The 144,179-nt window shown below is 42.7% G+C and overlaps 3 protein-coding genes and 1 long non-coding RNA gene across 9 annotated transcripts; 1 reads left to right on the top strand and 3 right to left on the bottom strand.

The window, feature by feature from the left end:
• Positions 1-71,387: 71,387 nt before the first annotated feature.
• LOC121549244 (galectin-3-like) lies at positions 71,388-77,366 on the top strand. Of its 3 annotated transcripts, none has more exons than XM_041861100.2 (6): positions 71,388-71,862; positions 74,598-74,608; positions 74,897-75,568; positions 75,686-75,774; positions 76,058-76,229; positions 76,677-77,366. In XM_041861100.2, the coding sequence occupies exons 2-6, from the start codon at positions 74,603-74,605 to the stop codon at positions 76,833-76,835; spliced, it is 1,098 nt and encodes a 365-aa protein (XP_041717034.1). In that variant the 5' UTR covers positions 71,388-71,862; positions 74,598-74,602; the 3' UTR covers positions 76,836-77,366. The 3 variants fall into 3 exon arrangements, with proteins under 3 accessions (XP_041717034.1, XP_041717033.1, XP_041717032.1); XM_041861099.2 differs by having other exon boundaries at positions 74,849-75,568; XM_041861098.2 differs by lacking the exon at positions 71,388-71,862 and having other exon boundaries at positions 74,154-74,608.
• Positions 77,367-91,634: 14,268 nt separating this feature from the next.
• LOC121549159 lies at positions 91,635-92,497 on the bottom strand. Of its 2 annotated transcripts, none has more exons than XR_005996761.2 (3): positions 92,407-92,497; positions 92,237-92,303; positions 91,635-91,892 (listed from the first exon to the last, which is right to left on the bottom strand). It is a non-coding gene; the product is annotated as an uncharacterized LOC121549159 (long non-coding RNA). The 2 variants fall into 2 exon arrangements; XR_005996760.2 differs by having other exon boundaries at positions 92,237-92,300.
• A 1,987-nt stretch (positions 92,498-94,484) lies between these two features.
• On the bottom strand, positions 94,485-116,982 carry LOC121548686 (mitogen-activated protein kinase-binding protein 1-like). Its single transcript, XM_045210044.1, is given in 22 exon segments — positions 94,485-94,658; positions 94,968-95,126; positions 95,424-95,461; positions 95,548-95,709; positions 95,822-95,931; positions 96,042-96,105; positions 96,200-96,312; positions 96,883-97,079; positions 97,479-97,549; positions 97,718-97,887; positions 98,583-98,767; positions 100,658-100,795; positions 102,655-102,844; positions 103,115-103,275; positions 104,630-104,812; positions 105,222-105,359; positions 105,507-105,657; positions 106,315-106,319; positions 106,507-106,564; positions 106,919-106,981; positions 108,551-108,642; positions 116,938-116,982. Coding segments are annotated over 22 exon segments (2,667 nt in total).
• Positions 116,983-117,316: 334 nt separating this feature from the next.
• On the bottom strand, positions 117,317-143,317 carry LOC121548695 (MAX gene-associated protein). Of its 3 annotated transcripts, none has more exons than XM_041860224.2 (24): positions 143,118-143,317; positions 140,253-141,613; positions 139,320-140,085; positions 139,071-139,149; positions 138,750-138,851; positions 138,464-138,580; positions 137,054-137,720; positions 136,626-136,851; positions 136,291-136,519; positions 135,968-136,158; positions 135,609-135,770; positions 134,166-134,205; positions 133,804-134,045; positions 131,707-131,949; positions 131,171-131,450; positions 130,469-130,801; positions 129,388-130,370; positions 129,160-129,254; positions 128,985-129,030; positions 121,195-121,377; positions 120,839-120,950; positions 120,329-120,493; positions 119,582-119,734; positions 117,317-119,325 (listed from the first exon to the last, which is right to left on the bottom strand). In XM_041860224.2, the coding sequence occupies exons 2-24, from the start codon at positions 141,518-141,520 to the stop codon at positions 117,575-117,577; spliced, it is 8,433 nt and encodes a 2,810-aa protein (XP_041716158.2). In that variant the 5' UTR covers positions 141,521-141,613; positions 143,118-143,317; the 3' UTR covers positions 117,317-117,574. The 3 variants fall into 3 exon arrangements, with proteins under 3 accessions (XP_041716158.2, XP_045066107.1, XP_045066106.1); XM_045210172.1 differs by having other exon boundaries at positions 117,317-119,322; XM_045210171.1 differs by lacking the exon at positions 143,118-143,317 and adding an exon at positions 142,759-142,935.
• Positions 143,318-144,179: the final 862 nt, after the last annotated feature.

Below are 144,179 nucleotides of genomic sequence, written 5' to 3'. Positions count from 1 at the left end.
CTAAACATGATGACAGACTAACCATGGAGAACACTAAACATGATGACAGACTGACCATGGAGAACACTAAACATGATGACAGATTAACCATGGAGAACACTAAATATGATGACAGACAGATAATGGAGAAACACTAAACATGATGACAGATTAACCATGGAGAACACTAAACATGATGACAGACTAACCATGGAGAACACTAAACATGATGACAGACTAACCATGGAGAACACTAAACATGATGACAGACTAACCATGGAGAACAATAAACATGATGACAGACTGACCATGGAGAACACTAAACATGATGACAGACTGACCATGGAGAACACTAAACATGATGACAGACTAACCATGGAGAACACTAAACATGATGACAGACTACCATGGAGAACACTAAACATGATGACAGACTAACCATGGAGAACACTAAACATGATGACAGACTGACCATGGAGAACACTAAACATGATGACAGACTAACCATGGAGAACACTAAACATGATGACAGACTAACCAGGGAGAACACTAAACATGATGACATACTAACCATGGAGAACACTAAACATGATGACAGACTAACCATAGATAACACTAAACATGATGACAGACTGACCATGGAGAACACTAAACATGATGACAGACTAACCATGTATAACACTAAACATGATGACAGACTAACCATGGATAACACTAAACATGATGACAGACTTACCAGGAAGAACAATAAACATTATGACAGACTGACCATGGAGAACACTAAACATGATGACAGACTAACCATGGAGAACACTAAACATGATGACAGACTAACCATGGAGAACACTAAACATGATGACAGACTAACCATGGAGAACACTAAACATGATGACAGACTGACCATGGATAACACTAAACATGATGACAGACTAACCATGGAGAACACTAAACATGATGACAGACTAACCATGGAGAACACTAAACATGATGACAGACTAACCATGGAGAACACTAAACATGATGACAGACTAACCATGGAGAACACTAAACATGATGACAGACTAACCATGGAGAACACTAAACATAATGACAGACTAACCATGGAGAACACTAAAACATGATGACAGACTAACCATGGAGAACACTAAACATGATGACAGACTAACCATGGAGAACACTAAACATGATGACAGACTAACCATGGAGAACACTAAACATGATGACAGACTAACCATGGAGAACACTAAACATGATGACAGACTGACCTGGAGAACACTAAACATGATGACAGACTAACCATGGAGAACACTAAACATGATGACAGACTAACCATGGAGAACACTAAACATGATGACAGACTAACCATGGAGAACACTAAACATGATGACAGACTAACCATGGAGAACACTAAACATGATGACAGACTAACCATGGAGAACACTAAACATGATGACAGACTAACCATGGAGAACACTAAACATGATGACAGACTAACCATGGAGAACACTAAACATGATGACAGACTAACCATGGAGAACACTAAACATGATGACAGACTAACCATGGAGAACACTAAACATGATGACAGACTAACCATGGAGAACACTAAACATGATGACAGACTAACCATGGAGAACACTAAACATGATGACAGACTAACCATGGAGAACACTAAACATGATGACAGACTAACCATGGAGAACACTAAACATGATGACAGACTAACCATGGAGAACACTAAACATGATGACAGACTAACCATGGAGAACACTAAACATGATGACAGACTAACCATGGAGAACACTAAACATGATGACAGACTAACCATGGAGAACACTAAACATGATGACAGACTAACCATGGAGAACACTAAACATGATGACAGACTAACCATGGAGAACACTAAACATGATGACAGACTAACCATGGAGAACACTAAACATGATGACAGACTAACCATGGAGAACACTAAACATGATGACAGACTAACCATGGAGAACACTAAACATGATGACAGACTAACCATGGAGAACACTAAACATGATGACAGACTAACCATGGAGAACACTAAACATGATGACAGACTAACCATGGAGAACACTAAACATGATGACAGACTAACCATGGAGAACACTAAACATGATGACAGACTAACCATGGAGAACACTAAACATGATGACAGACTAACCATGGAGAACACTAAACATGATGACAGACTAACCATGGAGAACACTAAACATGATGACAGACTAACCATGGAGAACACTAAACATGATGACAGACTAACCATGGAGAACACTAAACATGATGACAGACAAACCATGGAGAACACTAAACATGATGACAGACTAACCATGGAGAACACTAAACATGATGACAGACTAACCATGGAGAACACTAAACATGATGACAGACTAACCATGGAGAACACTAAACATGATGACAGACTAACCATGGAGAACACTAAACATGATGACAGACTAACCATGGAGAACACTAAACATGATGACAGACTAACCATGGAGAACACTAAACATGATGACAGACTAACCATGGAGAACACTAAACATGATGACAGACTAACCATGGAGAACACTAAACATGATGACAGACTAACCATGGAGAACACTAAACATGATGACAGACTAACCATGGAGAACACTAAACATGATGACAGACTAACCATGGAGAACACTAAACATGATGACAGACTAACCATGGAGAACACTAAACATGATGACAGACTAACCATGGAGAACACTAAACATGATGACAGACTAACCATGGAGAACACTAAACATGATGACAGACTAACCATGGAGAACACTAAACATGATGACAGACTAACCATGGAGAACACTAAACATGATGACAGACTAACCATGGAGAACACTAAACATGATGACAGACTGAACCATGGAGAACACTAAACATGATGACAGACTAACCATGGAGAACACTAAACATGATGACAGACTAACCATGGAGAACACTAAACATGATGACAGACTAACCATGGAGAACACTAAACATGATGACAGACTAACCATGGAGAACACTAAACATGATGACAGACTAACCATGGGAGAACACTAAACATGATGACAGACTAACCATGGAGAACACTAAACATGATGACAGACTAACCATGGAGAACACTAAACATGATGACAGACTAACCATGGAGAACACTAAACATGATGACAGACTAACCATGGAGAACACTAAACATGATGACAGACTAACCATGGAGAACACTAAACATGATGACAGACTAACCATGGATAACACTAAACATGATGACAGACTAACCATGGAGAACACTAAACATGATGACAGACTAACCATGGAGAACACTAAACATGATGACAGACTAACCATGGAGAACACTAAACATGATGACAGACTAACCATGGAGAACACTAAACATGATGACAGACTAACCATGGAGAACACTAAACATATGACAGACTAACCATGGAGAACACTAAACATGATGACAGACTAACCATGGAGAACACTAAACATAATGACAGACTGACCATGGAGAACACTAAACATGATGACAGACTAACCATGGAGAACACTAAACATGATGACAGACTAACCATGGAGAACACTAAACATGATGACAGACTAACCATGGAGAACACTAAACATGATGACAGACTAACCATGGAGAACACTAAACATGATGACAGACCAACCATGGAGAACACTAAACATGATGACAGACTAACCATGGAGAACACTAAACATGATGACAGACTAACCATGGAGAACACTAAACATGATGACAGACTAACCATGGAGAACACTAAACATGATGACAGACTAACCATGGAGAACACTAAACATGATGACAGATTAACCATGGAGAACACTAAACATGATGACAGACTAGACAATGGAAAACACTAAACATGATGACAGACTAACCATGGAGAACAATAAACATGATGACAGACTGACCATGGAGAACACTAAACATGATGACAGACTGACCATGGAGAACACTAAACATGATGACAGACTAACCATGGAGAACACTAAACATGATGACAGACTGACCATGGAGAACACTAAACATGATGACAGACTAACCATGGAGAACACTAAACATGATGACAGACTAACCATGGAGAACACTAAACATGATGACAGACTAACCATGGAGAACACTAAACATGATGACAGACTAACCATGGAGAACACTAAACATGATGACAGACTGACCATGGAGAACACTAAACATGATGACAGACTAACCATGGAGAACACTAAACATGATGACAGACTAACCATGGAGAACACTAAACATGATGACAGACTAACCATGGATAACAATAAACATGATGACAGACTAACCATGAAGAACACTAAACATGATGACAGACTGACCATGGAGAACACTAAACATGATGACAGACTAACCATGGATAACACTAAACATGATGACAGACTAACCATGGAGAACACTAAACATGATGACAGACTTACCATGGAAGAACAATAAACATTATGACAGACTGACCATGGAGAACACTAAACATGATGACAGACTAACCATGGAGAACACTAAACATGATGACAGACTAACCATGGATAACACTAAACATGATGACAGACTAACCATGGAGAACACTAAACATGATGACAGACTAACCATGGATAACACTAAACATAATGACAGACTAACCATGGAGAACACTAAACATGATGACAGACTAACCATGGAGAACACTAAACATGATGACAGACTAACCATGGAGAACACTAAACATGATGACAGACTAACCATGGAGAACACTAAACATGATGACAGACTAACCATGGAGAACACTAAACATGATGACAGACTAACCATGGAGAACACTAAACATGATGACAGACTAACCATGGAGAACACTAAACATGATGACAGACTAACCATGGAGAACACTAAACATGATGACAGACTAACCATGGAGAACACTAAACATGATGACAGACTAACCATGGAGAACACTAAACATGATGACAGACTAACCATGGAGAACACTAAACATGATGACAGACTAACCATGGAGAACACTAAACATGATGACAGACTAACCATGGAGAACACTAAACATGATGACAGACTAACCATGGAGAACACTAAACATGATGACAGACTAACCATGGATAACACTAAACATGATGACAGACTAACCATGGAGAACACTAAACATGATGACAGACTAACCATGGAGAACACTAAACATGATGACAGACTAACCATGGAGAACACTAAACATGATGACAGACTGACCATGGAGAACACTAAACATGATGACAGACTAACCATGGAGAACACTAAACATGATGACAGACTAACCATGGAGAACACTAAACATGATGACAGACTAACCATGGAGAACACTAAACATGATGACAGACTAACCATGGAGAACACTAAACATGATGACAGACTAACCATGGAGAACACTAAACATGATGACAGACTAACCATGGAGAACACTAAACATGATGACAGACTAACCATGGAGAACACTAAACATGATGACAGACTAACCATGGAGAACACTAAACATGATGACAGACTAACCATGGAGAACACTAAACATGATGACAGACTAACCATGGAGAACACTAAACATGATGACAGACTAACCATGGAGAACACTAAACATGATGACAGACTAACCATGGAGAACACTAAACATGATGACAGACTAACCATGGAGAACACTAAACATGATGACAGACTAACCATGGAGAACACTAAACATGATGACAGACTAACCATGGAGAACACTAAACATGATGACAGACTAACCATGGAGAACACTAAACATGATGACAGACTAACCATGGAGAACACTAAACATGATGACAGACTAACCATGGAGAACACTAAACATGATGACAGACTAACCATGGAGAACACTAAACATGATGACAGACTAACCATGGAGAACACTAAACATGATGACAGACTGACCATGGAGAACACTAAACATGATGACAGACTAACCATGGAGAACACTAAACATGATGACAGACTAACCATGGAGAACACTAAACATGATGACAGACTAACCATGGAGAACACTAAACATGATGACAGACTAACCATGGAGAACACTAAACATGATGACAGACTGACCATGGAGAACACTAAACATGATGACAGACTAACCATGGAGAACACTAAACATGATGACAGACTAACCATGGATAACACTAAACATGATGACAGACTAACCATGGAGAACACTAAACATGATGACAGACTGACCATGGAGAACACTAAACATGATGACAGACTAACCATGGAGAACACTAAACATGATGACAGACTAACCATGGAGAACACTAAACATGATGACAGACTAACCATGGAGAACACTAAACATGATGACAGACTAACCATGGAGAACACTAAACATGATGACAGACTAACCATGGAGAACACTAAACATGATGACAGACTAACCATGGAGAACACTAAACATGATGACAGACTAACCATGGAGAACACTAAACATGATGACAGACTAACCATGGAGAACACTAAACATGATGACAGACTAACCATGGAGAACACTAAACATGATGACAGACTAACCATGGAGAACACTAAACATGATGACAGACTAACCATGGAGAACACTAAACATGATGACAGACTAACCATGGAGAACACTAAACATGATGACAGACTAACCATGGAGAACACTAAACATGATGACAGACTAACCATGGAGAACACTAAACATGATGACAGACTAACCATGGAGAACACTAAACATGATGACAGACTAACCATGGAGAACACTAAACATGATGACAGACTAACCATGGAGAACACTAAACATGATGACAGACTGACCATGGAGAACACTAAACATGATGACAGACTAACCATGGAGAACACTAAACATGATGACAGACTAACCATGGAGAACACTAAACATGATGACAGACTAACCATGGAGAACACTAAACATGATGACAGACTAACCATGGAGAACACTAAACATGATGACAGACTAACCATGGAGAACACTAAACATGATGACAGACTAACCATGGAGAACACTAAACATGATGACAGACTAACCATGGAGAACACTAAACATGATGACAGACTAACCATGGAGAACACTAAACATGATGACAGACTAACCATGGAGAACACTAAACATGATGACAGACTAACCATGGAGAACACTAAACATGATGACAGACTAACCATGGAGAACACTAAACATGATGACAGACTGACCATGGAGAACACTAAACATGATGACAGACTAACCATGGAGAACACTAAACATGATGACAGACTAACCATGGAGAACACTAAACATGATGACAGACTAACCATGGAGAACACTAAACATGATGACAGACTAACCATGGAGAACACTAAACATGATGACAGACTAACCATGGAGAACACTAAACATGATGACAGACTAACCATGGAGAACACTAAACATGATGACAGACTAACCATGGAGAACACTAAACATGATGACAGACTAACCATGGAGAACACTAAACATAATGACAGACTAACCATGGAGAACACTAAACATGATGACAGACTAACCATGGAGAACACTAAACATGATGACAGACTAACCATGGAGAACACTAAACATGATGACAGACTAACAATGGAGAACACTAAACATGATGACAGACTGACAATGGAGAACACTAAACATGATGACAGACTAACCATGGAGAACACTAAACATGATGACAGACTAACCATGGAGAACACTAAACATGATGACAGACTAACCATGGAGAACACTAAACATGATGACAGACTAACCATGGAGAACACTAAACATGATGACAGACTAACCATGGAGAACACTAAACATGATGACAGACTAACCATGGAGAACACTAAACATAATGACAGACTAACCATGGAGAACACTAAACATGATGACAGACTAACCATGGAGAACACTAAACATGATGACAGACTAACCATGGAGAACACTAAACATGATGACAGACTAACCATGGAGAACACTAAACATGATGACAGACTAAACATGGAAAACACTAAACATGATGACAGACTAACCATGGAGAACACTAAACATGATGACAGACTAACCATGGAGAACACTAAACATGATGACAGACTAACCATGGAGAACACTAAACATGATGACAGACTAACCATGGAGAACACTAAACATGATGACAGACTAACCATGGAGAACACTAAACATAATGACAGACTAACCATGGAGAACACTAAACATGATGACAGACTAACCATGGAGAACACTAAACATGATGACAGACTAACCATGGAGAACACTAAACATGATGACAGACTGACCATGGAGAACACTAAACATGATGACAGACTAACCATGGAGAACACTAAACATGATGACAGACTAACCATGGAGAACACTAAACATGATGACAGACTAACCATGGAGAACACTAAACATGATGACAGACTAACCATGGAGAACACTAAACATGATGACAGACTAACCATGGAGAACACTAAACATGATGACAGACTAACCATGGATAACACTAAACATGATGACAGACTAACCATGGAGAACACTAAACATGATGACAGACTAACCATGGAGAACACTAAACATGATGACAGACTAACCATGGAAAACACTAAACATGATGACAGACTAACCATGGAGAACACTAAACATGATGACAGACTAACCATGGAGAACACTAAACATGATGACAGACTAACCATGGAGAACACTAAACATGATGACAGACTAACCATGGAGAACACTAAACATGATGACAGACTAACCATGGAGAACACTAAACATAATGACAGACTAACCATGGAGAACACTAAACATGATGACAGACTAACCATGGAGAACACTAAACATGATGACAGACTAACCATGGAGAACACTAAACATGATGACAGACTAACCATGGAGAACACTAAACATGATGACAGACTAACCATGGATAACACTAAACATGATGACAGACTAACAATGGAGAACACTAAACATGATGACAGACTAACCATGGAGAACACTAAACATGATGACAGACTAACCATGGAGAACACTAAACATGATGACAGACTAACCATAGAGAACACTAAACATGATGACAGACTAACCATGGATAACACTAAACATGATGACAGACTAACCATGGAGAACACTAAACATAATGACAGACTAACCATGGAGAACACTAAACATGATGACAGACTAACCATGGAGAACACTAAACATGATGACAGACTAACCATGGAGAACACTAAACATGATGACAGACAGAAAATGGAAAACACTAAACATGATGACAGACTAACCATGGAGAACACTAAACATGATGACATACTAACCATGGAGAACACTAAACATGATGACAGACTAACCATGGAGAACACTAAACATGATGACAGACTAACCATGGAGAACACTAAACATGATGACAGACTAACCATGGAAAACACTAAACATGATGACAGACTAACCATGGAGAACACTAAACATGATGACAGACTAACCATGGAGAACACTAAACATGATGACAGACTAACCATGGAGAACACTAAACATGATGACAGACTAACCATGGAGAACACTAAACATGATGACAGACTAACCATGGAGAACACTAAACATGATGACAGACTAACCATGGAGAACACTAAACATGATGACAGACATAACCATGGAGAACACTAAACATGATGACAGACTAACCATGGAGAACAATAAACATGATGACAGACTGACCATGGAGAACACTAAACATGATGACAGACTGACCATGGAGAACACTAAACATGATGACAGACTAACCATGGAGAACACTAAACATGATGACAGACTGACCATGGAGAACACTAAACATGATGACAGACTGACCATGGAGAACACTAAACATGATGACAGACTAACCATGGAGAACACTAAACATGATGACAGACTAACCATGGAGAACACTAAACATGATGACAGACTAACCATGGAGAACACTAAACATGATGACAGACTAACCATGGAGAACACTAAACATGATGACAGACTAACCATGGAGAACACTAAACATGATGACAGACTAACCATGGAGAACACTAAACATGATGACAGACTAACCATGGAGAACACTAAACATGATGACAGACTAACCATGGAGAACACTAAACATGATGACAGACTAACCATGGAGAACACTAAACATGATGACAGACTAACCATGGAGAACACTAAACATGATGACAGACTAACCATGGAGAACACTAAACATGATGACAGACTGACCATGGAGAACACTAAACATGATGACAGACTAACCATGGAGAACACTAAACATGATGACAGACTAACCATGGAGAACACTAAACATGATGACATACTAACCATGGATAACAATAAACATGATGACAGACTAACCATGGATAACACTAAACATGATGACAGACTGACCATGGAGAACACTAAACATGATGACAGACTAACCATGGATAACACTAAACATGATGACAGACTAACCATGGATAACACTAAACATGATGACAGACTAACCATGGAGAACACTAAACATTATGACAGACTAACCATGGAGAACACTAAACATGATGACAGACTAACCATGGAGAACACTAAACATGATGACAGACTAACCATGGAGAACACTAAACATGATGACAGACTAACCATGGAGAACACTAAACATGATGACAGACTAACCATGGAGAACACTAAACATGATGACAGACTAACCATGGAGAACACTAAACATGATGACAGACTAACCATGGAGAACACTAAACATGATGACAGACTAACCATGGAGAACACTAAACATGATGACAGACTAACCATGGAGAACACTAAACATGATGACAGACTAACCATGGAGAACACTAAACATGATGACAGACTAACCATGGAGAACACTAAACATGATGACAGACTAACCATGGAGAACACTAAACATGATGACAGACTAACCATGGAGAACACTAAACATGATGACAGACTAACCATGGAGAACACTAAACATGATGACAGACTAACCATGGAGAACACTAAACATGATGACAGACTAACCATGGAGAACACTAAACATAATGACAGACTAACCATGGAGAACACTAAAAATAATGACAGACTAACCATGGAGAACACTACACCTGATGACAGACTGACCATGGAAAACACTAAACATGATGACAGACTACCCATGGAGAACACTAAACATGATGACAGACTAACCATGGAGAACACTAAACATGATGACAGACAGAAAATGGAGAACACTAAACATGATGACAGACTAACCATGGAGAACACTAAACATGATGACATACTAACCATGGAGAACACTAAACATGATGACAGACTAACCATGGAGAACACTAAACATGATGACAGAATAACCATGGAGAACACTAAACATGATGACAGACTAACCATGGAGAACACTAAACATAATGACAGACTAACCATGGATAACACTAAACATGATGACAGACTAACCATGGAGAACACTAAACATGATGACAGACTAACCATGGAGAACACTAAACATGATGACAGACTGACCATGGAGAACACTAAACATGATGACAGACTAACCATGGAGAACACTAAACATGATGACAGACTAACCATGGAGAACACTAAACATGATGACAGACTTACCATGGAGAACACTAAACATTATGACAGACTGACCATGGAGAACACTAAACATGATGACAGACTAACCATGGAGAACACTAAACATGATGACAGACTAACCATGGATAACACTAAACATGATGACAGACTAACCATGGAGAACACTAAACATGATGACAGACTGACCATGGAGAACACTAAACATAATGACAGACTAACCATGGAGAACACTAAACATGATGACAGACTAACCATGGAGAACACTAAACATGATGACAGACTAACCATGGAGAACACTAAACATGATGACAGACTAACCATGGAGAACACTAAACATGATGACAGACTGACCATGGAGAACACTAAACATGATGACAGACTAACCATGGAGAACACTAAACATGATGACAGACTAACCATGGAGAACACTAAACATGATGACAGACTAACCATGGAGAACACTAAACATGATGACAGACTAACCATGGAGAACACTAAACATGATGACAGACTAACCATGGAGAACACTAAACATAATGACAGACTAACCATGGAGAACACTAAACATAATGACAGACTAACCATGGAGAACACTAAACATGATGACAGACTAACCATGGAGAACACTAAACATGATGACAGACTAACCATGGAGAACACTAAACATGATGACAGATTAACCATGGAGAACACTAAACATGATGACAGACTAAAATGGAGAACACTAAACATGATGACAGACTAACCATGGAGAACACTAAACATAATGACAGACTAACCATGGAGAACACTAAACATGATGACAGACTAACCATGGAGAACACTAAACATGATGACAGACTAACCATGGAGAACACTAAACATGATGACAGACTAACCATGGAGAACACTAAACATAATGACAGACTAACCATGGAGAACACTAAACATGATGACAGACTAACCATGGAGAACACTAAACATGATGACAGACTAACCATGGAGAACACTAAACATGATGACAGACTGACCATGGAGAACACTAAACATGATGACAGACTAACCATGGATAACACTAAACATGATGACAGACTAACCATGGAGAACACTAAACATGATGACAGACTAACCATGGAGAACACTAAACATGATGACAGACTAACCATGGAGAACACTAAACATGATGACAGACTAACCATGGAGAACACTAAACATGACGACAGACTAACCATGGATAACACTAAACATGATGACAGACTAACCATGGAGAACACTAAACATGATGACAGACTAACCATGGAGAACACTAAACATGATGACAGACTAACCATGGAGAACACTAAACATGATGACAGACTAACCATGGAGAACACTAAACATGATGACAGACTAACCATGGAGAACACTAAACATGATGACAGACTAACCATGGAGAACACTAAACATAATGACAGACTAACCATGGAGAACACTAAACATGATGACAGACTAACCATGGAGAACACTAAACATGATGACAGACTAACCATGGATAACACTAAACATGATGACAGACTAACCATGGAGAACACTAAACATGATGACAGACTAACCATGGAGAACACTAAACATGATGACAGACTGACCATGGAGAACACTAAACATGATGACAGACTAACCATGGATAACACTAAACATGATGACAGACTAACCATGGAGAACACTAAACATGATGACAGACTAACCATGGAAACACTAAACATGATGACAGACTAACCATGGAGAACACTAAACATGATGACAGACTAACCATGGAGAACACTAAACATGATGACAGACTAACCATGGATAACACTAAACATGATGACAGACTAACCATGGAGAACACTAAACATGATGACAGACTAACCATGGAGAACACTAAACATGATGACAGACTAACCATGGAGAACACTAAACATGATGACAGACTAACCATGGAGAACACTAAACATGATGACAGACTGAAACATGGAGAACACTAAACATGATGACAGACTAACCATGGAGAACACTAAACATAATGACATACTAACCATGGAGAACACTAAACATGATGACAGACTAACCATGGAGAACACTAAACATGATGACAGATTAACCATGGAGAACACTAAACATGATAACAGACAGAAAATGGAAAACACTAAACATGATGACAGACTAACCATGGAGAACACTAAACATGATGACAGACTAACCATGGAGAACACTAAACATGATGACAGACTGACCATGGAGAACACTAAACATGATGACAGACTAACCATGGAGAACACTAAACATGATGACAGACAAACCATGGAGAACACTAAACATGATGACAGACTAACCATGGAGAACACTAAACATGATGACAGACATAACTGGAGAACACTAAACATGATGACAGACTAACCATGGAGAACACTAAACATGATGACAGACTGACCATGGAGAACACTAAACATGATGACAGACTAACCATAGATAACACTAAACATGATGACAGACTGACAATGGAGAACACTAAACATGATGACAGACTAACCATGGAGAACACTAAACATGATGACAGACTAACCATGGAGAACACTAAACATGATGACAGACTAACCATGGAGAACACTAAACATGATGACAGACTAACCATGGAGAACACTAAACATGATGACAGACTGACCATGGAGAACACTAAACATGATGACAGACTAACCATGGAGAACACTAAACATGATGACAGACTAACCATGGAGAACACTAAACATGATGACAGACTAACCATGGAGAACACTAAACATGATGACATACTAACCAAGGATAACACTAAACATGATGACAGACTAACCATGGATAACACTAAACATAATGACAGACTAACCATGGAGAACACTAAAAATAATGACAGACTAACCATGGAGAACACTACACCTGATGACAGACTGACCATGGAAAACACTAAACATGATGACAGACTAACCATGGAGAACACTAAACATGATGACAGACTAACCATGGAGAACACTAAACATGATGACAGACTGACCATGGAGAACACTAAACATAATGACAGACTAACCATGGAGAACACTAAACATGATGACAGACTAACCATGGAGAACACTAAACATAATGACAGACTGACCATGGAGAACACTAAACATGATGACAAACTAACCATGAATAACACTAAACATGATGACAGACTAACCATGGAGAACACTGAACATGATGACAGACTAACCATGGAGAACACTAAACATGATGACAGACTGACCATGGAGAACACTAAACATAATGACAAACTGACCATGGAGAACACTAAACATGATGAAAGACTAACCATGGAGAACACTAAACATGATGACAGACTAACCATGGAGAACACTAAACATAATGACAGACTAACCATGGAGAACACTAAACATGATGACAGACTGACCATGGAGAACACTAAACATAATGACTGACTAACCATGGAGAACACTAAACATGATGACAGACTAACCATGGAGAACACTAAACATGATGACAGACTAACCATGGAGAACACTAAACATGATGACAGACTAACCATGGAGAACACTAAACATGATGACAGACTGACCATGGAGAACACTAAACATGATGACAGACTAACCATGGAGAACACTAAACATGATGACAGACTAACCATGGAGAACACTAAACATGATGACAGACTGACCATGGAGAACACTAAACATGATGACAGACTAACCATGGAGAACACTAAACATGATGACAGACTAACCAAGGATAACACTAAACATGATGACAGACTAACCATGGAGAACACTAAACATAATGACAGACTAACCATGGAGAACACTAAACATAATGACAGACTAACCATGGAGAACACTAAACATAATGACAGACTAACCATGGAGAACACTAAACATGATGACAGACTGACCATGGAGAACACTAAACATGATGACAGACTAACCATGGAGAACACTAAACATGATGACAGACTAACCATGGAGAACACTAAACATGATGACAGACTAACCATGGAGAACACTAAACATAATGACATACTAACCATGGAGAACACTAAACATGATGACAGACTAACCATGGATAACACTAAACATAATGACAGACTAACCATGGAGAACACTAAACATGATGACAGACTAACCATGGAGAACACTAAACATGATGGTCCTCTGTAGCTCAGCTGGTAGAGCACGGCGCTTGTAACGCCAAGGTAGTGGGTTCGATCCCCGGGACCACCCGTACACAAAAAAAAAATGTATGCACGCATGACTGTAAGTCGCTTTGGATAAAAGCGTCTGCTAAATGGCATATTATTATTATTATTATTATGATGACAGACAGACCATGGAGAACACTAAACATGATGACAGATTAACCATGGAAAACACTAAACATGATGACAGACTGACCATGGAAAACACTAAACATGATGACAGACTAACCATGGAGAACACTAAACATGATGACAGACTAACCATGGAGAACACTAAACATGATGACAGACTAACCATGGAGAACACTAAACATAATGACAGACTAACCATGGATAACACTAAACATGATGACAGACTAACCATGGAGAACACTAAACATGATGACAGACTGACCATGGAGAACACTAAACATAATGACAGACTAACCATGGAGAACACTAAACATGATGACAGACAAACCATGGAGAACACTAAACATGATGACAGACTAACCATGGAGAACACTAAACATGATGACAGACTAACCATGGAGAACACTAAACATGATGACAGACTAACCAGGGAGAACACTAAACATAATGACAGACTAACCATGGATAACACTAAACATGATGACAGACTAACCATGGAGAACACTAAACATGATGACAGACTAACCATGGAGAACACTAAACATGATGACAGACTAACCATAGACAACACTAAACATGATGACAGACTAACCCTGGATAACACTAAACATGATGACAGACTAAACATGGATAACACTAAACATAATGACAGACTAACCATGGAGAACACTAAACATGATGACAGACTGACCATGGAGAACACTAAACATGATGACAGACTAACCATGGAGAACACTAAACATGATGACAGACTAACCACGGAGAACACTAAACATGATGACAGATTAACCATGGAGAACACTAAACATGATGACAGACAGAAAATGGAAAACACTAAACATGATGACAGACTAACCATGGAGAACACTAAACATAATGACATACTAACCATGGAGAACACTAAACATGATGACAGACTAACCATGGAGAACACTAAACATGATGACAGATTAACCATGGAGAACACTAAACATGATAACAGACAGAAAATGGAAAACACTAAACATGATGACAGACTAACCATGGAGAACACTAAACATGATGAAAGAAAAACCATGGAGAACACTAAACATGATGACAGACTGACCATGGAGAACACTAAACATGATGACAGACTAACCATGGAGAACACTAAACATGATGACAGACAGACCATGGAGAACACTAAACATGATGACAGATTAACCATGGAGAACACTAAATATGATGACAGACAGATAATGGAAAACACTAAACATGATGACAGACTAACCATGGAGAACAATAAACATGATGACAGACTGACCATGGAGAACACTAAACATGATGACAGACTAACCATGGAGAACACTAAACATGATGACAGACTAACCATGGAGAACAATAAACATGATGACAGACTGACCATGGAGAACACTAAACATGATGACAGACTGGCCATGGAGAACACTAAACATGATGACAGACTAACCATGGAGAACACTAAACATGATGACAGACTACCATGGAGAACACTAAACATGATGACAGACTAACTATGGAGAACACTAAACATGATGACAGACTGACCATGGAGAACACTAAACATGATGACAGACTAACCATGGAGAACAATAAACATGATGACAGACTAACCATGAATAAGACTAAACATGATGACAGACTGACCATGGAGAACACTAAACATAATGACAGACTAACCATGTATAACACTAAACATGATGACAGACTAACCATGGATAACACTAAACATGATGACAGACTTACCAGGGAGAACAATAAACATTATGACAGACTGACCATGGAGAACACTAAACATGATGACAGACTAACCATGGAGAACACTAAACATGATGACAGACTAACCATAGAGAACACTAAACATGATGACAGACTAACCATGGAGAACACTAAACATGATGACAGACTAACCATGGAGAACACTAAACATAATGACAGACTAACCATGGAGAACACTAAACATGATGACAGACTAACCATGGAGAACACTAAACATGATGACAGACTAACCATGGAGAACACTAAACATGATGACAGACTAACCATGGAGAACACTAAACATAATGACAGACTAACCATTGATAACACTAAACATGATGACAGACTAACCATGGAGAACACTAAACATGATGACAGACTGACCATGGAGAACACTAAACATGATGACAGACTAACCATGGAGAACACTAAACATGATGACAGACTAACCATGGAGAACACTAAACATGATGACAGACTAACCATGGAGAACACTAAACATGATGACAGACTAACCATGGAGAACACTAAACATGATGACAGACTAACCATGGAGAACACTAAACATGATGACAGACTAACCATGGAGAACACTAAACATGATGACAGACTAACCATTGATAACACTAAACATGATGACAGACTAACCATGGAGAACACTAAACATGATGACAGACTGACCATGGAGAACACTAAACATGATGACAGACTAACCATGGAGAACACTAAACATGATGACAGACTAACCATGGAGAACACTAAACATGATGACAGACTAACCATGGAGAACACTAAACATGATGACAGACTGACCATGGAGAACACTAAACATGATGACAGACTAACCATGGAGAACACTAAACATGATGACAGACTAACCATGGAGAACACTAAAATAATGACATACTAACCATGGATAACAATAAACATGATGACAGACTAACCATGAATAACACTAAACATGATGACAGACTGACCATGGAGAACACTAAACATAATGACAGACTAACCATGTATAACACTAAACATGATGACAGACTAACCATGGATAACACTAAACATGATGACAGACTTACCAGGGAGAACACTAAACATGATGACAGACTGACAATGGAGAACACTAAACATGATGACAGACTAACCATGGAGAACACTAAACATGATGACAGACTAACCATGGAGAACACTAAACATGATGACAGACTAACCATGGAGAACACTAAACATAATGACAGACTAACCATTGATAACACTAAACATGATGACAGACTAACCATGGAGAACACTAAACATGATGACAGACTGACCATGGAGAACACTAAACATGATGACAGACTAACCATGGAGAACACTAAACATGATGACAGACTAACCATGGAGAACAGTAAACATAATGACATACTAACCATGGAGAACACTAAACATGATGACAGACTAACCATGGAGAACAGTAAACATAATGACATACTAACCATGGAGAACACTAAACATGATGACAGACTAACCATGGAGAAGACTAAACATGATGACAGACTAACCATGGAGAACACTAAACATGATGACAGACTAACCAAGGAGAACACTAAACATAATGACAGACTAACCATGGAGAACACTAAACATGATGACAGACTAACCATGGAGAACACTAAACATGATGACAGACTAACCATGGAGAACACTAAACATGATGACAGACTGACCATGGAGAACACTAAACATGATGACAGACTAACCATGGATAACACTAAACATGATGACAGACTAACCATGGAGAACACTAAACATGATGACAGACTAACCATGGAGAACACTAAACATGATGACAGACTAACCATGGAGAACACTAAACATGATGACAGACTAACCATAGACAACACTAAACATGATGACAGACTAACCCTGGATAACACTAAACATGATGACAGACTAACCATGGATAACACTAAACACAATGACAGACTAACCATGGAGAACACTAAACATGATGACAGACTAACCATGGAGAACACTAAACATGATGACAGACTAACCATGGAGAACACTAAACATGATGACAAACAGAAAATGGAAAACACTAAACATGATGACAGACTAACCATGGAGAACACTAAACATAATGACAGACTAACCATGGAGAACACTAAACATGATGACAGACTAACCATGGAGAACACTAAACATGATGACAGACTGACCATGGAGAACACTAAACATGATGACAGACTAACCATGGAGAACACTAAACATGATGACAGACAGACCATGGAGAACACTAAACATGATGACAGACTAACCATGGAGAACACTAAACATGATGACAGACTAACCATGGAGAACACTAAACATGATGACAGACTAACCATGGAGAACACTAAACATGATGACAGACTAACCATGGATAACACTAAACATGATGACAGACTAACCATGGAGAACACTAAACATGATGACAGACTAACCATGGAGAACACTAAACATGATGACAGACTAACCATGGACAACACTAAACATGAAGACAGACTAACCCTGGAGAACACTAAACATGATGACAGACTAACCATGGATAACACTAAACATAATGACAGACTAACCATGGAGAACACTAAACATGATGACAGACTGACCATGGAGAACACTAAACATGATGACAGACTAACCATGGAGAACACTAAACATGATGACAGACTAACCATGGAGAACACTAAACATGATGACAGACTGACCATGGAGAACACTAAACATGATGACAGACTAACCATGGAGAACACTAAACATGATGACAGACAGACCATGGAGAACACTAAACATGATGACAGACTGACCATGGAGAACACTAAACATGATGACAGACAGATAATGGAGAACACTAAACATGATGACAGACTAACCATGGAGAACACTAAACATGATGACAGACTAACCATGGAGAACACTAAACATGATGACAGACTGACCATGGAGAACACTAAACATGATGACAGACTGACCATGGAGAACACTAAACATGATGACAGACTGACCATGGAGAACACTAAACATGATGACAGACTGACCATGGAGAACACTAAACATGATGACAGACTAACCATGGAGAACACTAAACATGATGACAGACTACCATGGAGAACACTAAACATGATGACAGACTAACCATGGAGAACACTAAACATGATGACAGACTGACCATGGAGAACACTAAACATGATGACAGACTAACCATGGAGAACAATAAACATGATGACAGACTAACCATGAATAACACTAAACATGATGACAGACTGACCATGGAGAACACTAAACATAATGACAGACTAACCATGTATAACACTAAACATGATGACAGACTAACCATGGATAACACTAAACATGATGACAGACTTACCAGGGAGAACAATAAACATGATGACAGACTGACCATGGAGAACACTAAACATGATGACAGACTAACCATGGAGAACACTAAACATGATGACAGACTAACCATAGAGAACACTAAACATGATGACAGACTAACCATGGAGAACACTAAACATGATGACAGACTAAACATGGATAACACTAAACATGATGACAGACTAACCATGGAGAACACTAAACATGATGACAGACTAACCATGGAGAACACTAAACATGATGACAGACTAACCATGGAGAACACTAAACATGATGACAGACTAACCATGGAGAACACTAAACATAATGACAGACTAACCATTGATAACACTAAACATGATGACAGACTAACCATGGAGAACACTAAACATGATGACAGACTGACCATGGAGAACACTAAACATGATGACAGACTAACCATGGAGAACACTAAACATGATGACAGACTAACCATGGAGAACACTAAACATGATGACAGACTAACCATGGAGAACACTAAACATGATGACAGACTAACCATGGAGAACACTAAACATGATGACAGACTAACCATGGAGAACACTAAACATGATGACAGACTAACCATGGAGAACACTAAACATAATGACAGACTAACCATTGATAACACTAAACATGATGACAGACTAACCATGGAGAACACTAAACATGATGACAGACTGACCATGGAGAACACTAAACATGATGACAGACTAACCATGGAGAACACTAAACATGATGACAGACTACCATGGAGAACACTAAACATGATGACAGACTAACCATGGAGAACACTAAACATGATGACAGACTGACCATGGAGAACACTAAACATGATGACAGACTAACCATGGAGAACACTAAACATGATGACAGACTAACCATGGAGAACACTAAACATAATGACATACTAACCATGGATAACAATAAACATGATGACAGACTAACCATGAATAACACTAAACATGATGACAGACTGACCATGGAGAACACTAAACATAATGACAGACTAACCATGTATAACACTAAACATGATGACAGACTAACCATGGATAACACTAAACATGATGACAGACTTACCAGGGAGAACAATAAACATTATGACAGACTGACAATGGAGAACACTAAACATGATGACAGACTAACCATGGAGAACACTAAACATGATGACAGACTAACCATGGAGAAAACTAAACATGATGACAGACTAACCATGGAGAACACTAAACATAATGACAGACTAACCATTGATAACACTAAACATGATGACAGACTAACCATGGAGAACACTAAACATGATGACAGACTGACCATGGAGAACACTAAACATGATGACAGACTAACCATGGAGAACACTAAACATGATGACAGACTAACCATGGAGAACACTAAACATAATGACATACTGAAACCATGGAGAACACTAAACATGATGACAGACTAACCATGGAGAACACTAAACATAATGACAGACTAACCATGGAGAACACTAAACATGATGACAGACTAACCATGGAGAACACTAAACATGATGACAGACTAACCATGGAGAACACTAAACATGATGACAGACTAACCAAAGAGAACACTAAACATAATGACAGACTAACCATGGATAACACTAAACATGATGACAGACTAACCATGGAGAACACTAAACATGATGACAGACTAACCATGGAGAACACTAAACATGATGACAGACTAACCATGGAGAACACTAAACATGATGACAGACTAACCATGGATAACACTAAACATGATGACAGACTAACAATGGAGAACACTAAACATGATGACAGACTAACCATGGAGAACACTAAACATGATGACAGACTAACCATGGAGAACACTAAACATGATGACAGACTAACCATAGACAACACTAAACATGATGACAGACTAACCATGGAGAACACTAAACATGATGACAGACTAACCATGGATAACACTAAACACAATGACAGACTAACCATGGAGAACACTAAACATGATGACAGACTAACCATGGAGAACACTAAACATGATGACAGATTAACCATGGAGAACACTAAACATGATGACAAACAGAAAATGGAAAACACTAAACATGATGACAGACTAACCATGGAGAACACTAAACATAATGACATACTAACCATGGAGAACACTAAACATGATGACAGACTAACCATGGAGAACATTAAACATGATGACAGACTGACCATGGAGAACACTAAACATAATGACAGACTAACCATGGAGAACACTAAACATGATGACAGACAGACCATGGAGAACACTAAACATGATGACAGACTAACCATGGAGAACACTAAACATGATGACAGACTAACCATGGAGAACACTAAACATGATGACAGACTAACCAGGGAGAACACTAAACATAATGACAGACTAACCATGGATAACACTAAACATGATGACAGACTAACCATGGAGAACACTAAACATGATGACAGACTAACCATGGAGAACACTAAACATGATGACAGACTAACCATAGACAACACTAAACATGATGACAGACTAACCCTGGATAACACTAAACATGATGACAGACTAACCATGGATAACACTAAACATAATGACAGACTGACCATGGAGAACACTAAACATGATGACAGACTGACCATGGAGAACACTAAACATGATGACAGACTAACCATGGAGAACACTAAACATGATGACAGACTAACCATGGAGAACACTAAACATGATGACAGATTAACCATGGAGAACACTAAACATAATGACATACTAACCATGGAGAACACTAAACATGATGACAGACTAACCATGGAGAACACTAAACATGATGACAGATTAACCATGGAGAACACTAAACATGATGACAGACTAACCATGGAGAACACTAAACATGATGACAGACTGACCATGGAGAACACTAAACATGATGACAGACTAACCATGGAGAACACTAAACATGATGACAGACAGATAATGGAAAACACTAAACATGATGACAGACTAACCATGGAGAACAATAAACATGATGACAGACTGACCATGGAGAACACTAAACATGATGACAGACTGACCATGGAGAACACTAAACATGATGACAGACTAACCATGGAGAACACTAAACATGATGACAGACTGACCATGGAGAACACTAAACATGATGACAGACTGACCATGGAGAACACTAAACATGATGACAGACTAACCATGGAGAACACTAAACATGATGACAGACTACCATGGAGAACACTAAACATGATGACAGACTAACCATGGAGAACACTAAACATGATGACAGACTGACCATGGAGAACACTAAACATGATGACAGACTAACCATGGAGAACACTAAACATGATGACAGACTAACCATGGAGAACACTAAACATGATGACATACTAACCATGGAGAACAATAAACATGATGACAGACTAACCATGAATAACACTAAACATGATGACAGACTGACCATGGAGAACACTAAACATGATGACAGACTAACCATGGATAACACTAAACATGATGACAGACTAACCATGGATAACACTAAACATGATGACAGACTAACCAGGGAGAACAATAAACATTATGACAGACTGACCATGGAGAACACTAAACATGATGACAGACTAACCATGGAGAACACTAAACATGATGACAGACTAACCATGGAGAACACTAAACATGATGACAGACTAACCATGGAGAACAGTAAACATGATGACAGACTAAACATGGATAACACTAAACATAATGACAGACTAACCATGGAGAACACTAAACATGATGACAGACTAACCATGGAGAACACTAAACATGATGACAGACTAACCATGGAGAACACTAAACATGATGACAGACTAACCATGGAGAACACTAAACATGATGACAGACTAACAATGGAGAACACTAAACATGATGACAGACTGACCATGGAGAACACTAAACATGATGACAGACTAACCATGGAGAACACTAAACATGATGACAGACTAACCATGGAGAACACTAAACATGATGACAGACTAACCATGGAGAACACTAAACATGATGACAGACTAACCATGGAGAACACTAAACATGATGACAGACTAACCATGGAGAACACTAAACATAATGACAGACTAACCATGGAGAACACTAAAATAATGACAGACTTACCATGTAGAACACTACACATGATGACAGACTGACCATGGAGAACACTAAACATGATGACAGACTAACCATGGAGAACACTAAACATGATGACAGACTAACCATGGAGAACACTAAACATGATGACAGACTGAACATGGAGAACACTAAACATGATGACAGACTAACCATGGAGAACAGTAAACATAATGACATACTAACCATGGAGAACACTAAACATGATGACAGACTAACCATGGAGAACACTAAACATGATGACAGACTAACCATGGAGAACACTAAACATGATGACAGACTAACCATGGAGAACACTAAACATAATGACAAACTAACCATGGATAACACTAAACATGATGACAGACTAACCATGGAGAACACTAAACATGATGACAGATTAACCATGGAGAACACTAAACATGATGACAGACTGACCATGGAGAACACTAAACATGATGACAGACTAACCATGGAGAACACTAAACATGATGACAGACTAACCATGGAGAACACTAAACATGATGACAGACTAACCATGGAGAACACTAAACATTATGACAGACTGACCATGGAGAACACTAAACATGATGACAGACTAACCATGGAGAACACTAAACATGATGACAGACTAACCATGGATAACACTAAACATGATGACAGACTAACCATGGAGAACACTAAACATGATGACAGACTAACCATGGATAACACTAAACATAATGACAGACTAACCATGGAGAACACTAAACATGATGACAGACTAACCATGGAGAACACTAAACATGATGACAGACTAACCATGGAGAACACTAAACATGATGACAGACTAACCATGGAGAACACTAAACATGATGACAGACTGACAATGGAGAACACTAAACATGATGACAGACTAACCATGGAGAACACTAAACATGATGACAAACTAACCATGGAGAACACTAAACATGATGACAGACTAACCATGGAGAACACTAAACATGATGACAGACTAACCATGGAGAACACTAAACATGATGACAGACTAACCATGGAGAACACTAAACATAATGACAGACTAACCATGGAGAACACTAAACATGATGACAGACTAACCATGGAGAACACTAAACATGATGACAGACTGACCATGGAGAACACTAAACATGATGACAGACTAACCATGGAGAACACTAAACATGATGACAGATTAACCATGGAGAACACTAAACATGATGACAGACAGAAAATGGAGAACACTAAACATGATGACAGACTAACCATGGAGAACACTAAACATGATGACAGACTAACCATGGAGAACACTAAACATGATGACAGACTAACCATGGAGAACACTAAACATGATGACAGACTAACCATGGAGAACACTAAACATGATGACAGACTAACCAGGGAGAACACTAAACATAATGACAGACTAACCATGGATAACACTAAACATGATGACAGACTAACCATGGAGAACACTAAACATGATGACAGACTAACCATGGAGAACACTAAACATGATGACAGACTGACCATGGAGAACACTAAACATGATGACAGACTAACCATGGAGAACACTAAACATGATGACAGACTAACAATGGAGAACACTAAACATGATGACAGACTAACCATGGAGAACACTAAACATGATGACAGACTAACCATGGAGAACACTAAACATGATGACAGACTAACCATAGACAACACTAAACATGATGACAGACTAACCCTGGATAACACTAAACATGATGACAGACTAACCATGGAGAACACTAAACATGATGACAGATTAACCATGGAGAACACTAAACATGATGACAGACAGAACCATGGAGAACACTAAACATGATGACAGACTAACCATGGAGAACACTAAACATGATGACATACTAACCATGGAGAACACTAAACATGATGACAGACTAACCATGGAGAACACTAAACATGATGACAGACTAACCATGGAGAACACTAAACATGATGACAGACTAACCATGGAGAACACTAAACATAATGACAGACTAACCATGGAGAACACTAAACATGATGACAGACTAACCATGGAGAACACTAAACATGATGACAGACTAACCATGGAGAACACTAAACATGATGACAGACTGACCATGGAGAACACTAAACATGATGACAGACTAACCATGGATAACACTAAACATGATGACAGACTAACAATGGAGAACACTAAACATGATGACAGACTAACCATGGACAACACTAAACATGATGACAGACTAACCATGGAGAACACTAAACATGATGACAGACTAACCATAGACAACACTAAACATGATGACAGACTAACCCTGGATAACACTAAACATGATGACAGACTAACCATGGATAACACTAAACATAATGACAGACTAACCATGCAGAACACTAAACATGATGACAGACTAACCATGGAGAACACTAAACATAATGACAGACTGACCATGGAGAACACTAAACATGATGACAGACTGACCATGGAGAACACTAAACATGATGACAGACTAACCATGGAGAACACTAAACATGATGACAGACTAACCATGGAGAACACTAAACATGATGACAGACTAACCATGGAGAACACTAAACATAATGACAGACTAACCATGGAGAACACTAAACATGATGACAGACTAACCATGGAGAACACTAAACATGATGACAGACTAACCATGGAGAACACTAAACATGATGACAGACTAACCATGGAGAACACTAAACATGATGACAGACAGACCATGGAGAACACTAAACATGATGACAGATTAACCATGGAGAACACTAAATATGATGACAGACAGATAATGGAAAACACTAAACATGATGACAGACTAACCATGGAGAACACTAAACATGATGACAGACTGACCATGGAGAACACTAAACATGATGACAGACTGACCATGGAGAACACTAAACATGATGACAGACTAACCATGGAGAACACTAAACATGATGACAGACTGACCATGGAGAACACTAAACATGATGACAGACTGACCATGGAGAACACTAAACATGATGACAGACTAACCATGGAGAACACTAAACATGATGACAGACTAACCATGGAGAACACTAAACATGATGACAGACTAACCATGGAGAACACTAAACATGATGACAGACTGACCATGGAGAACACTAAACATGATGACAGACTAACCATGGAGAACACTAAACATGATGACAGACTAACCAGGGAGAACACTAAACATGATGACATACTAACCATGGAGAACAATAAACATGATGACAGACTAACCATGGATAACACTAAACATGATGACAGACTGACCATGGAGAACACTAAACATAATGACAGACTAACCATGTATAACACTAAACATGATGACAGACTAACCATGGAGAACACTAAACATGATGACAGACTTACCAGGGAGAACAATAAACATTATGACAGACTGACCATGGAGAACACTAAACATGATGACAGACTAACCATGGAGAACACTAAACATGATGACAGACTAACCATAGATAACACTAAACATGATGACAGACTAACCATGGAGAACAGTAAACATGATGACAGACTAAACATGGATAACACTAAACATAATGACAGACTAACCATGGAGAACACTAAACATGATGACAGACTAACCATGGAGAACACTAAACATGATGACAGACTAACCATGGAGAACACTAAACATGATGACAGACTAACCATGGAGAACACTAAACATGATGACAGACTAACCATGGAGAACACTAAACATGATGACAGACTGACAATGGAGAACACTAAACATGATGACAGACTAACCATGGAGAACACTAAACATGATGACAAACTAACCATGAAGAACACTAAACATGATGACAGACTAACCATGGAGAACACTAAACATGATGACAGACTAACCATGGAGAACACTAAACATGATGACAGACTAACCATGGAGAACACTAAACATGATGACAGACTAACCATGGAGAACACTAAACATGATGACAGACTAACCATGTAGAACACTACACATGATGACAGACTGACCATGGAGAACACTAAACATGATGACAGACTAACCATGGAGAACACTAAACATGATGACAGACTAACCATGGATAACACTAAACATGATGACAGACAACAAATGGAAAACACTAAACATGATGACAGACTAACCATGGAGAACAGTAAACATAATGACAGACTAACCATGGAGAACACTAAACATGATGACAGACTAACCATGGAGAACACTAAACATGATGACAGACTAACCATGGAGAACACTAAACATGATGACAGACTAACCATGGAGAACACTAAACATAATGACAGACTAACCATGGATAACACTAAACATGATGACAGACTAACCATGGAGAACACTAAACATGATGACAGACTAACCATGGAGAACACTAAACATGATGACAGACTGACCATGGAGAACACTAAACATGATGACAGACTAACCATGGATAACACTAAACATGATGACAGACTAACCATGGAGAACACTAAACATGATGACAGACTTACCATGGAGAACACTAAACATGATGACAGACTGACCATGGAGAACACTAAACATGATGACAGACTAACCATGGAGAACACTAAACATGATGACAGACTAACCATAGATAACACTAAACATGATGACAGACTAACCATGGAGAACAGTAAACATGATGACAGACTAAACATGGATAACACTAAACATAATGACAGACTAACCATGGAGAACACTAAACATGATGACAGACTAACCATGGAGAACACTAAACATGATGACAGACTAACCATGGAGAACACTAAACATGATGACAGACTAACCATGGAGAACACTAAACATGATGACAGACTGACAATGGAGAACACTAAACATGATGACAGACTAACCATGGAGAACACTAAACATGATGACAGACTAACCATGGAGAACACTAAACATGATGACAGACTAACCATGGAGAACACTAAACATGATGACAGACTAACCATGGAGAACACTAAACATGATGACAGACTAACCATGGAGAACACTAAACATAATGACAGACTAACCATGGAGAACACTAAACATAATGACAGACTAACCATGGAGAACACTAAACATGATGACAGACTGACCATGGAGAACACTAAACATGATGACAGACTAACCATGGAGAACACTAAACATGATGACAGATTAACCATGGAGAACACTAAACATGATGACAGACAGAAAATGGAAAACACTAAACATGATGACAGACTAACCATGGAGAACAGTAAACATAATGACATACTAACCATGGAGAACACTAAACATGATGACAGACTAACCATGGAGAAGACTAAACATGATGACAGACTAACCATGGAGAACACTAAACATGATGACAGACTAACCAGGGAGAACACTAAACATAATGACAGACTAACCATGGATAACACTAAACATGATGACAGACTAACCATGGAGAACACTAAACATGATGACAGATTAACCATGGAGAACACTAAACATGATGACAGACTGACCATGGAGAACACTAAACATGATGACAGACTAACCATGGATAACACTAAACATGATGACAGACTAACAATGGAGAACACTAAACATGATGACAGACTAACCATGGAGAACACTAAACATGATGACAGACTAACCATGGAGAACACTAAACATGATGACAGACTAACCATAGACAACACTAAACATGATGACAGACTAACCCTGGATAACACTAAACATGATGACAGACTAACCATGGAGAACACTAAACATGATGACAGATTAACCATGGAGAACACTAAACATGATGACAGACAGAAAATGGAAAACACTAAACATGATGACAGACTAACCATGGAGAACACTAAACATAATGACAGACTAACCATGGAGAACACTAAACATGATGACAGACTAACCATGGAGAAGACTAAACATGATGACAGACTAACCATGGAGAACACTAAACATGATGACAGACTAACCAGGGAGAACACTAAACATGATGACAGACTAACCATGGAGAACACTAAACATGATGACAGACTAACCATGGAGAACACTAAACATGATGACAGACTAACCATGGAGAACACTAAACATGATGACAGACTGACCATGGAGAACACTAAACATGATGACAGACTAACCATGGATAACACTAAACATGATGACAGACTAACAATGGAGAACACTAAACATGATGACAGACTAACCATGGAGAACACTAAACATGATGACAGACTAACCATGGAGAACACTAAACATGATGACAGACTAACCATAGACAACACTAAACATGATGACAGACTAACCCTGGATAACACTAAACATGATGACAGACTAACCATGGATAACACTAAACATAATGACAGACTAACCATGCAGAACACTAAACATGATGACAGACTAACCATGGAGAACACTAAACATGATGACAGACTAACCATGGAGAACACTAAACATGATGACAGACAGAACATGGAAAACACTAAACATGATGACAGACTAACCATGGAGAACACTAAACATAATGACATACTAACCATGGAGAACACTAAACATGATGACAGACTAACCATGGAGAACACTAAACATGATGACAGACTAACCATGGAGAACACTAAACATGATAACAGACAGAAAATGGAAAACACTAAACATGATGACAGACTAACCATGGAGAACACTAAACATGATGACAGAAAAACCATGGAGAACACTAAACATGATGACAGGCTGACCATGGAGAACACTAAACATGATGACAGACTAACCATGGAGAACACTAAACATGATGACAGACAGACCATGGAGAACACTAAACATGATGACAGACTAACCATGGAGAACACTAAACATGATGACAGACAGATAATGGAAAACACTAAACATGATGACAGACTAACCATGGAGAACAATAAACATGATGACAGACTGACCATGGAGAACACTAAACATGATGACAGACTGACCATGGAGAACACTAAACATGATGACAGACTAACCATGGAGAACAATAAACATGATGACAGACTGACCATGGAGAACACTAAACATGATGACAGACTGACCATGGAGAACACTAAACATGATGACAGACTAACCATGGAGAACACTAAACATGATGACAGACTAACCATGGAGAACACTAAACATGATGACAGACTAACCATGGAGAACACTAAACATGATGACAGACTGACCATGGAGAACACTAAACATGATGACAGACTGACCATGGAGAACACTAAACATGATGACAGACTAACCATGGAGAACACTAAACATGATGACAGACTGACCATGGAGAACACTAAACATGATGACAGACTGACCATGGAGAACACTAAACATGATGACAGACTAACCATGGAGAACACTAAACATGATGACAGACTAACCATGGAGAACACTAAACATGATGACAGACTAACCATGGAGAACACTAAACATGATGACAGACTGACCATGGAGAACACTAAACATGATGACAGACTAACCATGGAGAACACTAAACATGATGACAGACTAACCAGGGAGAACACTAAACATGATGACAGACTAACCATGGATAACAATAAACATGATGACAGACTAACCATGAATAACACTAAACATGATGACAGACTGACCATGGAGAACACTAAACATGATGACAGACTAACCATGTAGAACACTAAACATGATGACAGACTAACCATGGATAACACTAAACATGATGACAGACTTACCAGGAAGAACAATAAACATTATGACAGACTGACCATGGAGAACACTAAACATGATGACAGACTAACCATGGAGAACACTAAACATGATGACAGACTAACCATAGATAACACTAAACATGATGACAGACTAACCATGGAGAACAGTAAACATGATGACAGACTAAACATGGATAACACTAAACATGATGACAGACTAACCATGGAGAACACTAAACATGATGACAGACTAACCATGGAGAACACTAAACATGATGACAGACTAACCATGGAGAACACTAAACATGATGACAGACTAACCATGGAGAACACTAAACATGATGACAGACTAACAATGGAGAACACTAAACATGATGACAGACTGACAATGGAGAACACTAAACATGATGACAGACTAACCATGGGGAACACTAAACATGATGACAACTAACCATGGAGAACACTAAACATGATGACAGACTAACCATGGAGAACACTAAACATGATGAAAGTCTTACCATGGAGAACACTAAACATGATGACAGACTAACCATGGAGAACTAACCATGGAGAACACTAAAAATAATGACAGACTAACCATGGAGAACACTACACCTGATGACAGACTGACCATGGAAAACACTAAACATGATGACAGACTAACCATGGAGAACACTAAACATGATGACAGACTAATCATGGAGAACACTAAACATGATGACAGACTGAAAATGGAAAACACTAAACATGATGACAGACTAACCATGGAGAACACTAAACATAATGACAGACTAACCATGGAGAACACTAAACATGATGACAGACTAACCATGGAGAACACTAAACATGATGACAGAATAACCATGGAGAACACTAAACATGATGACAGACTAACCAGGGAGAACACTAAACATAATGACAGACTAACCATGGATAACACTAAACATGATGACAGACTAACCATGGAGAACACTAAACATGATGACAGATTAACCATGGAGAACACTAAACATGATGACAGACTGACCATGGAGAACACTAAACATGATGACAGACTAACCATGTATAACACTAAACATGATGACAGACTAACCATGGATAACACTAAACATGATGACAGACTTACCAGGGAGAACAATAAACATTATGACAGACTGACCATGGAGAACACTAAACATGATGACAGACTAACCATGGAGAACACTAAACATGATGACAGACTAACCATAGATAACACTAAACATGATGACAGACTAACCATGGAGAACACTAAACATGATGACAGACTAACCATGGATAACACTAAACATAATGACAGACTAACCATGGAGAACACTAAACATGATGACAGACTAACCATGGAGAACACTAAACATGATGACAGACTAACCATGGAGAACACTAAACATGATGACAGACTAACCATGGAGAACACTAAACATGATGACAGACTGACAATGGAGAACACTAAACATGATGACAGACTAACCATGGAGAACACTAAACATGATGAAAAACTAACCATGAAGAACACTAAACATGATGACAGACTAACCATGGAGAACACTAAACATGATGACAGACTAACCATGGAGAACACTAAACATGATGACAGACTAACCATGGAGAACACTAAACATAATGACAGACTAACCATGGAGAACACTAAAAATAATGACAGACTAACCATGTAGAACACTACACATGATGACAGACTGACCATGGAGAACACTAAACATGATGACAGACTAACCATGGAGAACACTAAACATGATGACAGATTAACCATGGAGAACACTAAACATGATGACAGACAGAAAATGGAAAACACTAAACATGATGACAGACTAACCATGGAGAACACTAAACATAATGACATACTAACCATGGAGAACACTAAACATGATGACAGACTAACCATGGAGAACACTAAACATGATGACAGACTAACCATGGAGAACACTAAACATGATGACAGACTAACCAGGGAGAACACTAAACATAATGACAGACTAACCATGGATAACACTAAACATGATGACAGACTAACCATGGAGAACACTAAACATGATGACAGATTAACCATGGAGAACACTAAACATGATGACAGACTGACCATGGAGAACACTAAACATGATGACAGACTAACCATGGATAACACTAAACATGATGACAGACTAACAATGGAGAACACTAAACATGATGACAGACTAACCATGGAGAACACTAAACATGATGACAGACTAACCATGGAGAACACTAAACATGATGACAGACTAACCATGGACAACACTAAACATGATGACAGACTAACCATGGAGAACACTAAACATGATGACAGACTAACCATGGAGAACACTAAACATGATGACAGACTAACCATGGAGAACACTAAACATGATGACAGACAGAAAATGGAAAACACTAAACATGATGACAGACTAACCATGGAGAACACTAAACATAATGACAGACTAACCATGGAGAACACTAAACATGATGACAGACTAACCATGGAGAAGACTAAACATGATGACAGACTAACCATGGAGAACACTAAACATGATGACAGACTAACCAGGGAGAACACTAAACATAATGACAGACTAACCATGGATAACACTAAACATGATGACAGACTAACCATGGAGAACACTAAACATGATGACAGATTAACCATGGAGAACACTAAACATGATGACAGACTGACCATGGAGAACACTAAACATGATGACAGACTAACCATGGATAACACTAAACATGATGACAGACTAACAATGGAGAACACTAAACATGATGACAGACTAACCATGGAGAACACTAAACATGATGACAGACTAACCATGGAGAACACTAAACATGATGACAGACTAACCATAGACAACACTAAACATGATGACAGACTAACCCTGGATAACACTAAACATGATGACAGACTAACCATGGAGAACACTAAACATAATGACAGACTAACCATGCAGAACACTAAACATGATGACAGACTAACCATGGAGAACACTAAACATGATGACAGATTAACCATGGAGAACACTAAACATGATGACAAACAGAAAATGGAAAACACTAAACATGATGACAGACTAACCATGGAGAACACTAAACATAATGACATACTAACCATGGAGAACACTAAACATGATGACAGACTAACCATGGAGAACACTAAACATGATGACAGATTAACCATGGAGAACACTAAACATGATAACAGACAGAAAATGGAAAACACTAAACATGATGACAGACTAACCATGGAGAACACTAAACATGATGACAGAAAAACCATGGAGAACACTAAACATGATGACAGGCTGACCATGGAGAACACTAAACATGATGACAGACTAACCATGGAGAACACTAAACATGATGACAGACAGACCATGGAGAACACTAAACATGATGACAGATTAACCATGGAGAACACTAAATATGATGACAGACAGATAATGGAAAACACTAAACATGATGACAGATTAACCATGGAGAACAATAAACATGATGACAGACTGACCATGGAGAACACTAAACATGATGACAGACTGACCATGGAGAACACTAAACATGATGACAGACTAACCATGGAGAACAATAAACATGATGACAGACTGACCATGGAGAACACTAAACATGATGACAGACTGACCATGGAGAACACTAAACATGATGACAGACTAACCATGGAGAACACTAAACATGATGACAGACTACCATGGAGAACACTAAACATGATGACAGACTAACCATGGAGAACACTAAACATGATGACAGACTGACCATGGAGAACACTAAACATGATGACAGACTAACCATGGAGAACACTAAACATGATGACAGACTAACCAGGGAGAACACTAAACATAATGACATACTAACCATGGATAACAATAAACATGATGACAGACTAACCATGAATAACACTAAACATGATGACAGACTGACCATGGAGAACACTAAACATAATGACAGACTAACCATGTATAACACTAAACATGATGACAGACTAACCATGGATAACACTAAACATGATGACAGACTTACCAGGGAGAACAATAAACATTATGACAGACTAACCATGGAGAAAACTAAACATGATGACAGACTAACAATGGAGAACACTAAACATGATGACAGACTGACCATGGAGATCACTAAACATGATGACAGACTAACCATGGATAACACTAAACATGATGACAGACTGACCATGGAGAACACTAAATATAATGACAGACTAACCATAGATAACACTAAACATGATGACAGACTGACAATGGAGAACACTAAACATGATGACAGACTAACCATGGAGAACACTAAACATGATGACAGACTAACCATGGAGAACACTAAACATGATGACAGACTAACCATGGAGAACACTAAACATGATGACAGACTAACAATGGAGAACACTAAACATGATGACAGACTGACCATGGAGAACACTAAACATGATGACAGACTAACCATGGAGAACACTAAACATGATGACAGACTAACCATGAAGAACACTAAACATGATGACAGACTAACCATGGAGAACACTAAACATGATGACAGACTAACCATGGAGAACACTAAACATGATGACAGACTAACCAGGGAGAACACTAAACATAATGACAGACTAACCATGGAGAACACTAAACATGATGACAGACTAACCATGGAGAACACTAAACATGATGACAGATTAACCATGGATAACACTAAACATGATGACAGACTAACCATGGAGAACTAACCATGGAGAACACTAAACATGATGAAAGTCTTACAAGGGAGAACACTAAACATGATGACAGATTAACCATGGAGAACACTAAACATGATGACAGACTAACCATGGAGAACACTAAACATGATGACAGACTAACCATGGAGAACACTAAACATGATGACAGACTAACAATGGAGAACACTAAACATGATGACAGACTGACCATGGAGAACACTAAACATGATGACAGACTAACCATGGATAACACTAAACATGATGACAGACTGACCATGGAGAACACTAAATATAATGACAGACTAACCATAGATAACACTAAACATGATGACAGACTGACCATGGAGAACACTAAACATGATGACAGACTAACCATGGAGAACACTAAACATGATGACAGACTGACCATGGAGAACACTAAACATGATGACAGACTGACCATGGAGAACACTAAACATGATGACAGACTAACCATGGAGAACACTAAACATGATGACAGACTGACCATGGAGAACACTAAACATGATGACAGACTAACCATGGAGAACACTAAACATGATGACAGACTGACCATGGAGAACACTAAACATGATGACAGACTAACCATGGAGAACACTAAACATAATGACAGACTAACCATGGAGAACACTAAACATAATGACAGACTAACCATGGATAACAATAAACATGATGACAGACTAACCATGGATAACACTAAACATAATGACAGACTAACCATGGAGAACACTAAACATGATGACAGACTAACCATGGAGAACACTAAACATGATGACAGACTAACCATGGATAACACTAAACATGATGACAGACTTACCAGGGAGAACACTAAACATTATGACAGACTAACCATGGAGAACACTAAACATGATGACAGACTGACCATGGAGATCACTAAACATGATGACAGACTAACCATGGATAACACTAAACATGATGACAGATTAACCATGGAGAACACTAAACATGATGACAGACTAACCATGGAGAACACTAAACATGATGACAGATTGACCATGGAGATCACTAAACATGATGACAGACTAACCATGGATAACACTAAACATGATGACAGACTGACCATGGAGAACACTAAACATGATGACAGACTAACCATAGATAACACTAAACATGATGACAGACTGACCATGGAGAACACTAAACATGATGACAGACTAACCATGGAGAACACTAAACATGATGACAGACTAACCAAGGAGAACACTAAACATGATGACAGACTAACCATGGAGAACACTAAACATGATGACAGACTAACCATGGAGAACACTAAACATGATGACAGACTGACCATGGAGAACACTAAACATGATGACAGACTAACCATGGAGAACACTAAACATGATGACAGACTAACCATGGAGAACACTAAACATGATGACAGACTAACCATGGAGAACACTAAACATGATGACAGACTAACCATGGAGAACACTAAACATGATGACAGACTAACCAGGGAGAACACTAAACATGATGACAGACTAACCATGGATAACACTAAACATGATGACAGACTAACCATGGAGAACACTAAACATGATGACAGATTAACCATGGATAACACTAAACATGATGACAGACTAACCATGGAGAACTAACCATGGAGAACACTAAACATGATGACAGACTAACAAGGGAGAACACTAAACATGATGACAGACTAACCATGGAGAACACTAAACATGATGACAGACTAACCATGGAGAACACTAAACATGATGACAGACTAACCATGGAGAACACTAAACATGATGACAGACTAACCATGGAGAACACTAAACATGATGACAGACTGACCATGGAGATCACTAAACATGATGACAGACTAACCATGGATAACACTAAACATGATGACAGACTGACCATGGAGAACACTAAATATAATGACAGACTAACCATAGATAACACTAAACATGATGACAGACTGACAATGGAGAACACTAAACATGATGACAGACTAACCATGGAGAACACTAAACATGATGACAGACTAACCATGGAGAACACTAAACATGATGACAGACTAACCATGGAGAACACTAAACATGATGACAGACTAACCATGGAGAACACTAAACATGATGACAGACTAACCATGGAGAACACTAAACATGATGACAGACTAACCATGGAGAACACTAAACATGATGACAGACTAGACCATGGAGAACACTAAACATGATGACAGACTAACCATGGAGAACACTAAACATGATGACAGACTAACCATGGAGAACACTAAACATGATGACAGACTAACCATGGATAACACTAAACATGATGACAGACTAACCATGGAGAACAACCATGGAGAACACTAAACAAGATGACAGACTAACAAGGGAGAACACTAAACATGATGACAGACTAACCATGGAGAACACTAAACATGATGACAGACTAACCATGGAGAACACTAAACATGATGACAGACTAACCATGGAGAACACTAAACATGATGACAGACTAACCATGGAGAACACTAAACATGATGACAGACTGACCATGGAGATCACTAAACATGATGACAGACTAACCATGGAGAACACTAAACATGATGACAGACTGACCATGGAGAACACTAAACATGATGACAGACTAACCATGGATAACACTAAACATGATGACAGACTAACAATGGAGAACACTAAACATGATGACAGACTAACCATGGAGAACACTAAACATGATGACAGACTGACCATGGAGAACACTAAACATGATGACAGACTGACCATGGAGAACACTAAACATGATGACAGACTAACCATGGAGAACACTAAACATGATGACAGACTACCATGGAGAACACTAAACATGATGACAGACTAACCATGGAGAACACTAAACATGATGACAGACTGACCATGGAGAACACTAAACATGATGACAGACTTACCATGGAGAACACAAAACTTGATGACAGACTAACCAGGGAGAACACTAAACATGATGACATACTAACCATGGATAACAATAAACATGATGACAGACTAACCATGAATAACACTAAACATGATGACAGACTGACCATGGAGAACACTAAACATAATGACAGACTAACCATGGATAACACTAAACATGATGACAGACTAACCATGGATAACACTAAACATGATGACAGACTTACCAGGGAGAACAATAAACATTATGACAGACTAACCATGGAGAAAACTAAACATGATGACAGACTGACCATGGAGATCACTAAACATGATGACAGACTAACCATGGATAACACTAAACATGATGACAGACTTACCAGGGAGAACAATAAACATTATGACAGACTAACAATGGAGAACACTAAACATGATGACAGACTGACCATGGAGATCACTAAACATGATGACAGACTAACCATGGATAACACTAAACATGATGACAGACTGACCATGGAGAACACTAAATATAATGACAGACTAACCATAGATAACACTAAACATGATGACAGACTGACAATGGAGAACACTAAACATGATGACAGACTAACCATGGAGAACACTAAACATGATGACAGACTAACCAAGGAGAACACTAAACATGATGACAGACTAACCATGGAGAACACTAAACATGATGACAGACTAACAATGGAGAACACTAAACATGATGACAGACTGACAATGGAGAACACTAAACATGATGACAGACTAACCATGGAGAACACTAAACATGATGACAAACTAACCATGAAGAACACTAAACATGATGACAGACTAACCATGGAGAACACTAAACATGATGACAGACTAACCATGGAGAACACTAAACATGATGACAGACTAACCAGGGAGAACACTAAACATAATGACAGACTAACCATGGATAACACTAAACATGATGACAGACTAACCATGGAGAACACTAAACATGATGACAGACTAACCATGGATAACACTAAACATGATGACAGACTAACCATGGAGAACTAACCATGGAGAACACTAAACATGATGAAAGTCTTACAAGGGAGAACACTAAACATGATGACAGATTAACCATGGAGAACACTAAACATGATGACAGACTAACCATGGAGAACACTAAACATGATGACAGACTAACCATGGAGAACACTAAACATGATGACAGACTAACAATGGAGAACACTAAACATGATGACAGACTGACCATGGAGATCACTAAACATGATGACAGACTAACCATGGATAACACTAAACATGATGACAGACTGACCATGGAGAACACTAAATATAATGACAGACTAACCATAGATAACACTAAACATGATGACAGACTGACAATGGAGAACACTAAACATGATGACAGACTAACCATGGAGAACACTAAACATGATGACAGACTAACCATGGAGAACACTAAACATGATGACAGACTAACCATGGAGAACACTAAACATGATGACAGACTGACCATGGAGAACACTAAACATGATGACAGACTAACCATGGAGAACACTAAACATGATGACAGACTAATCATGGAGAACACTAAACATGATGACAGACAGACCATGGAGAACACTAAACATAATGACAGACTAACCATGGAGAACACTAAACATGATGACAGACTAACCATGGATAACACTAAACATAATGACAGACTGACCATGGAGAACACGAAACATGATGAAAAACTAACCATGAATAACACTAAACATGATGACAGACTGACCATGGAGAACACTGAACATGATGACATACTAACCATGGAGAACACTAAACATGATGACAGACTGATCATGGAGAACACTAAACATAATGACAAACTGACCATGGAGAACACTAAACATGATGAAAGACTAACCATGGAGAACACTAAACATGATGACAGACTAACAAGGGAGAACACTAAACATAATGACAGACTAACCATGGAGAACACTAAACATGATGACAGACTGACCATGGAGAACACTAAACATAATGACTGACTAACCATGGAGAACACTAAACATGATGACAGACTAACCATGGAGAACACTAAACATGATGACAGACTAACCATGGAGAACACTAAACATGATGACAGACTAACCATGGAGAACACTAAACATGATGACAGACTGACCATGGAGAACACTTAACATGATGACAGACTAACCATGGAGAACACTAAACATGATGACAGACTAACCATGGAGAACACTAAACATGATGACAGACTGACCATGGAGAACACTAAACATGATGACAGACTAACCATGGAGAACACTAAACATGATGACAGACTAACCAAGGATAACACTAAACATGATGACAGACTAACCATGGAGAACACTAAACATAATGACAGACTAACCATGGAGAACACTAAACATAATGACAGACTAACCTTGGATAACACTAAACATAATGACAGACTAACCATGGAGAACACTAAACATAATGACAGACTAACCATGGAGAACACTAAACATGATGACAGACTAACCATGGAGAACACTAAACATAATGACAGACTAACCATGGAGAACACTAAACATGACGACAGACTGACCATGGAGAACACTAAACATGATGACAGACTTACCATGGAGAACACTAAACATGATGACAGACTAACCATGGAGAACACTAAACATGATGACAGACTAATCATGGAGAACACTAAACATGATGACAGACTGACCATGGAGAACACTAAACATGATGACAGACTAACCATGGAGAACACTAAACATGATGACAGACTAACCATGGAGAACACTAAACATGATGACAGACTAACCATGGAGAACAATAAACATGATGACAGACTAACCATGGATAACACTAAACATGATGACAGACTAACCATGGAGAACACTAAACATGATGACAGACTAACCATGGAGACACTAAACATGATGACAGACTAATCATGGAGAACACTAAACATGATGACAGACTGACCATGGAGAACACTAAACATGATGACAGACTAACCATGGATAACAATGAACATGATGACATACTAACCATGGAGAACACTAAACATGATGACAGACTAACCATGGAGAACACTAAACATGATGACAGACTGACCATGGAGAACACTAAACATGATGACAGACAGACCATGGAGAACACTAAACATGATGACAGACTAACCATGGATAACACTAAACATGATGACAGACTAACCATGGAGAACACTCAACATGATGACAGACTGACCATTGAGAACACTAAACATGATGACAGACTAACCATGGATAACACTAAACATGATGACAGACTAACCATGGAGAACACTAAACATGATGACAGACTAACCATGGAGAACACTAAACATGATGACAGACTAACCATGGATAACACTAAACATGATGACAGACTAACCATGGAGAACACTAAACATAATGACAGACTAACCATGGTGAACACTAAACATGATGACAGACTAATCATGGAGAACACTAAACATGATGACAGACTAATCATGGAGAACACTAAACGTGATGACAGACTAACCATGGATAACACTAAACATGATGACAGACTAACCATGGATAACACTAAACATGATGACAGACAAACCATGGATAACACTGAACATGATGACAGACTAACCAGGGAGAACACTAAACATGATGATAGACTAACCATGGATAACACTAAACATGATGACAGACAAACCATGGATAACACTAAACATGATGACAGACTAACCAGGGAAGTGAACTAGACGGAGGATAAAAGCTAAGACAACAGAGAATCCAGGTAAGCCTGTGTGAAGAGTTGGGTCTTTATTATGGACTTGAATATGTGTATGGATTGTGCGGTTCTGACATGGAGAGGGAGGGAGTTCCAGAGTTGGGGAGCTGCACTGCTAAAAGCCAGGTCTCCAATAGAGTGGAGCCTGGTGCAAGGGATGGTGAGGAGGCCAAGGTCAGAGGAGCGCAGTGAACAGGTGGGAGTGTAGAGGGGCAAGAGGTCAGAAAGATATGTGGGCGCCAGTCCATTGAGTGCTTTGTAGGTGAGCATGAGCAATTTGAAGATGATCCTGTATTGAACTGGGAGCCAGTGGAGTTGGATGAGATGGTCGTTGGCTGTGACTGAGTGATATTGAGCTCAGTCAGCTGAGATAGGAGATGCTCTATTCCTGTCCTGCTTTGCCTCAGCACTTCATCACCAACCTCATCAGCCCCATCCCTCTCACAGCCTCTCAAGCCACCATCACTCCCCATCTCACCCCCTATTTCCCCCACCTCCCAAACCCTCTCACCCCTCTCTCACCCCCGGCCTCCTTGCTGGGTGTAGCTGGAGGTGAGAAGAGGAGCAGTGGGTCGCAGTAGACTATGGCAAGACACACACAGAGCTCTGGAGAAGGAGGCAGAGCACAGCAGATATAACTATTCTATCCTATCCTATTATTTCCTATCCTATCCTATCATTTCCTATCTAACAGTGTGTGTTGCATGTATGTGGTGTAGAAACATAAACGTTGTTGTGTTGTGTTCTCCATGGTGGTGACCTCGTTACGGCCGACCAGAGGATGGAGCGTCATGGCGCTGCGGGATCATGGGAGGTTGTTTGGCAGGTAGCAATATAAGTATCAGGGCTCAGAACACTGTCCTTCGTCCTTCCTGCCACTGATGGTCTATATGGCTGTATACTGTGCGTGTGTGTGAATGTGTGCGTGTGTGTGCGCACCCGCATGCGTGCATGCATGTGTGTGTGTTTGTTTTTATCTATATACCTAAATGTGTAGTCACATAAAGTAATGTAAGTACCTAAATTGCCATTAAATGTGATCCTGTGACCTGTGATGTCACTCGTGTAAAATCTATCAGCCAATGGCAGGGCTTTAAAAAAAAAGGCTGTGTGAGGTGGGCTGCTGTTAGGCAGAAGAGAGCATCCTGGGAGGAGCAGGGTCTGCCAGCTCCAATGGACTGTGTGTGTGTGTACAGTGCATTCAGAAAGTATTCAGACCCCTTCACTTTTTCCACATTTTGTTACGTTACAGCCTTATTCTAAAATGGATTAAAGAAAAAAAAAAGTATCATCAATCTACACACAATACCCCATAATGACAAAGCGAAAACAGGTTTTTAGACATTTCTGCTAATTTATGACAAATTAAAAGCTGGAATACCTTATTTACATAAGTATTCAGACCCTTTGCTATGAGACTCAAAATTGAGCTCAGGTGCATCCTGTTTCCATTGATCATCCTTGAGATGTTTCTACAACTTGATTGGAGTACATCTGTGGTAAATTCAATTGATTGGACATGATTTGGACATCTCTGGAGAGACCTGAAAATACTGTAGCTGTGCAGCAACGCTCCCCATCCAACCTGACAGAGCTTGAGAGGATCTGCAGAGAAGAATGGGAGAAACTCCCCAAATACAGGTGTGCCAAGCTTGTAGCATCATACCCAAGAACTTGAGGCTGTAATCGCTGCCAAAGGTGCTTCAACAAAGTACTGAGTAAAGGGTCTGAATACTTATGTAAATGTAATATTTCAGTATTCTTTTTTTATACATTTGCTAAAATGTCTAAAAACCTGTTTTTGCTTTGTCATTATGAGGGGGAAAAAACAATTGAATCCATTTTTGTCACGGTTTACTAAGCCAGAACCCAGAAGCAGACCAGGACAAGGTAAGTGGTGTCAAAGGTGAGTGTTTATTTAACTGATCCACGAGTGCTGCTGAATAATCCAGGGAACAGAGCGGGCGGCGTGGATGAGTTGTTGAGGGTGCAGTAGTTGGTCCAATGATGGCTCGGCAGCCGCCGACCATCAGGCAGAGGTTGGGTGAAGGTTCCGGACGAGTGACTGCAGGGAGAACAAAACGGAGGTAAGCATACAACAAGCAACCAAGGTGCAAAACAACAAAACTAATGCTCTAAGCTCTAAGACTGATCCGCTGATAAACATACTGTTCATGGCTAACGATCCGGCAGGGAATGGATGTTAGGCCAGAGCCTAAGAAGGGTGATGATCAGGACCAGGTGTGCAGCTTGCTGATGGGATGCAGGTGCGGAAATCAAGAGAGCTCCCGCCTAGCAACGTTGCCCGGCAACCAGGCAGGGAGCGTTCCAGAACCCTCGGGAAACTGGAGATCACGAGCGGAAAAACTAGTACACAGACAGGACCCGACTCAGACTGCCGGGATCGTTACAGTACCCCCCCTCCGACGAACGCCACCGGGCGGACTCCCGAGCGCCAGGATGGAGGCGGTAGAAGTCACGAATGAGGTCAGCATCTAGGATCTGTCGCCGCGAATCCAACTCCTCTCTTCAGGACCATACCCCTCCCAGTCCACGAGATACTGGAAACCCCGGCCCCGCCGTCTGGAATCCATGATGCGTCGCACCGTGTAGGCAGGACCACCTCCGATCATCCGAGGAGGAGGAGGAGGAGGCGGAGGAGGCAACAGAGGACTGAGGAAAACAGGCTTGAGGCAGGAGACATGAAAGGTGGGGTGGACTCTGAGCGTCCTCGGTAGTTTGAGTCGAACTGCCACCGGATTGATCACCTTCTCCACCACAAACGGACCAATGAACTTCGGTAACAACTTCCTAGACTCAGTCCGTAAAGGAAGATCCCGTGTGGCCAACCAGACCCTATCTCCGATGGTATAGGTGGGAGCGGGGATCCGGCGACGATTCGCCTGGAGCTGATACCGGTCCGAAACTCTAAGGAGTGCCTTTCTGGCCCGATGCCAGGTCCGGTGGCAACGACGAATATGGGCCTGAACAGAAGGCACTGAGAGCTCCTTCTCCTGAGAAGGGAACAAGGGAGGTTGGTAGCCATACAGACACTGGAAGGGAGACATCCCAGTGGCAGATGTAGGGAGAGTATTGTGGGCATACTCAACCCAAGGCAACTGAGAGACCCAGGAGGTGGGGTTGGAAGAGACCAGGCAGCGTAGCGTGGATTCCATCTTCTGGTTGGCTCTCTCCGCCTGACCATTAGATTGGGGGTGAAAACCAGATGTGAGACTGACTGTAGCTCCAATGGCCAAACAGAAGGACTTCCAGACAGCAGAGGTAAACTGAGGGCCACGGTCGGAAACGATATCACTGGGCAAACCGTGGACCCTGAAAACCTCCCTAACCAGGATCTCGGACGTCTCCGAGGCAGAGGAAGCTTGGCAATTGGCACAAAGTGGGCGAACTTGCTGAATCTGTCCACGATAGTCAGAACGACCGTGTTCCCCTCAGAAGCGGGCAACCCAGTGACAAAGTCCAGGGCCAGATGCGACCATGGTCGCCGGGGAATAGGAAGGGGGTGAAGTAGTCCAGAGCTGGGCCGATTGGTACTCTTATTCTGCGCACACACTGGACAGGCAGCAACAAAACCCCGAGTATCCTCGGCCATGGCAGGCCACCAAAAACGTCTGCGAAGAAACGCCATCGTCCGAGCCACGCCAGGGTGACAAGCCATCTTGCTGGCGTGGGACCATTTGAGGACAGCAGGACGAACCGACTCAGGCACAAACAACCGACCGGGTGGACCGTTACGGGACCGGGCTGCGTCCGAAGGGCCGCCATCACCTCCTCCTCAATCTTCCACATAACTGCTCCCACGACGCAGTTCCGGGGGAGAATTGTCTCGGTCTTGGACCCACTCTCTTCCGTCTTGGAGAACATCCGGGACAAGGCGTCCGCCTTGCCGTTCTTAGATCCAGGTCGGAACGTCAGGGAAAAAATTGAATCGTCCGAAAAACAACGCCCACCTGGCCTGACGGGAGTTGAGACGTCTAGCCGATTGCACGTAAGCAAGATTCTTGTGGTCAGTCCACACAATAAACGGTTGCTCCGCCCCTCCAACCAGTGGCGCCACTCCTCCAAGGCAAGTTTCACCGCGAGAAGCTCCCGGTTACCCACATCGTAATTCCTCTCCGCAGGCGAAAGGCGACGAGAGTAGTAGGCGCAGGGATGGAGTTTACTGTCCGTGGAGCATCGCTGCGACAGGATGGCGCCAACTCCCACATCAGACGCGGCCCACTTCAACAACGAACTGACGGGCCGTGTCCGGTTGAGAGAGAATCGGTGCGTTGGTGAATCGCCTCTTCAAATCCAGAAACGCTCGATCCGCCTCCGGATTCCACTTGAAGGTCCTGATACTGGAAGTCAAGGCAGTTAACGGAGCGGCCACACGGCTGTAATCCCGGATGAATCTGCGGTAGAAATTCGCAAACCCCAAAAATCTCTGGAGCTGCAATCTCGTACCGGGCTGGGCCCATTCCAGAACCGCTCTAACCTTCTCCTGGTCCATCCTAATCTCTCCCCTGGAGATGATGTACCCGAGAAAGGATGTCGTGTGGGCGTGAAACTCGCACTTCTCGGCCTTCACGAACAGGCGATTCTCCAACAATCGCTGCAGAACCTGCCGGACATGCTGGACGTGGTCGGGAAGGTTCCTTCGAGAAGATCAGAATGTCATCCAGGTAAACAAACACAAAGAGACCGATCATATCTCTCAGGACGCCGTTCACCATACTCTGGAATACCGCTGGAGCATTGGTCAGTCCAAACGGCATCACCTGATACTCAAGTGACCCATCGGTGTATTGAAACCCGTCAACCACTCGTCCCCCTCTCTGATCCGGACCATGTGATACGCATTGCGTAGGTCTAGCTTGGTGAACACCGTAGCACCCTGTAAGGAGTCGAAGGCAGAACTCATCAAGGGCAGGGGATACTTGTTCTTGACCGTGATGTCATTCAACCCCCGATAATCAATACACGGTCGAAGAGAGCCATCCTTCTTACCCACAAAGAAGAATCCTGCCCCCAGGGGTGATGACGAGGGCCGAACGAGACCAGCAGCTAGGGACTCCTTGATGTAGGTCTCCAAAGCCTCACGTTCAGGTCGGGGAGATACTGTATAACCTTCCCTTGGGGTAGACAGCTCCAGGGAACAGGTTGATGGCACAATCATATGGTCGGTGGGGAGGGAGTGACAGAGCCTTCTGCTTACTGAACACTTCCCCCAAATCGTGATATGTCTCGGGAACCAGGGACAAATCTGGGGGTTTAGCCTCCATCACCTGACTGGGAACCGAATGGGGACAGGCAGTCTTGAGACAGTTAGCATGACAATCAAGGCTCCAACTCGTTACCTTGCCCGTCACCCAATCGAACGTGGGATTGTGTTCCTTCAGCCAGGGGTATCCAAGGACCAGAGGAACATGGGAAGACGGCAGAATGAAGAATGAAATCATCTCAGAATGATTCCCCGACAACAGCATCTTAACCGGTTCAGTCCTCATCGTGATACGTGCCAGACTACTGCCGTCCAGAGTGGTAGCTTCAATGGCTTCCGGCAATTGCTCCTTGGAAAGCCCCAGCTGTTCCACCAACTCGGCATCAAGAAAGCTTCCATCGGCACCTGAATCGATAAAAAGCGTTAATCGCTAAGCTCTGATTCCTGTTCACAAGGGTAGCCGGGAAACGGGGTCTGACAGAGGTATTGAGAGGTCGAAACTGGCTCGCTAAAAGTCCTCCCAACTTTAGCGAGCCGCGCAGTTTGACGACCGCCGGGAACCAGTGGCGAGGTAATGTCCCGAACCACCACAGTAGAGGCAACAGTTAGTCCTACGTCTGTGTTGGCGCTCCTCCTTGGTTAACCCGTGCCGCCCCACTTGCATGGGTTCAGAATCGGGAGACAGGACCTCTCCACTAATCCTGTGTGGTGGACGATGATCGACGTATTCTGGTCCAATCCCCGACCCGACTGGAACCTGAGAAGCTGATCGGTTGGACGGGACCCATTGCTTCTCCCTCCTTCGCTCTCGGACTCGATTATCCACCCGAATAGACAAGGCTACCAAGCTGTCCAGGTCACTAGGCTCCGGATAGGAGATCAACTCATCCTTGAGCTGCTCCGACAGACCCTGGTAAAAGGCCGCTTGCAGAGACTCCTCATTCCACCCACTCTCCACAGCCAACGTCTTGAACTCGATCACGAAGTCGGCCACGCTGCGAGTTCCTTGGCGAAGCGAAAACAGGCGCCTAGCTGCGTCCCCTCCCTCGGACGGAATGGTCGAAGAGCTTCCTCATCTCGGCCGTGAACCCCTGGTATGAAGCCATGCAGGATCCTGTCGTTCCCAAACGGCTGAAGCCCACTCCAGCGCTCGACCACGCAGCAACTCAATCACAAAGGCTATCCTAGCTTTGTCTGTGGCATAAGAGTAGGGCTGTAGATCGAACACTAATCCACACTGCATAAGGAAGGAACGGCATCTTCCCAGCTCCCCCTCATATTTATCCGGCGTCGGAACCTTGGGCTCACGGAAGGACACAGCTCCAGAAGCGGCAGGCGAGATGGGTGAAACCGGTAGTGGATCCTCCACCGGAAACTTGCGCTGGTTCTGGACCTCCGTCAGACCGGTAGAAAGGTTCCGAACTGACAACGCGATCTCCTGTAGTACCGTGCTATGATGGCCCAACATCTTCTCCTGATGGGTAATGGCATGGCGAACAGAGTCCAGGTCCGCTGGGTTCATTACTGGCCGGATCGTTCTGTCACGGTTTACTAAGCCAGAACCCAGAAGCAGACCAGGACAAGGTAAGTGGTGTCAAAGGTGAGTGTTTATTTAACTGATCCACGAGTGCTGCTGAATAATCCAGGGAACAGAGCGGGCGGGCGTGGATGAGTTGTTGAGGGTGCAGTAGTTGGTCCAATGATGGCTCGGCAGCCGCCGACCATCAGGCAGAGGTTGGGTGAAGGTTCCGGACGAGTGACTGCAGGGAGAACAAAACGGAGGTAAGCATACAACAAGCAACCAAGGTGCAAAACAACAAAACTAATGCTCTAAGCTCTAAGACTGATCCGCTGATAAACATACTGTTCATGGCTAACGATCCGGCAGGGAATGGATGTTAGGCCAGAGCCTAAGAAGGGTGATGATCAGGACCAGGTGTGCAGCTTGCTGATGGGATGCAGGTGCGAAAATCAAGAGAGCTCCCGCCTAGCAACGTTGCCCGGCAACCAGGCAGGGAGCTGTTCCAGAACCCTCGGGAAACTGGAGATCACGAGCGGAAAAACTAGTACACAGACAGGACCCGACTCAGACTGCCGGGATCGTTACAATTTTAGAATAAGGCTGTAACGTAACAAAAAAAAGTCAAGGGGTCTGAATACTTTCCGAATGCACTGTATGTGTGTGTATTGTGTGTGTGTATTGTGGGTGTATTGTGTGTGTATTGTGTGTTTGTATTGTGTGTTTGTATTGTGTGTGTATATTGTGTGTGTATATTGTGTGTGTAGTGTGTGTATTGTGTGTGTGTAGTGTGTGTATTGTGTGTGTGTATTGTGTGGGTGTGTATTGTGTGGGTGTGTATTGTGTGGTGTGTATTGTGTGGGTGTATTATGTGTGGGTGTATTATGTGTGTGTATTGTGCATGTGTATTGTGGGTGTGTATTGTGTGGGTCAACTCCAAAGCGGCCTCGTGGCACTAGGCCCTAATCAGGATTACCGAACGGGCACCCTGGAGGTCGAGGGCCCTCAGATATCATATTATAGAAAAATGTGTAGAATTGCTGGAAATTAGCTTTAAAACTGCACAATTTTCTCTCAGCCTCATTGCCAAATTCGGTAGATCGGCCCTGGCCCTGATAAGCCCTGGGCCTTGTTCCAATAATCTTAAACTGCATATGCCCTTTTCCCTTCATCCATCCCTCCCTCCATCCCCCCTCCCTCTCCATCCCTTTCTGGAAGTAATCCCTGGACTCTCGTCTGACATGACTGGATTGGTGAAAGATGTGTAATGAAAATCGGTGTAGTGAAAATCAGTGCAGTGACAGCTATACTGAAAACCTCAATCAGTCAATCATTCAAATTTTAGCTGCATATACTGTTGGGATTGCCATGAATGTGGGTCAGTGTTTGCATTTTTACTCCTAATGGTTAGGGTTAGGATTATGAATGGGTAAACTGATCCTAGATCTGTGCCTACGGCCCAGGCAGCGTCTGCCCAGAGCTAAACGCTGGAAGCTCTCCCAGAGAGAGATGGTTTAACTTGGAGGGAGAGGGGATAGAAGGACGGTCTGTTGTTGCCAAAGGGACAGGAAGCAAGGCAAGCACAGTGACCTGGGGATTTTAAGACTCCTTTGATGGAGTCTGTTTCTTTTACGGACATGGAAAGAGTTATTTGAAGCAAGTTTGAGAGGTTTCTGTTGGATGTACAGTACCAGTCAAAAGTTTGGACACACCTACTCATTCAAGGGTTTTTCTTTATTTTTTACTATTTTCTACATTGCAGAATAATAGTGAAGACATCAAAACTATGAAATAACACATATGGAATCATGTAGTGAACAAAAAAGTATTAAACAAACCAGAATATTTTTTATATTTGAGATTCCTCAAATAGCCACCCTTTGCCTTGATGATAGCTTTTCACACTCATTCTCTCAACCAGCTTCACCTGGAATGCTTTTCCAAAAGTCTTGAAGGAGTTCCCACATATGCTGAGCACTTGTTGGCTGCTTTTCCTTCACTCTGCCGTCCGACTCATCCCAAACCATCTCAATTGGGTTGAGGTCGGGGGGATTGTGGAGGCCAGGTCATCTGATGCAGCACTCCATCACTCTCCTTCTTAGTAAAATAGCCCTTACACAGCCTGGAGGTGTGTTGGGTCATTGTCCTGTTAAAAAACAAATGATAGTCCCACTAAGTCCAAACCAGATGGGATGGCGTATCGCTGCAGAATTTTGTGGTAGCCATGCTGGTTAAGTGGGCCTTGAATTCTAAATAAATCACAGACAGTGTCACCAGCAAAGCACCCCCACACCATAACACCTCCTCATCCATGCTTTACGGTGGGAAATACACATGCAGAGATCATTCATTCACCCACACCGCGTCTCACAAAGCCACAGCGGTTGGAACCAAAAATCTCAAATTTGGACTCCAGACCAAAGGACAAATTTCCACCGGTCTAATGTCCATTGCTCGTGTTTCTTGGCCCAAGCAGGTCTCTTCTTATTATTGGTGTCCTTTAGTAGTGGTTTCCTTGCAGCAATTCGACCATGAAGGCCTGATTCACACAGTCTCCTCTGAACAATTGATGTTGAGATGTGTCTATGACTTGAACTCTGTGAAGCATTTATTTGGGCTGCAATTACTGAGGCTGGTAACTCTAATGAACTTATCCTCTGCAGCAGATGTAACTCTGGGTCTTCCTTTCCTGTGGCGGTCCTCACGAGAGCCAGTTTCATCATAGCTCTTGATGATTTTTGCGACTGCACTTGAAGAAACTTTCAAAGTTCTTGAAATGTTCCGTATTGACTGACCTTCATGTCTTAAAGTAATGATGGACTGTCGTTTCTCTTTGCTTATTTGAGCTGTTCTTGCCATAATATGGACTTGGTCTTTTACCAAATAGGGCTATCTTCTGTATACCCCCCTACCTTGTCACAACACAACTGATTGGCTCAAACGCATTAAGAAGGAAATAAATTCCACAAATTAACTTTTAACAAGGCACACCTGTTAATTGAAATGCATTCCAGGTGATTACCTCATGAAGTTGGTTGAGAGAATGCCAAGAGTGTGCAAAGCTGTCATCAAGGCAAAGGGTGGCTATTTGAAGAATCTCAAATATAAAATATATTTTGATTTGTTTAACACTTTTTAGGTTACTGCATGATTCCATATGTGTTATTTAATAGTTTTGATGTATTCACTATTATTCTACAATCTAAAAAACTGTAAAAATAAAGAAAAAGCCTTGAATGAGTAGGTGTGTCCAAACGTTTGACTGGTAGTGTAGTTAATGTGCATTAGCCTCTGATTCACTCACTGTCTCATTATTCATTCTTTACATACAAACGATCAAGACCTCAATCTGAGGTATTTTTGAAAAATACTATTTTTTCAACATAAAGAGATGTTAAAGGAGACTGTATATGATTCCACACATGAAAACCTCAAGCATGTTACAATCACAATCTGCTTACCTGTGCATTCTTACAATCCACCATAGGAACAACACGTGTTCAACCTGAACATTCCCCTCCGGTTGTCATGTTGTCATGTGATACAGGCCTAAGTGACTCCTAGTTGGCAGAGATATTTGCATATTTACTCAGCTTTATACCCAGAATGCTACTATCTGCAGTAAATGTGCCAGTGTCATCTAGTGGTTTAGTGGATGTACTACAAGTCTCCTTTCCATGCAGAAAAGTTGGTTTTGCTTAATTCATGAAGATCGCCAAAGTGCATGTGAGTTATCCATTCCATGCTTGAATGTATTGACCCAGTTTTCCACAGGGTCACAGTGCATTCCGTCAGGATCTCAGTTGCTAGCAAAGTAGTGTCATGTCGTAGAGTGACTATACCAGAATGCTTAGCTTTTTTGAATGACTACTGTTTACTGACCAAATCACATGTAAAAGAGTACAGGAGTTGAGGTATCCATGTAGATAGACTAGCTCAATGGCTTTTTTAATTCCCAGACTGTCTATTCATATCCCATAGAAATGTCCAACCTTTCTCAACTCAAATTACAGCTAAAAGGGAACCAACACATTGAGTGTGGCAGGTTGGGATTGTTTATTTGTTGTGTTGTTGTTACCGTGGACACCGTTGATTTGTTTATCAGAAGGTTAGTTTGACCATGACCCTTCCCCTCAACACCATATAATCTACAAGAATGAGGATTTGGATTAGAGAAACACATTTTTAGTCGACAGAGGTTAGGTGCAGGGGTTATCCCAGATCTGTTTGTGCTGTCATGCCAAATATTGTCATTGCTTGGCGTGACAACATAGGAGTTGCAAGACAACACGACAAGTTCTGGTACAAGGCTACCTTTCTATACCTACTGACCAGAGGAGGCTGGTGGGAGGAGCTATAGGAGGATGGGCTCATTGTAATGGCTGGAAGGGAATAAATGGAACAGTATCAAACACATCAAACATATGGAAACAGTTCTATTTATTCCATTCCAGCTATTACAATGAGCCCGTCCTCCTATAGCTCCTCCCACCAGCCTCCTCTGCTACGGGGTTGTCACTAGTTACCAAAGTCTAAATTATCTGTACCATAAAAATTCATGATTTTTTTGTTGTACGCTTTTTGGTCTTAATTTAAGGTTAGGGTTAGGTATAGTGTTAGCAGTGTAGTTTCGGTTAGGTTTAAGGTTAGGGTCAGAAGGTAGTAGAAATAGGCGGTTTATGACTTTGTGGCTGTGGTAACTAGTGGCAACCCTGCTAAAGACAGAGGTTAACCGTTCCAACTAGCGGTCAGAGGTTATAGGTGCAGGGGGTTTCCATACCTTCAGATACAGTAAAAGTAACAGCTAGGTGTCAGGGGGTTTAAATACCTAACATTGTCTCACACTTGTCACGTTAGAATGACGCCATCTGACGGAAGACAATGCATATCCTACCTACAGAAAGAGGTTACAGGGATCATAATCTTATCACAGATGGAGAGGATTATATTTGTTTTATTTACCTTTATTTCAACAGGGAAGTCATATTGAGACTAAAGTCTCTTTGGCAAATGAGCCCTGCTCAATACAAAAACATCAATAGGCAAGTATAGATTAACATAAATATACACAATATACACATTCCATGTACATTAACATACCAAACACAGTCAATTAAAACAAATTAGGATTGACAACTGGGACCAAGATCAAATTATTTTGACATTGTTTATGTTTTAGTTATCAATTTCATTCAGCTGTACTGCTCACTGGGAGGGTTAGGCTACACTTTACTCAAACGCCCTGTCATAAGCCCTACAAAGCACTGTCATAGCGATGACATAACACTGTCATAACGATGACATAACAGATGGGGAAACTTGATCAGAGTTTCCCCATCTTGAATAGAGTTAATGATGTTCATCACCGTTTGGAGAACTGTTAGACTGGCTCTTCTGACCCCCCTGGTCAAAAGTAGTGTACTATAAAAGGAATAAGGTGCCACTTGGACGCAGACTCAGACTCAATGCAGTGAGACAGACTTTCTACCACCACAGGGAACCAACCGGCGGCCTGACTCCACTCCAGAGCTCCTCTCAGGTTTACAGCACAGCGGAGGTACTGTATCTGTCTGTTGTAATGACATTACTGTCCCTGGCACAGAGACCATGTCAGGGAGTTAGTTATTGTCTGTGAGATACAGTCTCATGACTGGCTGCTGAGCAATGAAGTAAACCACGTTACCCACAGCAGACTCAGAGCCCATCACACTGTGTTTGTGAGGTTAGGATTAGAGTTGGGTAGGAGTGAGTCACCTTGAACATGTCCAAGCACCCCCTGCACACACACACACTCACATGGACGCACGCGCGCACACACAAGTGCACACACACTCACCAACACACGCATGCACACATAGACACACACAGACACACACACGTGCACACACACCCACACACACAGACTATTTACATTGACCCCCCCTTTGTTTTTACACTGCTGCTACTCACTGTTTATTATCTATGCATAGTCACTTAACAAATTACCTTGACTAGCCTGTACCCGCGCACATTGACTCGGTACCGGTACACCCTGTATATAGCCTCATTATTGTTATGTAATTGTATTGTGTAACTTTTTGATTTTATTTAATTTTTGTACTTTATTTTATTTAATAAATATTTTCTTAACTCAATTTCTTGAACTGCATTGTTGGTTAAGGGCTTGTAAGTAAACATTTCACGGTAAGGTCTACACCTGTTGTATTCGGCACATGTGACAAATAAAATGTGATTTGATTTGATTTTTTTATTTGATTTTGACACACACACACACACACACACACACACACACACACACACACACACACACACACACACACACACAACCATACATAGACAAGATGTCCTGGTTTCTATGGCAATATTTAAACCTTGTGTCATGTGTTGTGTGCACTCTCTCTCTCTCTTTGTCTGTGTCTCTCTCTCTCTCTCTCTCTCTTTGTCTGTGTCTCTCTCTCTCTCTCTCTCTCTTTGTCTGTGTCTCTCTCTCTCCTCCCTGTCTCTAACTGTGTTCTGGTGAAAGTGGAGAAAAAGGGTGCATTCCAGCCACGCTCATGACAATCCTTAGATATTTCATATAGACCTTTTTCAGATCGAACTTCCATCATTTGTTCAAGTATGTCCAAGTCAATGTATTAACCAAACAACAGTTCAACAAAATTACATCAGTCTGCTGCACTACAACAGTATTTTTTAAAAGTATATTTTCACAACCTGTCACCAGTCTTGTCTTTTATCCTACATCAGATTGATGGATTTTCATTTAAGAAGGAACATTTATATAATATATAAATGTTCCGTATATAATTCATATATATATTATATTGATGTACTCTTATTAAGAATAAAGAACATTGTTTGATAAGGGAAATGTTGTGACAGGGAATCTTTCCCCCTGGGCGTGGTTTTCCCAGTAGAGGATAGTTGGGAATAAAGGAGTGACCAAATGAAGAACGGAATGTATAAAGGAGTGTGTGTGAACGCCTGCTATAGCTGTCTAGCTGTCATCTCAACAACACAACAACACCCTGGTTCTACAGTTACATCTGAGGAGTGCAGCAAATAACAGGTAACGTAACATTTTAGGAATTAATTAAACTTTTATTTATCAAGGTTAGTCCCTTTGAGATCCAGAAAATCTGTATTGTCCCATTGGTGAGTTAGACATCTGTCAAGGGAGCTCTTACCTTATTTTATTGGTTTACTCTGAAGTGTGTTGCGATTTTAAATAAAGTTGATTTGATTTGATTTACTCATTCAAACTCAAGCGTTGTGGAATCTTATTTGATGAGACATGGAATATTGAAATGAAGTGATGGCTGACCTCTGTGATGGGCTTGCCCCCCTTAAAGTTGGTGCTAAGTTTAATAGTTAATTTGACAATGAAATATACCGAGCTAAAGACTGAATTGTTGCTTCTCATAGTAGATCATGTGTACAGGTAATCAACTTATTTGGGCATGATTGCATTTATGGTTTGGAGGCCTATTATAAGATAGTATCTTATAATATGTATCCATATCATAATTGCAAACATATTGTACTCTATCACAGGAGGTTGGTGCCACCTTAATTGGGGAGGACATGCGTGGAATGGTATCACATACATCATGTGATACCATTTATTTGATGTGTTTGATGCCATTCCATTCACTCCTTTCCAGCCATTATTATGAGCTGTCCTCCCCTCAGCAGCCTCCACTGTACTCTATAAGGTAAAGACAATGTTTCCTAGTCTGAGGGCAGGTAATCAGGTAATGATGTTATTGGTGAGTAGCTATCTGTGGAATCTGCTGTGCTAAGAGAAGAGGACAACCCCAGGCATGTGTGAATTTTGCAGAATGATAGCATAGAACATATCCACTGTTTCATACATACTCCTTACTGAGGACTTTATGATGCATCATGTGCCAAATTACAATTTGTGTTACAATGGTCTTTAAGGTGGCCTTGAACCTTCATACTCAGTGTATGAGTAGCGTGGGACTTGGGTCTTCAATTCAAGTGGCATTGAGTTTGTGAGCCCATTTTAATTCACTGAGGAATGTTTCCAAACTGTCCAAGATGTCAGTGATACTTTAACCTCGACTCAGGGGTAGATGTAACATAGTAAACGTAAATCCAGTACACGCCATGTAGTATGACATCTTATGTTTCGTATGGTATGTATTAATTTGTGGATGTCCATCATCCATTTCGTATGATATGTTACGAATTTCAATTAGTACAATATGTTATGAATTGCTGTTCATACAATATGTTTAGAATTTCTGAAACGTATTGATATGTTACAAATTCCAATTTGTTGTAGCTACCATTAGCTAGGTGGCTAGAGTGGCTAACGCTAACGTTAGCTAGGTGGCTAACGTTAGCTAGGCTAGGGGTTAGAGTTAGGGGTTAGGGTTAAGGTTAGGGTTAAAGTTAGGGTTTAGGTTAGGATTAGGAGTTAAGTTAAAGTATTAAGGTTAGGGTTGGGGTTAGGGGAAGGGTTAGCTAACATGCTAAGTAGTTGCAAATTAGCTAAAAAAGTAGTAAGTAGTTGCAAAGTTGCTAATTAGCTAAAATCCAAAAGCTGTCTGTGTCGAGATTCGAACACACAACCTTTGGGTTGCTAGACATTCGTGTTATACAGTGAGGGAAAAAAATATTTGATCCCCTGCTGATTTTGTACGTTTGCCCACTGACAAATAAATTATCAGTCTATAATTTTAATGGTAGGTTTATTTGAACAGTGAGAGACAGAATAACAACAAAAAAATCCAGAAAAACGCATGTCAAAAATGTTATAAATTGATTTGCATTTTAATGAGGGAAATAAGTATTTGACCCCTCTGCAAAACATGACTTAGTACTTGGTGGCAAAACCCTTGTTGGCAATCACAGAGGTCAGACATTTCTTGTAGTTGGCCACCAGGTTTGCACACATCTCAGGAGGGATTTTGTCCCACTCCTCTTTGCAGATCTTCTCCAAGTCATTAAGGTTTCGAGGCTGACGTTTGGCAACTCGAACCTTCAGCTCCCTCCACAGATTTTCTATGGGATTAAGGTCTGGAGACTGGCTAGGCCACTCCAGGACCTTAATGTGCTTCTTCTTGAGCCACTCCTTTGTTGCCTTGGCCGTGTGTTTTGGGTCATTGTCATGCTGGAATACCCATCCACGACCCATTTTCAATGCCCTGGCTGAGGGAAGGAGGTTCTCACCCAAGATTTGACGGTACATGGCCCCGTCCATCGTCCCTTTGATGCGGTGAAGTTGTCCTGTCCCCTTAGCAGAAAAACACATCCTTAGCATAATGTTTCCACCTCCATGTTTGACGGTGTGGATGGTGTTCTTGGGGTCATAGGCAGCATTCCTCCTCCTCCAAACACGGCGAGTTGAGTTGATGCCAAAGAGCTCGATTTTGGTCTCATCTGACCACAACACTTTCACCCAGTTCTCCTCTGAATCATTCAGATGTTCATTGGCAAACTTCAGACGGGCATGTATATGTGCTTTCTTGAGCAGGGGGACCTTGCGGGCGCTGCAGGATTTCAGTCCTTCACAGCGTAGTGTGTTACCAATTGTTTTCTTGGTGACTATGGTACCAGCTGCCTTGAGATCATTGACAAGATCCTCCTGTGTAGTTCTGGGCTGATTCCTCACCGTTCTCATGATCATTGCAACTCCACGAGGTGAGATCTTGCATGGAGCCCCAGGCCGAGGGAGATTGACAGTTCTTTTGTGTTTCTTCCATTTGCGAATAATCGCACCAACTGTTGTCACCTTCTCACCAAGCTGCTTGGCGATGGTCTTGTAGCCCATTCCAGCCTTGTGTAGGTCTACAGTCTTGTCCCTGACATCCTTGGAGAGCTCTTTGGTCTTGGCCATGGTGGAGAGTTTGGAATCTAATTGATTGATTGCTTCTGTGGACAGGTGTCTTTTATACAGGTAACAAGCTGAGATCAGGAGCACTCCCTTTAAGAGTGTGCTCCTAATCTCAGCGTGTTACCTGTATAAAAGACACCTGGGAGCCAGAAATCTTTCTGATTGAGAGGGGGTCAAATACTTATTTCCCTCATTAAAATGCAAATCAATTTATAACATTTTTGACATGCGTTTTTCTGGATTTTTGTTGTTGTTATTCTGTCTCTCACTGTTCAAATAAACCTACCATTAAAATTATAGACTGATAATTTCTTTGTCAGTGGGCAAACGTACAAAATCAGCAGGGGATAAAATACTTTTTTCCCTCACTGTATGCCTACCCATCCACCCCGACCAATCACCATACTTTTGTTTTTTGCCTTAAGTAAACTTCTGTCTTCAATATGTAACCATACCAAACGTAACATATCATACTCATTTGAGTGTCCCGGACTTACATTTACTATGTTACGTCTAGTCTATGAGACTTAGGGATTGGTGACTGGGGCCATCTGAGTTCCTAGTAATACTTTTTTTAAATTATAGCCTTGAATGATGCTTCCGTTTCTGATGAAGATGAAAAAACGTAGTGATGCTGTCCTCTCGGTACTTACAGATACTATGGAAGTAAGTACCTCCCCTCCTCCAACCTCTACACTGACAACTAGCAACTGAGAACTCAGTTCTATAACAGGAACTGGCTCAGTATTCTTAAAAATGATTTAACTGTTATTAAAGTATTTTGGAATACTCTTGAATTCTTGAATGTCATGTCTGAATAGGCCTCTATGAGTGCGCACTGAATTTGTGTGTGCATGCCTGTTTTTCTTGTGTGCATGAGTGTGTGTGTGTTCATGCGTGGATATGGGTGTCAGTGTGCATGTGTGTCTGCATGTGTGTGTGTGTGTGTGTGTATGTGTGTGTGTCTGCATGTGTAAGTGTGTGTGTGTGTGTGTGTGTGTGTGCATGTCTCTTACTGTATATGTGTGTGTACCTATCTTGTCCCCCCAGCTCTCTGATGCTCTTTGTGGCTGTCCATCCTCTGGATCTACCCCCCAGGGAAGCAACAGTATCTGGCCCAGTCAGCAGCAACCAGGGGGTCCTGTCTGGCCGACACAGCCTGGCCAACAGCCCACCCAACCCCAGCCCCCATCCTGCTGGCCTGGTCCTCAACCATCCCAACCAGCCCCAGCTCGAGCCCAAAACTGGCCTGGTCCCCAACCACAACCACAACAAACAGCCCCAGCCCATCCCTGCCAGCCATGCTGGCCTGGACCCCAGTACCAGCCCCAGGCTCCCCAGCCTTCAGTCCCCAACCAGTCTAGTGCCCTTAACCCAGTGTTTGGATGGCCGTTCAGCCCTTGTCAGTCTTGTTGGCCTGGTCAGAACCCAGACCTTAACCCTGGCCTTAACCCAGGCGGGTCTGGATGGCCATTCAGTCCTGGTCAGGACCCAGGTGGCTTCAAACCTGCTCCACAGTGGAACCCAACACCAACTGGACATCTGGTGAGAGATAAGGAGTAGGGTCTGGAGAAACTATAGTGTAGACTCAGAGGAGGGCTGGATGGAGGTATGGAGGGAGGGAGTTAGGGGGGGAGATAGGGAGGGAGTTAGGGAGGGAAGAAATTGGCATAAACATTGTGTTGGTGTGAAGATAGTGCCATATCCTAAATGTCTCTGTGTTGTGTTGGTGTATAGAATGTGCCCTACAACCTAAACCTACAAAGAGGCATCTACGACAAGATGATGATCACCATCATGGGCCAGGTCAAACCAAACGCTAAGCAGTGAGTTCATCAACTACCATAGTCTACTGGGATTAATAAGATCCCTGAGATACCCAGTGGAAGCATTGGATGTACAGTACACATTACCAGTATGTTATTTGAACACAGCTGATGAAATAAGTCATTTTACTATATTGAATGTCAGCTGCCTTCAATACATCACGGTCCTGGAAGAGTGGGCCTATCAACCTGATGACTGTGGTTTTTCACATTTGAATGTCTTGACCTGTGCTTTTATCAATATGACCAATTAAACTGTTTTGATTGATCCTAACTTCTTTAGGTTCACAGTGAACTTCCTGCGAGGTAACGACATCGCCTTTCACCTCAACCCTCGCTTCAATGACGGGGGCAAGCAGGCAGTGGTGAGGAACCACAAGGTGGGAGAGCGCTGGGGGAAGGAGGAGAGGCACACACAGGGAGGCTTCCCCTTCATGGCTGGACAGTCCTTCGAGGTCAGGGGAATTTTCATTGAGGCAGTGCTACTACTGCAGCCTATACTGTACTACTGACTAACAAATCAACTGTAATTGACACTTTCGATAATGTCTGCTGCTAAATTACACTTTATTTCATTCTCCCTCTCCTCCCCTCTCTACTCTTCCCCCCTTTCCTGTCTTGCAGATGAAGATTCTGATTACGTTTGAGGAGTTTAAGGTGGCTGTAAACGGAGCTCAGCTGTTTGAGTTTAAACACCTTGTCAGAGAACTCAACCAGATCGATCGCATCAACATCCTCCATGATGTCATCCTCACCTATGTCAACATAGACACGATACCATGACAACCATACACATTACATCCTTATGTACATTATACAACACCCAATTATTTGAAAAGGAAATCATCTCCCAAATATCACTATTTCTAAAACAAGCCATAGAAGTTGGTTGCAATTTCAATTTAATCCTCCAGAAACAACAGAACAAATAATGCTACAAATATTGTGGTTAAACTCAAATATACTAATTGATAAAAAAAACATTATTTTTTGAAAAAATGTTTTAAAAAGGTATAATCTTCGTAAATGATATCATCGGTAGGACTGGTGGAGTTATGTCGCACATGCAGCTAACACAAACATATGGAAATGTCTGCTCTACCCAAAATTACAACCAAATAATTGCAGCCTTACCGCAAAAATGGAAAAGGAAAGTGGAAGGGGGGAAAAAGCAAGGAACTTGTCTGTCTGCCCTGCATTAAAGAACATAATTGGTTAAAGAAAATTGTGATAAATAAAAAAGTATACCAGTTTAATTTAAGGACCAAAGGATTGACAGCCGTCCCATATAGATTTCAAAATAGTTGGGAAGAGATTTTTGACGTACCGATTCCATGGCATAGTGTTTATTTACTGATACGCAAAACGACGCCGGATTCAAAACTTAGAATTTTTGTATTTAAATTATTAAACTAAATTCTTGCTACCAATAGAATGTTATTTATATGGGGGATACAGTCTTCCCAGTTCTGCAGATTTTGCTGTGAAGAGACAGAATCATTAGATCATTTGTTTTGGTACTGTCCATTTGTAGCTTGTTTTTGGACACAAGTCCAGGAATGGCTAAAGGATTGCAATATTTACCTGGAGCTAACCCTGCAGATAGCACTACTGGGTGATCTGAAAAGTCATAGTCAATCGATCAATAATATAATAATAGTTTTAGCAAAAATGTTTATTTTCAATTTACAATCTGTAGAAACAATGAGAATAGAAGGGTTCAGAACTTTTGTAAAACATCACAGTACAGTTGAAAAATATATGGCAAATAGAAATCCAATATGGATGGTGTTAAGAGATAGATGGGAGGTGTTGAATGGAGTTGAAGGATGGGACTAATAACAACTAACAACAACTAATAACAACAAGATAACTAATGTAAAGCATACTGTGTCCATAATAAGTATATAGGTTATAGGTTGAGAGATTTTGTGAAAGAGCACAGTTAGAAAGATATGGCATATAGAAGCAAACCGGATGGACATCATGAAAATGATCGGAGAAGGTTGAGGGTAGAGGAAGTTCAGGAGTAAAAACAAACAAAATATAATTATTGTAGAATTGACTGTGTCCGTAAAATGTATATAGTATGTATAAGCTGGAAGTAGAGGCCTAAGCATTGTTGTTCACTAGTTTACTCCAATTAGGGAAGGGGTGGTGGGGTTGGAAAGTAATAAAGGGAAATATATTTTTTTAAAGGATGTATATATATGTATGTATATGTATTTATATGTATGTATGTGTATATGTATGTATGTGTGTATGTGTTTATATATATGTACAGTGAGGGAAAAAAGTATTTGATCCCCTGCTGATTTTGTACGTTTGCCCACTGACAAAGAAATGATCAGTCTATAATTTTAATGGTAGGTTTATTTGAACAGTGAGAGACAGAATAACAACAACAAAAATCCCAAAGAACGGATGTAAAAAATGTTATGAATTGATTTGCATTTTAATGAGGGAAATAAGTATTTGACCCCCTCTCAATCAGAAAGATTTCTGGCTCCCAGGTGTATTTTATACAGGTAACGAGCTGAGATTAGGAGCACACTCTTAAAGGGAGTTTGTTACCTGTATAAAAGACACCTGTCCACAGAAGCAATCAATCAATCAGATTCCAAACTCTCCACCATGGCCAAGACCAAAGAGCTCTCCAAGGATGTCAGGGACAAGATTGTAGACCTACACAAGGCTGGAATGGGCTTCAAGACCATCACCAAGCAGCTTGGTGAGAAGGTGACAACAGTTGGTGCGATTATTCGCAAATGGAAGAAACACAAAATAACTGTCAATCTCCCTCGGCTTGGGGCTCCATGCAAGATCTCGCCTCGTGGAGTTGCAATGATCATGAGAACAGTGAGAAATCAGCCCAGAACTACACATGAGGATCTTGTCAATGATCTCAAGGCAGCTGGGACCATAGTCACCAAGAAAACAATTGGTAACACACTACGCCGTGAAGGACTGAAATCCTGCAGCGCCCGCAAGGTCCCCCTGCTCAAGAAAGCACATATACAGGCCCGTCTGAAGTTTGCCAATGAACATCTGAATGATTCAGAGGAGAACTGGGTGAAAGTGTTGTGGTCAGATAAGACCAAAATCGAGCTCTTTGGCATCAACTCAACTCGCCGTGTTTGGAGGAGGAGGAATGCTGCCTATGACCCCAAGAACACCATCCACACCGTCAAACATGGAGGTGGAAACATTATGCTTTGGGGGTGTTTTTCTGCTAAGGGGACAGGACAACTTCACCGCATCAAAGGGATGATGGACGGGGCCATGTACCGTCAAATCTTGGGTGAGAACCTCCTTCCCTCAGCCAGGGCATTGAAAATGGGTCGTGGATGGGTATTCCAGCATGACAATGACCCAAAACACACGGCCAAGGCAACAAAGGAGTGGCTCAAGAAGAAGCACATTAAGGTCCTGGAGTGGCCTAGCCAGTCTCCAGTCCTTAATCCCATAGAAAATCTGTGGAGGGAGCTGAAGGTTTGAGTTGCCAAACGTCAGCCTCGAAACCTTAATGACTTGGAGAAGATCTGCAAAGATGAGTGGGACAAAATCCCTCCTGAAATGTGTGCAAACCTGGTGGCCAACTACAAGAAACGTCTGACCTCTGTGATTGCCAACAAGGGTTTTGCCACCAAGTACTAAGTCATGTTTTGCAGAGGGGTCAAATACTTATTTCCCTCATTAAAATGCAAATCAATTCATAACATTTTTGACATGCGTTTTTCTGGATTTTTTTGTTGTTATTCTGTCTCTCTGTTCAAATAAACCTACCATTAAAATTATAGACTGATCATGTCTTTGTCCGTGGGCAAACATACAAAATCAGCAGGGGATCAAATACTTTTTTCCCTCACTGTATATATATGTGTATATATATATGTATATATATATATGTCTGTATATATATGTATATATATATGCGAGAGAAAAAAACATATGGGGGATTGGAAGTGATGCAGACAATTACATTGATGGAAGTTACAATCTATCTGCAATATTAAAGCTGATCTACCAACAACAACCTCTGTATTCACCTTTCCTTATTTCTATTGGGGATTGTTTTTCTACTTGTCGATGGAAAGTCTACAAACCTATGAGCAAACCGGACTATGTATTGAATATGCCTCCATGAAATTGGATTGTGATGATACAGATGAAAGAATCCTGCACATAATGTGCTTATTTTCCATTTTCTTTTTGATCAAGGACAATATTTGATTTAATTTGTATGAAAATTATTGGTAAAATATGCAGAAAAGGACAGTAATTGCCCACAAATCTGCATCCAATTTTGATCTTCATGATTTGGGGCTTGATTTGGGGCTTGAATCAACCAGATCCGCATTAGCCAACATCCGCATAGTGGTTGTTTTGACGGTGTCGGGGGTGGAACTGCTTTTGAGCTGTCAAATCCATAAGTGGCTCCTGGCATTGAACCTAAAGCGGACATTGCCACTGGCTGCACGGAGCCACATTAACAGAAATCCCACGCAGCCTCCTTTACAAGTTCCAACACTGGAATGCGAGACGTAATTTATACCTCAATTAGGATGATAAAAATCCTCATTATTTCATTTAATTATTTTTTCAATTTGAGCATAATTATTTCTATGTAGCCTACACGTTCTCGTATTAAACTTCTAACACAAGAGGGTGGGTGTGGCATCGTGACAATGACCACTAAAGCAGCTTCTCACCGATTTGACGGCTCCACCGCATTTCCACCTTCGACACCGCCAAAACATCCGCCATGCGTATGTCTGCTATCACCGGTTAATGCTTGATCTGATTAATCTAGGATTTAGTGACTGCAAAGACAATCTATTGATTAGATGGGATTTTTTTCAAGACAGACTTACTTTCTGTTTCGTCAGCTTGACTCAAGAGGTATGTGGTTATGTATATATTTATGCAGGCATGTTCTTTTGATAAATGTATTTGCAATTTTGAGAAGGCAACTACATTTCGAAAATGCATTTACTGCTTTGTCTTGTGTACACTGTTTTGAAAATAAACATAATTGTTCCAAATATTGAGGAAAAACGATATATTGCCAGTTGTATTTTATAGAGAAAACATTCAATGTATGGTAGATGAAAACATGTGGCCTTACATAGAAAGGACATTTAATTGAACAGCCATTTCAGTCACTTATTTTGTACAGTGATTAAGATCAGATAAGATATTACTTTATTAATGCCCCAAAGGGGAAATTTGATTGCACCAGCCAACACATACAACACCTATAAGTTCACAATAAAACACAACAAAGGACACACATATACTAAAAGCAGCACCTCATCAGTTAATATTTTTAAAAAAGTATTCATTGTATTTACAGTACTACGTGTACTTTTTCACTTTAAACATATTTTCTCTGTTTCATACTTGTAATTACTTTCAATATCACTGGTTAAATAAAGGTTAAATAAGAAAATATTACTGTATTCCATGTTGCTTTTGCAGAGGCCCAATCCTACTAGGAGGGCTTTGTCAGCCAAGTCTAGCCTTGCAGTACACAGTAGGCCTTAGTATCTCACAGTAACATGTTTGGTTAGTAGTCCCATAACTACCTGCCTGGTTCTGAGGACTTTTGATGGACTTGATTTGATTTATGTTTACTGTATTATAAAAATTTTAAAACAGCATGACCATTTTTATTTTTTTTACCTTTTAATGAAATTCTTCCTGCTTTAGTATTTTAGTCCTTATTCAGAGAACCATAATAGCTCACTTCTATAAAATGTTTGATTACCATCTCGTACCATTTACTATTTTTCATAGAAAAGGATGATCTATTGATGGTTATAGTTAGTATTTTTTTTAGCTATTATCAAATGTATCATATGATGACAAATTATACTGTTTTGATGGATCAGCTAGTTTTGTGACATGTATTCTAAGTTTTGAAGGTGCACGTTTATTTTGCATTTTGACAAATGATACTATTTCGATAGAGTTATTTCATTTTGTGGTATGTATTTCAAGTTTTGATGGTGTTAGTGCATTTCGCAAGAGAAATGTGTTGAATGTACACCGAGTGTACAAAACATTAGGAACACCTGGTCTTTCTGTGACAGTCTGACCAGGTGAATCCAGGTGAAAGCTATGATCACATTGATATCACTTGTCAAATCCACTTCAATCGGTGTAGATGAAGGGGAGGAGACAGGTTAAAGAAGGATTTTTAAGCCTTGAGACAATAAAGACATGGATTGTGTATGTGTGCCCTTCAGAGGGTGAATGGGCAAGACAAAATATTTAAGTGCCTTCAAACAGGGTATGGTAGTAGATGCCAGGCGCACCAGTTTGAGTGTGTCATGAACTGTTGAATTGAATACCCCTGCCTATACAGTTGTGGAGATCTGAGGGGATTTGACTGGTGTAACCAACTTGCCCTCTGATAGGCTAAGTGGAAGTTTCACCATATTGCTAATACCAATCAAATCGTCTCAGATGTCGCCAAGCACATAGGGATTACAGTCTAGGGGTCAGTTTGGGATTGGGCCATCATTGTATTTCACTGAAGGTCTCCATATGACAGGATTCAGCGTTGTCTTAAGAATCTAACCAGATTGGTTAACTTTCACCACTATGAATAAGTAGTAAGTGTGCATGTTGGGATTATGTATTTGTTGTATTGTTGTTACCGTAGACACCGTTGATTTAGCAGAGAGTAAATTTGACCATGACCCTCCACCTCAGCACCATATAATCTACAGGAATGAGGAATTGATTTAGAGAAACACATTTTAGTCGACAAGAGGTTAGGTGCAGGGGATATCCCAGATCTGTTTGCGCTGTCTTGCCTACTCCTATTGTCATTGTTTGGCGAGACAACATACGAGTGGCAAGGCAGCACAAACAGATCTGGTACCAAGCTAGGTTTCCATACTTACAGACAGGGGTTACAGCTAGGGGTCAGAGGTTACAGCTAGGGTCAGAGGTTATTGGTCTAAGGTGTTTCGATACCTACAGATAATCTAATTATGGATGGAGAGACGATAGAGGAAGATAAGTGTTTCCAATTACATCATCAACCAATTAGTAGACAATTAGTTGGCAATGCCTACTCACAATTGGTTAAAATTGCACACCAATGATGTCATTGGAGAAATGCATCTTCCTCTATCTTTTTTACCACAAAACATAGAAACTAGCAATTTTCACTTATGTTGATGTTGGGGTGGTGCTGGAGATGATGAATATGAAGGTGAACATTTTTGAAAATTTCCTTTAACATTGTTTACATTTCAGCTATTGATTTCATTCAGGTGTTAAAATAAACAATCTCCAGGAATAACTTTACTGCTTGTTGGGAGAGTTACTCTAACGCTCTGTCATAAGGGCTACATAACACTGTCTTAACACTGTTATAACAGAAGGGGAAACTTTGAGAGATGGATAAACAGAGTTGATGATGTTTATCACCGTTACCAGGAGAACTGTCAGACTGGCCCATCTTATGGTGTGTTACAGACTCAATGTGGTGAGACAGACTTTCCCCCTGACTGCAATGGGAAACAACCCCAGGTCTGACACAGCGAAGGAATCTGTCTGTTGTAATGACATTACTGTCCTTAGCACAGAGACCATGTCAGGGAGTTAGTTATTGTCTGTGAGACACAGTCTCATGACTGGCTGCTGAGCAATCAAGTCAACCACGTTACCCACAGCAGACCATCACATTGTGTTCGTTGTGTTTGGAAATGGGGGTACGTACTCAAACGGGTGCTTTCGTGCTAAATGAGACACCTTGGACATGAAAGTTAGGCACCCCCTGGTTACGCCTTCTCACTTGTAACACCCACAGACATATGCATGCGCATACACACACATACACACACATGCACACACAAACACACTCATGCACAAACACACACACACACATACACACACACACACACACACATACATACAACACAACCATACACAGACATGATTCCCTGGTTTCTATGGCAACACTTAAATATTGTGTCATGTGTTGTGCTCACTCTCTCACTGTTCTCTCCTCTCTCCCATCTTTCTCTCTCTCCCTTTCGCATCTCTCTCTCCCTCTCCCCTCTCTCTCCCTCTCTCTCTCTCTCTCTCTCTCTCTCTCTCTCTCTCTCTCTCTCTCTCTCTCTCTCTCTCTCTCTCTCTCTCTCTCTCTCTCTCTCTCTCTCTCACTCTCTCTCTCTCTCTCTCTCTCTCTCTCTCTCTCTCTCTCTCTCTCTCTCTCTCTCTCTCTCTCTCTCTCTCTCTCTCTCTCACACACTCTCTCACTCCCTCTCTCTCTCTCTCTCTCTCTCTCTCTCTCTCTCTCTCTCTCTCTCTCTCTCTCTCTCTCTCTCTCTCTCTCTCTCTCTCTCTCTCTCTCTCACACACTCTCTCACTCCCTCTCGTTTACTCTCTTTCTCTCTTTTGAAAAAAAGGGTTATTGCATTCCAGCAACACCCATGACAGTTTCAGAGCAGAAACACCAGGGAAGATAAGTGCTTTTTTGATATTATAGGGACATTGTTATATAATCCCCCCTCAGATATTGCAAACTTCTATCATTCGTTCAAGTATGTCCAAGTCAACCTATTAACCAACCAACAGTTCAACAAAATTACATCAGTCTGCTGCACTACAACAGTATTTTGCTAAAGTATATTTCCACAACCTGTCACTAGTCTTGTCTTTTATCCTACATCAGATTGATGGATTTTCATTTAAGATGGAACATTTATATATATTGATGTACTCTTATTAAGAATAAAGAACATTGTTTGATAAGGGAAATGTTGTGACAGGGAATCTTTCCCCCTGGGCGTGGTTTTCCCAGTAGAGGATAGTTGGGAATAAAGGAGTGACCAAATGAAGAACGGAATGTATAAAGGAGTGTGTGTGAATTCCTACTATAGCTGTCTGGCTGTCACCTCAACAACACAACAACAACCGGTAATGTAAAATTTTATTCATTTATATATCTCTTATTTATCCAGGTTAGTCTCATTGAGACTGCGATCCAAAAATCTGTATTGTCCCATTGGTGAGTTAGACATCTCTTTGACAAGGGAGATTTTACCTCATTTTATTGTTTTACTGTACTGTGTGTTACAATTTTAAATACACTTTAAATAAAGTTTGATTTGATTTTATCTATCTAGCTCCAGCTGTCTGGAATCATAGTTGATGATACATAGAATATTCAAATACAATTTTGGCTGATCTCTGTCATAGGCTTGCTGCTTGCCCCTCCAAAAGCTGGTACTTACTCTGCTCTGCAGCAGGGCCAATTTAGTCCTGGGCTAAGGTTGGTGTTATGCACTTTAGAGTGTGAAAGTATGACATGTTTCTTAGTATGCTGTAGTCTAAAAGATGTCATTTGCTAAACCAACATTTTGCAGTGTGAAAAGCCCTGGTTTATAGAGTGTATCTTCCACTAACCTACAGTTTGGCTGAATAGGATAATGAATTTTACGATGATCCACCTACATTGTATATGAGACAGAATTGGCATGGTCTGCATACTGCTGGTCTATGGGATGTTCAAAAGTAGGCTACTTACTGAAGGAAGAAAAGGCTAGATTCAATCCGATTGCCACTTTTCGGCAGTCATTGCTAGAAGGGATGCAGCTAATGTCAAAGTGACGTCAAAAGTTGCATGTTTGAGTCATGTCGGCGAGAATTTTTTTATTTTAGCTAACCCTAATTATTTTCCTAACCTTAACCTAATTCTCCTAATTTGCAACGTTAATTATCCTAACCTGGCATGTAAATTATCCTAACCTGTTACGAAAGGTCGGTTGGTATGGCAACTGCTTGGCATCGGACCACAACAAGGTGCTACAGAACTTACAGAGGGTATTGCAGAAGGCAAGTACATCACTGGGGCCGAGCTCCCTGCCATCCAGGACCTCTATACCAGGCGCTGTCAGAGGAAGGCCCTACAAATAGTCAAAGACTCCAGCCACCCAAGTCATAGACTGTTCTCTCTGCTGCCTGGCTGCAATGCTATCTCACAACAAGCGGTACCGATGCACCAAGTCTGGAACCAACAGGACCCTGAACAGCTTCTTCCCCCAAGCCATAAGACTGCTAAATAGCTAGTTAAATAGTTAACCAAATAGCTACTCGGACTATCTGCATTGACCCTTTTTGCACTCACTTTTTTTTTACTCATCACATACTGTATGCTGCTGCTACTATTTACTATCTGTCACTTTATTCATAGTTAGCCCTAAATAGCCTACATCTGTACCTCAATTACCTCGTACCCCTGCACATCTACTCAGTACTGGTATTCCTTGTATATAGCCAAGTTATCATTGCTCATTGTGTAGGCTATATAGTATTGCTTTTATTATTACCTGTTTTACTTTTCTGTTATGTCTATATTTTATTTCTCTCTGCATTGTTGAGAAGGGCCCGTAAGTAAGCATTTCACTGTTAGTCCACACCTGTTGTTTACAAAGCATGTGACAAATAAAATTTGATTTGATTTGAAAGTCACTTCTGCCATTAGCTGCATCCCATCTAGTCAAAATCCTTTTGGGCTATGCACCTTTTTAATGTTTTGTCTAGAAGGGATACGGCTTTTGTCAAAACTGACTTTTCGCAGCAGGTTTAGGAGAACTTACGCAGCAGGTTGGGAGAATTAACGTAGCAGGTTAGTAGAATTAGGTTAAGGTCAGGAAAAAGGTTAGGGTTTGCTAAAATGCACACAAAAAAAACTAGACATGACCCCACTTTTGAAGGCAATGTTTCTGTGTTCGTAGAGGCTGCATTCAGGGTAAATGCTGTATGTCGGCTCAATCGAAAATTACCTTTTAAGTGTCAATCGCGCTATAACGCGGATCTACCGCGGTCCGGATTTAATCTAGGCCTAAGAACTCTTAGACATTATGCCTTGAATATTCCATTCTGAATGACAAAGAAAGAAATATACAGAGCAAATGTGTTACACTGAATTGCTGCTTTCAATAGTAGGTACTTAGAACAGGTAATCAACTTATGGACATGGTTTGGAGGCCTATTATATATCCTCTTGTAACGCATCCATATCATAATTGCAGAGTCATCATGTATTGTCTATAAAGACCATGCACAACACATATGGCTATATAGACTGAGGGCAGGTAATCACGTAATTATGTTATTGGTGAGTAGCTATCTGTACAATCTGCTGTGCTAAGAGGAGAGGACAGTCACTTGTGTGACTGTGGCAGAATGATTACAGACAACAGATTCACAGTTCCATACACATTCCTTACGAAGGGCTTTATTATGCATTATGTACATCCTCCAAGTGTTACAATGGTCTTTACCCAAGTGTTACAATGGTCTTTAGGGTGGCCTTCTACTGTCATACTCTGTGTATGAGTACTGAGTAGTGTGGGACTTGGTCTATAATAATCAAGGGAGTGAGCCGATTTTAATTCGTTGAGGTAATTCACTGGGGCCATCTAGTGGTCATCTATAGAACAGCAGTCCCTCTCGAATGTCCCTCAGTATCAGCTGGTATAATCAGAGATGAAACTGGAGCAAACAAGTTCCTAAAGTGAAAATCATATTGACCTGTGATCCAACAGTGGTGAGTTGCTATAGTGATTTGTGTTTTGTTAAGGGACTAATGCTTCCATTTCTGATGAAGATGAAAAAATGTAGTGATGCTGTGTTCTCTTTACTTACAGATACTATGGAAGTAAGTACCTCCCCTCCTTCAACCTCTACACTGACAACTAGCAACTGAGAACTCTATGACAGGAACTGGCTCAGTATTCTTGAAGTATTGTGTGGAAATTGTCTCTCTATGTGTCTATGTCTGTGTTATTTGTCCGTGTCTGTGTGTATGGGAGTGTGTGCATACGTGTCCTTACCAGTGTGCATGTGTGAATGTGTGTATCTTTGACTGTATGTATGTGTACTTATTTTGTCCCCCCAGCTCTCTGATGCTCTGTGTGGCTGTCCGTCCTCTGGTTCTACCCCCCAGGGAAGCAACAGTATCTGGCCCAGTCAGCAGCAACCAGGATGTCCTGTCTGGCCGACACAGCCCGGCCAACAGCCCACCCAACCCCAGCCCCCATCCTGCTGGCCTGGTCCTCAACCATCCCAACCAGCCCCAGCTCTAGCTCAACCCCAGCCCATGCCTTGCTTTCCTGGGCAGCCGAACACCCGCTGCTGGCCTGGGCCACAGCCATCCCAACCAGCCCCAGCTTCGGCTCAAAACTGGCCTGGGCCACAGCCATCCCAACCAGCCCCAGCTCCAACCCAAAACTGGAACTGGCCTGGTCCTCAACCATCCCAACCATCCCCAGCTCCAGCCCAAAACTGGCCTGGTACCCAACCTCAACCTATCCAACCAGCCCCAGCCCATCCCTGCCAGCCATGCTGGCCTGGACCCCAGCCTCCCCAATTACAGCCCCAGCCTGCCACCCAGCCTTATCAACCTCCAGCCCCAGCTCCAATTCAAGCCCAGGCCCAGGGCCCCAGCCAGCCCAGTCCCCGAGGGTGGCCAGTCCCAGGCTTTAACCCAGGCGTTAACCCAGGGTCTGGATGGCCATTCGGCCCTGGTCAGGACCCAGGTGGACAGTCTGGTTGGCCTGATCAGGACCCAGGTGGCTTCACACCTGCTCCACAGTGGAATCCGACACCAACTGGACAGGTGAGAGACAAGGAGGGAGGGAGGGAGCGTCAGTGGATGGAGGGAGGGAATTGACATAAACATTGTGCTGGTGTGAAGATAGTGCCATATCCTAAATGTCTGTGTGTTGGTGTATAGAATGTGCCCTACAACCTGAACCTACAAAGAGGCATCTACGACAAGATGATGATCACCATCATGGGCCAGGTCAAACCAAACGCTAAGCAGTGAGTTCATCAACTACCATAGTCTACTGGGATTAATAAGATCCCTGAGATACCCAGTGGAATCATTGGATGTACAGTACACATTACCAGTATGTTATTTGAACACAGCTGATGTAATAAGTCATTTTACTATATTGAATGTCAGCTGCCTTCAATACATCACGGTCCTGGAAGAGTGGGCCTATCAACCTGATGACTGTGGTTTTTCACTATCTAATGTCTTGACCTGTGCTTTTATCAATATGATCAATTAAACTGTATTGATTGATCCTAACTTCTTTAGGTTCACAGTGAACTTCCTGCGAGGTAAAGACATTGCATTCCACCTCAACTCTCGGTTCAACGAAGGGGGCAAGCAGGCAGTGGTGAGGAACCACAAGGTGGGAGAGCGCTGGGGGAAGGAGGAGAGGCACACACAGGGAGGCTTCCCCTTCATGGCAGGACAGTCCTTCGAGGTCAGTGGGAATATTATTTATAGCAGTGCAACTCTAGCCTATACTGTACTGACTAACAACTCTAGCCTATACTGTGCTGACTAACAACTCTAGCCTATACTGTACTGACTAACAACTCTAGCCTATACTGTACTGACTAACAAAGGGAATATAGAACAGTATAGTGTGTAAGCTATTATTAATATTACCGTTGGCTGGTTGGTTTTTCTTTATCTCTGCTAGTGATGGCAATTACAGGGATAAAGTAGTTAAAGCAGGTTATAGATCAGCACTGTGGGATATCCTCTACCTCAAGTATTTTCCTTTTTCTGGTGAAAGCTTTTGTTGAGTCGATGTACTGTTGAATGTTCGAGAGGTGGTCAGATGTAGCTTTCACAGACCTTTATTTAACCAGGTTATTTTGCAAAGACAATCTTGCCACCAGTGTTTGTCTGTCCTGTGTTTCAGATGAAGATTTTGGTTACGTCCGGCGAGTTTAAGGTGGCTGTGAACGGAACTCAGCTGTTTGAGTTTAAACACCGCATCAGAGAACTCAACCAGATCGATCGCATCAACATCCTCCATGATGTCATCCTCACCTCTGTCAACGTAGACACGATACCATGACAACCATACACATGACATCACTATATATTATACAACACTCAGCATAGGCTTCATGCATAACATGGCATCAATCTGCAATGAAGTCTTTGCACCTTTTTTATGATGATGGTGATATTGGTGATGATGATTATGATGATGATGGTGATGATGATTATGGTGATGATGATGATGATGATGATGATGATTATGATAATGATGATGATGACGAGCTGCAAACATAATACTGCATTAATGCCCACAAACTCTACAAAAAAACAATCCATGTGCAAATGTGTGTAATTTACAGGGTATGAAGGCCTAAGAATTAAGCAATGCCATTTCATTTAAATTCGTATGATATTTTATATCTATTTTCTGTTGAATGTCTATGTAAATAAACATACTTTATGGCTACGATGCCTTTCTGACTAAAGGTATCACTAGATACAGTGCATTACACTGATTCACTGAAGGTCTCCATATGAGGGCATTAAGTGACCTCCAGGGGTAGTAAATAACTAAAATTGTATGAAATAAAACCATTAAATTGAATGAAGTTTTACATATTTTATTGTATCAGACCTCTCAGACAACTGCAATATCAAGACTGACTTGACAGTCAGGATTCAATGCACACAACAAACATCCCATAACAACCAGAGGGCTAATATTAGTACTATGCATGCCAGTCTCTCTTGGCTAAGAGTTGAGGAAAGACTGACTGCGTCACTTTTTATAAGAAACATACATTTTATGGAAATCCCTAATTGTTTGCATAGTCAACTTACACACAGCACTGACACACCCACTTACTTCACCAGACATGCCACCAGGGGTCTTTTCACAGTTCCCAGGTCCAGAACAAATTCAAGGAAACGTACAGTATTATACAGAGCCATGAGTGCACGGATCTCCCTTCCATCTTATATAGCACAAGTGAACAGCAAACCTGGACTAAAAAAACAAATAAAGCAACACCTCATGGCACAACGCCTCTCCCCATGTGACCTACTTATTGTGTGTACAGTCTGTACTGACATGTATGTGTAACTGATAGATGCACACACACACACACTTCATGTTAATGTTTTTAAATATATGTAAATTGTAAAGTATTTTGTCTGTAATGTCTTTTTCGTTATGTGTCAGACCCAGTAAGACTAGCTGTCCCCATTGGCGTCGGCTAATGGGGATCTTAGTAAATCAAATAAAATCAGTAAAATCAGAAGAAATAGAGACATTCAGCATCCATTCACCATTCTGAAACACAAGTAGAGTAGGCTAACAGAAGTGTCAGTTAATGTAAACTACTCTTGCTGTGCAAGCTAAAAACATTAAGAGAATTCACAGTTAAAAGGATAAAACAGCAATATAGGAATAATAGACCCTCTCCTCACATTTGCCCACAGTGCAGTCCCTGCATTCATTCATTTCTTCCTTAATTCCTAGCTTCATTACATCACATTTGCCCACAGTGTCTGTGGGTTTATTTTAATATGTGTATGCATTTTATTCATGTCTTCTGATGTGTATCTTCTCAGATCTTGTTGTCCAGTCTCTTCTCCATCGACTTCAGTAAGAGCTCAGAATACTGCTGCAGGAGAGCAAATGCCCTGTCTCTCTCACCTTTGACCCCTACCTCCCCCTCACTGCTACCTCCCCCTGAGCCCTTGGCTTCTATGTACAGGGAGAGGTAGGGAGTCTAGTTCAGTCTTCACTGTTCCCAGAGCCTCAACCAGAATCCTCTCAATCTCCCGCTGCTCTGCATTGAGGTCTGCCCCTGACACACAGCCCAGCACCTGGAGAGAAACAAGGGGTATACACAGTCAAATACGTCATATGGACACATACTGCAAACATACATGCATGTACATAGAATACATATTTGCACAAACAAAATATTAAACACCCAAGATGCATGTGCAGACACACACATGTGTGTACACCACAGGAGGCTGCTGAGGGGAGGACGGCTTATAATAACGGCTGGAATGGAGTTATTGGAATGGTATCAAACACATGGATAACATGTGTTTGATGTGTTCGACACCATTCCATTTATTTTGTTCCAGCCATTACTATGAGCCCATCCTCCCCAATTAAGGTGCCACCAGCCACCTGTGGTGCACACACACAAACACACACACACACAAACACACACACACACACACACACACACACTGACACATACACATACACCAGACTGATGTCACGGTTTCGGCCGAGGCTGCCTCTCTTCCTTGTTCGGGCAGGCTTCGGCGTTCGTTGTCTCCGGAATACTAGCTGCCACCGATGTATGTTTCATGTTCGTTTGCTTTTGTCTGATTGTTTTCACACCTGTTATCATTTAGTGTCATTAGTGTCCTATTTAGTTCTCGTTGTGTTTGTCAGGTGTTGTGTGTTATTGTTTCGTGTACTGTCGTATTTGCTGGTCGTTTGACTATTTCGCTCGGTTGAGCTTACTACTCCACTGCGCTGGAGCGTATTTACGCACCTGTTTTCGTGCGCCTTTGTTTTGGTCGCCTACGTGCGTCGTTCCGCCTTCGGGCGAGTTTTCCTGTTTGCCTTATTGGTAATTTTGACTAAAGTCTTTTGGATTATTGACTTCGGTGTCCTTGCGCTTGATTCCACCCATACACCCACCTACAGCCAACCTTGACAGAATAACACACCTAGTATGGAATCAGCAGGAGCCGCTGCAGCCCAGGCGACGCTGGAGGACAGGGTCCTCCAACAAGGCGACCAGATCCAGCAGATGGGGACCGCACTGCAGGAGGTGATCACTACCATCAGAGGCTGGGGAACGCCGCCACCACCACCCTCCCTGCCAGCACCATCGGCCAGTCAGCCCATTCCCGCACCGGAACCTCGAGGAGTCCGACTCTCGCTCCCGAGGGCTTACGATGGGACCGCGGCCGGGTGCCAGGGTTTCCTTCTCCAGGTGGAGCTGTACCTGGCCACCGTGCACCCGGCGCCCTCGGGACATGAGAGCGTGTCCGCCCTGATCTCCTGCCTGTCCGGGAAGGCGTTGGCATGGGCCAACGCGGAGTGGAGGAGGATCGACGCGGACACTATAACCTACGACGAGTTCTCCCGCCGCTTCAGGGCGGTGTTTGACCATCCCCCGGAGGGGAAAGCGGCGGGGGAGCGTCTGGTCTTCCTCCGGCAGGGGAGGAGGAGTGCCCAGGAGTTCGCTCTCGAATTTCGTACTCTAGCGGCGGATGCAGGGTGGAATGATCGGGCTCTCGTCGATCACTACCGATGTAGTCTACGAGAGGACGTCCGTCGGGAGCTGGCCTGTAGGGACACCAGCCTCACGTTCGACCAGTTGGTCGACATGTCCATCAGGCTGGATAACCTGCTAGCTACCCGCGGACGTCCCCGAGGGGGTCCGTCCATTTCACCCTCCAGCGCCTCCGAGCCGTGCCCCATGGAGCTCGGGGCGCTGGCGCTAGAGAGAGGAGGGGTCGAGCTTACTGGGGGGTCCATCCCCTGCACCAACTGTGGTCGGGAGGACACACCGCGGCTAGGTGCTGGGGATGGCTTCCTAAGGGGAGAGGACGACAGGTCCCGCACTGGGGATTCCTTCCAGGTGAGTAGGCGCCCCACTCACCCAGAGCTCTCTGCTACACATTTCTGTATGCCTGTGAGTTTTCCACAGGTAGCACCTCATTCCCAGCATAAGGCGCTGGTAGATTCAGGCGCGGCTGGGAATTTTATTGATAAGAAGTTTTGTTTAGCTTTAGGGATTCCCCTTCTTCCTGTTGAGGTCCCTTTCCCCGTTCATGCCCTAGATAGCCGTCCGTTGGGGCGGGCTTGATCAGGAGGTCACTGCGCCACTTAGGATGTGTGCGCAGGGGGGTCATCAGGAGATGATTCAGCTATTTCTGATTGCCTCTCCTGCGTATCCGGTGGTGCTGGGCCTGCCCTGGTTGAGTACCCATAACCCATCTATTTCGTGGCAGGAGAGGGCTCTGATGGAGTGGTCTGCCCAGTGTGTGGGGTAGATGTTTAGGCGTTTCCGTAGGGGCTACCTCGGTGGAGAGTCCAAACCAGGTGCCCGCATTGCACGTTACCCCTGAGTATGGGGATTTGGCTGTTGCGTTTAGTAAGTCGAGGGCTGACGCAGTTGCCGCCCCATAGGCAGGGAGATTGTGCGATAGACCTCCAGGCAGGAGCTGCGCTCCCGCGGAGTCATGTGTATCCTCTGTCTCAGGAGGAGAAGAAAGCTATGGAGACTTACATAGACGAATCTCTGAGACAAGGATACATACGGCCTTCCACTTCCCCTGTGTCCTCGAGTTTCTTTTTTGTGAAGAAGAAGGATGGTGGTTTGCGCCCGTGCATCGATTACCGTGGTCTCAATCAGATCACGGTGAAGTATAGTTATCCACTCCCGCTGATTGCGACCATGACTGAGTCCTTGCATGGGGCGCGTTTCTTCACGAAATTAGATCTCAGGAGCGCGTACAACTTGTGCGCATCAGGGAGAGGGCGATGAATGGAAGACAGCCTTTAGTACCACCTCGGGCCATTACGAGTATCTTGTCATGCCATACGGGTTGATGAACGCTCCGTCAGTTTTCCAATCATTCGTGGATGAGATCTTCAGGGACATGCAGGGGCAGGGGTCGTTGTGTACATTGATGACATTCTCGTGTACTCGCCTACCCGTGTCGAGCATGTGGCCCTGGTGCGCAGAGTGTTGCGGAGGCTGGTGGAGCACGACCTGTATGTTAAGGCAGAGAAGTGTCTGTTTTTCCAGGAGTCGGTCTCCTTTTTGGGGTATCAGTTGTCTGCATCAGGGGTGAAGATGGAGGTAGACCGTGTGTCGGCCGTGCGTAATTGGCAAACACCAACCACTGTGAAGGAGGTGCAGCAGTTTTTGGGGTTTGCGAATTACTACCGGAGGTTTATCCGGGGTTTTGGACAGGTGGCAGCTCCCATCACGTCTCTCTTGAAGGGGGGTCCGGTGCGTCTGCAGTGGTCGGCCGAGGCGGACAGGGCGTTTGGGAGGCTGAAGGACCTGTTTACCTCGGCTCCGGTGCTAGCGCATCCGGATCCCTCTTTACCATTTCAGGTAGAGGTTGACGCGTCTGAGGCCGGTATAGGAGCCGTGCTTTCACAACGGTCAGGCGCGCCACCTAAACTCCGCCCCTGTGCTTTTTATTCAAAAAAGCTCAGTCCGGCGGAGCGAAACTATGACGTAGGGGACAGGGAGCTGTTAGCCGTGGTACAGGCCCTAAAGGTGTGGAGGCACTGGCTTGAGGGGGCTCAACACCCTTTCCTCATTTTGACGGACCACCGTAACCTGGAGTACATCCGGGCAGCGAGGAGGCTAAACCCTCGGCAGGCTAGATGGAGTATGTTTTTGACCCGGTTTACGTTTAAGATCACGTACATCCCTGGGTCCCAGAACGGTAAGGCAGATGCGCTGTCTCGGCGGTATGACACGGAGGAGAGGTCCGTGGAGCCCACTCCCATACTGCCGGAGTCGTGTCCTGGTGGCACCGGTAGTGTGGGAGGTCGATGCTGAGCTCGAGCGGGCGTTACGCACCGACCCTAGTCCGCCACAGTGCCCGGAGGGTCGGGAAGTACGTTCCGCTCGAGGGTTCGGGATCGATTGATCTATTGGGCTCACACGTCACCCTCCTCTGGACATCCGGGTATCGGCCGGACAGTGCACTGTCTTAGTGCCAAGTACTGGTGGCCCACGTTGGCAAGGGATGTGATGGTTTATGTTTCCTCCTGCTCGGTGTGCGCCCAGTGTAAGGCGCCTAGACATCTGCCTAGGGGTAAGTTACTACCCCTGCCCGTGCCACAACGACCATGGTCCCACCTCTCGGTGGATTTCCTTACTGACCTTCCTCCGTCACAGGGGAATACCACTATACTGGTCGTTGTGGACCGGTTTTCTAAGGCCTGTCGTTTGCTCCCCATGCCGGGCCTTCCTACCGCCCTGCAAACTGCCGAAGCCTTATTCACCCATGTGTTCCGGCACTACGGGGTACCCGAGGATATTGTGTCTGATCGAGGTCCCCAATTTACCTCCAGAGTCTGGAGGGCCTTTATGGAGCGGTTGGGGGTCTCGGTGAGCCCTCACCTCGGGTTACCACCCGGAGAGTAATGGGCAGGTGGAACGTGTAAACCAGGATGTGGGTAAGTTTCTAAGAACATACTGCCAGGACCGGCCGGAGGAGTGGGCAAGGTACGTTCCCTGGGCGAAATGGCCCAGAATTCCCTACGCCATTCCTCCACTAACCTAACCCCTTTCCAATGTGTGTTGGGTTACCAGCCGGTTCTGGCACCCTGGCAGCAGAGCCAGATCGAGGCTCCTGCGGTGGATGAGTGGGCGAGGCGCTCGGAGGAGACATGGAACGCTGCACACGTCCACCTGCAGCGGGCCCTCCGACGTCATAAGGCGAGCGCCGATCTCCACCGCAGTGAGGGACCGGTGTACGCACCTGGTGATCGAGTCTGGCTCTCTACCAGAAACCTGCCCTCCGCCTGCCCTGTCGGAAACTGGGTCGTCGGTTTGTAGGGCCATTTAAAGTCCTGGGAAGGTTGAACGAGGTGTGTTATAAATTACAGCTACCTGTTGAATATAAAAGTATTAACCCCTCGTTCCATGTGTCCCTTCTCAGGCCGGTGGTAGCTGGCCCACTCCAGGAAAGTGAGATCAGGAGACTCCTCCGCCCCCATTGGACATCGAGGGGCACCGGCGTACTCGTGAGGTCCATCTTGGATTCGAGACGCCGGATGGGGGTCTCAGTATCTAGTGGAGTGGGAGGGGTACGGTCCGGAGGAGCGGTGCTGAGTGCCGAGGGAGAGACATTTTGGACCCGCCTCTCCTGACGGAATTTCCATCGTGGGCACCCGACGCGCCCTGCTCCGCGTCCTCCGGGTCGCCCCCGAGGCCGAGTCGGCGCACGTCTGGAGCCACGCGTCAAGGGGGGGGGTACTGTCACGGTTTCGGCCGAGGCTGCCTCTCTTCCTTGTTCGGGCAGGCTTCGGCGTTCGTTGTCTCCGGAATACTAGCTGCCACCGATGTATGTTTCATGTTCGTTTGCTTTTGTCTGATTGTTTTCACACCTGTTATCATTTAGTGTCATTAGTGTCCTATTTAGTTCTCGTTGTGTTTGTCAGGTGTTGTGTGTTATTGTTTCGTGTACTGTCGTATTTGCTGGTCGTTTGACTATTTCGCTCGGTTGAGCTTACTACTCCACTGCGCTGGAGCGTATTTACGCACCTGTTTTCGTGCGCCTTTGTTTTGGTCGCCTACGTGCGTCGTTCCGCCTTCGGGCGAGTTTTCCTGTTTGCCTTATTGGTAATTTTGACTAAAGTCTTTTGGATTATTGACTTCGGTGTCCTTGCGCTTGATTCCACCCATACACCCACCTACAGCCAACCTTGACAACTGACCACAATATAAATAAGTCCCAGACTTTATTGTGTGTTATCCTCGATGATTTTACCCATGTGCATGTATGGCTTTTTCAAGTTTTATGTGTGTTTGTTTTTTGAATTAATAAACTAAACTAAAAGCCCCAGACTGACCGTAGTATAGAGCTGGGTGGCTTTCCTCACACTGCTGTGCAGCTCTGCTATAGCCTGTCTGCAGGTTTCCACCATGACAGGGGGCTCTGCGGGAGAAAACAATCAATCAAGTGTCTCATAATCAGTGAGCTGTGAGTAGTAAACACACACACACACACACACACACATTAGTTCACATATCTTGCATTACTCATCTCATATATACAGTACCAGTCAAAAGTTTGGACACACCTACTCATTCAAGGGTTTTTCTTTATTTTTACTATTTTCTACATTGTAGAATAATAGTGAAGACATCAAAACTATGAAATAACACATATGGAATCATGTAGTAACCCAAAAAGTGTTAAACAAATCAAAATATATTTGAGATTTGAGCACTTGTTGGCTACTTTTCCTTCACTCTGCGGTCCAACTCATCCCAAACCATCTCAATTGGGTTGAGGTCGGGGGATTGGGGAGGCCAGGTCAACTGATGCAGCGCTCCATCACTCTCCTTCTTGGTTAAATAGCCCTTACACAGCCTGGAGGTGTGTTGGGTCATTGTCATGTTGAAAAACAAATGATAGTCCCACTAAGCGCAAACCAGATGGGATGGCTTTGACTGACCGTCATGTCTTAAAGTAATGATGGACTGTCGTTTCTGTTTGCTTATTTGAGCTGTTCTTGCCATAATATGGACTTGGTATTTTACCAAATAGGACTATCTTGAATCTAGAATCGGCTTCCTATTTCGCAACAAAGCCTCCTTCACTCATGCTGCCAAACATGCCCTCGTAAAACTGACTATCCTACCGATCCTTGACTTCGGCGATGTCATTTACAAAATAGCCTCCAACACTCTACTCAGCAAATTGGATGTAGTCTATCACAGTGCCATCCGTTTTGTCTCCAAAGCCCCATACACTACCCACCACTGTGACCTGTACGCTCTTGTTGGCTGGTCCTCACTACATGTTCGTCGTCAAACCCACTGGCTCCAGGCCATCTATAAATCACTGCTAGGCAAATCCCCGCCTTATCTTAGCTCATTGGTCACCATAGCAGCACCCACCCGTAGTCTGCGCTCCAGCAGGTATATCTCTCTGGTCATTCCCAAAGCCAACACCTCCTTTGCCGCCATTCCTTCCAGTTCTCTGCTGCCAATGACTGGAACGAATTGCAAAAATCTCTGAAGCTGGAGACTCTTATCTCCCTCAATAACTTTAAGCATCAGTTGTCAGAGCACCTTACCGATCACTGCACCTGTACACAGCCCATCTGAAATTAGCCCACCCAACTACCTCATCCCTATATTGTTATTTATTTTGCTCTTTTGCACCCCAGTATCTCAATTTGCACATAATCTCTTGCACATCTAGCATTCCAGTGTTAATACTATTGTAATTATTCTGCACTATAGCCTATTTATTGCCTTACCTCCATAACTTGCTACATTTGCACACACTGTATATATATTTTCTGTTGTATTTCTGACTTTATGTTTTTTTTTACCCCATATGTAACTCTGTGTTGTTTTTATTGCACTACTTTGCTTTATCTTGGCCAGGTCGCAGTTGTAAATGAGAACCTGTTCTCAACTGGCTTACCTGGTTAAATAAAGGTGAAATAAATAAAATAAATTAAAAAATCTTCTGTATACCACCCCTACCTTGTCACAACACAACTGATTGACTCAAACGCATTAAGAAGGAAAGAAATTCCACAAATTGACTTTTAACAAGGCACACGTGTTAATTGAAATGCATTCCAGGTGACTACCTCATGAAGCTGGTTGAGAGAATGCCAAGAGTGTGCAAAGCTGTCATCAAGGCAAAGGGTGGCTACTTTGAAGAATCTCAAATATAAATTATATTTAGATATCTTTAACACTTTTTTTGGTTACTACATGATTCCATATGTGTTATTTCATAGTTTTGATGTCTTCACTATTATTCTACAATGTAGAAAATAGTAAAAAATAAAGAAAAACCCTTGAATGAGTAGGTGTGTCCAAACTTTTGACTGGTACTGTATATACTGTATTCTATACTATTCTACTGTATCTTAGTCTATGCCGTTCTGACATTGCTCGTCCATATATTTATTTATATATTCTTAATTCCATTGCTTTACTTAGATTTGTGTGTATTGGGTATATGTTGTGAGATTGTTAGATATTACTTGTTAGATATACTGCACTGTCGGAGCTAGAAACACAAGCATTTCGCTACACCCGCAATAACATCTGCTAAACACGTGTATGTGACCAATACATTTGATTTGACACACACACACACACACACACACACACACACACACACACACACACACACACACACACACACACACACACACACACACACACACACACATGAGCTAATACAACACACACAATGTAACATGTTATAGATGAATTGGTTTATGCTTTTAGTAGGAGTACAATGTAACATGTTATAGATGCATTGGTTTATGCTTTTAGTAGGAGAACAATTTAACATGTTATAGATGCATTGGTTTATGCTTTTAGTAGGAGAACAGTGTAACATGTTATAGATGCATTGGTTTATGCTTTTAGTAGGAGAACAATGTAACATGTTATACATTTACATTTACATTTACATTTACGTCATTTAGCAGACGCTCTTATCCAGAGCGACTTACAAATTGGTGCATTCACCTTATAGCCAGTGGGATAACCACTTTACAATATGTTTTTAATTTTTAATTTTTTTAAATTTCTTTTTATAGATGCATTGGTTTATGCTTTTAGTAGGAGAACAATGTAACATGTTATAGATGCATTGGTTTATGCTTTTAGTAGGAGTACAATGAAACATGTTATAGATGCATTGGTTTATGCTTTTAGTAGGAGAACAGTGTAACATGTTATAGATGCATTGGTTTATGCTTTTAGTAGGAGAACAATGTAACATGTTATAGATGCATTGGTTTATGCTTTTAGTAGGAGTACAATGTAACATGTTATAGATGCATTGCTTTATGCTTTTAGTAGGAGAACAGTGTAACATGTTATAGATGCATTGGTTTATGCTTTTAGTAGGAGTACAATGTAACATGTTATAGATGCATTGGTTTATGCTTTTAGTAGGAGTACAATGTAACATGTTATAGATGCATTGGTTTATGCTTTTAGTAGGAGTACAATGTAACATGTTATAGATGCATTGGTTTATGCTTTTAGTAGTATAACAGTGTAACATGTTATAGATGCATTGGTTTATGCTTTTAGTAGGAGAACAATGTAACATGTTATAGATGCATTGGTTTATGCTTTTAGTAGGAGAACAGTGTAACATGTTATAGATACATTGGTTTATGCTTTTAGTAGGAGAACAATGTAACATGTTATAGATGCATTGGTTTATGCTTTAGTAGGAGTACAGTGTAACATGTTATAGTTGCATTGGTTTATGCTTTTAGTAGGAGAACAATGTAACATGTTATATATGCATTGGTTTATGCTTTTAGTAGGAGAACAGTGTAACATGTTATAGATGCATTGGTTTATGCTTTTAGTATGAGTACAGTGTAACATGTTATAGATGCATTGGTTTATGCTTTTAGTAGGAGAACAATGTAACATGTTATAGATGCATTGGTTTATGCTTTTAGTAGGAGAACAGTGTAACATGTTATAGATGCATTGGTTTATGCTTTTAGTAGGAGAACAATGTAACATGTTATAGATGCATTGGTTTATGCTTTTAGTAGGAGTACAATGTAACATGTTATAGATGCATTGTGTTATGCTTTTAGTAGGAGAACAGTGTAACATGTTATAGATGCATTGGTTTATGCTTTTAGTAGGAGAACAATGTAAAATGTTATAGATGCATTGGTTTATGCTTTTAGTAGGAGTACAATGTAACATGTTATAGATGCATTGGTTTATGCTTTTAGTAGTATAACAGTGTAACATGTTATAGATGCATTGGTTTATGCTTTTAGTAGGAGTACAATGTAACATGTTATAGATGCATTGGTTTATGCTTTTAGTAGGAGTACAATGTAACATGTTATAGATGCATTGGTTTATGCTTTTAGTAGGAGTACAATGTAACATGTTATAGATGCATTGGTTTATGCTTTTAGTAGTATAACAGTGTAACATGTTATAGATGCATTGGTTTATGCTTTTAGTAGGAGAACAATGTAACATGTTATAGATGCATTGGTTTATGCTTTTAGTAGGAGTACAATGTAACATGTTATAGATGCATTGGTTTATGCTTTTAGTAGGAGAACAGTGTAACATGTTATAGATGCATTGGTTTATGCTTTTAGTAGGAGAACAATGTAACATGTTATAGATGCATTGGTTTATGCTTTTAGTAGGAGAACAATGTAACATGTTATAGATGCATTGGTTTATGCTTTTAGTAGGAGAACAGTGTAACATGTTATAGATGCATTGGTTTATGCTTTTAGTAGGAGAACAATTTAACATGTTATAGATGCATTGGTTTATGCTTTTAGTAGGAGTACAATGTAACATGTTATAGATGCATTGGTTTATGCTTTTAGTAGGAGTACAATGTAACATGTTATAGATGCATTGGTTTATGCTTTTAGTAGGAGAACAGTGTAACATGTTATAGATGCATTGGTTTATGCTTTTAGTAGGAGTACAGTGTAACATGCTATAGATGCATTGGTTTATGCTTTTAGTAGGAGAACAATGTAACATGTTATAGATGCATTGGTTTATGCTTTTAGTAGGAGAACAGTGTAACATGTTATAGATGCATTGGTTTATGCTTTTAGTAGGAGTACAATGTAACATGTTATAGATGCATTGGTTTATGCTTTTAGTAGGAGAACAGTGTAACATGTTATAGATGCATTGGTTTATGCTTTTAGTAGGAGAACAATGTAACATGTTATAGATGCATTGGTTTATGCTTTTAGTAGGAGTACAATGTAACATGTTATAGATGCATTGCTTTATGCTTTTAGTAGGAGAACAGTGTAGCATGTTATAGATGCATTGGTTTATGCTTTTAGTAGGAGAACAGTGTAACATGTTATAAATGCATTGGTTTATGCTTTTAGTAGGAGTACAATGTAACATGTTATAGATGCATTGGTTTATGCTTTTAGTAGGAGAACAGTGTAACATGTTATAGATGCATTGGTTTATGCTTTTAGTAGGAGTACAATGTAACATGTTATAGATGCATTGGTTTATGCTTTTAGTAGGAGTACAGTGTAACATGTTATAGATGCATTGGTTTATGCTTTTAGTAGGAGAACAGTGTAACATGTTATAGATGCATTGGTTTATGCTTTTAGTAGGAGAACAGTGTAACATGTTATAGATGCATTGGTTTATGCTTTTAGTAGGAGTACAATGTAACATGTTATAGATGCATTGGTTTATGCTTTTAGTAGGAGTACAGTGTAAATTAGTAAATAAGAGACACATGACACAGACACATGACACAGAGACACATGACACAAAGACACATGACACAGAGACACATGACACAGAGACACATGACACAGAGACACATGACACAGAGACACATGACACAGAGACACATGATACAGAGACACATGACACAGAGACACATGACACAGAGACACATGACATAGAGACACATACATATAGTCAAAGGGAAGGTTTGAAAGTAGTTGATGTGAGAAGGCATTAAGCTGACTCACCTTTCAGGCAGCAGTGGTGACAGTAGGAAGGGACAGAGACAGATGGACATACAGGCCAGAAAGCACACGGACACTTATCATAAAGAGAAGGGTGGAGCGGAGGGAGAGCCAGAGTAATGGAGAGGAAGAGTGGCGGTGAGGATGATAGAGGAGCGTCGGCGTTGATTCCGACCTGCCTGGGGGTCGGAGGTCAAGGTGTAGGCCTGGAAAGAATCTAGGGGGTGCTCTCTACACACCGCCTCCTCCAGATCTGGAACACTAAGAATGGAAAATAAATGTTTCATGGCACTTCATTGTTGTATTAGGGGGCTCTGTGTCAAACGACACCACATTCACCAAATATTGTACTACTTTCTTTTAGCCAAACATACTGCACTATATGGAGAATTTGTAAGGGTGCCATTTCAAATCAAATCAAATCAAATTGTATTGGCCACATGCGCCGAATACAACAGGTGCAGACATTACAGTGAAATGCTTACTTACAGCCCTTAACCAACAGTGCATTTATTTTTAATAAAAAAAGTAAAATAAAACAACAACAAAAAAGTGTTGAGAAAAAAAGAGTAGAATTTAAATAAAATAACAGTAGGGAGGCTATATATACAGGGGGGTACCGGTGCAGAGTCAATGTGCGGGGGCACCGGCTAGTTGAGGTAGTTGAAGTAATATGTACATGTGGGTAGAGTTAAAGTGACTATGCATAAATAATTAACAGAGTAGCAATATGGGGTGGGGGGTGGGGGTGGGGGGCAGTGCAAATAGTCCGGGTAGCCATGATTAGCAGAGTAGAGCAGGAGTAGAGTCAGTGAGACAGTAGACACTGGCTTGATAGAAGTACAATGATTTTACTGCTTACTGTCAATTAGACAGAATCAATGTAATGTAATCTTTTTTTAAATGTCAGTGTTAGACAGGTGTTTACAAATATCACCTCCAAGATCATGTGTCTTGTGAAGCTATTGTACTCCTCCTCTGAGGCTAGGTTATTATTACCTACAGTAGTAGAATGTACTGTGTGTGCTGTACTGAACATCAGAGGTACTGAGCAACTCACCCTCTGTGGCCAGGTTCTGTGCAGACTGGGACATCTGTAGTCCAGCTGCTCGGTCCAGAAAGGCTGGAGCTCTGGCCAGGGGGCTTGACATCCTCCAAAGGTGAGCCCCAAGAGGCCTCTTCTTCTGGGGGTGGGAGCGCAGCACAGGGCCCCTCTCTGGAGCACACACCTCCAGCCTGACACAGGGAGGGAAGCTTCAACAATCAATTGTTGTAAATTGCTATTGTTGTTGTTTTAATTGCATTGAGTGCATGTGTAGGGTCGGTCTTGCCCACCTGTCATCTTGCTGAAAAATGAGGACCACAATGGAAATAAGCCTTTATTGTGATTTTATTCCTGATCATTTTGTGTGTATGTAATGTTGTATCCGGGTGGAGCAGCTTACTACTTTTAATTATCCAATAAATTCTGTCAATCAAGCAATCAATCACATTTCCTCTGTATAATGCTTTAGAAATATATATTATAAATTTTTTACAACAAAACAAATAACCTGTGTAAAGAGTCTTGTATCCTCTCTATAGCTACTCACTTTCTCCCCTTCTGCCTTCTCCCTGGGGACATGGTCCTCTCCCTGGGGACATGGTCCTCTCCCTGGGGACATGGTCCTCTCCCTGGGGACATGGTCCTCTCCCTGGGGACATGGTCCTCTCCCTGGGGACATGGTCCTCTCCCTGGGGACATGGTCCTCTCCCTGGGGACATGGTCCTCTCCCTGTCTTCGTGGCCCTTCCCCTGTGCCCCCTCTATCAGGGGTCTCACCTTGGACATCAAAGGCCTCTGCTCCCTCTCATGGACCTTGGTAGAACATCACCTGGTTACAGTGTACAGTTCTGTACTAGGCAGGGTGAACGCAACTCTAGACAATGAAAAAAGCGTTGTTGGTGTTGCGTACATGTGAAAGTAGAAATGGGCTTCAAGAAGTATGTGTCATAAAGTCTTAATGTGATACAGCGTATTTTACCGTACCTGTCATTGCGCTAATGCTAGTTAGCATTGGCTCACGAATCTACCTCTAACTTCCTTCATACTGCATGCAGAGACATAAAAATGGTATCCACGAGTTCATCTGACTCTGGGTAAGTAAGAAAATGCCAGAATATCGCAGTATCCCTTTAAGGATCCCTTGTTTGTCCCAATACCTGTTGTTTGAGCTTCTGGCCAGGAATGGTGCTGACATACTGCTACTGAAAGCTCTGCTGCGCTCTGCTGGGGAGGAGTCAAATTATTTTAACGTTCCCATACAACAGTTTATGGGTAAAATGTCACCTCTATGTACAAAATTTGAGTGTGTGCTTGTGTCCTCTCTTACCCATATTGCGGGGCTCAGCCAGTGTTTCAAAGTGCTGTTTAAGGAAGGCCTCATGGTGACTGTCATCTAGTGGGTCAGAGACTTTCCTCATCGCCTCGTCCATACTAGACACTTCCATCTTCCTCTCCTCCTCCTCCTCCTCCTCCTCCTCCTCCTCTTCGTCCTCTAGGTCAGAACTGTCCTCATCTGAGCTGAGAGGCTCTGCTGAGCCCTCACAGTCTGGGAGGAAAGGTCAAAGTTCAAAGGTCAGTATGTGTGTTTGTGTGTGTGTGTTTGTCAGTGGAGGCTCCTCAGAGGAGGAAGGGGAGTTATCTTTTTTAGATAAAACTATACTAAATATATTCACGTCACCAAATAATTGATTAAAACACACTGTTTTGCAATGAAGGTCTACAGTAGCCTCAGCAGCACTCTGTAGCGTAGCACCATGGTGTAGCCGGAGGACAGCTAGCTTTTATCCTCCTCTGAGTACATTGACTTCAATACAAAACCTAGGAGGCTCATGGTTCTCACCCCCTTCCACAGACTTCCACAGTAATTATGACAACTTCCGGAGGACGTCCTCCAACCTATCAGAGCTCCTGCAGCATGAACTAACATGTTGTACACCCAATCAAAAGATCAGAGAATGAATCTAGTACTGAAAGCATAAGCTACAGCTAGCTAGCACTGCAGTGCATAAAATGTGGTGAGTAGTTGACTCAAAGAGAGAGAAAGACAATAGTTGAACAGTTTTGAACAAATACATTTCTTCCAAAATTAAGGAGAAGCAAGAGAGAGAGAGAGAGAGAGAGAATGTGAGAGCGAGAGAGAGAGAGAGAGAGAGAGAGAGAGAGAGAGAGCTATATTTGGTTGTATTATTATTATTTATTTTTTTACTTAGCTAGCGAATGCAGCTAGCTAGTTTAGCCTACTCAAACACCCAGCTCAAACAGAGAGGGATGCTATGTTAGCTAGCTGGCTACGGCTATCCAACACTGGAACTCTTCCAAGGCAAGGTAAGCTTTTGGTTTTATTCATTTATTGCCACCAGGGCCTGCCGGAGTAACTGCTAAACTGCTTTCTTATTGTACACTGTACTGCATGATTGTAGCGGATTTACTAACGCGTTACTTCTAGTAGCTATGTTGACTATGACGTGACAACAACGTAGGCTGTGTGAACCGGTTAGCGGTCATGATATGAAGGTTTGGTTTGGAAAGGTTTTTTCGCCCGGTCACAGACAACTGATGTGTTGTGCACTGAAGTCCAAAAGCGAAGGGAAAAGGTGAGAGAAAGAGAGCGCGTAGATAGTTGCGAGAAAGAATTATATATGCAAATGTGGCTGCTATGAAAGTTAACTGTGTTTGCGTGTGATCAGGGGTGTATTCATTCCACTGATTCTGTTGAAAAACGTTTCTTAAACGGAAGCAAACGGAACAAAATGGGGATAAACGTTGTCCAATTGAAACTCACATTTGCAAACTGTTGGACTAATGATTACACACTAGATCAGCTAGATGCAGGCAAGAGTGTGCAAGGCGGTAATGAATGTGTCACTGTCTGTCACTTTGATTACTTTTTTTTCGACCTGTGCACCTACGTTATAAACTTTCATTCATAGGCTAGGTTGTAGCAACCTCATGATGGGTATAGGGAAAATTTGAGTATCATGTAGTAGCCTAAACCTATCGATGTTACAATGAACTGGGTGAATGGAATATGAATGAGAGTCATCCAATATGCTGTAATAGAAATAAGGCCATGTTCATAAAAAATATTATCATCCTCCCTCATCTTAAACGGCACTGACCGCCACTGGTGTGGGTGTGTTTGTATGTGGGTGTGTGTGTTCTTACCTCCATGATCCGGGTCAGGAGTAAGCTCTCTACTCTCATAGCCTACAGAACAGGCACTGTCCTGGCTCTGGCTGTCCTGGCTGTCCTGGCTGTCCTGGCTTTCCGGCTCACAGTTCCCCTACCCAGGCCGCGAGGCGACTCCTTCACCAGATAAAGAGGAAAACTAAAGGAGGAAGTCTGAAGGTAGAAGAGGTGTGTTTATTTATGCATAATATATGTGTCCTTATGTGTGAGTGAGGATTACCTGCCCTGTCCACTGGCAGCATCTTCGCTCCCCTCGGGGTACAGCACACCTCCATCAGTCCCCTGGGAGCCCAGGTTAGGATCAGGGTTAGGGTTGGTGTTGGGGTTAGGGGTCAGCCAGGCAGCAGAGTGGGGTCGAGGACGACGTCTCTTAACCAGCTCCTTCAAGTCCTGTTTCTCACAGAACAGAGGCATGTAAGGGTTAGGAGTGTTAAGGAAAACCAAGTCCATCTACCTGTCTAGAATCTATTAGTAATCTATTAGCTATAGATATGACCTCTATTAAGGTACCTCCTCTCTCCCTCTCTACCTTTCTCTCTTTCTCTTTCTCTTTTTCTATCTCTCTCTCTCTCTCTCTCTCTCCCACCCCCCTCCCTCTCTATCTTTCTCCCTTTCTCCCTTTCTCCCCCTCTCCCTCCCTCTTTACTCACAAAGGCCTCTTGCAGGCTGGAGATGCTGCCTGTTTCTCTCTCTCTGAGCCTTGAGGCCTTTATTGTGGGAGGAGCCGGTGATGGAGAAGGCGTCTAGCTGTCTCAGGTCCAGCATAGATTTGACCATGAACTCCAGAGAGCCCATACGGCAGGACCAGCAACGCCGGGGCCGACAGGAGGGCTCAGGTGCCACAGGGCTGTCTGGGGCCTGGAGAGGAGAGGGTAGGGAGGTGGACGAGAGAGAGGGGAGAGAGAGTGAGGATAGAGAGAGAGAGTGTGAGCGAGAGAGAGAGAGAGAGAGAGAGAGAGAGAGAGAGAGAGAGAGAGAGAGAGAGAGAGAGAGAGAGAGAGAGAGAGAGAGAGAGAGAGAGAGAGAGAGAGAGAGAGAGAAAGGAAGGTAGAAAGACAGTAGCATGACCAGTTATCAACAGCAGAGGGCAGAATGGAGCAAGCTCTCTCTGTGTGTGTGCATGTGTGTGTTAGTAACTACAACAGTCCAACCGACCTTCTTAGATTCCAAGTCCTGTCCTTCATCTGATGCAGCTATAATAGACAAGAATGCAGTATTGAATGTAGTGGTGCAAGAAGAATCTGCCCAAACATTTAATCCAGATATGATCAGTCTATACCTGTGTTGTTGTCATGGCTACTCCCTGAGGAGGTGTTACTGTTGACTGTGATCGGTTCCGGGTCACAGGGGTCGTCCCCACTCCTCTGGCCCCTGCTCCTCCACTTCATGGTCACACTGTGATGACACCAGACCCAGAGCGGGCGCACTGTACCCCTCACGCCTACACCACACACACAACAGCAAAAAGGAGAGTGAAATATCTTCCCAGTCCTCTAGCCCATACCCCTTGTGGAAACTGTTACTCTACTGATTACACTCATCCAATCCTTTACCTGAGTATGGAGGTGTTGCAGAGGGGTGTGAGGGGGGTCGTCTGAGTTGGGAAAGACGTTCTCTCATATTCATTGTCAGCTCTGGAGCCAGACGCCACACAAAGATACAGCTGGAATAGACAATGGCCAGCGGTCAGGGAGATATATATCTAGCCACCATGACAGCTTTAACAGACACAAAGACACACATGTACCTGCCACTGTGACAGGGGGGTCATACCTGTCCCCAGACACAGAGATGAGATGTTTACAGTCGTTGGTGAACTTCATCCCAGTCACTATCTCTGAGAACAGGAAGAGAGAGATACTCAGCTGGCTGCTAGGTTGTTTTCATACTATGTGTATGTGTGCAGTATACAGTATGGCATGGAGTGTTACCAGAGTGTCCGAACATGGTGGCCACACACTCTCCAGAGCAGAAGTCAAAGATGCTGATGTTCTTATCAGAGCAGCTAGTGGCAACGTACTGTCCAGACGGATCAGTCTGGACCAGCATGGGGAGCAACACAACAAAAAGGTTGAAAAGTGGTGGATACCAATAATTCGATATGATATCGATATCGTTTAATATGGATATGAGCAAGCCATATCGTGATACCGGTTTATCCTTGCTGTTAACCGACACTATTATGTAAAAGAGCATACATACATGACTGACCGTGCAGGCACAAAACCCTCTCACTGGTTCTCAACTTAGCATACTTAACTGCCTGCTGATGGGCCATCAACAGGCTTCCTATTGTAGTCTAACTGGTTGGGTAAGCCTCCAGAACTTGGCCCAATGGGTCATCAGCAAGAAGTTGTTTGAACTTCACAAAGCCGTGGAAGTAAAGTCCACACAGTTGCAATGTTATTCATTCAAACTGATTTGATACTGATATCGGATCGAAAAAACACAACTGATATCAATGTAGATTTTCCATACCAGTGCTCATCACTAGTTGAAACATTGTGACTATCACAAGCTTCATAAATAACTTATTTGGCGAGCAGCAACAGTGAGCTGACATTTTCTTTCTGTCATTGATAGAGTTTTAGATAGAGTTGAATGATACTAAACCTTGAGCAGGCTGCCATCCTCAGTCTGTGAACCCTTGTAGAGTTTCTTCTGTTTCCCACTGCTGATGGACAAGATCCTGATGCATCGGTCCTGGCAACCCACAGCAGCGTACTTACAGCTGGGCTCTACATCCATGTCATACAGAGCACACTTCATCACCACGTGGTGAGACCGCCTGAACTCTGTACCTCTGTCTGTCTGAGGGGGAAGAGAACAAGAAAACGAATGATATCATTTGTTTATTTATCTAGCTTACTGTTGTTTGACTCTTGAACAGTAATGTCAACATCATCTTAAGTTATTCTCTATGTCTGCAGGTCACATACAAGCAGAGCTACATTACATTCTAGACAGTAAGGGATGTTTTTAATACTCATAAAAACAAGACAGAAAGTTAAAGTTAAATACTGACACGCAGCCACTTGGTAAAAACAAAGAGCATGTTAATAGATGGAACAGATCCCAGTTACTTACATAATACCTTACATAAAAGGTCCCAGTTACTTACATAATACCTTTTGGAATTCTGTAATTGTAACGGGGCACAATAACATGTTCCTTACCCTGTGTACCCTGATTGAGTGTTGAGTGTCTTACCCTGTGAGCCATACGGAAGTAGATGCTCTTGTCTGCTCCACAGCTGATCATCCTCACCTTGTTGTCATTGGCTGAAGGAGAGGCAATGTCACCATAGCCATGAGACCAATCACAGAGCTTTGATCATGACCAAGATCTTACATAATTTTCTCCTACTGTCAAACCTCACTACATAGACTGTTTCTGTTCTACAGAGTGAGGTCTTCCTCTCTGATGTCGTGAGGTCACAGGTCACTCACCAGCGAATCGGACGGCTGTGATGGATGAAGAGTGTTCGTCCAGGGTCTGGACTAGACCATAGTCTTTGTCAGCATCCAGGACGTGGATCAGATGGTACTCCAGACACAGTATATCGGAGTCATGGGCCTCCACCTTCTGAATCTCTGCCATACTGCTGAGGTCATGAACCCTGCAGAACATACGCACAAACAGTGTGTGAAAAGGTACTCCTGTATTGTACACCTCTTAACATCCAGTTAGATACATACGAAACTCCATTCCCATCCCCATTCCATCCCATCCCCATTCCATCACATTCCATCCCATTCCATTCCATTCCCATCCCAATCCCCATCCCATTCCATCCCCATTTCATTCCATCCCATCCCATCCCCATCCCCATTCCATCCCCATTTCATTCCATCCCATCCCATCCCCATCCCATTTCATCCCCATTCCATCCCCATTTAATTCCATCCCATCCCCATCCCCATCCCCATCCCCATCCCATTCCATCCAATTCCATCCCATTCTATCCCCATGACATTCCATCCATTCCATTCCAATCTCCATTCCATCCCCATTCCATTCCATTCCATCCCATTCTATCCCCATCCCATTCCATCACCATCCCATTCCATCCCATCCCTATCCCCATCCATACCATTCCATCCCATTCTATCCCCATGACATTCCATCCATTCCCCATTCCATCCCATCCCATTCCATCCCCATCCCTATTCCAGTCCATCCCCATCCCATTCCATCCAATTCTATCCCCATGACATTCCATCCATTCCCCATCCCATTCCATCCCATCCCATTCCATTCCATCCCCATACCATCCCAATCCCATTTTAATCCCGTTCTGATCCCGTTTCCTACCTCAGTATCCCGTTGCAGTCTCCAAACGCCAGGTGTTTCCCATTGGGGCTGACACAGATTGTCCTGATGCCTGTCCTGGTCTCTGCTGTCTGACTGTCTGTCTTCTGTGTACTTACTGACACACTTCCCTCTGTATCCACCAGGGCAGCGGTGTTTCCATCCATATAGATCACCTTCAACAGGTCCTGAGGGGTAGAGAGGTGGATGAATGAAGGAAGGATGGCCGGAGATATTGGATGAAAGAAGTAAGGATGGCCGGAGATATTGGATGAAAGAAGTAAGGATGGCCGGAGATATTGGATGAAAGAAGTAAGGATGGCCGGAGATATTGGATGAAAGAAGTAAGGATGGCCGGAGATATTGGATGAAAGAAGTAAGGATGGCCGGAGATATTGGATGAAAGAAGTAAGGATGGCCGGAGTGCAGTGGAAGTAAGGGAGCAAGAAGACTCCCAGGAGCCAATACAGCAAGAGGTTTAACAGTTTATTTCAACACAATACAGCAAGAGGTTTAACAGTTTATTTCAACACAATACAGCAAGAGGTTTAACAGTTTACCTTACTAGGGTACTCCTGAGTGGCGCAGTGGTCTGAGGCACTGCATCGCAGTGCTAACTGTGCCACTAGATCCTGGTTCGTATCCAGGCTCTGTCGCAGCCGGCCGCGACCGGGAGACTCATGGGCGGCGCACAATTGGCCCAGCGTCGTCCAGGGTAGTGGAGGGAATGGCCAGCAGGGATGTAGCTCAGTTGATAGAGCATGGCGTTTGCAACGCCAGGGTTGTGGGTTCGATTCCCACGGGGGGCCAGTATAAAAAAAATATGTATTCACTAACTGTAAGTCGCTCTGGATAAGAGCGTCTGCTAAATGACTAAAATGTAAATCTCAACACAATACAGCAAGAGGTTTAACAGTTTATCTCAACACAATACAGCAAGAGGTTTAACAGTTTATCTCAACACAATACAGCTTTTCACATGAAGAGGTGGGTTGCTACACTATATATACAAAGGTATGTGGACACCCCTTCAAATTAGTGGATTCGGCTATTTCAGCCACACCTGTTGCTGACAAGTGTATAAAATCGAGCACACAGCCATGCAATCTCCATAGACAAACATTGGCAGTAGAATGGCCTTACTGAAGAGCTCAGTGACTTTCAACGTGGCACCGTCATAGGATGCCACATTTCCAACAAGTCAGTTCGTAAAATGTCTGTCCTGCTAGAGCTTCCCCGGTGTGCTGTTATTGTGTAGTGGAAACGTCTAGCTGCAACAACGGCTCAGCAGCGAAGTGGTAGGCCAGACAAGCTCACAGAACGGGACCGCCGAGTGCTGAAGCGCGCAGCCCATAAAAATCGTCTTTCCTCAGTTGCAACACTCACTACCGAGTTCCAAACTGCCTCTGGAAGCAACGTCAGCACAGGAACTGTTCGTCGGGAGTTTCATGAAATGGGTTTCCATGGCCGAGCAGCCGCACACAAGCCTAAGATCACCATTCACAATGCAAGCGTCGGTTGGAGTGGTGTAAAGGTCGCCGCCATTGGACTCTGGAGCAGTGGAAATTGGCAGTCCGACGGACGGACTTGGGTTAGGTGGATGCCAGGAGAACACTACCTGCCCGAATGCATAGTGCCAACTGTAAATTTTGGTGGAGGAGGAATAATGGTCTGGGGCTGTTTTTCATGTTTTGTGCTAGCGAGGTCCATACACAAATGGTTTATCGACATCAGTGTGGAAGAACTTGACTGGCCTGCACAGAGCCCTGACCTCAACCCCATCGAACACCTTTGGGATGAATTGGAACGCAGACTGCGAGCCAGGCCTAATCGCCCAACATCAGTGGCTGACCTTACTAATGCTTGTGGCTGAATGGAAGCAAGTCCCCGCAGCAATGTTCCAACATCTAGTGGAAAGCCTTCCCAGAAGAGTGGAGGCTGTTATAGAAGCAAAGGGGGGACCAACTCCATATTAATGCCCATGATTTTGGAATGAGATGTTCGACGAGCAGGTGTCCACATACTTTTGGTAATGTAGTGCATCTACCGGACTACATTGTGAGACATGGAACACTCACCTTACTGAGAACATTGTGTGTGTGAGTGTGTCCCTGACCCTCTGAACTCCACAGTCTGACTGTGTTGTCTGCTGAACAGCTGAAGAACACTCCAGAACACAGGCCAGACTCTGGGACCTCTGAGACCTCTGGGAACATCTGGAGAACAGAGAGCACTTCCGCGGGAAGTAGCATTACTTTATTACTCCTGTATGAGCGGACCAAAATAGCAGTCAGCAGCGCGGGGAGAAAAAAGTCATGGAGAAGGATACGATAGAACAGTATAGTAACACACTCTGTAGAGTACTGAGGTACTTCCATATACAGTTGAAGTCGGAAGTTTACATACACGTAGGTTGGAGTCATTAAAACTCGTTTTTCAACCACTACACACATTTCTTGTTAACAAACTATAGTTTTGGCAAGTCGGTTAGGACATCTACTTTGTGCATGACACAAGTAATTTTTCCAACAATTGTTTACGGATAGATTATTTCACTTATAATTCACTGTATCACAATTCCAGTGGGTCAGAAGTTTACATACATTAAGTTGACTGTGCCTTTAAACAGCTTGGACAATTCCAGAAAATGATGTCATGGCTTTAGAAGCTTCTGATAGGCTAATTGACATCATTTGAGTCAATTGGAGGTGTACCTGTGGATGTATTTAAAGGTCTACCTACAAACTCAGTGCCTCTTTGCTTGACATCATAGGAAAATCAAAAGAAATCAGCCAAGACCTCCACAAGTCCGGTTCATCCTTGGGAGCAATTTCCAAACGCCTGAAGGTACCACGTTCATCTGTACAAACAATAGTATGCAAGTATAAACACCATGGGACCACGCAGCTGTCATACTACTCAGGAAGGAGATGTGTTCTGTCTCCTAGAGATGAATGTACTTTGGTGGGAAAAGTGCAAATCAATCCCAGAACAACAGCAAAGGACCTTGTGAAGATGCTGGAGGAAACAGGTACAAAAGTATCTATATCCACAGTAAAACGAGTCCTATATCGACATAACCTGAAAGGCCGCTCAGCAAGGAAGAAACCACTGCTCCAAAACCACCATAAAAAAGCCAGACTACGGTTTGCAACTGCACATGGGGACAAAGATCGCACTTTTTGGAGAAATGTCCTCTGGTCTGATGAAACAAAAATAGAACTGTTTGCCATAATGACCATTGTTATGTTTGCAGGAAAAAGGGGGGACTTGCAAGCCGAAGAACACCATCCCAACCGTGAAGAATGGGGGTGGCAGCATCATGCTGTGGGGGTGCTTTGCTGCAGGAGGGCCTGGTGCACTTCACAAAATAGATGGCATCATGAGGAAGGAAAATTATGTGGATATATTGAAGCAACATCTCAAGACATCAGTCAGGAAGTTAAAGCTTGGTCGCAAATGGTTCTTCCAAATGCACAATGACCCCAAGCATACTTCCAAAGTTGTGCCAAAATGGCTTAAGGACAACAAAGTCAAGGTATTGGAGTGGCCATCACAAAGCCCTGACCCCAATCCTATAGAAAATGTGTGGGAAGAACTGAAAAAGCATGTGCGAGCAAGGAGGCCTACAAACCTGACTCAGTTACACCAGCTCTGTCAGGAGGAATGTGCCAAAATTCACCTAACTTATTGTGGGAAGCTTGTGGAAGGCTACCCAAAACGTTTGACCCAAGTTAAACAATTTAAAGGCAATGCTAACAAATACTAATTGAGTGTATGTAAATTTCTGACCCACTGGGAATGTGATGAAAGAAATAAAAGCTGAAATAAATAATTCTCTCTACTATTATTCTGACATTTCACATTCTTAAAATAAAGTGGTGATCCTAACTGACCTAAAACAGGGAATTTTTACTAGGATTAAATGTCAGGAATTGTGAAAAACTGAGTTTAAATGTATTTGGCTAAGTTGTATGTAAACTTCCGACTTCAACTGTACCCTCAACCACAGCACAATGAATCATCTCTACAGCCCTCACATATTACTCTGATATCTTGACATTATGTTTCTTACCTGCAGGTCCCAGACACAGGCGGCGTGATAGAGGGCAGAGTGCACCTTGCCCACTCAATGGAGGTCCCTGACGTCCCACACATACAGGCTGTGGTCGTTATACACGCAGCTCAACCAATGACTGACCGGGTCATAGTTCACTGCCACCGAGTCAGGGTAGAGGGCAGCCATCTTGTTGGTGAACAGGTGGCTGATGGGAGGAAGGAAGGAATGTGTGACTAATGTTAATGCATGGTATACCAGGAGTAACCTGCATCATTCAGCTCATAATATGGTGTTTGTAAAACAGGGATGTGAAGTTGCCCATAGACACTGATATAAAGCCAGTCCAATGGTGGTTAGCATTGGGAAGGGTAAGGTGATCTTAGATCTGTACCTAAGGGTAACTTTTATACAAAGGTGTGTGTACGTGTGTGTGTGTGTGTGTGTGTGTGTGTGTGTGTGTGTGTGTGTGTCACACCTGGCCTGTGTAACGGTGGACACGTCAGTGCCGAGGTGGTGTGGTCGTGGCAGGGTGCAGATGAACCCCAGGTCAGCAGGGCTGAAGGCTCGTACCATGCCATCAGCACAGCCACAGAAGATCAGCTCCTCTGACACACACAGAGACCTGTCCACACTGGTCTACAGGGACAGGAGGAGATCGATCAACCAATCAGTCAGTCTACCAATTAATCAATCAATATCATTTAACTTGGAGGTACTTCTCAGACACAGAGGTCTACAGACAGGAAATGATGCAACAGAGAAAATCTAGTCTAAAGGACACAGGGATCCAGTCAGTAATGTCCTGGCCTCACTCCTGGTTGGACTTGGATGGATGAAGGTGTTCACATTGGAAGTGTTACAAACACATCCTGTCCCCGTCCCTGTCCCGGTCCCTAACCCTTATCACTCTGTGATCCCCTTATCGCTGGCAGGACACAGGGGACACACAAACCTCTATAGAGCCTACAGTTGGACAGAGTCCATACCAAAGACAGACATGAACCCCTTTCATGCAACAGACACATCAAATCATATCAAATTGTATTTGTCACATGCGTGTAGACCTTACAGTGAAATACTTACTTACAAGCCCTTAACCAACAATGCAGTTTTAAGAAAAATAAGTGTTAAGTAGAAAATAGATAAGTAAAAATAAAAAAAATTGAAAAATAAAAAAAGATTAAAGAGCAGCAGTAAAATAACAGTAGCGAGGCTATATACAGGGGGTACCGGTACAGAGTCAATGTGCGGGGGCACATGTTAGTGGAGTTAATTGAGGTAATATGTACATGTGGGTAGAGTTAAAGTGACTATGCATAAATAATAAACAGAGAGTAGCAGCAGCGTAAAAAGAGGGGGGGGGGGGGGGGGACACAATGCAAATAGTCCAGGTAGTCATTTGATTAGCTTGGGGGTAGAAGCTGTTAAGAAGCCTTTTGGACCTAGACTTGGCACTCCGGTACCGCTTGCCGTGCGGTAGCAGAGAGAACAGTCTATGTCTAGGGTGGCTGGAGTCTTTGGCAATTTTTAGGGCCTTCCTCTGACACCGCCTGGTATAGAGGTCCTGGGTGGCAGGAAGCTTGGCCCCAGTGATGTACTGGGCCGTACGCACTACCCTCTGTAGTGGCTTGCGGTCGGAGGTCGAGCAGTTGCCATACCAGGTGGTGATGCAACCAGTCAGGATGCTCTCGATGGTGCAGCTGTAGAACTTTTAGAGGATCTGAGGACCCATGCCAAATATTTTCAGTCTCCTGATGGGGATTAGGCTTTGTCGTGCCCTTTTCACGACTGTCTTGGTGTGTTTGGACCATGATAGTTTGTTGGTGATGTGGACACCAAGGAACTTGAGAGAGACCATGCCAGCCAAGTCCTAGCATGAGGCCACCTGTTAAAGGCAACTTCACACTCCAATGTCATTCACTAAGCCCCTCCCTAGGGAAAAAAAGATCAGAACTGGGCTGCCTGTGTAAACGCAGCCTCAGTGACTCACCCGTAGATCCACCCACTTGTCCAGCATCCTCTTGCTGTTGAACTCACAGAGCAGGCCGGAGAATGTGATACAGAAGGTGCTGTCAGCCTTAGAGCCACGCCCACATGCCACGTCACAGAATAAGTTGTTCCTCAGCTCCCCCAGGAGACCAGAGCGCCCCAGCAGAGGGACTGGAGCACTGGCCTGTAGGGAGACAACAGAAACACTAGTGTTATTAGTGTTATTAGTATTATTAGTAGTATTAGTAGTATTCACAGGAAGCTGCTGAGGGGAGAACGACTCATAATAATGACCGGAACGGAGCAAATGGAATGGCATCAAACACCTGGAAATCATGTGTTAGATGTATTTGTTACCATTACACCGATTCCGCTCCAGTCATTAGAACGAGCCCGTTCTCCCCAATTAAGGTGCAACCAACCTCCTGTGGTAGTATTATTAGCTAATATGTGTTAGTATCAGGAGACTGGAGCACTGGCCTATAGAGAGACCAAAGAGTGAATCAGGTTCATCAAGACCAGGTTTGGTGACTGCTCTACACAAATGCTGCAGTGGAAACAAAGAAACAGTGGAAACAAAAAGATGGAGGTACCTTGATAGATTTGAAGTGGTCCAGGTACCAGAACTTGACGTGTCTGTTCCCTGCTGTCACAAAGTAGGAGCTGTCCTCAGAGAAGGACACTGCTGTCACCTTACTGGACACCTTGTTAGCAGCAATTACTGTGTTCTTCTGAAAACACAACATGTACAGCAGAAGGGTAGATACTATTGATTCACAGAAATGTCACACAGGGCAAATTAGAATTGAATTGGTTGACAGAAAGCTGACATTGGGCAAGTAAGATAGATGCCTATTGGCCAGAGGCTGCTGGCGTACCTTCCATGCCCAGACGTGGACCATCATGTCGTGCTGGTAGCCCACACTGACAATGTATTTACTGTTCGGAGAGAAGGCCACACAGGACACGCCGTACTTATGTTCCTGCAGCTCTGCCACCTGCTGCTGCTCACACACACCGCAGGCCAGACTGGGAGGGGGGAGGTGGAGGGAGAGAGGGGGAAATAGATGGGTAGAAGGGGAGACAGAGATAAAGTCACAGTGAGATTACACATGCTGTGTCAGCCACAATCTACTCTGTCTGAACCATCTCACACACTATCAGAGGTCAAAAGGTTGTTACTTTAATCTGACTGTGTCCAGATCAGAGTTCAGGACAGGGTCAACCGAGGATACAGGGACTCTAAGAAAAACACTGTGTGTGGATCAGCTCCTCTGTGTGTGTGTTGTTAGATCATCCTCTCAGGGATACAGGGATATCCTCAACTTTATCTCTGACACATCCTACTGATTGTTCTGCTCTCAGTAACAGACTCATCATCACCTCCATTGTAGGGGACTTCCATCAATATAATGACAGAGTCAATTAGTGATATTCTAGTCTTCAACCCCAACCCAAATGAAAATTACATTTAGGAAGCATTCAATTGACATACACTCCTCAAAATAACCAACAGCAGTCCTATGGGCATGGTACTTGGTACTTTGACCCCTGCTGCTATTGCAACTCATCCACTGACAGGATTTAATCGGCTCTGATTGGCTAGCAGGGATTAGGCTAACGTGCAGCAGACGATCAACACAACAGCATGGAGTCACATGAGCTGATATGGAGCTAGAACATTACCACACCTACTGTACAACACAGGGAGATATTCAAGCAAACCTGCTAATCAGCTTTTGAGGATTAACATCAAAGCAACATGAGAGAGAGTAGACTTTTAACAGTACATAGATGTACATCTATGCTAAATGTGGTGCTTTTTGTTTTGCTAAGCTGCCCAGCTAAGTGTGAAAGAGAGAGAGTTGGAGAACTTACCTCTCCAGTGACCAAGTACTTGCCATCTGGAGAGAAGGACAGAGCTGTGATAGTTTTCCTGTGATGAGAGAAAGAAAAGTATTCTGTTGTTACAGTCATACCTGTATCAGGGGATGACTAGAGGATGACTAGAGGATGATTAGAGGATGATTAGAGGATGAGTAGAGGATGATTAGGAGATGAGTAGAGGATGATTAGGAGATGAGTAGAGGATGAGTAGAGGATGATTAGAGGATGAGTAGAGGATGAGTAGAGGATGATTAGAGGATGATTAGAAGATGATTAGAAGATAAGTAGAGGATGATTAGAGGATGATTAGAGGATGATTAGAGGATGATTAGAGGGTGAGTAGAGGATGAGTAGAGGATGATTAGGAGATGGTAGTGTGAGTGAGTAATCAGTAATGTCTCACCTGGATGTATTGAGGATGTGGTGCTGTATGTTCTTCTTGGGTTTCAGCAGAACCACCACACAGCTACAGATCAAGATACACACACACACACACCCCAGGGTTACACAGTAGTCATTACTACTGTAACTACTACACTGTTAACTTTATTGAACCAGAACTTGCCCATGCAGTGTCATTTTCAAAAATTGCCTCACGTGTCTTGTCTAGAATAACTACATGACATAAAGGCAATTTGTGTTTTCCAAAAAGGCTGTGATTTGGTATTTGGTATTTGATGAATACAGAAGTGAGAGAACAGTAGGGCTATGTGTGATGTAACACTAGCAACCCAACAGGTGTGTTAGTTAACTAACAGGCTTCCAAAGGGCTGTTTATTCTACTGTTCTGATTTCTGCAACAATGCTTCTCTTAATCCTGAATATGTAATATTTAAAGTAGTGTTAATACTGCAAAGCTTCCATTGATCCTAAACATAATCGCTAAGCCAGACTGATAATCGTGTGAACCTCTTTGAGCTTCTACCTGCCTGCCATTCAAATCTGATACCTGAGTCCCCGTCATAATGCATGTCTATCACTTCCTGCTATCACCACTTCCTGGTCACAGTTATTGTGGGGTTGCAGACACCCTGGCAGCTGTGAATACTGTAACACAGCTCTGCGTGAACCAGGTCCCTGGACTATTAGGTGTACCAGGAGCATGCAGTACACATACAGACACACACACACTGTCACGCCCTGGCTCTGGGGACTCTTATATGTTGAGCCAGGGTGTGGATTTTTCTATGTTATAGTTTTCTATGTTGTGTTCTAGATCGTTTAGTTTCTATGTTGGCCAGGGTGGTTCCCAATCAGAGACAGCTGTAGCTCGTTGTCTCTGATTGGGGACCATACTTAGGCAGCCTGTTGGCACCAGTTTATTGTGGGATCTTGTTCCGTTAAGGTTTGTGTTATTAACCTAGGACTTCACGTTTCGTTTGTTGTTTTGTTCGTGTCAGTATTGAATAAAGTATGTACGCTTATCACGCTGCGCCTTGGTCCGCTTCATCATGTAACGATCGTGACACACACACAGTACACACACACACACAGACACACACAGTACACACAGACACATACACACACACACACACACACACACACATACAGTCCTTGGCACAGAGCTAGTCCAAGGACCTAATGATCTTGCTGCATTTCTGTCTCTGTTTACTGTTTCTGCTTACAGGCAGTGTTAGCAGCAACCCTGAGAAACTCTGATTGTCCATCCCTCCAACCCCAGCCAATCTTAGTTTGGACTCATTCAGCACTGCTAATGTTGAGCCAGGACCTTGCATAGTCTGCATGAGGCAACAGCAACTTTGTGCACAGCACAGCTAAGCAAAACCTCAGCATAGAGGAACAAATGTAGGGAATGAGTCCCGGGATGAGAGCAGAGTATTACAGAGCCATCTTGATGGGTTTTAACATCCAATGAGCACTGTTAGAACAGAGAAAAAAACTTGGTTCCTCCATGATAGCACACACACACACGTACACACACACAGTTACCACAAACAGTGCAGTTTCATTGTATAGTGACAGCAATCTCTCTTTTGTTGTTTACAAATACAAGCGCAAATCTCTCTCTCCTCACCCAGCAGGATAGGCCACCAAACCTGAGTGGGGGTCACAGGCCAGACCACTGTTGCCAGACGCTGTGATTCCCAGAACCCTCTCCAGAGTCACCTACAGGGGAAGACAGAGATTTGCCATTTTAACAAACATTTTTCCCACTCCCAAATCGACCCCTAGCCCCCAACCCCTGGCCCCTAGCCTGTAATCACTATGCACTAGTGGAGTTCTGAGAGGGTTTTTTAAGTAGGTATTGCATGTTTATTTATGAACCCAGGAAGATTAGTCCTAATGGACTAATGGCGATGCTTTAAATAGCTTTTGGGGTCTGGACAGATAGGTAAACAAATACTTCAATACCTCCCTGGAATGTTTGGACACTGAATCGCATCTATTATCAATACAGTGTGAGAGGAGGCTGATTGATTAGTTAGCACGCTGTTAGTGTGTGCTGTTCTGTTCTTGATTTTCTCAACAATAGATCACATGATCAGATGGAGGAGCCACTGACTCAACCTCATGCAATGGAAAAGTGTCAGTCATCTCTGACACTGAGCTGAGGAAAGACGTGTAAATGCCTAAAAATGATTAATTTTTTAAGCCTAAACTCAGACACCTTTCTGAATTGGTGTTTTGTGATGTTCATCTGTCAGAGATCAACTAACTGAGATAAAGTGTATTGAACAGATTTAACCCCTCCAAGCCCTTTAGGTCAGGGACGGCAGCCAGGGAAGGAGACCTGACAATGGCCAGGCTTGGTTTGGCATGTCAAACTGAGAGCTTACGACTGAATCAGTTAGTGTCTTCTTTCCTAATAGGCTATGTGATATTCAGTTTAAAGGGGAGCAATATTTTTTTTTATTTTTTTTATTTCACCTTTATTTAACCAGGTAAGCCAGTTGAGAACAGGTTCTCATTTACAACTGCGACCTGGCCAAGATAAAGCAAAGTAGTGCAATAAAAACAACACAGAGTTACATATGGGGTAAAAACTGGGTATTTACAGGCTATTTACAGACACACGACAGAAACAAGACTGCACTACTTCGCCATCTTGGATTCTGATATATTCAAAGACATATAGACTACAGTACACAATAGGCATTCAAAGGTCAATAGAGAAGCAAAATACATGCATAACGTTACGGTATAGAATACAATATATCCTTCTTTTTTTTTTTTTACCAGGTTCTCAGTTGTTCACAGCCCTAGGACTGTTTTGTAGGGAATATGAAGTCTCACATTTGAACATTTCAATCTGAGGCATTTCTCGAGAGCGTAATATACAGTGCCTTCAGAAAGTATTCATACCCCTTTACTTTTTTGACATTTTGTTATGTTACAAAGTGGGATTAAAATGGATTTAATTGTAATTTTTGTCAACTATCTACACAAAATACTCTGTAATGTAAAATAAAAATTCAAACGTTTGTTTTGTATTAATAGGAAAATAAAACACTAATATATCTTGATTAGATAATTATTCAACCCCCTGAGTCAATACATGTTAGAATCACTGGCAGCGATTACAGCTGTGAGTCTTTCTGGGTAAATTTCTAAGAGCTTTGCACACCTGGATTGTACAATATTTGCCCATTATTCCTTTAAAACATTTTTAAGCTCTGTCAAGTTGGTTGTTGAACATTGCTAGACAGCCAAGCTTTGCCAAGCTTTGCCACTAAGTTTCAAGCCGATTTAAGTCAAAACTGGACCTCTCAGGAACATTCGATGTTGTCTTGGTAAGCAACTCCAGCATATATTTAGTCTTGTGTTTTAGGTAATTGTCCTGCTGAAAGGTGAATTTGTCTCCATGTGTCTGTTGGAATGCAGACTGAACTAAGTTTTGCTCTAGGATTTTACCTGTGCTTAGCTCTATTCCATTTCTTTCTATCCAAGCATACCCATAACAAGATGCAGCCACCACCATGCTTGAAAGAAAATTACTCAGTAATGTGTTGGATTTGCCCCAAACATAACACTTTGTATTCAGGACAAAAATATCATTTATTTGCCACATTCTTTGCAGTATTAATTTAGTGCCTTATTGCAAACAGATACATGTTTTGGAATATTTTTATTATGTACAGGCTTCCTTCTTTTCACTCTGTCATTTGTGTTAGTATTGTGGAGTAACTGCAATGCTGTTGATCCATTCTCAGTTATTTCCTATCCCAGCCATTAAACAGTAACTGTTTTAATCCCTGAGCGGTTTCCTTCCTCTCCAGAAAATGAGTTAGGAAGGGTGCCTGTATCTTTGTAGTGACTGGGTGTATTGATACACCATCCAAAGTATAATTAATAACTGCACCATGCTCAAATTATTTTTTTATTTTTTATTTACCCATCTTCCAATAGGTGCCCTTCTTTGCGAACCATTGGAAAACCTCCCTGGTCTTTGTGGTTGAATCTGTGCTTGAAATTCACTGCTCGACTGAGGTACCTTATAGATAATTGTATGTGTGGGGTACAGAGATGGGGTAGTCATTTAAAAATAATGTCATACCTGGCTGCCACTACTCTTGCACAACTAAAAACGTTATCTATCTCATCTACATGTTTTAAGTCACTCTAACAAAACGATTCTGAGGTAAGTTGATCTAATATTTAATAATTTAGAAAAAGTTATATACATAATCTAATTAATTTAGACCTATAAACTTTTTATATACAGTGGGGAGAACAAGTATTTGATACACTGCCGATTATGCAGGTTTCCCTACTTACAAAGCATGTAGAGGTCTGTAATTTTTATCATAGGTACACTTCAACTGTGAGAGACGGAATCAAATGATACAAACCCCCCAAAAATCAATTTTAATTCCAGGTTGTAAGGCAACAAAATAGGAAAAATGCCAAGGGGGGTGAATACTTTCGCAAGCCACTGTAAGTATCAACCCCTTTGTTATTTGTATTTGTATGTATTATGGATCCCCATTAGTTCCTGCTAATGCAGCAGCTACTCTTCCTGGGGTTGTCACGACTTCCGCCGAGGCTGCCTCCCCTCCTTGTTCGGGCAGGCTTCGGCGTTCGTCGTCACCGGCTTACTAGCCACTGCCGCTCCATATATCATCATTCCATTTGTCTTGTCTTGTCAATTACACACACCTGGTTCATATCCCCTCATTAGTCCGTGTATAAGTGTTCCCTCTGCCCCCTTGTCCTTGTGGGTGATTGTTTTATGTGAGTTGAATGTAGCTCGGTGGAGCTACTCGTACCTTGTATTGCCGGGGTAGATTATTCCCCTGTGCCTGTATTTTGGTGGAGCTACCCGTACCTTGTATTGCCGGGGTAGATTGTTCCCCTGTGCCTGTATTTTATTGTCGCTATCCAGCGCAACTGTGTACGACGGAATAAACTCTGTATTCTGTGACTTACCCTCCTGCGCCTGACTCCTTCTAATAATATGCCATTTAGCAGACGCTTTTATCCAAAGCGACTTACAGTCATGTGTGCATACATTTTTACGTATGGGTGGTCCCGGGGATTGAACCCACTACCCTGGCGTTACAAGCGCCATGCTCTACCAATTGAGCTACAGAGGACCACTCATCACAGGGGTCCAGCAAAATGAAGGCAGTTATACATTTTAAAAACATTATAATACATTCATAACAGATTTCACAACATTAAGCGTGTGCCCTCAGATCTCTACTCCATTACCACATATCTATAACACAAAATCCATGTGTACATGTGTATAGTGCAAATGTTATTGTGTGTTTGTATGCATGTGTCTATGTTTGCGTTGTTTCACAGTCCCCACTGTTCCATAAGGTGTATTTTTCTCTGTTTTTTAAATCTAATTTTACTGCTGGCATGAGTTACTTGATGTGGAATAGAGTTCCATGTAGTCATGGCTCTATGTAGTACTGTGCGCCTACCATAGTCTGTTCTTGACTTGGGGACTGTGAAGAGACCTCTGCTGTCATGTCTTGTGGGGTATGCATGGGTGTCCGTGCTGTGTGCCAGTAGTTCAAACAGACAGCTCGGTGCATTCAACATGTCAATACCTCTCACAAATACAAGTAGTGATGAAGTCAATCTCTCCTCCACTTTGAGCCAGGAGAGATTGACATGCATATTATTAATGTTAGCTCTCTGTGTACATCCAAGGGCCAGCCGTGCTGCCCTGTTCTGAGCCAATTGCAATTGTCCCTCTTTGTGGCACCTGACCACACAACTGAACAGTAGTCCAGGTGCGACAAAACTAGGGCCTGTAGGACCTGCCTTGTTGATAGTGCTGTTAAGAATGCAGAGCAGCACTTTATTATAGACAGACTTCTCCCCATCCTAGCTACTGTTGTATCAATATGTTTTGACCCTGACAGTTTACAATCCAGGGTTACTCCAAGCAATTTAGTCTCCTCAACTTGCTCAATGTCCACATTATTCATTACAAGATGTACTTGAGGTTTAGGGTTTAGTAAATAATTTGTCCCAAATACAATGCTTTTAGTTTTTGAAATATTTAGGAAAATTCCTTGCCACCCATCCTGAAACTAACTGCAGCTCTTTGTTAAGTGTTGCTGTCATTTCAGTTGCTGTGGTAGCTGACGTGTATAGTCATCCGCATACATAGGCTTTACTCAAAGCCAGTGGCATGTCGTTAGTAAAGATTGAAAAAAGTAAGGGGCCTAGACAGCTGCCCTGGGGAATTCTTGATTCTACCTGGATTTTGTTGGAGAGGCTTCCATTAAAGAACACCCTCTGTGTTATGTTAGACAGGTAACTCTTTATCCACAATATAGCAGGGGGTGTAAAGCCATAACACATAAATTTTTCCAGCATCAGAATATGATCGATAATGTCTAACAAGCCTAAATTAGTTCAGGAGTAAAAATGTGCTTAAAAAGTCAAATAATAAATTGCATGGACTCAATCTGTGTGCAATATTAGTGTTTAACATGATTTTTGAATGAATACCTCATCTCTGTACCCCATACATAAAATTATCTGTAAGGTCCCGCAGTCAAGCAATGAAGTTCAAACACAGATTCAACCACAAAGACCAGGGATGTTTTCCAATTCCTCGCAAAGAAGGGCACCTATTGGTAGATGGGTAAAAAAAAGCAGACATTGAATATCCCTTTGAGCATGGTGAAGTTATTCATTACACTTTGGACGGTGTATCAATACACCCAGTCACTACAAAGATACAGGCGTCCTTCCAAACTCAGTTGCCGGAGAGGAAGGAAACAGTTCAGGGATTTCACCATGAGGCCAATGGTGACTTTAAAACAGTTACAGAGTTTAATAGCTGTGATAGGAGAAAGCTGAGGATGGATCAACAACATTGTAGTTACTCCACAATACTAACCTAATTGACAGAGTGAAAAGAAGGAAGTCTTTAAAGAATACAAATATTCCAAAACATGCAAGTAATACTGCAAAAAATGTGGCTAAACAATTAACTTTTTGTCCTAAATACAAAGTGTTATGTTTGGGGCAAATCCAACACAACACATCACTGAGTACCACTCTCCATATTTTCAAGCATAGTGGTGGCTGCATCATGTTATGGGTCTGCTTGTAATCATTAAGGACTGGGGAGTTTTTCAGGATAAAAAATAAACGGAATAGAGCTAAGCACAGGCAAAATCCTAGAGGAAAACCTGGTTCAGTCTGCTTTCCACCAGACACTGAGAGATGAATTCACCTTTCAGCATGACAATAACCAAAAACACCAAAGGCCAAACCTACACTGGAGTTGCTTACCAAGAAGACAGTGAATGTTCCTGAGTCGCCGAGTTACAGTTTTAACTTAAATCTGCTTGAAAATCTATGGCAAGACTTGAAAATGGTTGTCTAGCAATGATCAACAATCAATTTGACAGAGCTTGAATATATTTTTTTAAAGAATAATGGGCAAATATTGTACAATCCAGGTGTGCAAAGCTCTTAGAGACTTACCCAGAAAGACTCACAGCTGTAATCGCTGCAAAAGTGATTCTAACATGTATTGATTCAGGGGTGTGAATACTTATGTAAATTCGAAATTTCTGTATTTCATTTCCCCCGCCTACACTGTTGGGATGTGGGGAGGGCGGCAGAGCATGTTGATCCTAGATCAGTGCGTGTGTGTCAATCATTCATCCCTACTTGGCAAATTGGTTAAATTAGCACTGAGAAAAATAAAATGTTATGCTATTTATCTAATATGATAGTGAGATTAATATGATTGAATTTAGTAGCTCAGTTAAAGTTAGCCTACATCTGCACACTGTATGTAGCCTACAAGGCCTATAATCAGAGTGGAAGAGGCGAAGCGAGAGGGATAACTTGGCCCAAAATCGGTCTTCACCACCAGGTGGCGTTCTTGTTTTTTTCGCTCACAAAGCGAGGAGTTTTTGTATGGAGGTCAATGAGTGTGTCGAATTTGTTTTACAAGAAATTGAATAGCTTTTTTGCTATGTGTCACTTATTTGATCTAATAGAAGTTTCGTAATGCTTAGGTCTGGGACGGGCAATTGGCGGCCCGCACATCCCCTTTTGTAGGCCCGCGGACCAATTTCACTCAGTCGGGGTCTCAATTTACTGTTGAGATTTAGAATAATAGAATACACGGTGCAATTTCGACATTTGTTTGTGCAACAGCAGTCACTCAATTAGTCCATGCCAGCAAAATCCAACATTTGATAGGTAAATTAGTCTAGCGGCCTATGTAAATTTGTAGTAAACCCGACCGAGGTGGGGCCCATTGGTCATCAGTTATCATATTAAAAACTGGAAACATTTGCCTCCACCCTATTGCAAAATGTGTAGAATTGCAGGAAATTAGCTGTAAAACGAAAATGTTTTACTCGCAAGGTGGGCGTGGTGTGGGTACGTAGACCCACAGCAGCCCTTCATGAGTTCCGCTTTTTGTGGCCCCACCCCTATCAAAGTTGCCCATCCCTGGCTTAGGTCGTTACGAGTGTACTGATAAGTAAGACACGTGACAACTTTGAGAAAAACATTTTACATCCGTGTTGCGCAAACGCGTATCTGCCCTCTCATTGGCTAGAATGGTCCCACCTAATCTGGTCAATATAATGGATAATCTGTGCTATAATGCAAGTGTAACAGAGACATAAGTGTGTAAAACCCATTTAAAATATCAGTTTAAACTTTGTGCCATAAGAATCAATAAGAAAACCACAATTAATTCCTATAATAACTGCAATAATTACTTGCCAATTACTGCTAGAATGACTAGTCAAATTATGATTGTTCTATAATATTCTACACCTTCACATTGTGAATTGGTCGTGTTTCATGGAGGTTAAGACAACTGCCACAGCAAAGAAATGCATGTACAGGTTTATTCATTTTCAAGGCCACAGTATCTTGCCAGCACATCTGAGTGACTGAAGTAAAACAGTAATTTCTTTCCAAAAAAATGTATGAGGAACATTATACAACACAAGACAGACATATATAAAAAGAAAACACATATTTACAAAGGTTATTTTCATAGATACATTACAGTATAGCTTAGATTGTGTCATGATTGTGAGTCAGAAAAGGTTGAAACACAAGTCTTATTTTTTTTTAAACATGTAATGCAGAAATTCCTCAAAAATCAGACATAAGAATCATTGAACAAGGAGTACCATTGGAAAACATGGGTAAGCAATCCATAAGGCAAACCGAAATATTCAACATGGTTGTGACGGTGTAGAAATGACAGAAAAAGGAATGGTATAAATTGACTTAAAGTGCTATTTTTTTTAAAAATTCATAGACCTCGGAACTAAATGAAGAGTGTATTTGAAAGACTGGGACGCACCAATCACAGCTATAATACAACAATTCTTCACAGTGGCATAGAAATAACATTTACAGTGTTTTTGACATGAACAAACATGAATGTTGTACATCTCAAATTAATGATTTTAAGCTGCAACAATTAGGGCTTATTGGTAACATCCAATTGGGCCAGAAAGTAATTGATCTGTTTTGTGGTCATGTTCATGCATGTCCATTATTTTATAAAGTTAAATCGAAGACAACACACACCCCTACATTAAAGACACAGGGAGTGAAGTCATGAACCAACCGTGATACTGAAGATAAAAAAATAATACAGACCTTCCCTATACCGTAAATCTTCAACAATTAGTGGTTTGATTATTAAATAACAAGAAATCAACTTTCTAGAACATAATAACAATATTGACTTCATCAAAAATGCATGACATGTCACATTCACCCCAATATGGGGCTATAGTCCTCTGTACCTGTACAACGGCTCAAACAGCAGTCAAACCTTCACTACATTCATACAGTACATTAATTTAATGTTTCGCTCAAAGACTTAGGATGTTCGGAAAACGGAGTGTCCTGTAGGTGTAAGTTATTGTCTACTTTGTTGTGTATTCAAGAGAAGGCAGGCAGATGAGTGCTAAAGCTAAGAGAGGGTTAACTCACACAGGCATAACTGTCCAGGGTCCTTTGATCTGTGAACAGGCACATGCGGTGGTCTCAATGGGATTTCAGGACCTCTTTTCACAACTTAAAGCTTGAATCCTTAATTGAAACAATAAAAACATTTTTGTAAAAAAACGGAGGGACGGGCCTGGAGAAATGTAACCACTCTCAAATTCATAGAAGGAGCTATGGATGCAATGAGTAACCATGTAACCATGCATGATATAAAACAATTTAACCATGTTTTGAGGCTGTACAGTGTGTTCACATTTACTTTGTTAACAAACATTGGAGTAAAACAAGCGTATATTTTGTGTTCTGATGGGGTAGGACAGTTGAACTAAGCTCATGAGGCATTTATTTAGAAGTTATATTCTTCTAGAATCAATGGGTATACATCTTACATTTATAAGTCAAAAAATGGATGCAGCAACTAAGGATTCTAGCTTTAATGACAGTTAACGGCACGTCTGTTAGGAGTATGATTCTCTTGCTCCTGTGGTTGGAGCTAGGCTGAAACGCAGCGTCATTGGAGTGGAAGGAGAGAAAACAAGGGGAGGACGCCATTTTAGACTACTACAGTATCGAGATGAACCAATGGAAACCGTGTGGAAATGCAGCCTTAGTCTCAGTTTCACTAGGCCTTATCAGACCTTGTCGTCCTCTTCCCACTGACAGGGCCCTTCACCGCTACAGCGCGGGTCACATGTCGTGTTCCAGACCGACCCACAGCCTGTGGCGTTTTACCTGTGCTTCCTTTAGTCATGGCTACAGGGCTATTAACCTCAGCTCCTCCTCGTGGAGGTTTGGATGGGCTGCCCTCAGTCTTCACCACAGGGCTACCTCCCCCAGCACGAGTCCATCTCGCCGGGTTCAACCCTGCCCGAGTTACAGGAGCCGGGCTAGTAACCGCATCCCTAGTCACCTTGGCCGGACTAGAACCATCTCGCCGCACCTTGGGTGGCCTACCCAAAGTTGCAGGGCTACCGGCAGCACTCTTCACAGGCCTACCCCCATCTTGAGTCACTGGGGTAGGGGTACTACCCCCAGGTCCAGTCGTCACCACAGGGCTAGTAGTAACCCCAACCCATCGTACTTTAGGAGGCCTACCCCGCCTCGTAGGGCTAAGGCTATGTTCCCTTGGTGTTAGTTGGATTTCACCACCCCCAGTGTTAGTCACAAGAATACCCCCAGGTTTAGACACTGGGGTAGGGTTACTAGTACTACCCGCGGTTTGTGTCACGTTGGCCTGGTCGTTGCCACCAGTCGTTGCCACAGAGCTATTCACCCCAATCCGTGATACTTTACGGGGCCGACCCCGCGGAGCAGGGTTAGTAGTGATATCTCCAGCTGGTGGTGTCTTGATGTCAGCTGGTGGTGTCTTGATGTCAGCTGGTGGTGTCTTGATGTCAGCTGGTGGTGTCTTGATGTCAGCTGGTGGTGTTTTGATGTCCAAGCGAGGCCTTCCCCGTTTCCTCTTCACTAGTTGAGCCTCTGAGCCGTCTGTGGAGCCTCCCTCTCCCTTTTGTGTCAACAAACCATCCTTTTCCTTTGATGTCACCAAGCCAACCTCTGCCTTCTGAATGATCGAGCTATCATTTTTCTTTGGTGTGACCGAGCTATCCTTTCCCTTTTGTGGGACCAAGCGATCAGCTTCTTTCTGCGACACCGTGCTATCCTGTTCTTTTTGTAGTTCTGAGCTATCCTTTCTTTTCTGTGTGACTGAGCTACTCTTGCCCTTTAGTGTCACAGAGCTCTTCTTTCCATTGTGTTGGACCGGGCTATCCTTTCCCTTCCGCCCCACTACTATGCCCTGGTGTTCAGAGAGAGCCTTCACCAGTATGGCTGCCTCTCCCTTGGTCAGAGACAGGCCCCAGCCTCCAGCGTCACTCTCACCCCCCATCTGCAGTTCCTCCAACGGCCTCCAGATGGCACTGTTTAGGGGAGCAATCTCCACGAGGGGACACTTCATACCAGAAAGCCTCTTGATTGAGTTTTTATTGATCAGTGACTTCTTCTCTTTTGGAGTTGAGCGGTTGTCCTTCTCTGTGGAAGTCTCTTCTTCCATGGATCCATTACAGACAGGGGCCTGTGGTTCCTCCTTACCTACCTCTGGCCTCTCCTCTGCTGGGCTGTCTGAGGGCTTCTCAGCCTCCCCAGACACTCTCCCCTGGTCCTTCTTCTCAGGGCCAGAGGCAGACACAGAGGGCTGTGGGTCAGGTGTCTGAGAGAGGGGCTTTGCGGGGTGGATAGTCGGGGGCCTATACTCCTTTTCCTCAGCTCTCACCTTCTCCACAACCAACTTGGCTGCTGAGGAGGTGGGGTTGGAGAGAGAGATGGCTGTTGATGGTCTCTTCATAACTTTCACTGTGTAGACCGCTCTTCCTGCTGTGGATAAAGGAAATACACAACCGTTAGACTGACAGACTCACAACAACATATTCTAGTCAGAATGCCAGTCTAACGATCATAACCCTTGGCACATTTTACCCATATAGTGTGCAAATGGACTTCAAAACACAGTTATTACGCTCTTCCAATTCAGCATTGTTGATATTTCATATTTAGATATAGAACTTGCATAATCTCTTAAACATGAGCGTGAGAGACCAAATATGGGTGTCCTGTTCCTGTATGCGCTCACCTGGTTTGGAAGCACGAAGCATGGAAGGGGGAAGCATGGAAGCAGGAAGTATGATCTTGCCGCTCTTGGTGCGTAGAACAGCAGCCACTGGTTTCACAGAGCCACTAGCTGCTCCTGCCTGACCCAGAGAGCTAGCTTGAGACACCTGGGACACTGGGATATACAGATAAATAAGAGCTATATCTAAATGGTTGATCAAAGTTAGCTGGCTAACTCATTGATCCTGCTTAGTGGCCATACTCCCACAGAAACAGGTGAATCAGGTGCGTAGGTGTAGGGATGGTACAAAAGCCTGTAGACACTAGCTATCTAGGGGGGCTGGCAGGGTCATACCTCATAGCCTTTCTTGCAGTCAAATGCCCAAATCGCCCTCTAGTCACCTCATGGGTGGAACATTATTCATAATGTATAATTAATCAACATTATTTCAAAAAACGTGCAGGAAATCCAGTGTTTCTATGTCAAACGGTTTTGTTATATTTCAGTCTTCTGTGATGTATATAAAGTGTAATATTGGGATGCAAACTCAACATTTCATCTATATCTGACATGGTACAGGGGTCTTTTTTATAAAAGACCATAACCATGTGTGTTAGGTGTATAGATTTGTTTAAGAGTACCAAGAAACACTGTGTAACCCTGATTTAGCCCAATGCAGTAAAAGGATAATTATTAAAAGGTGTCACAAATCCAAAGCTGCATCTGAATTCCTCCTGTTGTCAGACATAAGAAGCAGGTTATTATTACCTGTCAGGGTGATGGGACTAGGGGTGGAGGTAGTGGAGGAGGAGACCTGGGAGGTAGAGGAGGAGGTGGAGGTAGGGGGGACAGCTGCTCTCCTCTGGGCAGCCAGAGTCCGTTTCTTCTCCCAGATCTCCTTCAGCTTGGCCATGATCAGCTCCTCTGGCTTTCCTACAATAAAAATAAAAATAAAAAACACATCCGAGTTCACATTAATATGCTTCTTGCCTTCAAAACATGTTGAATGAATCTCTGGTAATACTGAGGCAGAAACAACCACATAATAAAAGTATCTCAAGTAAGTGTTTAAGTAAGTAGGTTATTAAGTAAGCTAGTGATAAAGTAAGCTAGTGATAAAGTAAGCTAGTGATAAAGTAAGCTAGTGATAAAGTAAGCAAGTGTTAAGTACATGTTAAGTAAGTAATTGATTAAGTAAGTAAGTTGTTAAGTATGTAAGTAAATAAGTAAGTGCTTAAGTAAGTAAGTGATTAAGTAAGTAGCTCCAGTCAGACGTACCAGACATGTATGCGATCTCCTTGACATAGACAGACTGGATCTCAGTCAGCATCCTCTTCTTCTCCTCCAGAGACTCAGAGTCCACCGACAGGGTACGAATCTCCTTCAGAGCCTGAAGAAATAATAATGAAATGTTAAAATCCCTTTTATATCTTTATTATTAACCATTTATACCCAAGCTGCAAACCTATGGGAAGCACAGAGGTAAAAAATGCGACCATGAAAAAGTTGAGTTTATTAATTAAAAATATATGAAAGTAAATGTATAATTCTTGTGTCTACCACAGTACAGAACAGGACAAAATTAACCAAAACAAATAGCCGGTTACACAGCCACATAACAGACTGTCCCTTACCTGTGAGAGGAGGTGTAGCTTGGAGACCTTGGGGTCCAGTTCTTCCATGAACAGCACCTGTTTGAGTCTGGTGAAGAGCTTCTGGTGCTCGCCACGACGCAGCCTCTCGGTCAGGGTGCGGTTCTTACGACCCCCTCCCTCACCAGACCCAGACCCCTCCTCCTCTCTCTTATCCCTCTGATGCTGCAGGGCACAGGGGTCAAAGGTTAAGGCTTATTGAGCATTCTATTGGGTATTCCGAGGTATTCTTAGACCTACAGTGGCTTGCGAAAGTATTCACCCCCCATGGCATTTTTCCTATTTTGTTGCCTTACAGCCTGGAATTAAAATGGATTATTGGGGGTCTTGTATCATTTGATTTACACAACATGCCTACCACTTTGAAGATGCAAAATATATTTTCTTCTGAAACAAAGAAGAAATAAGACAAGAAAACAGAAAACTTGAGCGCGCATAACTATTCAGCCACCTTCTGCAGCAATTACAGCTGCAAGTCTCTTGGAGTATGTCTCTATAAGCTTGGCACATCTAGCCACTAGGATTTTTGCCCATTCTTCAAGGCAAAACTGCTCCAGCTCCTTCAAGTTGGATGGGTTCCGCTGGTGTACAGCAATCTTTAAGTCATACCACAGATTCTCAACTGGATTGAGGTCTGGGCTTTGACTAGGCCTTTCCCCATACATTTAAATGTTTCCCTTTAAACCACTCAAGTGTTGCTTTAGCAGTATGCTTAGGGTCATTGTCCTGCTGGAAGGTGAACCTCCGTCCCAGTCTCAAATCTCTGGAAGACAAACAGGTTTCCCTCAAGAATTTCCCTGTATTTAGCACCATCCATCATTCCTTCAATTCTGACCAGTTTCCCAGTCCCTGCCAATGAAAAACATCCCCACAGCATGATGCTGCCACCACCATGCTTCACTGTGGGGATGGTGTTCTTGGGGTGATGAGAGGTGTTGGGTTTGCGCCAGACATAGCGTTTTCCTTGATGGCCAAAAAGCTCAATTTTAGTTTCATCTGACCAGAGTACCCTCTTCCATATGTTTGGGGAGTCTCCCACATGGCTTTTGGCGAACACCAAACATGTTTACTTATTTTTTTCTTTAAGCAATGGCTTTTCTGTCCACTCTTCCGTAAAGCCCAGCTCTGTGGAGTGTACGGCTTAAAGTGGTCCTATGGACAGATACTCCAATCTCCACTGTGGAGCTTTGCAGCTCCTTCAGGGTTATCTTTGGTCTCTTTGTTGCCTCTCTGATTAATGCCCTCCTTGCGTGGTCCGTGAGTTTTGGTGGGCGGCCCTTTCTTGGCAGGTTTGTTGTGGTGCCATATTATTTCAATTTTTAATAATGGATTTAATAGTGCTCCGTGGGATGTTCAAAGTTTCAGATATTTTTTTTATAACCCAACCCTGATCTGTACTTCTCCACAACTTTGTCCCTGACCTGTTTGGAGAGCTCCTTGGTCTTCATGGTGCCGCTTGCTTGGTGGTGCCCCTTGCTTAGTGGTGTTGCAGACTCTGGGGCCTTTCAGAACAGGTGTATATATATACTTAGATCATGTGACAGATCATGTGACACTTAAATAAAGTTCACCTGTGTGCAATTAACTAATTATGTGACTTCTGAAGGTAATTGGTTGCACCAGATCTTATTTTAGGGGCTTCATAGCAAAGGGGGTGAATACATATGCACGCACCACTTTTCCGTTATTGATTTTTTAGAATCTTTTGAAACAAGTAATTTTTTTCATTCCACTTCACCAATTTAGACTATTTTGTGTATGTCCATTACATGAAATCCAAATAAAAACCCATTTAAATTACAGGTTGTAATGCAACAAAATAGGAAAAACGCCAAGGGGGATGAATACTTTTGCAAGGCACTGTATTAAAGGGGAATATAAACACTTTAGGAAGTAAAACTAAGCAAAGAGATGTATTCCATCCACTAATTCTAAACATGTGCATTTAACATAAACATGTCTATTTATTTTATTTTGATATTGAACAATCTTTATTAGAGGTATGGGTAGCGCAATCTTGAATTGCCATAGTAGCGACTGACGCCAATGCGTTATTGGCAGGGTTGAGCAAATTGTGAGTTTTGGCAGGGGACAGAAAGTGAATGCTGCCACCTGGATGTGGCTCACCTCCACTGGAACTGAAATGTTTCTCACAACTTTGACAGCTTTGTCATTGAGATCAGGACAACAATATTAAGGTAAGAAATTGTATAAGATTTTTTTTTCTGTTGGTAATTATAATATTTACATTTTTGAGTATTTTTCCCGATTGATGAGTATGTGACTTGAACTTTTGATAACACGCCGAGTAGACAGTCAGCTAAAACGAGGCAAGGTAGCTAGCTAGCTAATTGATTGATTTCGCCCTTCTCGTCTTGTCTTTTTGATGTTAATGTTGTCTTTGATAACTGTACAAAAGAAAATTATCATATTGACAATTTGTAACCACGCCAGCCCAGGACCTCCACATATGGCTTCGTCACCTGCGGGATCGTCTGAGACCAGCCACCCGGACAGCTGATGAAGCTGTGGGTTTGCACAACCGAAGAATTTCTACACAAACTGTCAGAAACAGTCTCAGGGAAGCTCATCTGCGTGCTCGTCGTCCTCACCAGGGTCTTGACTTGACTGCAGTTTGGCGTCTTAACTGACTTAAGTGGGGGCGAATGCTCACCTTCGATGGCCACTGGCACGCTGGAGAAGTGTGCTCTTCACGGATTAATCCCGGTTTCAACTATATCCCGGGCAGATAGCGTGTATGGCGTCGTGTGGGCGGGCGGTTTGCTGATGTCAATGTTGTGAACAGAGTGCCCCATGGTGGCGGTGGGGTTATGGTATGGGCAGGCATAAGCTAGGGATAACGAACACAATTGCATTTTATCAATGGCAATTTGAATGCACAGAGATACCATGACGAGATCCTGAGGCCCATTGTCGTGCCATTCATCTGCCGCCATCACCTCATGTTTCAGCATGATAATGCACGGCCCCATGTCTAGATCTGTACACAATTCCTGGAAACTGAGAATGTCCCAGTTCTTCCATGGCCTGCATACTCACCAGACATGTAACCAATTGAGCATGTTTGGGATGCTCTGGATTGACGCGTACGACAGGGTACTCTTATCTCCCTCACTAACTTTAAGCATCAGTTGTCAGAGCACCTTACCGATCACTGCACCTGTACACAGCCCATCTGAAATTAGCCCACCCAACTACCTCATCCCCATATTATTTATTTTGCTCATTTGCACCCCAGTATCTCTATTTGCACATAATCTCTTGCACATCTATCAATCCAGTGTTAATACTAATTGTAATTATTTTGCACTATGGCCTATTTATTGCCTTACCTCCATAACTTGCTACATTTGCACACACTGTATATATGTTTTCTGTTGTATTTTTTGACTTTATGTTTTGTTTTACCCCATATGTAACTCTGTGTTGTTGTTTTTAATCGCACTGCTTTGCTTTATCTTGGCCAGGTCGCAGTTGTAAATGAGAACTTGTTCTCAACTGGCTTACCTGGTTAAATAAAGGTTAAATAAATAAAATCAATTTCCCGCCAATATCCAGCAACTTTGCACAGGCATTGAAGAGGAGTGGGACAACGCTGCATGAGGCAAATGGTGGTCACACCAGATACTGACTGGTTCTGATCCACGCCCCTACCTTTTTAAAAAAATGTATCTGTGACCAACAGATGCATATCTGTATTCCCATTCATGTGAAATCCATAGATTAGGGCCTAATTAATATATTTCAATTGTCTGATTTCCTTATATGAACTGTAACTCAGTAAAATCTTTGACATTGTTGCGTTTATATTTAAACAGTCCCTTATTTGCAGGTATACCCCTTTTATACATATCAGTGGGTAACTGGCAAATTGGGAGGGGTGGGGAGTGTTATTAAACCATGGGTGCTGTTTGCAGTTCAAATTAGGGAGTAGTTAAACAATGCATGTGTTAATGAATTTACCTGCAAAAAAGGAGAGTACCATTCATCCAGAACCCAATACATGTATTTTGGTTACGGGGTCTGAAAATACTACAGGAATCATGACTAGTTCTTTAGGTGACTTTTATTTTTCCATGTTTTTTACCTCCTACCCCTTTCAGATATCCAAAAAAGCTGGTATCAAAATGCAGGAATGGTAAATTAGTGGGATTTTGGTCTGCTAGTCTTCACCCAGTAGCTCAGATTGTCACTTGTCATTTTGCCTCTCTTGCATACTTTTAATTTGCTCCCATTTTGACTCTGTATTAGGCTATAGGCCTAGCGGAATGTATGTATAGAAGAAATTGAAGTTCTAAAAGCCAATTATTGTTATTATATGCCTTATTCTTATATTTTGTAATTCCAATTTTCTATGTAACTTGCACTTTGTTTTCAGGCTTGAGTGAGACGATGGACTCCCCTCAAAGTTATTTAAATAAAGTTATTGATTTATTAATATTATATTACTTGTGCATGTCTTTCCTTATAATATTTAATACTAAATGCCATTTGTAATATGTTTTGGTGCAGATCGGTGTTTAATATACAATCCATATAAGAAAGTATCTGATAACAGAACATTCCATAGAATTCTAGAAAAAGACCACCGTTCCCTAAAACGGCTGTAACTCATTCACAGTGAAAGGTATTACTATTCTGATTTGAGATTTTCAATCTTTACAAAACAAGGAAGACTTAATATGCTCTAAGGTATTTTCTATCTTCATTAGGAAGTTGTGTAAATGGAAATTGTTTGGGTATTTTTTTGGTTGATTTTCATACAAGATCTTTTCACTGATCTTTTTTCTTGATTACCATTTGTTTGATGTGGCAGCGGAAGTTCGCCCATAAGAGTGTTAGGGGCGGCGCCCCACTTGTGATTGGTCCCCCCCAAAAAAACATGGTCTTTAAAATAAAAAATGTAATATATATATACAGTGGGGAGAACAAGTATTTGATACACTGCCGATTTTGCAGGTTTTCCTACTTACAAAGCATGTAGAGGTCTGTAATTTTGATCATAGGTGCACTTCAACTGTGAGAGACGGAATCTAAAACAGAAATCCAGAAAATCACATTGTATGATTTTTAAGTAATTAATTTGCATTTTATTGCATGACATAAGTATTTGATCACCTACCAACCAGTAAGAATTCCAGCTCTCACAGACCTGTTAGTTTTTCTTTAAGAAGCCCTCCTGTTCCCCACTCATTACCTGTATTAACTGCACCTGTTTGAACTCGTTACCCGTATAAAAGACACCGGTCCACACACTCAATCAAACAGACTCCAACCTCTCCACAATGGCCAAGACCAGAGAGCTGTGTAAGGACATCAGGGATAAAATTGTAGACCTGCACAAGGCTGGAGTGGGCTACAGGACAATAGGCAAGCAGCTTGGTGAGAAGGCAACAACTGTTGGCGCAATTATTCGAAAATGGAAGAAGTACAAGATGACGGTCAATCACCCTCAGTATGGGGCTCCATGCAAGATCTCACCTCGTGGGGCATCAATGATCATGAGGAAGGTGAGGGATCAGCCCAGAACTACACGGCAGGACCTGGTCAATGACCTGAAGAGAGCTGGGACCACAGTCTCAAAGAAAACCATTAGTAACACACTACGCCGTCATGGATTAAAATCCTGCAGTGCACGCAAGGTCCCCCTGCTCAAGCCAGCGCATGTCCAGGCCCGTCTGAAGTTTGCCAATGATCATCTGGATGATCCAGAGGAGGAATGGGAGAAGGTCATGTGGTCTGATGAGACAAAAATTGAGCTTTTTGGTCTAAACTCCACTCGCCGTGTTAGGAGGAAGAAGGATGAGTACAACCCCAAGAACACCATCCCAACCGTGAAGCATGGAGGTGGAAACATTCTTTGGGGATGCTTTTCAGCAAAGGGGACAGGACGACTGCACCGTATTGAGGGGAGGATGAATGGGGCCATGTATCGCGAGATCTTGGCCAACAACCTCCTTCCCTCAGTAAGAGCATTGAAGATGGGTCGTGGCTGGGTCTTCCAGCATGACAACGACCCGAAACACACAGCCAGGGCAACTAAGGAGTGGCTCCGTAAGAAGCATCTCAAGGTCCTGGAGTGGCCTAGCCAGTCTCCAGACCTGAACCCAATATAAAATCTTTGGAGGGAGCTGAAAGTCCGTATTGTCCAGCAACAGCCCCGAAACCTGAAGGATCTGGAGAAGGTCTGTATGGAGGAGTGGGCCAAAATCCCCGCTGCAGTGTGTGCAAACCTGGTCAAGACCTACAGGAAACATATGATCTCTGTAATTGCAAACAAAGGTTTCTGTACCAAATATTAAGTTCTGCTTTTCTGATGTAGCAAATTAATTACTTAAAAATCATACAATGTGATTTTCTGGATTTTTGTTTTAGATTCCGTCTCTCACAGTTAAAGTGTACCTATGATAAAAATTACAGACCTCTACATGCTTTGTAAGTAGGAAAACCTGCAAAATCGGCAGTGTATCAAATACTTATTCTCCCCACTGTATATATCATTCATGGATTATGTTTTAAATGCTCATAAAAGTACAGTAAATGTGTACATTTAGGTTAAAAATATATTGTTAAAAACAAGCAATTCAGTTACTACTCTGCCCCTCAGTAAGTGCCATCTCCGCCTACGTGGGCGCATAGGTCATGCTAACAGACAACTACATCTAACAAGAGTCGAAGGACAGAGGGATACACTAGCTAGAACCTTCTCATCGCGGATCTGGTAGGACAACAAGCATGGCCATTTTGATTGTTTCCCCCTGATGTTGTTTATAAGGTTCTGCTGTAGGTGACAGGGCGACATGTGGGGACTAAAACAGCATACAACCGGGTGTATCACAAAGCATGATCAAATGAATTAGTCAGCTACAGAAACATAAAAAAATTGTTTGGTCGATTTTGTTGTCAAATTAACCAGTTAGCCATCTACCTTTGATAAGCAGCTAGCTAGCTATAGCTCGCTGGTAGCTTGCTAGCTAGTTAGTTAGCTCCCATGCCAATTTCAAGTCTTTCTAAACTAATATCTAACTCAGAAATATGAAGTTATTTCAGAATGAAAGTTAACTGGCTAGCGCATCATGCTTTGTGACATTATGTTAGTTAGCTATCCTTGTGCACTCGTTCTTTCGTGAGCTGGCTGCTCATTCTAAATAGTATAATCTAATCCGTTCAAAACAGTGGCAGCATGTGCAGCAGTGGTCATTCAGTTTTTGACATGCAAAAGTGAAATAGGTGTATTTATGCAGTTGTTAAAAATGCATAGATCCCTTGATATATCTTAAAGATACTATCAGTAGTTCGAAAACTTGGCATCATATTTTCTGTCATGCTGCTTTGTTGACAACTCCAACCACCTTGCGCCCCGGGTATTCAGCCAATCAGCAGCCGCTGTGATGCTATTGTATGTCATATCATTTGAAAGGGCCGTTTCTCAGCTTTCAAAATATGGTCTCATTTATGGTTTGACACCAGCAAATTTAGCTCAATGCACGCAGAGTTCATGGTCTTTCAGCCAGTTTTGGGATTCAGACATTTTTTGAAAATCCTGCCAGTGATGCAATAATGCCAATAGGGCAATTTACAGTTCCAGTTAGCTGGTGGTCTAAAGCCTAGTGTTACCATTCCCCTTTAAACTATGTTTTTTGCCATACATGAGAGACCTTAATTAGACAGCTCTGTAAAAGAGTGCCTAAGAATACTACAAAACAAGATGTCGCTCTGAAGTTATAATGGACAGATGGGAGAGGTCTTACCTTTTCTTTTGGTTTTGGTGCCGTTTCCCCATCCTGACTGTTTTTTCTGTTAGGGAAAAATATTAATTTCAGACAAACATGTAAAAACCTTTACTTGAACCCCAGCTTCCTTGAGAGTGTCTCACGCAAAATCATACAGCTAAATAGCCTACACACACACACACTACAGTCTTACTGTGTGTGTTTGACAGTGGCCCTCATCTGAGCGATGGTGATTCCCTGTCTCCTCTCCTTCACCGTTTCGATGTCCACCGCTTCCTCCTCATCCTCCTGGGGTGAGACAACACAATCTGGCTTTACAAAACACTACACCACAACTCAACCAAGTGCAACTGCAGCGAACGTTTACACACAGAATACAATAATTACTAAAATCAAACCATCAAAAATTAAGCTCGCTTACGTTGGCGTATTTATCACTGTCGGAATCCGAGTCGTCCGAGGAGTCGTCCGAGGAGTCGTCCGAATCTGAATCAGAGTCCTCGACCTTAAAATCAGGATGTCCGTTCTCATGCATTCTTAGAGTGGTAAACCTGCTGAACTCAGTGTCTTTCTTCCATGATTCTGGGCTCCATAGTCCCGAGCCCTCCCCCACCTCCCCTCTCTCCCCCACCTCCCCTCTCTCTGCATCACTCTCGTCCGACAGCATCTGCTCATCACAGGTCAGCTCATTGGGCTCCACAGGACAAGAGGTGTTGGATTTGGCTGATCTACGGTCAGATTTAAAGCCCTTTGGCTGAGTTAGACTCAGTTTTTTCTGGGCTAGAGCTGATCTGGAGTCAGATGTATTGGTATTTAACCCTGGGGTGTAGGAGTGGTCTTCTGTTTTAACTGGTGTCAATGCTAGAGGCAAGGGAGAGGAAGAAGAGGTTCCTCTCTGGTTCTTCTGTACCTTTACCCCTCCAGGTCCAGAGGATGATTGGGTCTCCAGACGATGCCCTTCTTGTTGTGAAGCTAAGGCTGCTACCGTGTCACCCACGGCTGTGGTTCTGATTAGTTCAGGTAGCCGGGGAGCACCTCCTCCAGTACCTCCAGGCTTAGGGAGCTGGATGAGGGTGAAGCCACCAGGCAGGGACACTCCAGCTGGGCCTCCCACGGTGCCCTGGCCTAGACCCTTGGAGCCCTGGTCCCCTGCAGTCGGAGGACAGATCCTGAAGGAGTAGGTCCCAGTCTGGCCCAGGAAGCTGGGGGTCTTCAGGGAGGAGGAGACAGTGAGAGACAAGGGGGAGGAAGAAGAGGTGGTCTGGGATGGGGTGATGGCACCCAACTGGCCCATGATGAATTTGATGAGGGGAGCGTGGGGAGGGGGGCTGCGAGGGGGGCGTGAGGAGGTGAGAGGAGGGGGAGGGGGGAGTGTCTTGTGGGTGGACGGCTTAGTAGCAGAACCTGTTGGGACAACACAAGATATCAAGAGGGTGTTGAGGATGTGGTTTTGTGTGTGTGTGTGTGTGTGTGTGTGTACATTCATCAGTACATGAACTCACGAGGGGTCTTGTCTTGATTATTTGCCTTTATGTGACGCATCTGATTCAGAGGTACCAGCTTGATCAACTGTCCGTTGGGCTGACGATACATTTTACAGCCCTGGGAGGAAGAGACTGTCTGTAGTAGCATCTTCTTTCCAGCAGGGGGCGACACACCAGGGGGCGAGCACTGGGAGGTGCCTGGGGCAGGAGGAGGGGCCATGGGGACCAGGAGCTGGGGAGAGCCGGCTGGGTCTTTAGGGTCTGTGGTGGTTTGACTGGTGGAGGTTTTACCTTTAGATTTGGTGACACCTAGGGACCATGGTGGTCTGTACGGAGGAAGCCTGTTCTTCCCTGGAAACAGACAGCAGTGACAGTGTAAGAAAGAGAGGCCTTTTCTGAGATAATACAGAACTATAGCCATCCTTGAACCATCAGGCTTCGGTTACTCAACTGTCTAATTACATCATAATTAATACAATACAACAAAATGTACAAGTGTTGCAGTAAGGTTATGTTGTGGTCCTCTGTAGCTCAATTGGTAGAGCATGGCGCTTGTAACGCCAAGGTACTGGGTTCGATCCCCGGGGCCACCCATACGTAAAAATGTATGCACGCATGACTGTAAGTCGCTTTGGATAAAAGCGTCTGCTAAATGGCATATTATTATATTATATAACTTCTACTTCAAGCCTCTATTGAGGAGCAGTGAAAGGATCTTACCTGCTGGTGTCTGGAATACTTTCTGGGCCATAGCCATAGCTGTAACACTACTACTGCCTTGAGGAGCAACAGCAGTGGCTGCGGTCTTCAAGTGCCCAGCACCTACAGGTGTTTTCTTCGCCCTGGGGAAGCAGTTGAGAGGCTTTTGAGAGGCCTTCTGAGGGGCCTTGGCTACAGAGCGCAACCTGCCGGTGACGAACGCAGCTAGCCGATTGGCCGGGTGCAGAGCTCCCATCTGCCCCAGCAGCAGCCTGGCCTGGGAGTAGGATTTACCGTTCACCTGGGGAGGAAGATAGAAAGAGAGAAGAGAAAGAATGGAGAGAATTTAAGCAGAACAGATTAACATAAAGAACAGGTTCCCTGTAGAGGATTGAGATTTTCACAAAATCTAGGTACAATTGTTAAATTAGAAATAACTTGGAGCTCCTCAATAACAAAAAAAAAAACACTACAAACTACACTTTATGGCTAGGTCTCGTTTCAAAAATGGATTTAAAATGTCCAAAATCGAGGTAAAGTGAACCTAATAAGCCCACCTGGATGAGTCCTACAGCAGGACAGGTTGGTTGTTTCTTCCTGGCTTTCAGTCTGCCTGCTGGCACTACTCCAGTCAGGAAGGGAGTCACTCCGACCTGCATCTCTGGCTCCTCAGGATCAGGCTTAGGGATGCCCTCTTCCTCCTCATCTTCATCACTGTCGTCACTACTGTTGTCTGTGACTTCACCATCGGATTCATCACTATCATCGGTATCGTCGTCTTCAGCCTTACTGATGCAGACCTTGAAGTAAGGAAGTGGATGATAATACAGTGGCTTGCGAAAGTATTCACCCCCTTGGCATTTTTCCTATTTTGTTGCCTTAACCTGGAATTAAAATGGATTTTGGGGGGGGTTGTATCATTTGAGTTACACAACATGCCTACCACTTTGAAGATGCAAAATATTTTGGGGAGTGAAACGAACAAGAAATAAGACAAAAAAAGGAAAACTTGAGCGTACATAACTATTCACCCCACCCAAAGTCAATACTTTGTAAAGCCACCTTTTGCAGCCATTACAGCTGCAAGTCTCTTTGGGTATGTCTGTATAAACTTGGCACATCTAGCCACTGGGATTTTTGCCCATTCTTCAAGGCAAAACTGCTCCAGCTCCTTCAAGTTGGATGGGTTCCGCTGGTGTACAGCAATATTTAAGTCATACCACAGATTCTCAACTGGATTGAGGTCTGGGCTTTGACTAGGCCATCCCAAGACATTTTAATGTTTCCCCTTAAACCACTCGAGTGTTGCTTTAGCAGTATACTTAGGGTCATTGTGCTGCTGGAAGGTGAACCTCCGTCCCAGTCTCAAATCTCTGGAAGACTGAAACAGGTTTCCCTCAAGAATTTCCCTGTACTTAGCGCCATCCATCATTCCTTCAATTCTGACCAGTTTCCCAGTCCCTGCCGATGAAAAACATCCCCACAGCATGATGCTGCCACCACCATGCTTCACTGTGGGGATGGTGTTCTCGGGGTGATGAGAGGTGTTGGGTTTGCGCCAGACATAGCGTTTTCCTTGATGGCCAAAAAGCTCAATTTTAGTCTCATCTGACCAGAGTACCTTCTTCCATATGTTTGGTGAGTCTCCCACATACCTTTTGGCGTACACCAAACGTGTTTGCTTCTTTTTTTCTTTAAGCAATGGCTTTTTTCTGACCACTCTGCTGTAAAGCCCAGCTCTGTGGAGTGTACGGCTTAAAGTGGTTCTATGGACAGATACGCCAATCTCCGCTGTGGAGCTTTGCAGCTCCTTCAGGGTTATCTTTGGTCTCTTTGTTGCCTCTCTGATTAATGCCCTTCTTGCATGGTCCGTGAGTTTTGGTGGGCGACCCTCTCTTGGCAGGTTTGTTGTGGTGCCATATTGTTTCAAAAAAATTTATAATGGATTTAATAGTGCTCCGTGGGATGTTCAAAGTTTCTGATATTTTTTTATAACCCAACCCTGATGTGTACTTCTCCACAACTTTGTCCCTGATCTGTTTGAAGAGCTCCTTGGTCTTCACGGTGCCGCTTGCTTGGTGGTGCCCCTTGCTTAGTGGTGTTGCAGACTCTGGGGCCTTTCAGAACAGGTGCATATATACTGAGATCATGTGACAGATCATGTGACACTTAGATTGCACACAGGTGGACTTTATTTAAATAATTATGTGACTTCTGAAGGTAATTGGTTGCACCAGATCTTATTTATTGGCTTCATAGCAAAGGGGGTGAATACATATGCACGCACCACTTTTCCGTTATTTATGTGTTATTTTTTTCATTCCACTTCACCAATTTGGACTATTTTGTGTATGTCCATTACATGAAATCCAAATAAAAAATCCATTTAAATTACAGGTTGTAATGCAACAAAAATAGGAAAAATGTCAAGGGGGATGAATACTTTTGCAAAGCACTGTAAATCACAGTCCTGAGCATCAACTTGTCACTGATCGAGATTCTATGCACTGATCAAATTATGCATTTTAAATCTGAAACATAGAGCAATTCTGAACATTATGTGTATGACAGCATGAGTTGGTCCAAATAACTGCTTCTTTAAGACGGAAACGGCACGTTTATTGCTTTATTCTAATGGTTATTATCCCCCCTACCTTGAATATGATGATGGTGCCCTCAGCCTTGCGTGTGTGTGTGTTGGAGAGGAGGCGGACATGGTAGGGGCCAATGTTGAAGGGTTCAGACAGACGGTTCTGGGTCATGCGTCGACACAGAACCCCCAGGACCAGTTTCCGGTGCTGGTCCCAGTTACACTCTGACTGGATCTCCAGCTGCCTGGTGGGCTCAGAACCTTTAGGCTTCTTGGCCTGGGTGGAAGGACTTTTCCCTCGTACTACTACGGGGGAAAGGTCAGATTTCACAGGTTAAGGGTTTTAGGGGTCAACAGATTAAAACATAACATCTTGAATAGCCTCTTAAGAACTGTGGTGAGCAGTGATTCTGTGTTCCATCTTACCTGGTTTATTTGGAGGTGAGAGGATGGCAGCAATAATTTTCTGCAAAGACAAGAAAATGAATAAATGACATTAACTGAGAGGGGCTCACTCTTACATGACCAGGATAGACTAGCTTTGTTACTCCTCTTCCATAGCAAAATGTTTGTCTGCCTCTAGTGGCTAGATTAACTTCCTAAATCAGTGGTCACCAACCTTTTCTGAGTCAAGATCACTTTCGCAGTCAAAATGCAAGCCGAGATCTACCGCTCAGAATTTATTTTAAACATGACTTTTAAAAAATGTAAGTCTATGCAACATTAACCTCATAAAAACAGTGCTGTAAGAATGGGGTTTGTGCAGTAGGCCTAATACATTATCACAGCATATTGGCTCTATGCTTGATCTGCCAATATTGTTCTTCTCAGACCATATTATATTTCAAAACTCGAGCTTTGATAACAAAATAGATCAGTTGGTGTATCACTTGTGAGGCACAGCGGAGCATAAATGTAAATAATGTTTTATTTTACTGGACTGATGGTACCTGCATCTGATGGTCAGTCTCAGCGCAGGGAGGGAGAGAGCAGCATAGGGTCCGCCTCTCACGGTCCCTGCTCTCTCCTTTCCTCCGGTGAGACTGACCAGAGAGAGGGGACACCGTCTTCCACCTGATGATGGAGTCTCACCGCATCTGCCTCATGCAGAAATTCATATTGTTCCTATGACCAGGGAAAGTGAAATATTCCTTGATATGAAAATAGACACGACGAGCTGCTAATAATAATAAAAACGCAGGGCTATCGATACACTTGGCTGCAGTGCGAGTAGAAGTAGGGAGAAGCGTGTTTTATGTTTTGTAAAAGTGTTGAATAAAAACAGTGTTGAATAAAAACTTAAACATGAACTCACTCATAAAAACAGCAGCTCTTTGCTGTATTCTTTGACAGTCTCTCTTTGGTCATGGTTTTAAAAGTTATGAAATCTCACCTAGGCTAGCATCAAACTTTGCTGTGGGGTCATGGAAGCTGTAGGCACAGTCATTTGAGCTATCCGATTGGCCAGCACAGTAGGCACACAGTGCGATTTGATTTGATTTAGCCACAGCGCTCCTGGTCTGCCGGGTAGGCGGAGTTTGTCCCTTCAGACAAATTAAAATGGTTCAAAATGGGAACACTTTGCCTACCCGGCACGCAGGGCTTCTGAATCAAGTGCACCTACCGCCAACAGGGCTTCTTAATCAAGTGCACCTACCGCCAACAGGGCTTCTTAATCAAGTGCACCTACCGCCAACAGCGCAAGACCGGAAAAAAATTATAGGAGCGCAAGGCTTTATCATTGGCTTTTCTACAGAAATGTTCGCCGATTGACTAAGAATGCCTTGAAGATCGATCGACCAGTCGATCACACTCCTTAATGCATCTACTCCGACAATAAATATTTTGTGTGTGTGTCCTGTGCCTCACCTTTCTGCTGCTGGGGATGATGGAACTATTACTGTCCTTAAAGAGGTGGACCTGTGGCGGCAGCACCTGGGGCGGGGGTTTACTGTTGAACTCTCTGACGCGGGCGCACGTCATCATACTCTCAAAGTACTTGTAGACTGGGTCCTTGTCCTCCTCTCGCAGCTGCAGAGAACACACACACTCACTCATCTCCTTTTCATATACAGCTTTTGTCAAATCAAGGTTTCCATCATATCACTACAGTTGATGAGTAATTTAGGGTGGTAGTATGACATAGGAAGGATGTTTCACAAATGTCACCCCATTCCCTGCATAGTGCACTACCAGGCCCCATAGTATACTATGACAGAGGCATTTACCTCGGGGGTGAGACGAGGTATGTAGCGCTTGGGACCAGGGTTGTAGATCCTGGTTAGAGGCTTGATGGGTATGTTGGGGGCAGGTTTCGGGGTGAAGAGAGGTTCGGGGTCCACCCCCGAGGTGCAGTCCCACAGGGTAGAGACACGGATGCCTCGATTGGGCTGGACCTCATGCGCCACGTTAGACACCGCTGGGCAGGGAGAGGAGGAGAAGACTCTTTCATTAGTTTGTTCAAGTTGATGTGTAATGTGTCATTCATTTGGTCAATAAAGAATAGAATACAACTCTCAAGTCCCCAAATGCACCCTGGGTATGAACTTACTGTAAACAGGCAGTGTCTGGTGCTGGTTGTTCTCTGCTGCTGTGGTCCGTTTGGTGATCTTGCGTTTAAAGCAGGAGCAGCCCAACATACAGTCTGGCCTGTAGCAGTGGAGTGGACCCCTGGACACCCGGGCCAGGCTGGAACACACACACCCCAGTCTGCAGAACTCAGAACCACACTCTGGACCGTCCACTAGGCTGGCCTGGGGGGCACGGCTCTTAGGAAGACCCTGGAAGGCACAGACAATGAGGAGAGAGACCATCAGAAAATGTGTGTGCGCGTAGTGTGTGTGTGTGTGTGTGTGTGTGTGTGTGTGTGTATGATCTCAGTCCTACCTGCGCAGTGAGCAGTGCCATCAGGGCTCTCTCCACCCTCTCAGTAGTGATGTGTGTTCTGTCATGTCCTTGGTAGAAGGTGGCATCCTCCATCTCCGTCATTCTCAGCTGGATCTTAGAGAGACCAACCAGCCTGAGCTGGTTCTTAGATAGGCCAGTCAACCCGTTGGAGAGGCCTCCTCCTGGGCTGGTGTCCCTCCTCACTGCCCCCTGACCTGGAGGAGACCTAGAGGTACGAGGAAAATGTTTTGTCCATTTTAGGGTAAAAAATGAAACTTGCTGTAGGCTTATATTAGACAGACTCAATCCCAAATATCTACATAACATCCTAACTATGAAAACATGCTTTGGGACAACAACAAATATAGAGATGTGTAAACTGTATGACTTGGCATGGGTCTAACATGTCTTCAGTGGCATTTCCTTACCTTTGCGCAGTAGGAGGGCTGGTGACTTTAACCCCAGCTGAAGCTTTAGCAGTAGTAGTTTTGTTACAGTTGGTGACCTGGATGGGCCGTAGCACAGAGGCAGATCTGGCTTTGCCCTGTGCTGGTGTTATATGGTGCTGTTTGCCATGTGGTGGTGTTATATGGTGCTGTTTGCCATGTGGTGGTGTTATATGGTGCTGTTTGCCATGTGGTGGTGTTATATGGTGCTGTTTGCTATGTGTTGGTGTGGGTTTGGGTTTGGCTGCTTTAGGAGGGGTCCTGTGGTTGTTGATGGGTGGAGGGGGTTTCTTTAGAGCGGCGTAGAGGAGGGGTTTCCGAGAGAGAGGGCAGGGTCTACAGAAGGCAGGGGGCGGGGGGGCACGTGTCTTCAGAACGCTGTCGAGGGTCCGCACGTAGCTGGTGCTGGTCACAGGCAGCTGATAGGCCACGGAGCCCAGGGGGTTGTGGGAGAAGGCAGCAGCGCGGTCGCTGATTCGCTGGGCCTCGCTCTCCAGGTATTGGTCGAGCATTTCGCTGCAGAAGGCCGAGCGGTTGGGGTTGTGGTTCTTAGAGGACTCTTTGATTCTAATGAACTTGTCCCTCCAGCCCTTGATCTTGGTCAGGTCACTGGTCTTCCCCGTCCTGGAGACAAAGGACCTGCTTCCATCTGCACAGAGAGGAGACAAGGCCGTTAGAGAAGAGATACGGGCCCAATTCCAAATCACCTCTAGACCCTTCACCTAGCCTCTACCTCTTTGGTGTTTGGAGACTAAGTAGAGCCATCATTATCTTGCACTTATCAAGTCCCTTCAGAAATGCAAATACTGACAGGGTTGGGGTTTGGGAGTTATTATAAGACCAAACATTAACCTCAACCATTAACTCCCCCCCATTCTACCACAGTACAACAGTGGAGGAAGTCACATTACTAGGGCTAATTCTGAGTGTTTAAGTTGGTGTAAATCCCGTAATTGCCTTGCCTTATTATCTGCCTGACTGACGAGGGGGTTCAATGAAATGTGGATGATGACAGTAAACTGCCTATTAAGTGCTCAGTGACTCTGATGCATTAAACTAGCTGAGCCATGCAATTGAAAAACCGCTATCATCTTTCAAGTGTAATTAATTTACTACTAGGCTATGCATTCACATTTCTCAATCAGGCAAAAATAACATGTCTATTAATACGTTCCCTTGTTGGCAACTATGACAACATCCCTAGGGCCGCTACCTATGGATATACTCAGCTGAGAATAATAAAACAGTGAAAGTAAATAATAGGTATTGTGTTGGTATCCCATTTCATGATCACTGGAGAGCTTTGAGATATGACTTTCATCCACTATCAGAAACAACCACTGTATGTGGCCTACATTGCTAGTAAATTACCCATCACTTAGTGTGACTCACCAGTGGAGGTAGCGTTGCCCAGCCCAGTGAACACAGGGAGAGGCAGCGGTAGACGCACCCCCAGATACTGTAGATCGATGGCCAGGCCTGGGTCCAGGGAGCTCAACTTCAGACCAACTATAGGCAGGGGGAATAACACACAAGAGTTAGGGTTATCAATGGTGGACATTACTGTGAAATATCTAACTCTCTTTGGACAGAGACTGGTAGGTTTGTGTGGTGAGAGATGCAGAGGGAGAAGGAGTAAGAGGAATAGAGAGAAATACAGAGTGCGTTGTCCACTCACCCTCCTGTAGGACAGGGTGGATGACCTGTCTGTGTTTGAGTGATTTCAGGTCTTGCAGTAGGATAGTCTGCAGACCTGCGATCTTCTCCTCAACACTCTCCACTATTGCTCACACACACACACACAGGTTAGAAAATAATAGAATAGTGTCATCATTATTGGAGAGACTTTCAAGAGACGCATGCTGTATTGTGAATGCCAATCAATGAAAACAACAGTGGATGTTGATGTTCTATTCTGTGTCTCTCCAGCGGGTCTTGTTGCCAAGTACACTGTAATTGACAAACCCCAGTAGAATAGAACTTATTCGCTCCCCCTTACCAGTTCTCTCTGGCTGTGCCTGAGTGACTGGTGACGTGTTATTGGATGGCATGTCCTCCACATGGACACCAAGAGCTTCCTGTGACACAGAGGAATATATTACCTTGTCAATACTGTCTGCAGCTTCAGCAAAGATAATCAAAGTTTCCCACCTATATTTCCGACTCAGGGGTTTCTAAATTAACATTTCCGGATGTCTGAAATTCCTATTTCCCATAACTCTGACCGCACACAAGTGTCATGTTTTACCTTGGAAGTGAAGGACACAAAAAGTAGACCCTCCACGTCATCCAGTTCCGGTTGCATAGCAACAGGTACCGGGCTGCTGGTTGCAGTGACAGCTGCTGTCGCCGCCTTAGTCCCCTTAAAGACTTTTCCGGCACTGCCCCACCGATTGCCCCCCGGTTTACGCCCCTTCTTCCATGGCTTAGGGACGGCAAAGGGGGACACGGTGGGGGTCAGAGGTGAGGGGGTAGAAGGAGAAGGCTTGGGTGCAATCTTTTGAGGTTTGGATGTTTTAGGGGTTAAGCTCACAGCCTTGTCCTCCTGAGTTTCTGTAAGCAAAATGGGTGCTGTCATGGTTGGTTCTATAAGCGGAACCTTCTGTGAGGACGGAACCTCAGACTCCATTGGTTCTACAGTGGAAGGTTTTAAAGGCTTTGAACAGCTGTTGGTATGTAACACAGCAGACTGTGTAGAAATCTGAGGGTTAGCAGTCAGGCTGGCCTGTATGGAGGGGTCCATCCCAGCTCCCAGTCTCTCCCCCCCAGCCCCCGGGCTGTTCTCAGGCCTGAAGGCTCCTGAGGGCAGGGCTAGCTGGGCTCGGAGGTACTGCCTGTGGAAGACGTGGTCACTGTCACTGTCGTCCAGATCCATCCCCTCCTCACTGGCAGACACATCAGTCTGGTTGGCGTCTGAATCTGCTGTAGGGCCTGTACCAGGAGCTACTTTCCTCAACTTCCCTGAGATTTCAGCCCCGACAGGGTGAGTTGTAGGGAGAGAACGTTTCTTCATGCTACAAGACAATGAGGGGGGGAATTCAGATGAAAAATATATTTTTTTTATCGGTGTGTCAAGAATGAATGAAAAACTGAATAGCAACAGTAAAACACTAACATTCAGTGAACTGTAAGAAAAACTGCTGAATTACAGTACAACACGATAACAGAAGGCTTCACTCACCTGATATCAGCCGCCACATCGTTTACAGTCACAATCTGCTCAGTCCCCTCACCACCATTGGGCCTAGCAGAGCTACGACCAGGGGAGCGGGTATCTCCCTTCCCCGCCTGAGGCTGCTCCGGCCTGGGCTTCGCGAGGCGCAGGCTGCCGCTGTCCTCCCGGAAGCCCTTAGCAAAGGGGTTATAATCTATCTTCAGCTGGGTGATCCTGGTGTTCTGGTACGACGTCACGGCATAGAACTCGGTTTGCGGGAACGTGAATGTCATGACCTCTGGGCTGAGGAGCTGGAGGTCAAGCAGCTTAGGGTCAAAGCCAAGGTCGTCTCCATCTGCGACGGGGATCACGTGTAAACTGGGCCTGTAGCGGTGCATGGAGTGCAGCAACACATGCCCCTCCTGGTCCAGGAAGTGGTTAGTCAGTTTGAGTTTATAGAAGGAGACCAGGCTGGCCATCCAGACCTTCCCCAGGGCTGATGAGTCCTGGTGGGGGAAGAGTCGGCATGAGGCCTGGGTGTGTGGTTCTCCAGGACCACTGGGTTCCCACTCCTTCAGGTTCCAGCGATGGCGGTATGTGTCGACGGGGGTGATTGACAGGACCAGGGAGTACCGGCGTGTTGGTTCCAAACCCGTCAGGCGGTAGCGGCAGTAGGGAAACATCCGCCGGCCCTGTTTGGTGAGGATCATCTCGGTTCCACAGCAGTGGAACTCCCTCCAGACATTGCTGTTCTCCAGAGTGACCCCCACACTACCGCATGACCTTACCGCTGAGAGGCCTCCCTCCTCAGGCTGCAGGCCTCCGGGGGCGGTGCCACTGGCAGCAGTTGATGAGAATGGTGAGGGGAGGGCTGGGTTGGCACCACTGTTTGTCATGGTGGCAGCTGGTGATGAAGATGCTGATGCTATGGGTGGGTTGGCTGGCTTAGCATCAGGGTTTTTCCCACTATCCATGGGTACGGCTATGGTTCCACTCGCTTCTTTGTTTGTAATGGCGTCAGTGGAAAAAGCTATTGCTAAGTTAGCTTCACTGTGTGTGGATGATGCCATAGCTAGGTTGACTTCAGTGTTTGTTATGGTGTCAGTGGATGACCCCATGGCTATGCTGGTTAAGCTTGCATCCTTGTCTGCCATGGCTACAGCTTGGTCCTCCACCCCATCCTCGTTGGCCAGGCCTGGCTCCATGGTGACGCTGTCAAATGGGATTGATGTGGTGACAGAGGTAGTAATGGCCAAGTCCTCTACCCCCTCCTCCATTACAGTAGGGTCCTCCATAGATGAGACAGAGTAAACGTTGTATACTATTCTTCTTCACTTTTTTTTTTTTAAGTACCTCAAGTTGAACTATGGTTATTTTCAGTTGACATCCTGGAATAATGAAAGAATAATGTTGTTATGTTAGAAAGATGTCTCATGTCAATGGCCAGATAGTGAACCAACTAACAAGTCTAAATTCATGATTACTGCATAAAAAAAAATATATATATATATATATATATATTAGTTGTGAAAATTGTATGTAAGAAAAACATGGAGATTAAATAAGATTTTAATTGATCAAAAATACATTGTTTTCAGATGTTCGACCTTTATGTCATATCCACTGTCTGCTATCATACAGTAAGTAGGCTAGTGGAAGTTTAGTGTCATCCAAAAGCAGTAGGCCTATCCCAAAAGCAGTAGGCCTATCCCAAAAGCAGTAGGCCTATCCCAAAAGCAGTAGGCCTATCCCAAAAGCAGTAGGCCTATCCCAAAAGCAGTAGGCCTATCCCAAAAGCAGTAGGCCTGTCCCAAAAAATTGGACTTTTCTGACACCACACGTTAAGTTACATCAATTTTCTGTTAATCAACTTGTAGTTGTTTCGGTATTTTCTTGAACAATGGCATTGTATTCATGCAATGTGTCATTCAAGTGTAGCAGATAAGGTTGCTCAGCTCACTGGGCTCTCTTCATTGGTAACTTGCTATAGTCTTTAGTTCGGATGGATAACACAGTCTTGAGTCGGGTCCTAAACCACCGGTAAGGAACTAAATTGATTAGCCTAGTTACTAGTCTACTTGTTAGGCCTAGATTACAAAACGTTACAAAATTATATCTAAACTGATTAGGCTAAATTAGCCTAGATAAACGTTTAGGCCAACGTTACATCAATATTTTCCTGTGCAGGTTAAAATGCAATTATGACATTAACTGTAATGTCCTTGTCAATTTCAGTTCAGAAACAATACAAATACCACGACGTCCTTTCATGTAGCCTATAAAAGTGCTTATTGGAGGTGTTACCGTTATTATTTGTTAAATATGGTTATTCCAAATCATATTTCCATCTCAACTATCAAACCATTATTATTTTCCATGAGCTTTAAATCGTCTATTTCTTCAAAAACACATGCCAGTGTCGAGTATAAAAGTTGCTTGACACCACCCCTCGTCCTGTCCTCCCCAAGCCTTGTTGTAGGCCTCCAGATATTTAGCCAGCAAGTTAAAAAGTTGGACATTCACTGACGCCTACCTTCCACCACCGTACGGTGTGTTGCGCTGTTTGGAGAGCAATGATAACAGAGCAAACTCCAACTGTTGCGTGCCGTCGTCGAAACAAAAGGCCTCGAAATAATCTTCGAGCATGCACATACATTCGCAAATGGAGGCCGCCGAAGCCACGCAATGTAGCCTAGCATCGACCATGCACACAGGCGACCAAGGCGCATGCACAACATCAACCCTCAATGGCGCGTGATTTCCCACGCCAGCGCGAGGAAAAGCGGGAGTCCATCCCGAGGATCTCTGCCACCTCGAGCCCAATTCGTGGCCTCGAACAACTCCGGCGACAAGTCTGTGCAATAAACAACAAATACACAAAATTGACTCTACCTTTGTGAATCGTGCAGGAATCGGATAGCGAACTGTCTGTTGTGACTCTCTTCGAATCTTGTGCATCTCCGTACACTTCCAGGCTATCTCTCACTCCTTTCGAACATCTATCTACACGTTCTCACTCCACCGAGAGACACACACACACACACACTCAAAACACACACATCCGTGCTCGGGGTGTGACGTAAGTCACCATGGCGGCACACACACTCAGGTTCAGTTGGTGTGTGTTGCGCAGGCTCCCTCCAGAGGTTTAGCGGGCAGTTATTTATTCCGTGCAGCCGCCACAAAAAAGCATAAAATACGATTCAATCTTTAGTACAACTGATAACGCGGAAAAAAACTTGTAGCCTATCTGCTCTGTTTTGAACACCTCCATTGGGGAAAATGGCAATTTTAGCCTGTATTCCTGCTGTAGCCTATGTGGGTGTGTGCGTGTATCTGTCTGCCTGTCTGTCTGATAGTTGGATATCTGTCTGTCTGTCTGCTGGTGGGACATCTGTCTAATATTTGGTCTGCCTGTCTGACTTATGATCTGTCTGCCTTGATCTGACTGTCTGATGATGGCCTGTCTGTCAACAGCTGAGTTACAAGTTAGATCTTCACTAGCCATAGTAGGCTATACCTACCCATAACGTGATAGGCCTATGTGGTTAAAACCATAAACCATAGGCTATGCCATCAATACACTGAATAATAAATAGGAGCACATTTACCATATGGGACAGGAGCCAATAGACAGCCTATGCTATTATTTTCCCATGTCAAAGGGTTTAAGTTGTTACATGGGCGGCAGGTAGCTTAGTGGTTAAGAGCGTTGTGCCAGTAACCGAAAGGTCGCTGGTTCTAATCCCCGAGCCGACTAGGTGAAAAATCTGTCGATGTGCCCTTGAGCAAGGCACTTAACAATAATTGCTCCTGTAAGTCGCTCTGGCAATGACTAAAATGTACATTGTTGTAGCCAGACTGCAATGTCATTAAGTTCTAAATGTAGCCAAATACAATGGTACAGTAGTGTGATAAAAAGGATGCAATTTGTAATTAAAAGTCAATATTGAC

This window comes from Coregonus clupeaformis, chromosome 33 (assembly GCF_020615455.1).
Source record: "Coregonus clupeaformis isolate EN_2021a chromosome 33, ASM2061545v1, whole genome shotgun sequence".
NCBI classification, from domain to species: Eukaryota; Metazoa; Chordata; class Actinopteri; order Salmoniformes; family Salmonidae; genus Coregonus; species Coregonus clupeaformis.
Note: the sequence above shows the minus strand (reverse complement) of the source record. Positions and strands in the feature narration are given on the sequence as shown.

Bases quoted from the DNA above. Each gene is read 5' to 3' on its own strand.
- LOC121549244 (XM_041861098.2), top strand. From the start codon at position 74,537: ATGCTTCCATTTCTGATGAAGATGAAAAAATGTAGTGATGCTGTGTTC. The intron at 74,609-74,896 runs GTAAGTACCTCC...TCTACCCCCCAG, and splicing joins TACTTACAGATACTATGGAA to GGAAGCAACAGTATCTGGCC. The intron at 76,230-76,676 runs GTCAGTGGGAAT...CCTGTGTTTCAG, and splicing joins TGGCAGGACAGTCCTTCGAG to ATGAAGATTTTGGTTACGTC.
- LOC121548695 (XM_041860224.2), bottom strand. From the start codon at position 141,520: ATGGAGGACCCTACTGTAATGGAGGAGGGGGTAGAGGACTTGGCCATT. The intron at 136,159-136,290 runs GTAAGTTCATAC...CTCCCTGCCCAG, and splicing joins CCAGACACTGCCTGTTTACA to CGGTGTCTAACGTGGCGCAT. The intron at 135,771-135,967 runs GTAAATGCCTCT...TGTTCTCTGCAG, and splicing joins TACCTCGTCTCACCCCCGAG to CTGCGAGAGGAGGACAAGGA.